Here is a 144,179-nt window from a genome sequence, read left to right on the forward strand (position 1 = left end):
GTTTTGCTGGAGGAAATTTTTTTTTGCTTGTATCAATATGGCTCCGCCGGCCGTGCTTGCGCAGTAGCATCTATCGGCAAACAAGAAATGCTACTGCGTATACAGCGGGGCCATTTTGCTGCATGTAAATTTCTATATTTCAACCACAGCATTACACACAGGACTTAAAAACTGACTTACTAAATCCTTTTAAGCAACGATGAGCGCCACTGAGCGTTACTCGAGTTTGCCTAGGGTGCTCGGGTATGCACAGAGTATCGCGGGTGCTCGAGTTACATGTTTGAGTCCTCGCAGCTGCATGTTTCGCGGCTGTTGGACAATCACCAAACATGCGGCCGTGGGGACACAAACGTGTCAATCGAGCACCCACGATACTCGGAGCATACCCGAGCACCCTGGCCAAACTTGATTAATGAGCTCTTGTGCTCATCACTACTTTGAACGATTCACTAAGTCAGTTTTTAATCACGTGATGTCGAAGAACTAATGGAAAAGAGAATAATTAGCTGGGTAAAATGAGCAATTGTAAGTACACAGTGCTATACAATATGATTCCAATATATTAAGAGGATAAAAGTTGATGGGAGCACTTCTTCAAAGGGGTTGTCCGCTACTAGGACAACCCCTTCTTAAACTAAATGTATGGCCCAGATAAACAAACAAACCTCGCGGTCCCAGGGCTATGATGCGGTGTAATGACACGTGACGCCCAATCAGCGCTGGTATCTCTGTCCCCGCCTTCGTACAAACTGAACATGAAGCGGAAGTCCGGCTGCAGCTGATCCTGGACTTCCTCTTCATGTTCATTTCGACAGGAGGTGGGGACAGTGACACCAGGCATCACGTGTCATTCCACCACATCACAGCACTGGGACAGAGTACAGATACCACTGGAACAGAGCCAGCATGGGAGGCGAGTAAAGGTTTATTTTATCGGGGCTGAACATTAAGAAGGGGTTGTCCTAGTAGTGGACAACCCCATTAAGCTGAACTTGCAGGCATAGCTCAAGTCAAGAACCCCTTCCAGACCATGACGTAAACTTACAGCCATTATATAGTACGTAGCAGCATTTGATGTGTCTGACCAAGTAGGAAGATGGTCAGCACATATTACAATTCCTGGCCAAGGAAGGAAGAATAAGCGATTATACAGATGACATAACTATGGTTTGCAGCTGCTGCTTTCTGCGAGGTAAAACATTGCCCCTATGTTTTATCATAGAAGTGAGTGTTTTTGCCCAAATCACTAGTCTCCAGAGTTATTTATTATTATAGCGCCATTTATTCCATGGCGCTTTACATGTGAAAAAGCAGTATAATACAAGAACAATTACAATAAACTTGAACACAATGTGACAGCGACTGGTACAGGAGAAGCGAGGACCCTGCCCGCAAGGGCTCACAATCTACAAGGGATGGGTGAGTATACAGTAGGTGAGGGTAGAGCTGGTCGTGCAGCGGTATGGTGGAGCGAGGACCCTGCCCGCGAGGGCTCACAATCTACAAGGGATGGGTGAGGATACAGTAGGTGAGGGTAGAGCTGGTCGTGCAGCGGTATGGTGGAGCGAGGACCCTGCCCGCAAGGGCTCACAATCTACAAGGGATGGGCGAGTATACAGTAGGTGACGGTAGAGCTGGTCGTGCAGCGGTGGTTACTGCAGGTTGTAGGCTTGTCGGAAGAGGTGGGTCTTCAGGTTCCTTTTGAAGGTTTCCACGGTAGGCGAGAGTCTGATACGTTGGGGTAGAGAGTTCCAGAGTAGGGGGGGATGCACAGGAGAAATCTTGTATACGGTTGTGGGAGGAGGAGATCAGAGGGGAGTAGAGAAGGACATCTTGTGAGGATCGGAGGTTGCGTGCGGGTATGTATCGGGAGACTAGGTCAGAGATATATGGAGGAGACAGGTTGTGAATGGCTTTGTATGTCATGGTTATGGTTTTGAACTGGAGTCTCTGAGCAATGGGGAGCCAGTGGAGAGATTGACAGAGAGGAAAGGCCGGGGAATAGCGCGGTGGGGGGGAGACGACAGGTGGATTAGTCGGGCAGCAGAGCTTAGGATAGATTGGAGGGGTGCGAGAGTGTTAGAGGGGAGGTCACAGAGTAAGAGGTTGCAGTAGTCAAGGCGGGAGATGAGGAGGGCGTGCACTAGTTTTTTTGCAGATGCATGGTTTATCAATGTGCGGATCCGGGAGATATTTTGGAGTTGGAATCGGCAGGAAGTGGAAAGGGCTTGGATATGTGGTTTGAAGGAGAGTTGAGTCCAGGGTTACCCCAAGGCAGTGAGCTTGAGGGACTGGGGAGAGTGGGCAGCCATTGACGTTGATAGATAGGTCAGTTGGGGGGGTTGAATGAGATGGCGGAAAGATGATGAATTCCATTTTGTCCATGTTAAGTTTTAGAAATCTGGCAGAGAAGAAGGATGAGATAGCAGACAGACATTGTGGGATTTTGGTTAGTAAGGAGGTGATATCGGGTCCAGAGAGGTAGATCTGTGTGTCATCAGCATAGAGGTGATAATGAAAGCCATGAGATTCTATGAGCTGTCCCAGGCCTAAGGTGTAGATGGAGAAGAGCAGCGGTCCTAGAACTGAACCTTGGGGGACACCGACACATAGGGGGCGAGATAAGGAGGTGGTGTGTGAGTGGGAGACACTGAATGTCCTGTCTGTTAGGTATGAGGAGATCCAGGATAGGGCCAAGTCTGTGATGCCGAGAGATGAGAGAGTGTAGTAATATGGAATGGTCCACTGTGTCAAAGGCAGATGACAGGTCTAGGAGGAGGAGGACAGAGTAGTGTCGCTTAGCTTTGGCGGTTAGTAGGTCATTGGTGACTTTAGTCAGTGCAGTTTCAGTAGAATGGTGCGGTCGGAAACCAGATTGTAGGCGGTCGAACAGGGAGCAGGAGGAGAGGTGGGAGGACAGCTCAGAGTGGACATGTTGTTCCAGTAGTTTTGAGGCATAGGGGAGAAGTGATATGGGGCGATAGCTAGACACAGAGGATGGGTCAAGGGAGGGTTTTTTGAGGATGGGTGAGATTGAGGCATGTTTGAAGCATGAGGGGAAGACACCAGTTGTTAGTGACAGGTTGAAGAGGTGGGCTAGGGTTGGGATGAAGATAGTGGTAAGGTTTGGGATGAGGTGGGATGGGATTGGGTCAAGTTCACAGGTGGTGAGGTGTGATTTGGAGAGTAAAGAGGAAAGTTTATCTTCAGAAATGGTGGAGAAGGTGGTTTTGGAGGAAGAGGGTTGAGTAGGTGTGGGGAGGGGCTGTCGGGGCTTTAGGCAAGAGCTTTGTCTGATGGTGTCAATCTTCTACTTAAAGAATGAGGCAAAGTCTTTGGCTGAAATAAGAGGAGAGGGAGGAGGCACTGGGGGAGGAGAGAGTTGAAGGTGTTGAATAGTTGTTTAGGGTTGTGAGACAGGGAAGATATGAGAAGTATGTTTGTTTTGCTGCAGTGAATGTGGACTTGAAGGTAGTGAGGGACTGTTTGAATGCGATGAAGTGCTCATTGGACTGGGACCTTTTCCATCTACGTTCAGCAACCCTGGAGGCCCGTCGCAGTTCTTCAGTTAGGCTGGTGTGCCACGGTTGTCTGTTGATTGTGCGAGCCTTGGTATGTGTGAGGGGGGGCGACCGAATCGAGAGCTGCAGCGGTTGTGGTGTTGTATAAAGTGGCAGCAACATCTGCATCATGTAAGGAACTAATGTCTGTAAGAGGGAGGAGGGATTCAGAGAGTGAGTGTAGGTCAAGGTGTTTGAGATGTCTGCGAGGGTATGCAACTTTGTGGAGTGGGGATTGTTGCCCTGGAGAGGAGAGAGAAGAGAATGTGAGTAGGTTGTGGTCAGAAAGAGGGAGAGGTGAGCTAGAGAGGTTAGATAGGGAACAGAGGCGGGTGAAGATGAGGTCCAGTGTGTGGCCGTCTTTGTGCGTGGGTGTGGAGTTCATCATAAATCAAGTAAGCTGACATTAGGTGTCACTGACTTGATTTCCAATATGAGTAGAGTGCTAGAGACGCAGCAAAAGAACTGATTCCTGTAATAAAACAGGTAAGGAAATGTTTTGCCTCACAAAAAGAATCCGCTGCAATCCCATGCTGTCCTGTCCGTATACTTTTTTGTATCCTTCCCTAGCAAGGTGCTGTGGTATGATCAGACACAGCCATTTAATAGTATGTAGCATGTGCACATTTATAAGATTATCTCAGCACAGGAACATTTTAACAAATCAAATTGTGGAACTTATTATTATACCAATAGACATTGATTAAAATACACTTTGTTTATGGGACAATCTTGTAAGTATTTTTGTAAGTATTTTTGAAGAGTTATTGAAGTGTTTTGAAAACTTTTACTTTGTTGCAGCTATTTGATTCACAGTGTCTAGTAGTTTGGATCGGATGTCATCAGAAGCCACTTCAAAAGTAGTGTCATGCACTTTTATTCCACCAAACATTTTTTAAAACCTGAAGCGGAAAAAAACTGCATATAGAAACAGTAAACAGGTTCTACAATAGAAATGAATAGGAAGAGTCTCAAGCATTTAAGTGATATTGCAGGTTTTTTTTAATGGACCAACTTTCAAAAACCGTGTGAATGTTCCTTTAAAATGTAGCAGACTTTCTGTGCACAAAATAACACATCAGAAAAAATGCAACATTTACATTAAGTGGATTTATGGCCTTTGCCTTAAAAAGGTCAAGGATGCAGTAAATTTCAGAGAGTCATTATGGAAAACAATGATTAAGTTAAGAAAATGAAACTGAGTTTTATAATAAAAGTAAAATATTGTTAATTCTCTCATTTATTTAACATATTAAGAAGCTATAGATACATTTTTTACAAAACGATACAAAATAGAAAAAATGTCTGGGAAGAAAATTCTAATGAAATATTAAACTTCAAGCTTTTAAGACCATTTACAATAATTTATATAAATTATTCTTCCCAGTGAGCCGATTTTAATATTTTACACAGTTTATTTTATTTTACACAGCACATTAAAATCAACAACGTTCATCAATCATCTGATGTTCCTGCGATTGACTGGTTTTGATATAATTTTCCTTCTCCTGGTTTTCCTGGACTGCTTTCGATCAGAAGCTTTAGATTTTAAAGATGAAGGCTTTGTACTTTCTGAATCACCAGTTGCCTTTTCTGGGGGTGACAGCAGCTGAATCTTTATAGGAGGGTGATCTTCTGCCCTATAATATTCCAGAAGTAACAAGTTGAAGTGCACAGGAGTAGTAAGTACATTACATGCCTATAGTGAACAACGATGTGTTAACATTTTCTATGTATACAGGTATGGCTCTGCATCACGGATTGCCATAGCAGACACATAGTAGACACAGGACGAATAACTCTGCATGCAGCACTATCAAAAGTGAGGAACACCACAACAGTGCCCATTAGAAATCAACAAGGCCAGTGGGGGGTGCTATTGAGGTCAAATAAATAATCTGACACTGGGTAGTGGTTGCAGTTACTTATGGAAACTGCACCACAGATGTGAAAAAAGTCACATCTGAATATCCTTTACTGTGCCCCTTCTAAAACTTATTAGCCAAAACTTACTATGTTCAATGTGTCTAAAATGCAAATATATACAGAATCATATCAAACGAGCCCTTTGACGTTTCTGGTAAAGACAGCAGAGTAGGTCCATATAGCTCATACATTTGGAGAAAGTAGTGTGGAGGACAGAGAGCAAACCATTTCATTAAGTTCATTAAAGGGGATATCTGGGACATTAAAAATAGGAATGAAGTTGCTGAATCAGGCTACTACCTGCCTGTTGTACCCGGCGCCGGTCATTGACCGCTCCTGCTGGAGAGTCTGCTTCCCCCTGTCAGCAGAGCAGCAGTTTCTCCTCCTGTTGACAGGACGGGACCACTGGTGTCATGCTGATTGACGGCCGGCTTCCCCCAAATAGGCAGCAGAGAGCCAGCTGTCAATCAGCATGACACCAGTGGTCCCGTCCTGTCAACAGGAGGAGAAACTGCTGCTCTGCTGCGGTGACCTCAGTAGAAGCCTGTGACTGCTTTGGGCACAACAGAAAGGTACATCGCAACTACCTGCCTGTCTGTGGTTAGGCACTTTTTTTTTTTCGAATCCCGTATCCCCTTTGTGATATTGGTGAGCACCATCTCTCAATACTGCGTCAAACTACCAAATTTACATCCAGATGTTAGTTCACTTAGTACATAAGTGTTCTCAAAACTGTAAAATGTTAGTGTATGCATACCGTGAGAGTCTCAGAGCAGAAATCCCACCTTTGTTATTACACTATTCACATTAGCATATACCACTTAGAATAAATATAGAATAAATGAGAAAAAAAGGGGGAGAAAAGGGTCTGGTAGTAAAGAAAGTGAATAAAATGAAAGTTATTTTGTTAATTAAATAAAATATTAAAATACGGTATTTTTCGGACTATAAGGGTATGTGCCCATGATGCAGACTTTAAGCAGAAATTTCCTGAGCGTTTTTTCCTCTCCCTGGCAGAAAAAGGCATACAGATTTTACATGCGTTTTTTCTGCCAGGGAGAAGCGTTTAAGCGTTTTTACATGCGCTTTTCCAAGCGATTTTAAGCATCACTTGATATCTATAATATAACACTACAAGTGTCCCTCTGTCTGAAGCCTCGATAGACTGTGCAAGCGCGACACGCCTGTGCAGTCTGGCTCCAGACAGAAGAACGCATCCAGCCGTTACAGGTAAGAGGAGGGTATGGCACCGGAGATCACGGTATGCGTAGACACTGAGCACATACCACGATCTTCAGCGCCATATTTACCTGACCGGGAGGAGCGCTGCTGCGGCGCCTCTCTTGACCCAGAGATCGGGGCAGGAGTGAGGCATCGGAATCGGCACATGCGCATAGAGCTATCCGGCGGCATTTTACTGAAGACACATTTACAGTGTGTCTACAGCAAAATGGCGCCGGACAGCGCGGTATGGGCACGCGCCGCACTCCTCCACCGGCCTCCGGCAGAACAGGACACAGCAGCGCTGGAGCACAAGGAAGAAAGGCGAGTATAAGTGTTTATTTTTTTGTATGCGTACAGCGTGAAACTGATGAGGGGTAACACGAATACAAAGATTGGGGGGGGGGTGAGGGGTACCATGCATACAAAGATTGGGGGGGTGAGGGGTACCATGCATACAAAGATTGGGGGGGGGGGTGAGGGGTAGAACGCATACAAAGATTGGGGGGCTGAGGGGTACCATGCATACAAAGATTGGGGGGGGGGGCTGAGGGGTACCATGCATACAAAGATTGGGGGGGGGGGGGTGAGGGGACCATGCATACCAGGATTGGGGGGTGGGTGAGGGGACCATGCATACCAGGATTGGGGGGTGGGTGAGGGGACCATGCATACCAGGATTGGGGGGCGAGGGGACCATGCATACCAGGATTGGGGGGCGAGGGGACCATGCATACCAGGATTGGGGGGCGAGGGGACCATGCATACCAGGATTGGGGGGCGAGGGGACCATGCATACCAGGATTGGGGGGCGAGGGGACCATGCATACCAGGATTGGGGGGCGAGGGGACCATGCATACCAGGATTGGGGGGCGAGGGGACCATGCATACCAGGATTGGGGGGCGAGGGGACCATGCATACCAGGATTGGGGGGCGAGGGGACCATGCATACCAGGATTGGGGGGCGAGGGGACCATGCATACCAGGATTGGGGGGGTGAGGGGTGCCATGCATACCAGGATTGGGGGGGTGAGGGGTGCCATGCATAACGGGACTGGGGGGCGAGGGGTGCCATGCATACCAGGACTGGGGGGCGAGGGGACCATGCATACCAGGATTGGGGGGCGAGGGGACCATGCATACCAGGATTGGGGGGCGAGGGGACCATGCATACCAGGATTGGGGGGCGAGGGGACCATGCATACCAGGATTGGGGGCGAGGGGACCATGCATACCAGGATTGGGGGGGTGAGGGGTGCCATGCATACCAGGATTGGGGGATGAGGGGTGCCATGCATACCAGGATTGGGGGATGAGGGGTGCCATGCATACCAGGACTGGGGGATGAGGGGTGCCATGCATACCAGGACTGGGGGATGAGGGGTGCCATGCATACCAGGACTGGGGGATGAGGGGTGCCATGCATACCAGGACTGGGGGATGAGGGGTGCCATGCATACCAGGACTGGGGGATGAGGGGTGCCATGCATACCAGGACTGGGGGATGAGGGGTGCCATGCATACCAGGACTGGGGGATGAGGGGTGTCATGCATACCAGGACTGGGGGATGAGGGGTGCCATGCATACCAGGACTGGGGGATGAGGGGTGCCATGCATACCAGGACTGGGGGATGAGGGGTGCCATGCATACCAGGACTGGGGGATGAGGGGTGCCATGCATACCAGGACTGGGGGATGAGGGGTGCCATGCATACCAGGACTGGGGGATGAGGGGTGCCATGCATACCAGGACTGGGGGATGAGGGGTGCCATGCATACCAGGACTGGGGGATGAGAGGTGCCATGCATACCAGGACTGGGGGATGAGAGGTGCCATGCATACCAGGACTGGGGGATGAGGGGTGCCATGCATACAAAGATTGGGGGGGAGGGGGGGGGTTAGGGGTACCATACATACATACCAGGATAGGAGTGAGGGGTGCCATGCATACCAGGATTGGGGGGGTGAGGGGTGCCATGCATACCAGGATTGGGGGTGAGGAGTGCCATGCATACCAGGATAGGATGGTGGGGACAGGAGGGGGCAGGACATACCAGCATGGGAGACCATATACCAATAAAAATGCTCGCCACCAGGGCGTAGAACGGGTTCAATAGCTAGTGTGTATTGATCCTTTAAAGGATAGCAATATGATTGAGACAGTTATTGAAGTGCCACCCAATAGAGAACAATGTTGCACTTTATTTCCTACAAATTGAAATGTTCAGGAACTTTGATACAGTGTATTATATGGAGAAATCTGTATAAGAAGCATGAGTGAATATATTACAGTATTAATGATATACTATATCCAGACTTTGAACAACAAAATAAGTTTAAGTAGTATAGAGGAAGTCCCCGACTTCCAAACATCCAACTTACGTATGACCCCTAATTACGTATGCCTGTTAAACAAAAACACACATGATTAAAGCTGACCTCTCCGGCTATTGTCTGATCCTCCTCTTTTTGCCATTGCGCGTTGCTTCTAAGGCCTTTTCACTATGGATTAGGACTTCATGACACATCCAGACCGCAGGTCACTGCATGTCATAAGGTCTTGTATGGAATTACTGGTCTATGGTGAAGAGACCGGAGAAACAGCACGCAGCGATGCAGAAAAGTGAATCGGATGGTGGGTGCCGAAGTGGTCAGGTATGACTGAGACTGCAGACTTGTGAATCCTCCCAGGGCACGCACTGTGTGCTGCGAAGATTCGCCATTCTCTGCTCCGGGAACAGCGGTCAGGTATGTAATATGCATGCTTCCAGGCTGAACCAGTCTAGTGGGCGCGACCTCGCTCAATACAACTGTATTGAGCGAGGTCGCGCCCACTAGATGGGTTTTGCCATGGAGAATGCATGTAGAGTACCTTACCGCAGTTTCCGGGGCAGGAAACGACGAATCCTCACAACACACAGTGCGTGCCCTGGGAGGATTCACAAGTCTGCAGTCGCACAGAGTGACTGCACACTTTTCATTTTAAACCAGACAATCCCTTTAATGGAATTAATAAATAGGTGTTCATAAAAAACTGTCAAAATTGAAACATTTATTTTCTGCAAACCTATTCCTTGTATTTTTTCCCTCTTCCCCTTTATTCTATAATCCGTAAATTTTCAGCAATCAGGTCAGACCACCTAGATATTTTGCTCCTATTAAATAGACGTCAATCAGTAATGCCAGATTCTACTGGTAAAGCAGATCCCTAGGTGATATCCTAATAGTCCTTTTTTCTTAGCAGTGGTTTAGTTGCTTTAAGTCCATAATCAGTTTAATAATTTTATTATAGCTTTCTATAGACTTCTCTATATAACTTGGTGAAGGGTGATGTTTGAAATGCCAGACATGAACACTGACGGCGCCCAACAGTATAAGGTAATGGACATTGCTCCTAAAGCCACTGACTATAAAAAAAGATGAGGAGTGGAAAAGTAGACTAACACGCAAGACTGCTGTCAATCACCAATGTGCCTTATTGAAGCCATCCCATGGAGGTGGCACAAATATATTTTAGCATCTGCTGTTAAGCATACTTACCCTGTCAGAATAAAGGGCCAGATTCATTAAAACTGGAATTTTGTACACCAGTCTTAATGATGGGTGTGCAGAATTAAAATGTGCAAACCCCTTATGAATTCGGTACACCTCATCACGGACATGCATCTTGCCAAATATGCTACTCCAGCCAGCAATCATGCCAATACGTTCTCATGGATTACTGCGCATTTTATACTGTTTATATACTCAAAGCAGTAATCAATCATTGAAGAAAAGCGTAGGGCTTTATCTCCAGTGCCAATGTTTGAATGTGCTAGTCTGTTCTTACATAGGAAGTGATCAGGGAGTTCATAACTGGATCACTCTCAATGCTACATATTTACTAGCCAACCAATAATGATCCACTGATGAGAGTGCGATATGGGAATAGATGGTCTCACAACTGAGACTGGTTGATTAGATAACGTATAGAATCAAATAATATAGGACCCACTAACTATTAATGGGAACAAACTTTTAAAAAAGGGAGTTAATGTTAGTCGCTCATGGGAGAAGACTTTCATAATTGAGACTAATATTTAATACAGCATTCACAGACTACATTTGGTCCAACATTTCTAGATATTTGTGATTCAGAATCACCTTATTTCTTAATAGAACTAATAATAGTTAGATTTTAATAATATGACTCCAATTGGATTAGATCGCGAATCCAGACAAACTGAAGTAACATTTCTGCTGTAAGGTATGAGCAATTTGTAATAAATTTGTCAAGCAGGTGTTACAATATTCTGTCTCGCCCCAGTTCCAAGTAATTTGGTGTAGCGGCCAAAACTGCTGTGAAAACTGCAACATCTAAGGTATTTTAAGGCTGAATTCTGGTGGTTACACATTGATGAATCAGGCCCAAAAGTGTGTATATATGTAACAGGTTAGATGATTTTACCGAAATTAAGAAGGAAGGAAAACACTACAACAAATACTTACTGGTCGTCTTCCTTTACTCGGCATTTTGAAGGTCTGCCTCTTGGTCGCTTTAGTTCTGGTGTGTCAGGAACATGAGCTATTTCATGCGACTCCTTAACAGTTACATCCTAAAAATTAGGGAAACGCATAATTAGGGCTTAAGATTTTCTGTAATGTAAAAGGAAAGGAAAGCCCAGCAACATAAAACAATGATGTCCGACCTTTTCTTCCAGCATTACACTGGTAGAGAGTTTTGTCCTTGTTGTCCTCCTTGTACTTCGAGATGGTGGAGAAAACAGGTACTCTGAAGCTATTGGTGCTGGCGTCTTAGTGGGAGAAATAAGGAGAGCTGTTTGCTGAGCTGCAGAGGGAACAAACAAGTTCATTACGTGAGAAATAGCTGTTCAGTTATTGTTACAAGTATGTCCATGTTTTTTAAAGTATTGGAAAGCTAAAAATGTGCCCATGGAGCACAAAGATTGAAATTTATGAAAACAGCAACACAGCGGCTTTTTTTCTAGTTTATTTGTTGGACCTGAAGACACAAGATTGGAACAAACTGGTTTCTTCCCCATCAGGTTTCACAAATTAATGTAGCCAGAAGTGTAGGTTCACCCATTATTGATAACATAAGAAAAGTTTGGTTTGTAAATGCCACTTAATTATCCCGATTATTGATCCAGAGTTACATTCTACATAAATGAGCGGCACTCATATAGCTAGAGTTCTGCTCACATGCAGCAGATATCTAGTAGGTGTCGGAGGCATCAAATCTGCTCCATAAAGCTTCCTGGGGCGGCTTCTCCAGTGTGAACATGGAGTTTTACACACAATTTAGATGAGGCTATGTTCACACATTGCGTTTTTTGCTGCGTGGTTTTTTTTTCTGCAGCAAAACCTGATCTCTTGCCAGGAGGTTTGTTCAGGATTTTCTTGCTTTTTTGCTTGTTTTTTGGTGCGCTTTTTTCACTGTCCTTTTGTCTCTTATGCATGTACATAAAATTCAGTGAAAAAATGACAGCACAGAACTAGCTGAGCCGTTAGTGCGGCTCTGGGTGATGATGCAGAGTAACTGGGAATCAGCACACAAATGTAGCATTTATCATTCTAACTGTAAGATAATGTTTAAACAAAACTATGCGAAACCTAAAACTTGGTGCCTTAGATGAACCAGTAAAGTCTCATTCAGACATCTGTTTAACATGGTCTCCATAATCACAAATAGATCATGCAGCCATAAGTGTATGTGCACACGTTCAGTATTTGGGTGCAGATATTTCTGCATCTCTTGGCAGAAAAAAAGCACGGTTTTTGCATGCGCTTTTTTTTTTACAGCAAGGAATGCCTTTTGGAGCTAAAGATATTTGAAAAAAGATACGTGGGACATCGCTTTAACCCTTCTCTGGTTTTGCGCACCTTATTCCATGAGCCATAACTTTTATTTTTTTTCAACATGTCCATGTGAGGGCTTGTGTTTTGCAAGACGAGTTGCACTTTTGAACGACACCATTGGTTTTACCATATTGTGTACTGAAAAACAGGAAAAAAATTCCAAGTGCGGCGAAATTGCACCATGTTCACTCAAAGCTAAAACTCACTTGCCGTTATGATTCTACAGGTCAATACGAGTTTGTAGATACCAAATATGTATATGTTCTCTTATTTGAGTGGAAAAAAAAATCCAAACTTTGTTATAAAAAAAAAAAAAAAAAAAAAAAGGCGCCATTTTCAGAGACCAGTCGAGACTTTATTTTTCGTGGTCTGGGCCGGGTGAGGGCTTATTTTTTGTGCATCGAGCTGATGTTTTTATTGATACCACTTTGGTGTAGATACGATCTTTTGATAACCTGTTATTGCATTTTATTGCAATGTTGCGGCGACTAAAAAAAATTTCATTGTGGCATTTGGATTTTTGTTCTCGTTACGCCATTTACCGATCTGATGAACACTTTTTTTATATTGATAGATCGGGCGCTTCTGAAAGCGGGATACCAAATATGTGTATATTTGATTTTTTTATGGTTTTATTTTGAATAGGGCAAAAGTGGGGGTGGGAGTGATTTAAACTTTTAAAAACATTTTTTTTCTACTTTTTACTTGCTTCAATAGTCTCCATCTTCCGATCACCTGTGTTACACATAGCAGGGCATTAGTCCCGCTATGTGTAACAAAACTGCTCATCGGCTGTGAACGCCGACCGCCGCTCATAGCAGATTGGCTATGACAACCACAGAGGTCGCCTGTAGACTCCGGGTTGTCATGACAACCCATCGGAGACCCCCGATCATGTGACACGCTTCCGGCATGATCATGTTAAATGCTTTTGTCAGAATTTGACAGCAGCATTTATCATGTTAACAGCTGCGGGTAGATCGCGATTCCACCTGCGGCTGTTAGGGGCATGTCCAGATCAGCGGTCATTTGCCCGGAAAGGTGCAGGCTCAGCACCGGAGCCCGCACCAAAAGGGGAGACACGACATGCGCTGTACATGTACGGAGCATGTCGTGAAGGGGTTAAAGAAAGTGTTTTATTCTTGGCGTGTGTGTTTATTTCACTGTTTACTTACAAGTTTAGTAATAAGGGTGTCTGGCTGACACCTCTTCATTACTAAACCTTGGGCTTTATGTCAGCGACACCTAATCCCATTACCCTGATGCATCAGGAAGAATCTGGGCTAAGTGCCAGAATTGGAACATTAAATATGAAGTGTCATTTCTGGGGCAGCGGAGGGCTGGTATTTTTTAGCTTAGAAAGAGCTATTAGGCCAATATGTCCCCTGGCTATTAACAGCTCACAGCTGTTTGGTTAAGCCTTTAGGGCACGTCCCCACGATCAGGAACCAGCAGCGCGCTTGGACTACGCCCAAAATGCTGCATTCTAATGCTGCACTTGTTTTGTCAGTACATGTGGATCCACTGCATGTAATGACATTTCAATCGGTCAAAATCTGCAAATTGACATGCTGCGGGTGAGTTTACACAGCGTCAAAAACAAGCAGTGGGCATGGGATTTCTTATGAAATAAAATGAATTAAGTAAAATAAATGGTGTGGGCACCCGCGTCATTTTCATATCCAGCAGAGGGAAACCTGGGGGCTGATATTACTAGCCAGGGAAGGGGCAATTAGCCAAAAATGTTCCCTGCCTATTAACAGCCCACAGCTGTTACCTTCGCGTTTACTGGCTAGATACAAGAGGGACCAATGAAAAAAATTGACGTAGGGTCCCCATATAAAATCTGACCAGCAAAGGCTAAACCGACAGCTGTGAGCAGATATTAATAGCCAAGGAAGGGGCCATGGATACTGGCTCCCTCCGAGGCTAATAGTATCAGCCCTCAGCGGCCCTAGAAATTGCGCATCCGTAAGATGCGCCAAATCTGGTGCTTAGTCTCCGCTCTTCCCACTTGCCCTGTGGCGGTGGCAAGTGGGGTAATAATGTTGGGGTTCATGTCAGCCTTGCATTAGCAGCTGGCATGAAGCCCAGGTTAGTAATACCGGGCGTCTATAAGACACCCCCATTACTAACCACATAGTATGGTTTTGAAAAACACACGGACTGAAAAAAATCCTTTATTTGAAATAAAAGTCCACACGGTTTTAATCATTTATTTAAAAATAAACAGTTATATTTACCTAACGCCTAATCCCCTGAAGCCATTGTCATCTGTAAAAGAAACAGAAAATAAAAATACTCACCTAACGTCCAATCCGCTGAAGCCAGTCACCTGAAAAAAATAAAATAAAACCACAACCATATCCCTCATCTGTTCGAGGTGATGACATTATCCACAGTGTCCCACAAAGATTTGGGTCAGTTCTAGAGCAGTCACAGCAGGCTATACATGGACACAGGAGTATAAAATCGCTCCTGTGACAGTGCACAGCACTGAGCTGCAGGGAGAGAAGTCACCGGAGTTCAATCAGCTGATAAGCTCTGGTGACCTCACGGCACCACTGCTGCATGAGAATTTTCTGACACAGCAACGGTGCAGTAAGTGAGGTCACTGGAGCTCATCAGCTGATTGAACTCTGGTGACCTCTCTCCCGGCAGATCAGCGCTATACATTGCCGGGAGCGATCACACTCCTGTCAGTGTATCGCTGGCTGCTGGATGATCTGATTGCCGTGGGACACTCGGGATTATGGCAGATATGTGAGTATATAGTGGTTTATTATTGTTTACAAGTGACATGGGCAAAGGGAATTAGGCAAAACCACACAAAGTTGACATGCAGCAGTTTTAAACGCATTGCAAATCCTGACTAGCGTTTTTTGCCCAATTCTTAGCGGAAAAAATGTTGCTAAAACGAACAGTGTGCACACAGCCTAAGGGTATTTGGTGCAGAAAATTCTGTATCTCTTGGCAGGAAAACGCAGCATCAAAAATGTTGCGATTTTGCCTAGTTTTTTCAGTGCATTCAATGGTTGAAAAACGCAGGCAAAAAAGCACAGAGAATTGACATGCTGCAGATTATTTTCTATACTCAACATGTGCATGACAGTTCAGGTTTCTCATTGACTTTGCTAGCACCAGGTTTTATCACAAATTTGCGCACAAAAAAACCCGCAACAAAAAAAAAGCACTAAATCTGCAACATGTGCACACAGCCTAGGGGTATGTGCACACGGTTGGGACTGGCAACACTTTGAAAGCAGCATACTTTATGCTGCGTCCAAATCGCTGCACGCAGGTGAATCCGCATGTGTAAATTGAACCATGCGGATTCACCGCAATCAATAAATTGTAGTGATCTAATTTCTGTTGCGGAGACTAGCCTGCTCTGCAAGAGAAATTAACATGCTGTGGTCTGGAAAGACGCACCGCATGTCCGAGGGTGATCCGCAGGTGCACAGAGACGCATAGTGGGAATGGGATATCTTGAAATCCCATCCACTATACTGTAACATCTGGCCACTCCGGATTGCACGCAGCGCTAGTGCGCTGCTTCCAATCCGCAGCGATTACTGATTGTGCGCACGTACCCTTACACTGAAATAATTGACATGCTGCAGATTTAAAGCTGCACCAAATCTGCAAGTCACAAATAAGCAATGTCTGCATGAGACTTCAGGATTCTCATTCACTTTGCTGGCTTCAGGAAATCCTTCAGGTTGTGACAAATCTGCACTGAAAAACGCAGCAAAAATGGCAACATATGCACATAGCCTAATAGTCTATGGTGAGGATCACGTTTTTGTGTGTCTGATTTTGTTTAAAATCACGGATAAAATCCAATCAATACAAATATATGGATCTGAAAATGCTATCAATATGCAGTTTTTAACATTTGGAAGGTAGAAAAGGCTGTGATTTTTTTAATGCATACAAGAAAATTACTGCTGAAACACTGACTGTAAAAAGGGACATAATGACCAAAAACTGAGGAATGTCAGATTCAAAATGCTGATGAAATAAAACAGACATTTAAAGGGAACCTGTCACCCCCCTGGGCGATATCAGCCCTCAACTATGGGCATACCGGGTATAGAAAAATATATCTATACATACCTGTATGGCCCATAGCAGAGGTCTGATGGGAACCTGTCACCCCCCCCCCCCCCCCGGTGATATCAGACCTCTACTATGGGCATGCAGGTGATAGAAAAGTAACTCCATACTACCTGTATGGCCCATAGTAGAGGTCTGATGGGAATCTGTCACCCCCCCTGGGCGATATCAGACCTCAACTATGGGCATGCAGGTTATAGAAAAGTAACTCTATACTACCTGTATGGCCATAGTAGAGGTCTGATGGGAGTCTGTCACCCCCCCCCCGGTGATATCAGACCTCTACTATGGGCATGCAGGTGATAGAAAAGTAACTCTATACTACCTGTATGGCCATAGTAGAGGTCTGATGGGAATCTGTCACCCCCTGGGAGATATCAGACCTCTACTATGGGCATGCAGGTGATAGAAAAGTAACTCTATACTACCTGTATGGCCCATAGTAGAGGTCTGATGGGAACCTCTCACCCCCCCCGGTGATATCAGACCTCTACTATGGGCATGCAGGTGATAGAAAAGTAACTCTATACTACCTGTATGGCCCATAGTAGAGGTCTGATGGGAACCTGTCACCCCCTGGGCGATATCAGACCTCAACTATGGGCATACAGGGTATAGAAAAATAAATCTATGCATACCTGTATGGCCCATAGCAGAGGTCTGATTGCAAAGAAAACCACTTTAATCAATTCTATTTTGTACAGGCTTGGTGTCTGGGGAACGCCAAGCAATCCCCACCGATCTGCTTATTATTCCCCAAAATCCCCGCCTCTCTGCTTAATTATCATATCCCCCCACTCCCCTGCACGTCACAGGACTCTGTGTGGTGCACTGTGCTCCCTGACTTCCGGGCACGCGCAGAGGGCCGCTCACATAGAGCACGCTTTGCTTCATCCCGGCCTCGACTCTCCGTGCACTGTGCTGCAGGGTTCTATTGCGCAGGGGCCGGGGGTCACTGTCACTTTCCGGCACCTGCGCAATATAAACCTGCGGCGCAGAGCACAGGTAGATGGGGCCGGGATGAAGCAAAGAGTGCTCTATGTGAGCGGCCCTCTGCGCGTGCCCGGAAGTCAGGGAGCACAGTGCACGTCACAGGGTCTGTCACAGGGCCCTGTGACGTGCAGGGGAGGGGGGATATGATAATTAAGCAGAGAGGTGGGGATTTGGGGGAATAATAAGCAGATAGGCGGGGATTGCTTGGTGTCCCCCGGACACCAAGCCTGTGGAAAAAAGAATTTATTAAAGTGCTTTTCTCTGCAATCAGACCTCTGCTATGGGCCATACAGGTATTTATAGATTCACTTTTCTATAACCTGTATGCCCATAGTAGAGGTCTGATATCGCCCAGGGGGTGACAGGTTCCCTTTAAGGCCTTATACTTCTCTAGCAACTCTAAAACGCAATACATCTTCTGTGGTCAAGTTGCATCTTGTGTCTCGTTTCGTAACTACAGCCATGGATGAAGAGTAGGAGCCCACCAATATCGCAAATGTTCCTCTAGCAAAGCTTTAAATGATTAAATGAATGCAGCATGTCTATGAAACAATATATGTGTGGGATTTCTGCACCCATGTGTTGTACTACAGGTAGTTCCCACATGCACAGAACTGCTGTAACAGTTAGGAATTGCTATTAGCTGCAAATACACAGTTTTAAAACCTCAACTGAAGGATACAATTTAACAGGCCATACTTTAGTATATATACAAGTAGACAAGCTTTCCCCTACAAATTAACAGTAAACTTTACATCCAATGCTTTGTAAACCATACATGTTTCAGACACCCAAAAGAAAGAAGTGAAACACTAATGGTTTCACTGCATTTTCAGGTGACCTTTCAGAACAAACTGATGAGGGTACAGTACATTAGGAACACTATTTCTAGCCATTATGACTTGCACAGGCATTTTCAGCAGTTTTTACCTCTGAACTAGAAGATGCAGCAATTTCCCATGTGCTTTTCGGCTTTTATTTCCCTACAGTTTCCCTTGCCTGCCCTTTTATAACAGCAAGTGTAATTTGTTATCTCACCACAGACAGATCAGTATTGAGAATACATCAGTGCTGGGAAACAAAGTGGCTGATAAGTGGAGAAAGAATCATTTTTCTCTAATAAGATATATTACAAAAAGTTTCTGATCTCCATTTTTACTTTTGATTCATGAAACAAATAAGTGGTTTTAAAAATCAATGTATTTTCCAAATGGTCCTTTTGGAACGCAATTTTTCCTCCAAGCAAGAGAAGACTCTTTATATGATGTTTTATTACTTTGCCAGAATTCTTTTAATCTATACCTCATTCTATGTTGTTTTTGCACTTGCTATGTGAACACTGTGGTGCAATTATGTTAAGACGATCTTCCTCATTTCCTTTTTTTCCCCCTCTCTTTCTTTACTCTTCCTCCCTACCCCATTTTCTCTTTCCCTTTATTTGGTTGCCTTTCCTTTCCCTTCATCCCTTTCCAGACCCCTTGTTCGCTATACTGTAAAAATTTCCTAATAAAAAGAATTTTAAAGAAAAAATGTATTTGTCTAGAAGCCGGATATCATGGAGAATATCAGATGGCTAAAATACTCCTGCACGTTAGGGACTATGTCACAGGTTCAGCACCTATACATAGTATGAGTCTACTAAACCATGATGGTTCTATGGGGATCAGAGTTTTACCCAGTAGTACCATGATCCACATGTTGCGTCAACATTAAAGTTTCTTAGCATGGAACCATTATTTTAACAGGAAACGGAGGTCTAAACAAACCTTTTGGTTTTCTTCCACGTCTTGGTGTAAGTGATGAGAATGCAAATTCAACAGGAGTGGCATCTGGCATTGTAACAATGTTAGCTTTAGTCCTTGTTGAACGGGTTGTTCTCTTCTGCTCTTCATCGACATCAGCAGAATCCTCTATATCTGTTTTACCAATAGACTTTTTTGCAGTTTTTCTAGAATTGACTGTGATCACCTCTTGTGCTGTGACAATATTGTCATCTGTATCTTTTTTATCAATCTGATTTTCTGATTTGACTCTAGACCATCTTAAGAGTAGCCTTTTAGGAGAATGAGGAGGGCTGGAGTCAGGTTTGTTGGAAGCCTGTGAGGCACCAAGCTCAAAGTGTTTGACCAACTCATTCACAACTTGTTTGTTCCTTAGTCCCCTTGTACGTGTAGAAACAAGTGGTTCAGTCTCAACATTCTCAATGTTTGATTCACTTTCCCTCTCTTGTAGTACTTTGGACGATCTAGTAATTCTAGTAGGTGTTGTCGGCATTACAGTTTTTACATCCACAATATCTCCTGTATTTATGTGGTTATCCAATGCTGCAGCTTTTCCTCTGCGGGTTCTAGCAGGAGAGGCTGGCATCTTTGTTACAATTTCTTCTGTAACAGTGGTTTCCCTTTCTGTGGACTGAGTTTGATCAGAAGCAGAATTTTTAGTTCTTCTAGAAATTCTTGTGGTAGTAATGGATGGTTGGTCCTCTTGTTGGATTGATAATGTTGTACTTAAGTTTTCAGGATTATCCTTGGTTTTTCTACTGCCTCTTTTAGGGGTTGTAGGAAGTGGAAGGGTATTGTCAGATACCTTAGTAGTTCTCCTGATATTTCTGCGAGAGGTTGGAGGCTTTATTAGTATAGTAGATTTGCCTTCAGTTGGAGAAGTCTGAAATTCATCCAGATTAAGCTTCTGCTCATCTACTTTTTCAGGGGGTGTTATCCTTAGAACTGTGTTAGAGTTTGTTTGCTTAACCTTGTTTACAGGTGTCCTAGCGATATCGTGTGCATTTCTGAGTTTCCTTTCAGTTTCATTTTCAGAAACTGAATCACTATTAACTTCTTCCGTAAAATCCTTATCCCTATTTTCTTTAAGAGCATCGAGCACGTTTTCTGCAATGGCTGCATTGATAGGTTCAGGCATAAAAGGCAGTGTTTCAGTAACCTTAGTCCCTTCCTCAGTGCCAAGAGCCAAGGCATTATCACAAGTTTCATCACTGCTAACTGTAGCTGTCAAATTGACCTTTTCATCACTGAGATCACATGGATCCATTGATGGTGCTTTTAAGGTTTTTAAGGCAGATTCATAATTGTTGCAATAATAACGGTCAGCATTATTCTCCCCATTAGGGTCCTCAACGGCTGAACTTATTTGTTGATATGTCACCTCTGGTTCAGGGTCTTTAATATTCACGGTGTAATCCAAATCCTGAGAAAAAAACAACTTATAGTGTTTATAACACATAGTGACAGTTGATAAGTAAAAGAAAAGACAAGTTAGCAGTCATTTTGCTTTGCTGTCTGCAGGAGAGGAACTTGGTGTCATCCGGTTGTCTAGATCAGTGGTCCCCAACCTTTTTTGCACCAGGGACCGGCTTGAAGCAAGATCATTTTTCCATGGCCCAGCAAGGAGGGGGTGGGGTGGGCGGGGCTTTGGTCATATGGGGGCGGGGTAATGGAGGGATTTGGAGTTTAGTGCATACTTATCATATAGTGTAGACCAGGTCCCCGCCAGGAGCTATGCCAGGAGCCCCACATAATGTGCTGTGCCAGGAGCCGCATCACTGAGGCCCCATCACGCCCTGCAGCAGGACAGGGCAGCTGTCCTGACAGCTGCTGTTCAGCTGCATTTACTTCATCCCAGGGGCGGACACAGACTGTAGTGGGCCCCTGTGCAAGAAATTTTTGGGGGCCCCCCCCACCCTTCATAAGGCAACAAAGTTATGTAAACATAACCCCCCCATGTGCAGCTCACCCCCGTGCATCTCTCATCCCCCTCCGTGCATCTCTCATCCCCCTCCGTGCATCTCTCATCCCCCTCCGTGCATCTCTCATCCCCCTCCGTGCATCTCTCATCTCTCCCCTCCCTCCCATGTGCATCTCTCATCTCTCCCCTCCCTCCCATGTGCATCTCTCATCTCTCCCCTCCCTCCCATGTGCATCTCTCATCTCTCCCCTCCCCCCATGTGCATCTCTCATCTCTCCCCTCCCTCCCATGTGCATCTCTCATCTCTCCCCTCCCTCCCATGTGCATCTCTCATCTCTCCCCTCCCCCCCATGTGGATCTCTCATCTCTCCCCTCCCCCCCATGTGGATCTCTCATCTCTCCCCTCCCCCATGTGCATCTCTCATCTCTCCCCTCCCCCCCATGTGGATCTCTCATCTCTCCCCTCCCCCATGTGCATCTCTCATCTCTCCCCTCCCCCCATGTGCATCTCCCATTCCCCCCACTCCTAGTTAATTGTATTTAAAAAAAAATAAAACTTGTTATACTTACCCCCATGCGATCCCTGCAGAATCCTGGCGCTCGTCCAAATCGCTGACACCAGGTTCTCCTGACTTCCGGCCATGTGACGGCGCCGTCACATGACCGGAAGTCAGGGGAATCATGAAGGTGCTGCCGCAGCAGCGCAGCGCTAAGATGTCCCGGACCCGGCGCTTAGCATGCTGGAGTCAGGGCAGTCATGCCCTGATGGCGGCCCTGCTGGAGGCTGGAGGGGCCCCCTCTCCCCGCGGACCGGCTGAAAAACCCCAACGGCCCGGTCCTGGTCCGCGGACCGGCGGTTGGGGACCTCTGGTCTAGATGACTACTTGCTCTTCCTTATAAGTGGAAATATAATTCAAAGTCAACAAGTATATGAAATTATTCATGCAATACAGAGGCGTAACAGAATATTGGTCTTGGCCACAAAAAAAGTAAAACCATACCTTTATGTCCCCTGATTGCAAAGCATTTTTTTGTTTGCACCTCTGTTAACATTACTCATTCATTTGTCTGATGAATGTAGTGCAGAGTGTCAAAGAAGCATGAAAAAGACGCTGACAATCATCATAGCAGCGCCAGCAGAGTAATATTTTGACATTTAGACTATTTTGTGTCCTCTTAGGACATCAGAACAAAGCAATTTAGCAGAAGACATAGAAGATTTGGATGCCACCAAGGAGAATCAAAAGCTCCAGGTACAGATAAAATAATCTTACGATAACGATTTCACGGGATGACACTACTGAGGCCAGTTGGACAGTCCCCATACTGACGGGTGAAAACTGTCCTGTTGCCAATTCAATCAAAATTATGTCATTAGATCTGCAAACAAATGGGGCTGCAGCAGAAGAACAGAGGCAAGCAAGAGAAAAATAATGGTCTGCAATCAGAGTAAAGGAATAAAGGTGTGGTGCTAGGTAACAGAAAATAGCAGCTAATATCAGTAACACAATACAACATAAGAACACTATAATAATGGAAACTCTTGTAGATACACTTATGACAACCAGCACTGCACACCAGAAAGCTAGCATTATATGAATACAAGGTCGTTGTAGGTTAAACCACAGCGGTAAGGTTTGATTTTATTTAAATATTATAGTGTTTAAAGGGAAGCGGTCACCAGTGAATCGGGCTCTATGATTGCAGTCAGGTATGTTCTTCCAGTAACTGCTCTGACATTTCAGAGCCGGCTTCTCCTCCTACTGGTTTAGTTGATTGAAAGGCACACAGATGGGAAAGTTCAATCGACGAGAGCAGCGCAAGGAGAAGTCGGCTGGGGCATGGCGTCGTACTAGTCAGGTCTCTCCTTATGGTCCCTGACTGGCTCTTCAAACTAATTGTTCTCTCAAACACCATTGTGTTTAAAAGAATGACATACCTGGCTGTAATACAAACGGAAAGCTCTAGGTAAAATGGTTTTGTTTAATAAAAAATGAACAAAAAAACCCTGTTAGAAACAAATTTTACATAAAAAAAAAACAACAACAAAAAAGATAGACAATGCATCGAAGCCTAACTTTTTCTCACACTTCTACAGTAAGCTTAGAAGCAAACTGTGGTAACCATTATCATTACCTGAATCTCCGCAAAGTGAGAAAATAGGGGTGCGATAGAAGGAATTTCCTTAACAATTAGAACATTCTCCTCCATAATTTGCAGCTCAGATTCATGCGCTTTCTTTTCTTGACCAAGATTTTCAGAATGGGTACTCTCAATTTCTTCACTATCATGAATACTAATCACAGCTGAAGAAAAGAAATATATATAATTTTTATTTTTTTTTTTCAAAAAAAGGGCCGCCATTCAAATACATACAAGCTGTTAATACTGAGAAGTGCAGATACCCCTGTCCATTTTACCATTTTCATTTCCAATCTGGTAGAACAGGGTTCCCCAACTCCAGTCCTTAAGGCCCACCAGCAGATCATGTTTTCAGGATTTCCTTACTATTATTTTGACCGATTGTAGTGTCATTATATGCGGTGGTTTCACATGTACAGACAACAAAAATGCGGTATTAGAACACAGCGTTTTGGACGCAACAAAAATATGCTGCATTCAAAGTGCTGCTGAGTGCTGATCGGAGGGACGTAGCGGCTAATGAACCAGCAGTGAGCTGTTATTTAATGGCCAGGGACCAGGCACCTTCCCAGGCTAAAAATACCAGCTCACAGCAGCCGCATAATTTACATGAATAGAAATGCTAATTAAGACTGGGTGAATGTGACTAGCTTTTGAAGTACAAAAACGTTGTAAAAAACGCATGTAAAACACCAAGGTTACTTATCGGTAGCCGGTTTTTCCTGAACCCATGACAGCACACCTTGAGAGGGTTCCGCCCCACCAAGGACAGGAAACGGTCTGAAATAAAAGGGAGGTACCTCTCTCTCGCTTCAGTTGGTTTCCTGTTCTTGATGGGAACCAGTCTGTGGAAGAAAAGAATGCTGTACCTGGATCTGTTCCGGTGTAAAAGAGTGGGCACCGGCCTGTGCACCGGGTTCCAGGCTTCAGAAGCGCCGTCCAAGGCGCAGTGGTCTGCGGGGAACCGGAGCCCTGCTCACCGCCTGCGCACGCTCGGACACGGCCCCAGGGAACCATGGACGGCGCTTCTGGAGCCTGGAACCCGATGCACAGGCCGGTGCCCGCTCTTTCACACTGGAACAGACCCAGGTACAGCATTCTTTTCTTCCACAGACCGGTTCCCTTCAAGGACAGGAGACCAACTGAAGCGATGGAGAGGTACCGCCCTTTTATTTCAGACAGTTTCCTGTCCTTGGTGGGGCGGATCCCTCTCAAGGTGTGCTGTCATGGGTGAGGGGAAAAAACGCATGTAAAATCTGCATGTAAAATCCGCATGCGATTTATCTGCCAAGGAGAGACAAAAACGCTCAGGAAATTTCAGCTTCAAATCCGCATCGTGCGCAAATACCCTTACACAGGTGATGGAATTACTGCCTGTGCAGGTAATGTAATTATCACCTGAGCAATACTAATGAAATCCTGAAAACGTGACCTGTTGGTGGGCCTTGAGCACTTCAGTTTGGGGAAGACTGTTGTAGAACATAAACCCTGAATCGAGTTTGCACTGCATAGATAGTTGTAGATAAAATAGGCCATACGCTTCAGGTTCTAGATGGCTGGAAAAGCCCATTAAGATTAAACTCCATTTTGATGCCTTTTTATGACAGCTGAAGATTGAATGCAGATATCTTAAGAAAAATGCAAGTAAGTTTTGGATTTTTTGAGGGGATGTTGTTGGGTGCTGGCTGTAGTTGAATAGTGTTTCGATGGCAGATCTGCATCGCATAAATTTATGCTGACACTAGGCCACAGATAACAGCAGAGACCGCATCATATTTTATAAATACAAATTGCTGATCAATCTTCTAAAACGACCATCTTTACAGTGCAACCATGACAGACGAGCCATTCAGGATATCCCTAATGGTTTGCTTTAGTGTTCTTTGAGGGTCAGCTCGCATATGATCACATGCATTCAAGAAATGGCAAGTGTAAGGGGAAATGACATGGTCTTATCATGCACAGCCACACTTTGCACATTGTATTGACAGGCTGATTTTACAGAGGACCCAGCATATCTGCTTAGTATCGGCAACAAAATGGACATGCTGTGCATTTCATTACTCAAAGACTGTCCTCAAATCAACACCATTCCTCTGCAAAGTGTGAATAGGGCTTTAACCCCTTTACAACCCAAGCTGGTTTGCACATTAATCACCAGGCCAATTTTTACAATTCTGACCACTGTCACTTTATGAGGTAATTACTCTGGAACGCTTCAACGGATCCCACTGATTCTGAGATTGTTTTTTCGTGACATATTGTACTTCATGATAGTGGTAAAAATTCTTCGATATCACTTGCGTTTATTTGTGAAAAAAATGGAAATTTGGCAAAAATTTTGAAAATTTAGCAGTTTTCAAAATTTGAATTTTTATGCCCTTAAATCAGAGCGATATGTCACACAAAATAGTTAATAAATAACATTTCCCACATGTCTACTTTACATCAGCACAATTTTGGAACCAAAATTTTTTTTATTGGGGAGCTATAAGGGTTAAAAGTTGACCAGCGATTTCTCATTTTTCCAACAAAATTGACAAAATCATTTTTTTAGGGACCACATCATATTTAAAGTCACTTTGAGGGGTCTTTATGACAGAAAATACCCAAAAGTGACACCATTCTAAAAACTGCACCCCTCAAGGTGCTCAAAACCACATTCAAGAACTTTATTAACCCTTCAGGTGCTTCACAGGAATTTTTGGAATGTGGTTGAAAAAAAAAAATTGGTTAGACCCAATTTTTTTTTATTTTCGCAGGGGTAACAGGAAAAAATGGACCCCAAAATTTGTTGTGCAGTTTCTCCTGAGTAAGCAGATACCCCATATGTGGGGAAAAACCACTGTTTGGGCGCACGGCAGGGTTCGGAAGGGAAGGAGCGCCATTTGACTTTTTGAATGTAAAATTTGCTTGAATAATCAGTGGATGCCATGTTGCATTTGGAGAGCCCCTGATGTGCCTAAACAGTGGAAACCCCCCACAAGTGACACCATTTTGGAAACTAGACCCCTCAGGGAACTTATCTAGATGTGTGGTGAGCACCTTGAACCCCCAGGTGCTTCACAGAAGTTTATAACATTGAGCCGTAAAAATAAAATTTTCACATTTTTCCCACAAAAATGTTTTTCAGCCCCAATTTTTGCATTTTCATAAGGGTAACAGAAGAAATTGCACTATGCAGTTTGTTGTGCAATTTCTCCTGAGTTAGCAGATACCCCATATGTGGGGGAAAACCACCGTTTGGGCGCGCGGCAGGGTTCGGAAGGGAAGGAGCGCCATTTGACTTTTTGATTGTAAAATTAGCTTGAATAATTAGCGGATGTGCCCCTGATGTGCCTAAATAGTGGAAACCCCCCACAAGTGACACCATTTTGGAAACTAGACCCCTCAGGGAACTTATCTAGATGTGTGGTGAGCACCTTGAATCCCCAAGTCCTTTACAGAAGTTTATAACATGGAGCCATGAAAATAAAAAAATCAAACTTTTTCCACAAAAAGGATGTTTTAGCCCCAATTTTTTTATTTTCACAAGGGTAGGAGGAGAAAATGGACCCCAAAAACTTTTGTGCAATTTCTCCTGAGTACACCAATACCCCATATGTGGGGAAAATACAGTGTTTGGGCGCACGGCAGAGTTCAGAAGGGAAGGAGCACTGTGTGACTTTTTGAACGCAAAATCGGCTGGAATCGAGAGCGGACCCCATGTCGCGTTTGGAGAGCCCCTGATGTGCCTAAATAGTGGAAACCCCCACAAGTGACACCATTTGGGAAACTACACTCCTCAAGGATTTTATCAAGGGGTATAGTGAACATTTTGAACCCAGAGGTACGAGACAGAATTTGATGACATTAGGTCATCATATTGAATAAGTTGTCATTAGTCTTGAGCGCAAGGGCTCGCTGCTTGAGTTTGCATCGGGTACTCGGGTATGCACCATGTATCACGGGTGCTCAAGTGAAATGCTCGAGTCCCTGCCCGCATGTTTCACGGTTATTAGACACCCCCAAAAAAACATGCTGGGATCGCTCGTGCATGGCAGGCAATCCCCACAAGGTTTTTTTGGCCACGAAGTATGTGGGGCGGAGACTCGAGCACCCGCGATACTCAATGCATACCCGAGCACCCAATGCAAACTCAAGTAGCGACCACTTGCGTTCAACACTAGTTGCCATATCGTCATTTTTTTTTTCTTTTGAAGAAAAAAAAAAAACCAACCCTAACATTAGCACAACCCTAACCTCAACCCCAACCCCAGCGTTTATTTTTCACGCCGTTCCTAGTGCGGTATAAGTGATTAGACGACTTTATTCTTTGGGTCGGTGCGACTACAGAGATACCAGAATCATATCGGGTTTTTATGATTGACAGCTGTCACACACTAAAAGACACATTTTGTAAAATCTAGTTTTTGCATCGCCATATTTTGAGAGCTATAATTTTTCCATATTTTGGTCGGCAGTCATGTGACTGCTTGCTTTTTGCGGGATGAGTTGACGTTTTTTATTGGTACCATTTTCAGGCACGTGCCATTTTTTGATCGCTTTCTATTCCAGCTTTTGGGAGGCAGAATAAACAAAAACCAACAATTCAGGAATTGTTTTTTTTTAAATTTTTTTTTATTCTACTCCGGGTGTGGTAAAATTGATAAGGCAGCTTTATTCTTCAGCTCCATACTTACTCCATACTCCATATTTATTCAGCTCCATACATCTAGTGACGCAGCCGTCCAGTGAGCGCAGCCTTGCTTCATACACTTGTATGGAGCGAAGCCGCGCCTCGTGTAGTGACGCAGCCGTCCAGTGGGCGCAGCCTTGCTTCATACACTTGTATGGAGCGAGGCCGCGCCTCATCTCGTGACGCAGCAGTCCAGTGGGCGCAGCGTTGCTTCATACACTTGTATGCAGCGAGGCCGCGCCTCATCTAGTGACGCAGCTGTCCAGTGGACGCAGCCTTGCTTCATACACTTGTATGGAGCGAAGCCGCGCCTCGTCTAGTGACGCAGTCTTCCAGTGAGCGCAGCCTTGCTTCATACACTTGTATGGAGCGAAGCTGCGCCTCGTGTAGTGACGCAGCTGTCCAGTGGGCGCAGCCTTGCTTCATACACTTGTATGGAGCGAGGCCGCGCCTCATGTAGTGACGCAGCCGTCCAGTGGGCGCAGCCTTGCTTCATACACTTGTATGCAGCGAGGCCGCGCCTCATCTCGTGACGCAGCAGTCCAGTGGGCGCAGCGTTGCTTCATACACTTGTATGCAGCGAGGCCGCGCCTCATCTAGTGACGCAGCTGTCCAGTGGACGCAGCCTTGCTTCATACACTTGTATGGAGCGAAGCTGCGCCTCGTGTAGTGACGCAGCCGTCCAGTGGGCGCAGCCTTGCTTCATACACTTGTATGGAGCGAGGCCGCGCCTCGTCTAGTGACGCAGCCGTCCAGTGGGCGCAGCCTTGCTTCATACACTTGTATGGAGTGAGGCTGTGCCTCGTCTAGTGACGCAGCCGTTCAGTGGGCGCAGCCTTGCTTCATACACTTATATGGAGTGAGGCTGTGCCTCGTCTAGTGACGCAGCTGTCCAGTGGGCGCAGCCTTGCTTCATACACTTGTATGGAGCGAAGCCGCGCCTCGTCTAGTGACGCAGCCGTCCAGTGGGCGCAGCCTTGCTTCATACACTTGTATGGAGCGAGGCCGCGCCTCGTCTAGTGACGCAGCCGTTCAGTGGGCGCAGCCTTGTTTCATACACTTATATGGAGTGAGGCTGTGCCTCGTCTAGTGACGCAGCTGTCCAGTGGGCACAGCCTTGCTTCATACACTTGTATGGAGCGAAGCCGCGCCTCGTCTAGTGACGCAGTCTTCCAGTGGGTGCAGCCTTGCTTCATACACTTGTATGGAGCGAAGCCGCGCCTCGTCTAGTGACGCAGTCTTCCAGTGGGTGCAGCCTTGCTTCATACACTTGTATGGAGCGAAGCCGCGCCTCGTCTAGTGACGCAGCTGTCCAGTGGGCGCAGCCTTGCTTCATACACTTGTATGGAGCGAAGCCGCTCCTCGTCTAGTGACGCAGCTGTCCAGTGGGTGCAGCCTTGCTTCATACACTTGTATGGAGCGAAGCCGCGTCTCGTCTAGTGACGCAGCTGTCCAGTGGGCGCAGCCTTGCTTCATACACTTGTATGCAGCGAGGCCGCGCCTCATCTAGTGATGCAGCCGCTCTGACCGTGAGTAAGCATAACACCCATTGTAGTCGATGAGCATGCTGACATCAATTTTTTTGTGGACCGATTGCCTGCAAAAAAAAATTGAAGACAAATATACGAATAGAAACATGTCTGCTTCTGATCTAATTTGTACATCAAATTCGTCCCCTAAATGGATCCATACAAAATAAAAGCGAACCCTCGGATCCATGTGCTCTAAATGGATGAGAATTGAAACAAACTGATGTAGTCTGGCTTTTTTTGTGCACAAAAAAAAAAGAGGGGGACTCTAAATTAATTCTTAGTCTTATTTAATGCTCATGCAGAGGTTCTTGAAACTTGGTCTGAGCGCAGACCATAATGCACAAGTTATCTGCGGGTCTCACACCTTGATATGAACAACCTCATAGGCATAAATGTGGCAGAGGAGATATAATTACATTGCTAATTATGGTAAAGATTTCCTCCAAAGCCACATGTCAATCTCTGCCGCCTCTATACAATGGTGTGTGAGTATTTTATGCGCTGCTCTACCTGCAATCAAACATGAGCACACACAGGACATCATGGATGTGACATACCTTTCTCTGGTGTCTCCAGGGCTTCCACAATTGGGTGGTGGACATCTCCAGTTACTAGCACACGGTCCAGCTCAGCATGTGGCTGCTGTTCACTACCTGAAGAATTCACAGTTGTTGAAACCACCTTGTCCTCAGGTGTTGGAGCATCATGATACTCTAGTGTTGTCTGGTTAGACCTTGCAGACACATTGCTTGCGTCTTTGCTAACCTCCATTTTGCTTGGGCTTCCATCTTGAATTCCAGATGAAGATTCATCCATTTCATCATTGTCTGTATTGGCATCATTTTCGGTAAGCATAGCCACTCTTTCTGCCCACATAGTGTCTCGACCAGACTTCAGAACAGGAGAAATTCTGGGCTCTTCTTGCTCAGTTGACAAAATCTGTTAGTAAAATATTGCTTAGTATTAAAAAAAAATGATGCGACAAAAAAAGAACTAGAGGAAAACTATTTAAGGTGTTAACGAACACAATTTTTTTTTTAACATGACATAAAAAGGTGCTCAATTCATAAATGTTAAAAACAGTGTAATATACTTACGTTAAGCATGCCCACATCAAATCAGACCACTATGCATAATGCGAGACTTACCCCTTTACTAAATTTCTTGCTAATTTGCTCCATAAAAGAGATTTTTAGTTGTCTGGACCGTAAAGGAGGTGCAATTGATCTTCCAGGGGAAACTGAAGGAGAGGCCAAAGGAGTTGTGTGTGTACTGGACCTCAGAACAGATTGGCGAGTGCGTGCAATATAGTCAGAAGCCCTTGTGCTTGCCATCAAGGCTTTTGCCTTCTAGAGAGAAACACACAAAAAAAACGTTACTACAATAAAATTTGATGAGCAGCATCAACAAATGAACAGACCGTAGAACAAATGTTAGGACTCAAAGCCCGAGTAATTAATGGAGTAGAGCATAAAGCTATTATGCGATGCATCTCAATCCTTTGCTAAACAAAGTAAAAATGTATGATGCTGAACCCTTACCTTTACCACCAGAGGTGTCTGCAGCAAGCTAAACTCCGATGCTTTGGAAAGGTTTTTTATCGGTGTAGATTTGAGAAGACTTGATTGGACAGGGCTGGAAGTCAGCAGGAAAGATCTGCAAGGTGTTTTGTAACGGACATTTGCAAAATCTGTGCCAAAGGAGGGTTCTGCCAGGACAGGGTGGACGGGAGAGTCCAACAGCCTGTAACATACAAACAACTAGGTTTATAAAAGGCATCACAATTACACATGATAAAAAAATGCTATAACAATTAACAAGGTTGGTCCACACAGGACATAACTGATTACGGACGGGGAGCCCTTCTGTGTGTACAAACCAATCCAAAAGCACAGTAGGCAGCAGCATGGAAAAAAAATGTACCACTAACCTGGAGTCTCTTCTAGTTTTCAATATTGGTTTACCAACAAAAGCATCAGTTATTTCCATTTTGGCATCTTGAGAAACTGGACTTGGGCTTTCATCTGTCAAACTGAAGAGCAGAAAAATCACATTCAGCTATTTCCATCTCTAATAGGGTTATGGAATGGAAAAGTAATTAAAGAGTTTTTTCATGAATGGACAACCCACTATTAAATGGTCCCAGAATGGTGCTGCACAAAAGGAAAAAATCTTTTTTTTCTATTTCTATTTTATTATTATTTCCTTATTTTATTTCCGCTTTACTTTATTTTTCTACTCCCTTTCTTTTACCTTTTGGTATTTTCTCGGCTTTATTTTACCTTGGCATTCTATCTTTTCATTGCTTCCCCTACACAACTCATTCCACATATCCATATCCACATACACATGCCAGGAAAATATTCTCCATTCTCTCCTGTGGGAGGATCTCACTGCAGGGGGCATCTTCTTAAGTGACCACTTGAGACATAGTGATATGTCACCTCTGGTCACATGATCTCCACCTAATGCTCCATTAAGGCGACACGTGTTGTGCTGGAGCGCAACGTCACATGTCAGAGGTCACACGCCTTAAACATGGCGCGGCCCACATTATCAGCTTTCTAGATAAAGCAGCAGATAACACTTTGCGCTCTACGCACTGAAAGTTATGCCATTCCTCAGCGCTGTTGCCACAGACCTTGTGCTATGTCTTTTCGCTCAGTCCTGCAATCTAGTAAATAATAATAATCTTTACTTATATAGCGCCAACCTATTCTGCAGCGCTTTACAATTCAGAGGTTCACACACAACAGTCATAAGTAACATAGCTAAACATAATACAATAATTAAAGCAAAAATAATAATGACCCTGCTCGTAAGAGCTTACAATCTACAATGAGGTGGGGGGTGACACAAAGTGCAGGGGCCTATTCACAATAATCGTCCAGCCATCTTGAGGGGATGAGCGATAGATAAAGGCTGCATGAGCTCGTCACCAGCCAGAATCTGTAGAGCTTTTGGGTTCGGTGGAGACTTATGTTTGGAGAAATAATGAATGGGCTATAAAAATATAAAAACACTTCGATTAGGGAACGCGATAGGCCACCCTAAACAGGTGTGTTTTTAGGAAGCACCTAAAACCGTGTAAGTTGTGGCTCGTCCTAATTTCTTGGGGTAGAGCATTCCAAAGAATAGGTGCAGCTTGGGAGAAGTCTTGGAGCCGGGAGTGGGACGTATGGATTAGTGCGGATGTTAGTCGATGGTCGCTTGCGGAGCGTAGAGAACGAGTAGGCTGATAAACAGAAATGAGGGAGGAGATGTAGGGGGGTGCTGCACTGTGTAGAGCTTTGCGGGTGAGAATAAGCAATTTAAATTGGATCCTATAATGTATAGGCAGCCAGTGCAATGACTGGCATAGAGCGGAAGAATCTGAGTAACGATTAGCCAGATAGATGACCCTGGCTGCAGCATTAAGGATGGACTGGAGAGGGGAAAGTTGAGTGAGGGGGGGGCCAATTAATAGAGAATTACAGTAGTCAAGGCGGGAGTGGATCAGGGCAAAAGTGAGGGTTTTTGTGGTTTCCAAGGAGAGAAAGGGGCGGATTCTAAAGATGTTCTTCAGGTGCAAGCGACAAGACCGGGCAAGAAATTGTATATGGAAGGTGAAGGAAAGATTGGTGTCAAACACAACGCCCAGACAGCGCGTCTGCTGGCTCAGCGTCATTGTGGTGCCACACACGGAGAGGGATATGTCAGATTTAGGGAGGTGAGTAAAAAGTGGGAGCAGAAGTTGTTCAGTTTTAGAAAGGTTGAGTTTCAGATAAAGAGCGAACATGATGTTGGAAACTGTGGACAGACAGGATGAGGTGTATAGTTGTGTGTCATCAGGATAAAGATGTTACTGAAAGCCAAATTTGCTGAAGGTCTTTCCAATTGGGGCAGTGTAGAGAGAGAAGAGAAGTGGGCCAAGGACTGAACCCTGAGGAACCCAAAAAGCAAGAGGAAGGGGGGGAAGAAGTGGAGCCAGCGAATGATACACAAAGAGCGGTCAGATAGATAAGAGGAGAACCAGGAGAAAGCAGTGTTTTTTTAAGCCAATTCAGTGGAGCATAGAGAGGAGGTGGTGGTCAACGGTGTCGAAAGCTGCAGAAAAGTCAAGAAGAATGAGCAGAGAGTAGTCACCGTTACGTTTTGCTGTCAGAAGGTTCATTGGTTACTTTGAGGAGTGCAGTTTCTGTAGAATGTAGAGGGCAGAAGCCGGTCTGTGATGGGTCTAGAAGAGAGTGAATGGAGAGGTAAAGGGTAAGGCGGGAGTAGACCAGGCGCTCCAAGAGTTTAGAGATAAAGGGGAGATTGGAGACTGGTCTGTAGTAGTTTGTGCAGGAAGGGTCAAGAGAGGGCTCTTTTAATAATGGAGTAATGATGACATGTTTGAAGGAGAAGGGGAAGTTACCAGATGAGAGGGAGAGGTTGAAGATTTTAGTTAGGCGAGTAGTGATGACTGAAGAGAGAGACTGGAGTAGGCGAGAGAGAATAGGGTGCATGGACTGGCATGAGAAGAAGAGAGGAGCCTGGAGACTACTTCTTCTGTGACTGGGTCAAATGTGGAGAGTGATCTAGAGCAGGGTTCCCCAACTCCAGTCCTCAAGGCCCACCAACAGGTCATGTTTTCAGGATTTCCTTAGTATTACACAGGTGATAATTCCATCACCTGCACAGGCAATAATTCCATCACCTGTGCAATACTAAGGAAATCCTGAAAACATGACCTGTTGGTGGGCCTTGAGGACTGGAGTTGGGGAACCCTGATCTAGAGGAGATGTGGGGAGGGATGGGAGTCACGGAACATGGTGGCTGGGAGCTGATTTCCTGATAAATGTTCTCTGCGAAGTAGGAGGCCAGGTCGTCAGCACAAATGTCTGTGATAGGGGCCAGCACTTTAGGACTGAGGAGGGAGTGATAGGTGTCGAAGATTTTTTTTGGGTTGTTGGATAGTGAAGAGATCAGGGTGGTGAAGTATGTCTGTTTGGCAACATGAAGAGTTATAGGTTTTTAACAAATTCATAGTGGATAAAGTTTTCTAGTGTGCGAGTTTTCCTCCATAGGCGTTCAGCATTCCTAGAGCATCGCTGGAGAAATCGGGTTTGCGGTGTCAGCCAGGGCTGTTTTACTTTGTGTTTAGAGGTTCTGAGGGTGAGGGGCGCTTGTTGGTCCAGGGTGCTTCTGAGAGTGTCATTGTAGTGATTTACAGCCAGATAAGGACAGGAAAAAGAGGAGATTGGGGACAGTGATGAGTGAAGGGAGTCTATGAGGGTTAATGGCTTGTAAATTTCTGAATGTGTGATAGGTAGGAGTGTGCTGGGGTGGGCAAGGATTTGTGAGCGTGAAGGAGAGACTGTTATGATCAGAGAGGGGAAGAGGGGAGTTATCTAGGTAGGGGATTGAACAAAGCCGTACAAAGACCAGATCAAGGGAGTTTCCGTTGTTTTGTTTCTCAGAGGATGATATTCAGATGCGATTCCAACTTATTCTTTGATTCATGTGTTTCTGGGAATTCTGGTTGTTCTATATATGATCTGTTTCTGGATGATGTGACTGGCATAGCTCATAGCAAGCTACAAAAACATTAATCTACAGTGGGTACGGAAAGTATTTAGACCCCTTTACATTTTTCACTCTGTTTCATTGCAGCCATTTGGTAAATTCTAAAAAGTAAATTTTTTTTTTCTCTCATTAACCCCTTAAGCCCCGCGGGTGGTTTGCACGTTAATGACCGGGCCAATTTTTACAATTCTGACCACTGTCACTTTATGAGGTAATTACTCTGGAACGCTTCAACGGATCCCCCTGATTCTGAGACTGTTTTTTTGTGACATATTGTACTTCATGATTGTGGAAAAATTTCTTCGACATCACTTGCGTTTATTTGTGAAAAAAACAGAAATTTGGCGAAAATTTTGAAAATTTTGCAATTTTCAAAATTTGAATTTTTAAGCCCTGAAATCAGAGCGATATGTCACACAAAAGAGTTAATAAATAACATTTCCCACATGTCTACTTTACATCAGCACAATTTTGGAACCAAAATTTTTTTTTGTTAGGGAGCTATAAGGGTTAAAAGTTGACCAGCGATTTCTCATTTTTCCAACAAAATTTACAAAACCATTTTTTTAGGGACCACATCACATTTGAAGTCACTTGGAGAGGTCTTTATGACAGAAAATACCCAAAAGTGACACCATTCTAAAAACTGCACCCCTCAAGGTGCTCAAAACCACATTCAAGAACTTTATTAACCCTTCAGGTGCTTCACAGGAATTTTTTGAATGTGGAAGAAAAAAATGAACATTTAACTTTTTTCACAAAAATGTTACTTTAGACCCAATTTTTTTTATTTTCACAGGGGTAACAAGAAAAAATGGACCCCAAAATTTGTTGTGCAATTTCCCCTGGGCACGCAGATACCCAATATTTGGGGAAAAAACACTGTTTGGGCGCACGGCAGGGCTCGGAAGGGAAGGAGCGCCATTTGACTTTTTGATTGTAAAATTTGCTTGAATAATTAGCGGACGCCATGTTGCGTTTGGAGAGCCCCTGTGTGCCCAAACTCTGGAGCTCCCCCACAAGTGACCCCATTTTGGAAACTAGACCCCCCAAGGCACCTATCTAGATTCATAGTGAGCACTTGGAACCCCAGGTGCTTCACAAATTGATTCATAAAAATGAAAAAGTGTTTTTTTTTTCACTTTTTCATTTTTACGAATCAATTTGTGAAGCACCTAGGGGTTCCAAGTGCTCACTATGCATCTAGATAGGTGCCTTGGGGGGGTCTAGTTTCCAAAATGGGGTCACTTGTGGGGGAGCTCCAATGTTTGGGCACACAGTGGCTCTCCAAACGCAACATGGCGTCCGCTAACAATTTGAGCCGATTTTCCATTCAATTTGTTACCGGACACCATGTCGCGTTTGGAGAGCCCGTGATGTGCCTAAACAGTGGAGCTCCCCCACAAGTGTCCCCATTTTGGAAACTATACCCCTCAAGGATTTTATTAAGGTGTATAGTGAACATTTTGAACCCAGAGGTACGGCACAGAATTTGTTTACATTAGGTCATCATATCGAATAAGTTGTCATTATTCTTGAGCGCAAGTGCTCGCTACTTGAGTTTGCATCGGGTACTCAGGTATGCACCATGTACAGCGTGTGCTCGAGTGACATGCTCGAGTCCCTGCTCCGCATGTTTCACGGTTATTAGACACCCAAAAAAAACATGCGGGGATCGCTCGTGCATGGCAGGCAATCCCCGTCAAGTTTTTTGGCAGCGAAGCATATGGGGCAGAGACTCGAGCATGTCACTCAAATACCCACGATACTCAATGCATACCAGAGCACCCGATGCAAACTCAAGTAGCGAGCACTTGCTCTCAACACTAGTAGCCATATCGTCATCTTTTTTTCTTACTTTTGAAAAAAATCCCAGCCCCAGCACAACCCTAGCCCCAGCACAACCCTAGCCCCAAACCCAGCCCTAACCCTAGCCCAATCCTAACCCAAGAGTTTATTTTTGACGCCGTTCCTTGTGCGGTATAAGTGATTAGACGACTTTATTCTTCGGGTCGGTGTGATTACAGCAATGCCAGAATCATATGGGGTTTTTATGACTGACAGCTGTCACACACTAAAAGACGCATTTTTTGTAAAATCTAGTTTTTGCATCGCCATATTTTGAGAGCTATAATTTTTCCAGATTTTGGCAGACAGTCATGTGACGGCTCGTTTTTTGCGGGATGACTTGACGTGGTTATTGGTGCCATTTTCAGGCACGTGACATTTTTTGATCGCTTTCTATTCCGATTTTTGGGAGGCAGAATAAACAAAAACCAACAATTCAGGAATTGTTTTTTTTTTTTTTTTTTTTTATTCTGTTCCGCGTGTGGTAAAATTGATGAGGTAGCTTTATTCTTCGGGTCAGTACGTTTACAGCGGTACCACATTTGTATCATTTTTCTATGTTTTGGCGCTTATACACAATAAAAGCTATTTTATAGAAAAAAATATTTTTTAGCATAGCTTTATTCTGAGAGCTATAACTTTTTTATTTTTCGGCTGATGGAGCTGTATGGTGGCTTGTTTTTTGCGGGACGAGATGACGTTTTCAGCGGTATCATTTTTATTTATATGCGTCTTTTTGATCGCGTGTTATTCCACTTTTTGTTTGGCGGTATGGTGATAAAGCATTGTTTTTTGCTTCGTTTTTTTTTTTTACCGTGTTCACTTGAAGGGGTTAACTAGTGGGACAGTTTTATAGGTCAGGTTGTTCCGGACGTGGCGATACCAAATATGTGTACTTTTATTGTTTTTTTTTTTGTTTTTTTTTATAATAATATTTATTGATGGGTACATTATATTTTTATTTTTGGTGTATTATTTTTTTTATAATATTTTTGCACATTTTTTTTTTTTTTTCCACTTTCACACAGTTTATACACTTTATTACTTTGTCCCACTCTGGGACTTTCACTTTTTTTTTTCTGATCGCCTGCATGGCACAGGAATGAAGCACCATCCCTATGCCATGAAGGCTGTCAGAAGTGCACAGTGTGAAGATTGCTTGGAGATGCACTGCGCATGCCCAAGCAATCTTCCTGCTCTCTGGTAACCCGGATGTTGTCATGACGACATTGGGTCGTCATGGCAACACCCGGGAAGCCTTTGCAGACTGCGCTGGAAGCCGGAAGAGGAGGTGAGTATCGCCGATCACCTCCCCTTGCCCCCGCAATGCCGCGATCGACTTCGATCGCAGCATCGCGGGGGTTAATGTGCTGGGAGCGGTGCAGGACCGCTCCCTGCACATAGTACCGGGTGTCAGCTGTGACAATCAGCTGACACCCGGCGGCGATCGCGCCCGCACAACCTGTGTGCGCGCGCGATCGCCATGACGTACTAATACGGGTCTGGCTCTTAAGTCCCAGGGCACAGACGCGTATTAGTACGTCAGATGTTATTAAGGGGTTAAAAGTACTCTCTGCACCCCATCTTGACGGAAAAAAAAATCAGAAATTAATAAATTTGCAAAAATTTCTACAAGAAAAACTGAAATATCTCATGGTCATAAGTATTCAGACCCTTTGCTCAGTATTCAGTAGAAGCACCCTTTTGAGCTAGTACAGCCATAAGTCTTCTTGGGAATGATGCAACAAGTTTTCACACCTGGATTTGGGGATCCTCTGCCATTCTTCCTTGCAGATCCTCTCCAGTTCCGTCAGCTTGGATGGTGAACGTTGGTGGACAACCATTTTCAGGTCTCCCCAGAGATGCTCAATTGGGTTTAGGTCAGGGCTCTGGCTGCGCCAGTCAAGAATGGTCACAGAGTTGTTCTGAAGCCACTCCTTTGTTATTTTAGCTGTGTTCTTACGGTCATTGTCTTGTTGGAAGGTGAACCTTCGGCCAAGTCTGAGGTCCAGAGCACTATGGAAGAGGTTTTCATCCAGGATCTCTCTGTACTTGGCCGCATTCATGTTTCCTTTAATTGCAACCAGTCGTCCTGTCCCTGCAGCTGAAAAACACCCCCAAAGCATGATGCTGCCACCACCATGTTTCACTGTTGGGATTGTATTGGGCAGGTGATGAGCAATGTCTGGTTTTCTCCACACGTACCGCTTAGAATTATCACCAAAAAGTGCTATCTTCATCTCATCAGACCAGAGAATCTTATTTCTCATAGCCTGGGAGTCTTTCATGGGTTTTCGAGCAAACTCTATGCAGGCTTTCCTATGTCTTGCACTGAGGAGAGGCTTCCGTCGGGCCACTCTGCCATAAAGGTCCGACTGGTGGAGGGCTGCAGTGATAGTTGACTTTGTGGAACTTTCTCCCATCTTCCTACTGCATCTCTGGAGCTCAGCCACAGTGATCTTGGGGTTATTCTTTACCTCTTTCACCATGGCTCTTCTCCCATGATTGCTCAGTATGGCTGGACGGCCAGGTCTAGGAAGACTTCTGGTGGTCCCAAACTTCTTCCATTTAAGGATTATGGAAACCACTGTACTCTAAGGAACCTTGAGTAATGCAGAAATTCTTTTGTAACCTTGGCCAGATCTGTGACTTGCCACAATTCTGTTTTTGAGCTCCTTGGGTAGTTCCTTTGAGCTCATGATTCTCATTTGGTCTGACATGCACTGTGAGCTGTGAGGTCTTATATAGACAGGCGTGTGCCTTTCCAAATCAAGTCCTATCAGTTTAATTAAACACAGCTGGACTCCAATTAAGGAGTAGAACCATCTCAAGGAGGATCACAAGGAAATGGACAGCATGCGACTTAAATGAGCAAAGGGTCTGAATACTTATCACCATGTGATATTTCAATTTTTCTTTAATAAATTTGCAAAAAATTCTACATTTCTATTTTTTTCAGTCAAGATGTTGTGCAGAGTACTTTAATGAGAAAAAAAATTTACTTTTTAGAATTTACCAAATGGCTGCAATGAAACAAAGTGAAAAATTTAAAGGGGTCTGAATACTTTCCGTACCCACTGTACATGATACACTATAATTTATGGGATTTATACCCTACCATGCTATTAAAATACTCTGCCTCCCTATTTAATAGTCTACTGAGCTACCACTGGGCGATAGTATGTAATAGTAATGTACTTTTTAATTATTATTCTACCGCATCCCAAAGCCAATTGGGAATTATGTTCTTACATTCCTTTGTATCTCATGCATACCAGGTTTATACTTATACTTGTTATGCCTAAATTGTTAAATTTTTGATTATTTTGTTTTCTTTTGTATCTTTCAGTATTGATAAATGTCTAATTTTAGACTGAAGTGTCAATTTTATTTTTTTTTACAGTGGATAGCTTTTCTAAATAAAAAGTATTGTTCATCAGCATTTACCCTGGAGTGCCAAGTTCTTTGTAACACTGTTCACTAAATGTACTTCGCTTTTCTTTTTCCCCCACACTTACTCTACCACCATGCTTGTATATACCCTTACAGTTTTTGTTCCACTAATCCTCACTCCTTTGCTATCCCCAAACCCCAGCATCCTCTATCCAAATAATAATCTCTCAATCCCTCTTACCTCCCACCTGACCTCATCTGCAGACCTGCTCCTCAACCTCAGATCTCGCCTACTAAAACATAAAACAAGCCGGCCTCTTTCCTTTCACCTGCTTTCTTGCACTCTGCTTGTCCTCACTGCTGGCGACATATCTCCCAATCCTGGACCCCCACACAGCTGCTACCTCCCTCTTATGCCCCCTCATATCGCTGCCTACCTAATATGAACTTCCGCAATCTCTCCTACATTAAACACGTCTCGACGTCCACCCCCCTGCTCCCCCTCTCTGCAGCACTCTGGAATGCCTGCTCTGTCTACAATAAGCTCCATGTGATTCATGACCTCTTTAACTCTCGCAATCTATCCTTCCTGGGCTGACACCCTCCGACACTGCCTCCCCTGCTGCGCTGTGCTACAGCAGCCTCCACTTCACCCATACTCCTCACCCTGGTAACAGGCATGGTGGAGGAGTGGGTCTTCTTTCTACCAACTGGACCTTCAACCCAATATCACCTCTACAGTCCCTAAACCTCCCTTCTTTTAAAGTCCACACTGTCCGCATCTACTCTCTTTCCAACCTCCAAGTGGCCGTCATATACCGACCTCCCGGCCCTGCCACTGCCTTTATTGAACAATTCTCCACCTGGCTTCTTCACTTTTTCTCTGCTGACATTCCCACCATCATCATGGGTAACTTCAACATCCCCACCGACACCCGCCAGTCAGCAGTCTCCAAACTCCTGTCGCTTACTTCATCTTTTGGACTTGGTCCTCCTGAGCCACCCACACAGACGGACACACACTAGACCTCATCTTCACTCGACTCTGCTCCCTATCTAACCTCACAACCTCCCCTCTCCCCTTATCTGGCCACCATCTACTCACGTTCTCAACCCTGTCCTCTTCACCTGTCAGCCATGTCCAGCAACCATAACACCCCCGCAGAAACCTCGCACATCTAGACACTCACACACTCTGACTCTATTCTACCACTAGCATCCATATCTTCACTCCACGACACAGTCAGCGCCACTGCTTTCTACAATGCCACTCTCACATCAGCTATTGTCGCGGTCGCCCTACTCGTGCATGGCAGAGTGCGACAAATCAAAAGAAAACCCTGACACAATAACCTCACTAAAAAGATTCGGCAAGTGTCCAGGGTTGCGGAGCGGTGTTGGAGGAAAACACATTCGAAAGAGGACTTCACTGCATTCAAACACGCAACACTCGCACTCAAATCAGCCCTCACCTCTGCTAAACAGGCCCACTTTACATCCCTTGTATCTTCCTTATTCTACAAACCCAAACAGTTATTCAACACTTAACTCCCCTCCTCCGTCCAGCACTGTCCCCTCCGACCTCCCTAATCGCTGCTGAGGACTTTGCCACACACTGCAAAAATAAGATTGACCAAACAAGGCAAGTCTTTATTGTTCGACCACCACAAACTCCTTTGCATACCAGACTAATGCCCTTATGCCATAACCACCCTCTCGATCATCAATGAAGGTGAACTTCCTCATCTCCTCTCCAAATCACACCTCACTACTTGTGCACTTTACCCCATCGCATTCCACCTCCTCCCCAACCTCACCACCACACTTATTCCATCCCTAACCCATCTCTTCAACCTATCACTAACATCTGCTACCTTCCCCTCTGCTTTCAAACATGCCACAATCACGTCTATCCTCAAATAAACATTGCTCGACCCAACTGCTAAGTCCAGCTATCGCTCCATATTGCTGCTCCCATTCGCCTCCAAACTCCTTGAACAGCAGTTCACGCTGAACTTTCCTCTCATCTAACTCTCTTCGACGACCTACAATCTGGCTTCTGTCCTCACCTTTCTACTGAAACGGCCCTGACCAAAATCACTAACTTACTTATAGCCAAAGCTAACAGACAATTATCAATACTCCTCCTTGATTTGTCATCTGCCTTCGACACAGTTGACCACTGCCATCTACTACAAATCCTCTCTTCCTTTGGCATCAAAGACCTTGCCCTCACCTCATACCTTTCCAACCACACATTTAGAATCTCCCACTCTACCTCCTCATCCGGCCCTCACTCTGTTGAAGTCCCTCAAGGCTCTGTCCTAGGACCCCTACTCTTCTCCATCTATACCCTTGGCTGGAGACCACTCAAATTCCCATGGCTTCCAGTAGCATCTGCATGCTGACGACACTCAGATCCACCTCTGCTGTCCAGAATCCCTGAGTATCTATTTGCCATATCCTCCTCCTCTCGCTTCAAGCTTAATGTGGATAAATCTGAACTCATTATCTTTCCTCCATCTCACATATCTTCCCCACCTGATCTATCTGTAGTAATAAACTACATCAAGCTTCCCCCCGTACCGGAAATCCGCTGCCTCAGAGTAACCCTTGAATCTGCCCTATCCTTCAAACAGCACATCCAAGCTCTCGCCACCTCCTGTCGCCTCCAGCTTAAAAATATTTCCAGAATCCGTCCTTTCCTAAACCCTCAATCTACTACATGCTTGTGCATACCCCATCATCGCCCGCCTCAACTACTGCAACATCCTCCTCTGTGGCCTACCTGCTAACACTCTTGTACCTCTCCAGTCCATCCTTAACTCTGCTGCCTGACTAGTTTATCTCTCTCCTCGCTACTCTTCTGCTTCCCCTCTTTGCAAGTCCCTTTACTGGCTCCCAATTCCCCAGCATATCCAGTTCAAACTTCTACTAACACTGACCTACAAAGGCATCCATAACCTTTCTCCTCCGTACATCTCCAAACTAATATCCCGATATCTTCCCTCACGTAAACTCCAGTCCTCCCAAGACCACCTTCTCTCCTCCACACTCATTAGTTTTTCACCCAATCGCCTAAAAGACTTGTCCCCAATATTCCCCATCCTCTGGAAATCTGGCCCCAACACGTTTGATTAGCCATCACATTCGGATCCTTCAGACAGAACCTGAAAACCCATCTTTTCAAGAAAGCTTACAGGCTGCCATGACCTTGCTGCCACCTCACCAACACCAGAGCTACTGCAACCCCTCAACCTACTGTCTCCTTCCCCATCATCCTGTAGAATGTAAGCCGCAAGGGCAGGGCCCTCTTCCTCCTGTATCAGTCTATCATTGTTAGCTTCTTTACTGTAAGTGATATGTATTTTGCATGTAACCCCTTCTCATGTACAGCACCATGGAATCAATGTTGCTATATAAATATTTAGGGTAGAATCCTACTTGAGCACACACGAAGCAGGACGGACACTCATCTTCATGTCTCCTGAGGTCACATGACTGCCGCAGTCAATCGGTGGCTGCAGACTGACAGCAGCCTTCACATTTCTATCCTGAGGCGAATAAACTTTTTGCAAAGATGTAATTATGAAGATTGTAGTCAATCAGTGGCTTACATGAGTCATGAGACATTATTGTTCATCAAGACACTGGCGGAGTACACAATCTATGAGCAATGCAGATCCAGGAAGTAGAGAATTTTTTAATTTATGGGGCCAGCAATAAAGGAGTCTTTTAATGGGCAACCACTTTAAAAAAAAAACAAAAAAAAACTTTTGTTTTAAACAAGTCAGTTAAAGGGGTTGTCCGGTATTGGAAAAATATATATTTGCAATGCATGTATGCACTTAAAATATGTATTTAAAAAAAAAAGGCATACTCACTTTCCAGCACATTACATGTCCAGTCCAGGCTGACTGCTGCAGTCAGGGGACCAAGAGCACTTCATAAGAGAAACATACTTAAATGATATTTCTATATCAGACAACCCCTTTAATGTCTCACTATTCTATTAATTTATACCATTTGAGTTTTACATGACTAAGCAGAACAAGACAAGTCTCTTGACTACAGCTACAGAACTCTACAGAAATGGTCTCCTACCAAAAGCATTTTAATGTCACTGTGCCACAAAAGATACATTGGTTCAAACATAGAAGAGCTTAAGTACTGTGTAGGAATGGGAGTACCATAAATGGATTCTCAGATGAAAGCCCAGGCACATTTCTTACCTTTTATAAGGAGAGAAGTCTCTACTCTCACTAGCTGCAGACACTTCCTTTATTTTCAGCAGCACGTTACGGATAAAGTCAGCTTCGGTAATCACACTCCCTGAGGGAGCCGGTTTTGCAACAGTAGATAAAGGTTTGGGTCTTGTCACTAGAATAAACAAGAAACTGTTGCTTAGTGTTGAATATTTTGGATATGTATTTGTATTTTAACAATGGTAGAGTAGTCAAACCTACAGACATTACAGGCCGCTATCCGGTGACAACTCTGCTGCCCGCTAGAACTGTCTGCCGTCACCATGTAACTGAAGACTGCCGAATCATGACTGAGTGCAATCAGCACAAATTAACAATTCTCCTATATTCTAAACAAGAGTGGGTGGTCATGTGCCAACTTCATTGAGAGTAGTGGCCGAGAGAGTCAAACCGGCTGCAACTATGCAAATTGTATAAATACCCAATTGAAAGGGAAATTGTGGCAGTGTGCGCATTGTAAACTTATCACAATTCGGCAGTGTGCAGTCACAGACTGCAGAATTCTTTTTAGCCTGGAAAACTCCTTTAATACTATTTCATCTACACTGACAAATCATCTGAAGAATGATGAATAATGAAGCCTCTTTTCTGGCCTTCATAGGACACCATAGTCAGCAGCTATGACGTCACCAGCTCCTTCCGCCCGTGTGGTTACCAGGGATGCTACCGGACGGAGTGCCCTGGCTCTACATACCACTTAGGAGATTACAGCTCCCTGCTTTACTGTATGGCCCAGGACCTGACAGCAGGTAACTGTGGGCTTCGGAGTACGTACAGGGGAGTAGACACCCCGCACTCTTTACTTACCAGGAATTCACGCCTCTAATCAAGGGACCAGCCCCACTAACTGTATGCTTTTACTAAGCACCGTGTATTCATTCTTACAGACTATGAGCTATTTAGCGGCATAGCAGGCACGTTTCCAATAGCAGCAGCATTTCTTACCATGCAAATGGACGTTAAACAGAGAAACATTATATTTATTAACGCTTTGCCTAAATATCATATATAGCTTGTCTCCTTAGGAATATTTTATTGTCCAAGTTAATTTCCATTGTGAAATTTGTTTAATATAAATTCTAGATATTACTTTCTGTTTTGCGTGCTCCTCTTTTCTATTCTCTGCTACCTCCAATCAGTGCGACAGTACCATCTATTTATGACTATTTACGGGCCGTCACACAGGACCCGTGCTTCTGGCTGCAGCCTAGTATTTCTTCCTTACCATCTCCTTTGGCGCTAGTATATGTTGATACTACATTTCTGTTTATTTTATGCATTCATTTTAGTATTAATAGGCAGACGACAATCCATAATGTTCCTGTCTTGGCATTTACATATTGGTCTATGGGCAGAACTTTTGCACATAAGAATTGAACACTATTTATCAAGCTGGAGATCAAGGTCATATGCGCAGTCCCACTATATATCGCTTTCTTTTCACTGAATACGCATTGCTCTTACCTGTACATTATACATTTACATTTGGTACTTCCATTAGTCATCTCTGACACATGCATATTGTTTTTATTTGTACGTCACACGTCGGTGCCCCTAACAGACCCATGTGGTGTATTGATCGGTCATTTCTTACAGAGCTCAGATCAGACCTGGAGCGAGGGGTGGAAGATTTGAGGCTTTATATTACTTATGTGCATCAGTGCAGAGCCAGATGTCAGTCAAAGTGCTGTGAGCGGTGACTGGCCGGGCACACCTGTCTGTAAGGCTTAAAGTCAGCGACTCCCTGGAGTAATATAGTTCATTTTCTCTAAGAAGCTGCACTTTCAGAACAAAGTAGCTTTAAAGGGGTTATCCACTACTTTACATTGATGCCCTATCCGTAGGATAGAGCATCAATGTATGATTGGCTGGGGTCCCGCACGCGGCACCCCTGCCGATCGGCTGTTATCGGTGTCAGGTGTCGCCAGCCGGAAGTCTCTACCTGCAGTGCCCGCCGCTTGTAACTGAACATCGGCCTCCCGATGAATGGGAGGAGGATGTGCAGTTACAAGCGGCGGCCACTACAGACAGACAGCCAAGCACCGCAGGCAAGGACTTCCGGCCGGCGGCCGCTGCACCGATAACAGCTGGTCGGTGGGGATGCCGCGGGCGGGACCCTGGCCGATCATACATTCATGCCCTATCCTATGGATAGGGCATCAATGTTAAAGCAGTGGGCAACTCCTTTAAGTCCTGCCCAGCCTAACTTGCAGATTAACGCTATATTGCCAGGTTTGTACCATTATTAAACGTGACAGTATCCCTTTAAATGTTTTTTAAACAGCTGTAATAGAAAGTAAGCAAAGTAACCTCAAGTTCATCTGACTTGAAAACTATGAATTTCCAGCAAATGCCAAAGCAATTCCAATATCTGTCCCCTCAAAATTAATGAAGGTGAAGTTAATAAGATATTACATACAGCCGAAAGCTACAACTTTCAGTTACCTTTCTTCCAAACAATAGAAGGATAGGATCTGGCCAGAGTTTGCTGCACACTTGGGAGTATTTTGACATAGTGATCCACTATAGAGTTTCTGGCAGCTCCTCTTTCCAGCTGGCATCTGTCAAAATCATTCTGCACAGAAAAGAAAAAGTATAAAAATACATCCATAGCTGAACACATTTTTCAGATACTCTCCTCACGAAATGCAACGTAATCTTTACATAGCAAAATGACTATGGGGGATTGCTTTAGCCAACAATTATTACATAATTAATAACCTGCTGATTGCCAAAATTGTCTGTGAGGTCTGCATATGACTCTGCAATTTAGTTTTGGAACATCCTTGCAGAATCAGCAGCTGCATGGAGATGTGCAGCAGCAGGAATGGAGAACTGCCCGTAAAGAAGGCAGAAATTACACGATCGCTGTAAACATTGCTGAAAAAAGCAATGTATACAGATCAAACAAAAAGTTTATAAATTAAATGAAAAAAAGGGGTGATACGAGCGTTGCAGAGTATGACAGGCAGGTAAAGTCATCAACAGAAATTATTAAAGGAATACAAGGCTACATGTTTCAACATTGGACTGATTTCTTACTCAAGTCAGGGATGTATGCCATTTAGGAAGCCGTAATCTCCCATTACACTTTGATCCCAGCGATTATATGACCAATTAGTGTCAGGAAGGAGCCAGACCAGATCGAGATGAGCTTTACAATGCATTGATGCGATAGATTTGCTCTGTAATGGGGGATAATATGCCAAGCCAACAATTAAAAAAAGAAAATCTTTTTTAATGATGTTAAAAAATGTGTGAAACACAAAATAAAAAGATATTTTACATAATTACATAGGTTGCAAAAAAGACCTAGGTCCATCAACCTTCTTCCACCAATTGTACATTTTGTCAGTAAATTAACTATAACCCACAGTTACGTGTATCAAGGAAATCATCCAGCCTTGTATAAAAGCTGTTATAGTGTCTGCCATTACTACCTCTTGTGGTCGGGCATTCCACAGTCTGACTGCTCTGACTGTAAAGAACCCTTTCCTAGGTTTCCTGAAAACAGACACCTCCAACTGGGGGTGAAGCTGCAAGCATCTATATACTGTATTTAAAAGGGGCATTATAAGGCATGTATTCGGCGCTGGCACCTCACCATCTCAGTGTTCAGACAGAACAGTCAGAGAAACTATTTTTGAAAAGGAGAGATAGCCCTTCCAGTCCTTAAAAGACAGAACTATGGAATCACTTTCACTTATTGTTATTACTTACATATATATTCATGATACTCTTTAAAATGAAACAGAGGACTTACTAGGTGATAATTGTTCAGTGACTGGTTTAGCCGCAAAGCTGGTATGTAATTTGCTCTCTGTAAATGATGTACCAACAAGATCTCTTGATTTTGAATACCTCCGTTTGTGCGCAAATATGTATGCAAGTAATCCTATAATAAAAATAAAGATTTATTAAAGCATAAGGCAAAAGGAAACCTTCACGTTCTGTCTGAATCACTGTTCCTACCGGAACAAAAGTGACAATTCTAAAAGAAACGTCGTATAATCGCACAGGAAAATGTCCTACAATTTGTGGCAGTTAACCTTTTCCTGTCACTGCCAGTTTTAGCATTTCTGAATAGGCCATATAAAGGGTTTTTCGTGACACTGTGCTTTATTTCAGGGGTAAATTTAGGTGGATATGTCTTGAAAACAGCTGAAACTTTAACCCCTTAACGACTGCCGATACGTATTAGAACGGCAGTTGTAAAGGGGCCTTATTCCTGATTTGTTTTAAAACGGCGATTGGGAATAAGATTGTAGCGCTGCCCGTCGGCTGTATGCGACAGCTGACACCCTGCTATAATCGGCCCTGGCCGCTTTTGTAACTGATCGGGCAAATTAACCCCTCAAATACTGCTGTCAATCGCAACAGAGCTATTTAACTGGTTGTAAGGGGGTTGCAAGATCCCCTTTGTAACCATGGGACCCACAAAATGAAAACTGCGGGTACCGATGGTTATCATGGTACCTAGAGGTCATCTGATGACCCCAGGGTACGATGGTCCGTAAGATCTAGCTATAAGCCTGGTCTCACAAGCACACTCCGTGACTCACTGACCGTCTCATGCACTGCAGTACACGAAAAATGTCCCACAGTGGGACGAAGTACAAAGAAAAGTGAAAAAGTAAAATAAAATATGTAAAAAACACACCCAAAAAAGCACACCCAAATCACAAAAAGTCATTTTGCCACTCAAAAAGCAGTGTTTGTGAAAAAAAACAACCCAAAAACCCCCACAATTGTTAACACCGTATCCAGAACGACCCACTTTATAAAACTGGTCCGTTATTTATTCCTTACGGCTAACGGCGTTAAGAAAATTAAAAAAACACCAAAAATGTCACTTTTTCATCAGACTGACTCACAAAAATTTTTTAATAAAAAGCTTTCAAAAAGTTATATGAAGAAAAAAAGAATGGTATAAATTAAAATCGCCAAACCGTCCCGCAAAACAAAAACTGCAATATGGCTCATTCAGCAAAAAAAAAAAAAGTTACAGTTCTCAGAATATGGCAATGTAAAAACTAATTCATTTTTATAAAACATTGTTTTTAGTGTGTAAAAATAGCAAAGCATAAAAAAAACAATATAAATCTGGTATCTCTGTAATCGTACCGACCCAATGGACAAATCAGTCTTATCACTTACCACACAGTGAACGGCGCAAAAAATAAAAAACATAAATAACTAAATTACTGTTTTTTGTTCATTGTGTCTGAATATCTGAATAAAAAGCAATCATAAAACATTATGTGCCCCAAAATGGCAACAAAAAAATCTGCAACTCGTCCCGCAAAAGAGGGATTTTTGGTACTCACCGTAAAAGCTCTTTCTTTGAGCCTTTATTGGTGGACACAGGTAGCCATGAGTGTATGCATCTGTCGCTGGGAGGCCGCTAGGCAAAAAAAGAATTAGCTCCTCCTCAGCAGTATACACCCATCGACTGGCACAAAGCTCGTCAGTTAGTGAACAAGCAGTAAGAGAAGCAACAAACAACCGAACTATATACAGGCCCAACAGAGGCACATAGGCCCAACATAGGCATAAACCAGGGAGGATGCTGTGTCCCCCAGTGAAGGCTCTAAGAAAGATTTTACAGTGAGTACAAAAAATCCTTCTTTCGTTATTGCTTCATTGGGGGACACAGGTAACCATGGGATGTCCTAAATCAGTCCCAAGGAGGGAATAGAATAACTGCCAAATCAGCTTGAACGGCAGGCGACCACCGCTTGCAGAATCTTCATACCTAGGCCAGCATAGACCGAGGCGTAGATATCTACTCTGTAGAACCTTGTGAAAGTGTAACGAGATGACCAGGTATCAGCTTTGCAAATCTGGGTTGCAGAGGCCTGTTGGCAAACAGTCCAAGAAGCCCCCAACGCTTGGGTGGAGAGCGCTCTTACTCCCGGAAGGGGTAGCCTGTGTGTAGCGCGATATGCCTCCAGTATAGCCGAGCGAATTCAGCGATGGTTAGATTTTGTAGCAGGGAGATCCTTGCGATGACCCTCAGATGACAAACAAGGTGTCAGAACATCTGAATGAAGCGGTCCTTGATAGGTAGACACAGAGCTCTGCTCAGGTCCAGCTTGTGAAGGGATCTTTCAAGGGGATGAACCAGAGATGACCAGAAAGAAGGCAGAACAATGTCCTCGTTGATGTGGAATGAGGAGACTACCTTAAGAAAGGAGGAACTGGTCTGAAAACTACCTTGTCCTGATGGAGAATGAGAAAAGGAGAGCGACTAGAGAGCTGCCAGCTCAAACTCTTCTGAAGGACGTGATGGCTACCAAAAAGGCAACCTTCCAGGAAAGGAATGACGACAAGATGTCATGGATAGGTTCGAAGGGGGCTTGCTGAAGGATGCTTAGACCAGATTAAGGTCCCAAGAGCCTACAGGAGGGCAATATGGCAAAGCCAGGCGAGCAACTCCATGGAGGAAGGTCTTGAGCTTGGGACGAGAAGCCAAATTCCGTTGAAAAAGAATTGAGTGCAGAGATCTGAACCTTGAGAGTACTGATAGAAAGCCCAGAGTCGAGTCCCAACTGGAGAAAAGCCAAGATGGATGGAAGAGAAAAAGACATGTGAGCAGAAAAGGTTGTTTTCACACCATCAAAAAAAAAAAAAAAAAGAAAAAAAAAAGGCCTTCCAAGTCCGATGTTAAATGCGTGAGGACGCGGGCTTTCTTGCTCTGACCATGGTCTGTATGACCTGGGATGAAAAACATGCTTCTCTCAAAACCAATGCCATTAAATTCAGAGACAGAGAATTCTGGTGGAAGAGGGGACCCTGAGAGAGAGAGAGTAGGTCCCTTCTGGGCCAGTCTACAGCCACCATGATTACTGGGACTCCCTCTGCCTTGGTCTTCTTGATGACTCTCGGGATCAGTGGCAGAGGCGGAAAGAGGTAAGGAAGATGAAAATGAAATCATGGAATGAGGAGGGTGTCATAACCGACTGCCAGAGGGGTAGCGAGACCTGGCTACGAAGTGAGGCACCATTAGATAGACGTCGGTGGTGCCCCATCTGTGACAGATCTTATCGAACACGATGGGGTTGAGTGTCCACTCGCCCGAGGAGAGTCTGATGACTAAGGAAGTCGGCGGCCCAATTGTCCACCCCCAGAATGTGTACTGACGATATTGCTGGCACGTGTCACTCGGCCCAGACCAGAATCCATGAGACCGCCGTGATAACGGATTTGCGGCTTGTTAAGCCCTGTCGGTGTATGTATGCCACGGCTGTGGCGTTGTCTGATTGAATGCATACTGGATAACCAGCTAGGAGATTCTACCAGTGGAGAAGGGAGATGTAGAAGACTCCATCAGCCAAAAAATAAAAAAAGTTATAGGTCACAGAAAAAAGCGATACAAAATTTTTTTTTCAATAAAACACTCTTTATTGTGTAAAAGCGCCAAAACATAAAAAAAATATATAAATGTGGCACTGATGTAAACGTACTGACCCAAAGAATAACGCTGCCTTATCAATTTTACCACATGCGGAAATGCATTAAAAAAAACAAACAAACAAAAAAAAAAAACAATTCCTGAATTGTTGGTTTTTGTTTATTCTGCCTCCTAAAAATCGGAAGAAAAAAGCGATCACAAAATGTCACGTGCCCAAAAATGGTACCAATAAAAACATTCACTTGTCCCATAAAAAACAAGCCATCACTTGACTGTCGGCCAAAATATGGAAAAATAATAGCTCTCAAAATATGGCGATGCTAAAACTAGTCTATGCAAAAAAAAAAAAAAAAAAAAAAAAAAAAAAAAAAAAAAAAAACACCTTTTCGTGTGTGACAGCTGTCAATCATAAAAATCTGATATGGATCTGGTATCGCTGAAATCGCACCGACCCGAAGAATAAGGTCGTCTAATCACTTATACCGCACGAGGAACGGTGTAAAAAATAAACGCTAGGGTTAGGGTTGGGATTTTTTTAAAAGTGAAAAAAAAAAAAAAAAAGATGATATGGTGACTAGTGTTGAGCGGAAGTGCTCACTACTTGAGTCTGCATCGGGTGCTCAGGTATGCGCTGAGTATCGCGGATGCTCGAGTGACATGCTCAAGTCTCCGCCCCATATGATTCGTTGCCAAAAAAAAAAAGTTGCGTGGATTGCCTGCCATGCACGAGTGGTCCAAGCATGTTTTTTTTTTTTTTGGGTGTCTAACAACCATGAAACATGCGAGTGGAGACTCGAACATGTCACTCGAGCACCCACGATACATGGTGCATACCCGAGTACTCAAGTAGCGAGCACTTGCACTCAAGACTAATGACAACTTGATGACCTAATGTTATCAAATTCTGTGTCGTACCTCTAAGTTCAAAATGTTCACTATACCCCTTGATAAAATCCTTGAGGGGTCTAGTTTTTAAAATGGGGTCACTTGTGGGGGGTTTCCACTATTTAGGCACATCAGGGGCTCTCCAAACGCGACATGGCTTCCACTCTCAATTCCAGCCAATTTTGTGTTCCTTCCTTTCTGAACCATGCCGTGCGCCAAAACAGTCTATTTTCCCCACATATGGGGTATCGGTGCACTCAGGAGAAATTGCACAACACTTTCTGGGGTCAATTTTCACCTCTTACCTTTGTGAAAATGAAAAATTTGGGGCTAAAAGATAATTTTTGTGGAAAAAGTTAGATTTTTTTATTTTTACGGCTCCATGTTCTAAACTACTGTGAAGCACCTTGGGGTTCATGGTGCTCACCACACATCTAGATAAGTTCCCTGAGGGGTCTAGTTTCCAAAATTGTGTCACTTGTGGGAAGTTTCCACTGTTTAGGCACATCAGGGGCTCTCCAAACACGACATGGCGTCTGCTAATTATTCAAGCAAATTTTACATTCAAAAACTCAAATGGCGCTCCTTTCTTTCTGAATCCTGCCGTGCGCCCAAACAGTGGTTTTCCCCCACATAATGGGTATCGGCGTGCTGAGGAGAAAATTGCACAACAAATTTTGGGCTTTATTTTTTCTGTTACACTTGCGAAAATAAAAATTGTGGTCTAAAGTAAAATTTTTGTGAAAAAAAAATAAAAATGTTCATTTTTTTCTTCCACATTCCAAAAATTTGTGTGAAGCACCTGAAGGGTTAATAAACTTCTTGAATGTGGTTTTGAGCACGTTGAGGGGTGCAGTTTTTAGAATGGTGTCCCTTTTGAGTATTTTCTGTCATAAAGGCCCTTCAAAGTCACTTCAAATGTGATGTGGTCCCTAAAAAAATGGTTCTGTAAATTTTGTTGGAAAAAAGAGAAATCACTGGTCAACTTTTAACCCTTATAACTTCCTAACAAAAAAAAAAATTGGTTCTAAAATTGTGCTGATGTAAAAGTCGACACGTGGGAAATGTAAAAGTAGACACGTGGGAAATGTAAAAGTCGACACGTGGGAAATGTAAAAGTCGACACGTGGGAAATGTAAAAGTCGACATGTGGGAAATGTAAAAGTAGAAACGTGGGAAATGTAAAAGTAGAAACGTGGGAAATGTTATTTATTAACTATATTGTGCTACATATCGCTCTGATTTAAGGGAATGAAAATTCAAAGTTTGAAAATGTCTTTTTTTTTTACAAATAAATGCAAGTCATACTGAAGAAATTTTACCACAATCATGAAGTACAATATGTCATGAAAAAACATTCTCAGAATCAGGGGGATCCGTTGAAGCGTTCCAGAGTTATTACCTCATAAAGTGACAGTGGTCAGAATTGTAAAAACTGGCCTGGTCATTAATGAGCCGACCACCCTCGGGGGGTTAAAGAATCTGTCACCAAATTTTTGCTATGTAATCTGAGAGCAGCATGATTTAGAATTTGGAAAATTAGAAATTTTGAAACTCAGAATTTACTGTCATGGAGCCAGATAGCTAGGTCACAAAAAAATAGTTAAGCATTTAAGACGTTAACATAATTTTTCCAACATTTCTTTATTTTGCTTGGCTGTTAGAAGGCTTAAAAGTTAAGCAGCAATTTTTTATAGACATTTACAAAATCTATTTTTGAAGTGACTGAGGGGCATTTATATTGGAAACCCTCAAAAAGTCATGGTGTCCCCTTCCTGACCAGGCAACATTTTTCAATTCTGACCGATGTGTGGCAATAATTCTGGAATGCGACATCATATCTCAGTAATTATGACACATATTAGTGGTAAATTTAGGTCAATATGCTTTGTGTTTATGAAAAGATTGGAAATTTGACAAATTAAAAAAAAAGTCAAACTTTTCATTTTTATGCCTTTAAAAAAAGATGGTCATACCACTAAAAATAAATAAACTAATATTTGCCACATGTCTACTTTACATAAGCAACTTTTTTTTAAAACAATTTTTTTGTTACGTTACAATTGTTAAAAGTTTATCAGCAATTTTTCATTTTTCCAACAAAATAAAAAATGTTGGTTTTGTAAATTAAGTGACTTTGAGGTGCCTATGTGACAGAAAATACCCAAAAGTAACACCTTTTAAAAACTGCACCCCTCAAAGTCTTCAAAGCCACATTCAAGAAGTTTATTAACTCTTTAGGTGCTTCGCCGGAATTAAAGCAATATGGAAGAAAGAATAAATACAATTTTACATTTTTCCCACAAAAATGTTGCTGTGGTCCCAAATGTTTCATTTAAATCGAGAAAAAGGAAAGAATGTACCCCAAAATTTGTTGCAATTTCTCCCAAGTACACAGATACTCCATATGTGGAGGAAAACTACTATTTGGGCGCACGGCAGGGCTTGGAAGGGATAGAGCACCATTTGACTACAAAATTGCCTTCAATAGATAGTTAACTCCATGTCGTGTTTGCAGAGCCCCTATGTGCCTAAACAGTGGAATCCCCCTGACAAGTGACCCAAGTTTGGAAATTACACACCTCAATGAATATTTCTAGAGGTTTGGTGAGCACCTTGAACCCAGAAGTGCTTCACAGAATTTTATAACGCTAACCCGTGAAAATGAAAGATCACATTTTTCCATCAAATATGTTGGTTTTGCCCCAAACTTTTCATTTTCACAAGAGAAGCAGGAGTAATTGGGCAACAAAATTTGTTGTGCAATTTCTCCCGAGTACGTCGATAACCCATATTTAGGGGAAAACTACAGGCAGTGCTCGGAAGTAAAGGAGACATATTTGAATTTTGGTGTGCCATTTTGACTGGAATTTATTGGAGAAACCCCCCACAAGTGACCCCATTTTGGAAACTACACCACTTGAGAAATTCATCTAGGGGTGAAATGAGCATTTTTAACCCTCAGGTGACTCACAGAATTGTATAATATTGGACTGAGTAAATTGAAGAAATTGATTAACAAATTGGATAAATTTTTCGAGTTTGCCAATACCCCATATGTGGTTGAAAGCTAGTTTTAAGGCAGAGTGCAAGGCTCAGAAGGGAAGGAGCACCATAGGAGTGCAGATTTGCTGGAATGGTTTGAGGGTGCCATGTTTCATTGGCAGTGTCCCTTACATTGCCAGTTAAACAGACACCACCAATAAATTTCCACACATTACAAACTACACCCCTCAATAAATTCATGCAAGGGTGCAGTTAACATGTGGACATCACATGTGTCTCACAGCATTTTATACCATTGGGTGGTGAAGAAACAATTATCACATTTTTAACACTATAATGTTGTTTTAGCCTTAAATTTTACATTTTTATAAGAATTAATAGGAAAAATTGCACAACTACCTGTGAGGTCCATTTTTCCCCCAGAGCACCAATACCCAACATGTAGCAGGAACCACATTTCAGGCACAGTGGAAAGCTCAGAAGGGAAAGAGCACCATATTGTAGTACAGATTTTACTGTTATGATTTACGGGTGCCATGACCCACTGGAAGAGCCCCTGAGGTGCCAGAACAGCAGAACCTTACCAATAGTGACCCACATTTTACAAACTACACTTCAGTGAATTCACCCTACACCACGGGTGTGTCACAGAATTTTATACCATTGAGCAGTGAAGAAAAATAATTTAATTTTCCATTTTCACACAGGAAAATGGGTAAAAATGGTACCAAAATTTGCCACACAATTTCTTCTGAATGTGGCAATACAGCACTGCTTAGCCATACAGCGAGACTCAGGATGGAAGGAGCATTATTTGTCTCTCTGTGAACAAGTTATAGTGGAATGTGTCACAGAATAATACCTGACGAAGACACCCGAGCAGTCTCAAAAGATTGCTATTTGTTACCATCTTTTCAGTTAGCAATTAAAAGGCATCAACCACTGAGGACTCTTAAATTTGAATATTTTTCTATCTACTGTCTAACACAGTAAAAAGATATTTTTTATCCTGTATTCATACCACAAAAATGTTGTTTTACGAGGGAAAATGGGTAGAAATGGTACCAAAGTTTATCACACAATTTCTGCTGACCAAGCAATACCTCATATGTGGCTATACAGTACTGCTTACCCACATGGTGAGACTCGAGGGGGAGGAAGCGCTAGGACTCTTTGAGAATAAATTATTGTAGAATAGTTTGTGGACTCCACATACAGAGCCCAACGTACCAGAAGGGCAGAACCTCCCCCTCGAGTAACCCTATTTTGGAAATTACACCCAATTGGGAATTTATTTACAGGTGTAGTGACAATTTTAATGGATGATGCAGAGTTAAAAATGCAAACCTGCCATTGTAGTGCCCATACATTATGCCCAACCTGTGCTTCCGGAAACATGTACCCCGTAATTTAAGCGGGCCCTCAACGCTACAGAAGTGCCAAATTTGTGGACGCTAAACGTGGTTTAGGCACATTGTGCAGCTTAGACGGAGGGGGGCATTTGGATCTGGGAGTGCAGAATTTGCTGGATTTCTTTTGCGGTGAGCAATTTCACTTTTCCAGAGCCTTTGTGCAACCAGTAAGGTGGAAACCCTCTATATTTCCACTGACAGGTGACGGACCTGAGTGGGGACTTGTTTTTTTGTGAATTAAATCAAAGCTTTTATTGGGAACATTTTACATAACATTTGGGATCACATCTATACTGCGCTCTACGTTGAGCACTTACATTGGGGTTTCCATCTAAATCTCCGAATGTGATTCAGATGAAACCCCTGAGGGATCCATTCTCCTCTATGATGATGCAACAGAGTTCCTCTGTACTCGGTCTGGTCTCTCATCATAGAGAGCAGGATAAATGTGAGCTGAGCCTTACTTAAATCTTTAGGAGGCAAAATGAACAAATCAACAGAATTGGTTTTATTTTTAACGCCTTCACTGTGGGTCAGCATGATTACAGAGACACCAGGTTTATTACTTTTTTTGTGTTTGGCCACTTTTGCGCCCTAAACCCCCCCCCCCTTTTATTAAAAAAAACACAACAGTTTTTGCATCCCCATATTTTGAGAACTATAATGTTTGTATATTTCTGCTGACAGTCATGTGAGGACTATAGCTTTTTTTTTTTTTTTTATTTCTCCACTGATGAAGCTGTATGGTGTCTTTTTTTTGAGGGAGAAGATGACGACGTTACCAGCTATTTAAATACGTCTTTTTTATTGCATTTTGTTCCACTTTTTTCAATGGTATGATGAAAAAGCATAGTTTGCCATTTTATGGTGTTCACTGAAGGGGTTAAATAGTGAGTTTTATAGTTCGGGTCGTTTTGGATGTGGTAATACAAAATGAGCACTTTTTCGTTTCTCTTTACAGACATATACATATTTATTGAATTATTTTTAATTTTTTGTTCTTATTTAAAATATTTTTTCAATTTTTTTTTTTTACTTTACTTCATTCCTTTATGGGATTTTACCTTTTATTACTCTGATCACTGGGATAATGCATTACACCTGTCAGTGTTACACAAACAAAAGACTTTTAGGCCATCCTTCTTGCATGGTCTAACAGGCCACTGTAGCTGGCAGACGGAGGTCATTATTTGACCTCAGATTGCCATGACTGCCATCAGGAGCCCGTGTTTGTGTCGCAGGGGTGCTGATTGGGTGGGAGAGGGCTTCTAAAAGCTGCGATAGCGAGAACGAGACAGACAGAGTAAAGAAACTTTCTACAGTCATGGTTATGCTGGCTTTATGGCCTCTTACTTGTTCAGAATCTGTGAAGGCAAGCTTCAGCAAATCTTCCACAAGCCCCATTTCTTGACATGTTTCATACATATGTTTCAGCAGCTCTTCAACATTCAATCGGCTGAAGTGGAGCTTTTGCAGATTCCAGGCCTCAAAAATGTGCCTACAAATTGTGATAGGTCATTAAATATACAGCCAGTGGATACCATAAACCTATCGCTGTGCCCCAATTCATCATGATTCTTTAATTGTCTAAAGACAACTAGAAATTAACATGTGACAAAGGCAACAAAACTTACCTGTTTTCTAAAAATACAGTCATGTGACGTTTGACCTCTGCACTGTTGAATATTGGAGGCTTCATAGCTAGAATATAGCGTAGGGCCAGTCTGTGGTCTCCATGGCACATTAAGGTCTCTATAATCAGATTGTGCTGCCATGGCATTACCTTACTTGTGGCAGGATGGAGCAGACAGTCCACTGAATTCTAGAAGTGGAAAAAAGATCTGTTATTCTTTCTTAAAGGGAACCTATCACCTCCAAAAAACATATTTCTCTGCAAAATGAGTGGTAATAATGGCCCTCTGCAGACTGACTGGCTGCTCTGCAGAGCGTCAACTGCAGGGACAGTGATTCCAGTCACGCTCACTGTATGGACTAGCAGCTCCCTGCACCATCCTATGGAAGAGAGCAAAGAAAAAGGAAAAAAATTTACAATAAAACTTAACCCTTTCAGGGCATGGTGATTTTTTTATTTTTGCAGTCATTTTTTTTTACCTTTCGCCATCAAAAAATGTATGAGGGCTTATTTTTTACAGGACAAATTTTAATTTTGAATAGTGCCATTCATTTTACCACACAATATACTGAATAATGGTAAAACAAGCTTCAAGTGGGTTCAAATGGAGGAAAAAAAATGCATCCCAATCCTCCATTATTGGATTTTATTTTTTTTGAGGGTGTTCATCTGGCGGTTGACGGCAGTCCGATTACAGTGATACCAAACATGCAGCAATTTCTCTATATTTAACTAGAGACTTTGAGAACATGTTTCATGTGTAACTGGACACAATGGTTGCAGTGAGGAATAAATATGGTTTTTTTCTCATTTTGGCTCTGTTGCGATGATATTAGCAATGTATTTTGCACCTAACAAGTTAACAATTGTTAAGTGCAAGGGGGTGTTCTTGTTTCCACAGGGGGTTGTGCACTTTTCCTCCAATCATAAGCAGGCAGCAACAAAGCATATAAAGAACACCCCCCACCATAGCTTAGAGCAGGTTTCTCAGTGTGCGATGTACCTCTTCTAGCCTAACCTCCTGCATGAGTGGCAGTGTGCAGGGAGGGGCAGTACAGCGGAGTTTAAAGGGAATCTGCCACCCCCTGGGAGATAGCAGACCTCTAATATGGCCATACAGGGGATAGAAAACGTGCTTTTATAAAAACACATATCTCTGCAATCAGACCTCTACTATGGGCCATACAGGTAGTATAGAGTTACTTTTCTATAACCTGCATGCCCATAGTAGAGGTCTGATATCACCGGGGGGGGTGACCGGTTCCCTTTAAATGTGTCCCATAAACCCTTCTGTCAGCTCTTTTCTAATCACTGATCGCACTGCAGACATAAACGGGATTACATCCTACTCACTGACAAACCTGCTCTACGCTATGGTGGGGCGTGTTTGCTACGTTGCTGCCGGCTTATGGATTGGTCAGCATCATACAGGTGTAAGAACCATACGTCACCAGTGACATCTCTGTGATAACTCATTAGGGGTAAAATTTAAGAAAAAAAAAAAAAAAGAGGAAAAAAAACACAAAACAAACATTTTATACTGCTCTGCAACCATTATTATATCCAGTTGAACATGGAAAATTTGGTGACCGGTCCTCTAAGTGGTCTTAGAAAGCAAAACATTATTTTGTGTTGCCATTTTCCTAGACTCTTGTGTGCTATCCTGACATTTTTATTGAAACCAATTTTGTGTACATATAATGCACGGTTTGCTTATTAATTACTTTTTTCCAGGTTGGTGAGGTGACCCAAAAAAATGAAATTCTAGCTTTTTTTTTTTTATGGGTTAATGGGTTAATTCGTTACGTATTTTAATGGACTGTACTTTTATGAATGCAGCAACAACAAATGTTTTTGTTCCTTTATTTTTAAACTGAGGAAAAGGGGGCGATTTTAATTTATTCAACTTTTAAAAACTTTTTATTCACATTTTTGTGAAACCGGTGATCGTTTATAGCACATACAGTAATGCAGTATATACAGTGGGGAAAAAGTATTTAGTCACCAATTGTGCAAGTTCTCCCACTTAATAAGATGAGAGGCCTGTAACTGACATCATAGGTCGACCTCAACTATGAGAGACAACATGACAAAACAAATCCTGAAAATCACATTGTCTGATTTGGAAAGATTTTTTTTTTCACATTTTGGTGGAAAATAAGTATTTGTCAATTACAAACAAGCAAGATTTCTGGCTCTCACAGACCTGTAACTTCTTCTTTAAGAGGCTCCTCTGTCCTCCACTCATTACCTGTAGTACTGGCTCCTGTTTGAACTTGTTATCATTATAAAAGACACCTGTCCATAACCTCAAACAGTCACACTCCAAACTTCACTACGGTGAAGACGAAAGAGCTGGCGAAGGACACCAGAAACAAAATTGTAGCCCTGCACTAGGCTGGGAAGACTGAATCTGCAATAGGCAAGCAGCTTGGTGTGAAGAAATCAACTGTGGGAGCAATAATCAGAAAATGGAACACATACAAAGACCACGGATATTCTCCCTCCATCTGGGGCTCCACACAAGATCTCACCCCGTGGGGTTAAAATGATCTCCAGAATGGTGAGCAAAAATCCCAGAACCACACGGGGGGACCTAGTGAATGACCTGCAGATAGCTGGGACCAACTTTACAGGCTACCATCAGTAACACACTACGCCACCAGGGACTCAGATCCTGAAGTGCCAGACGTGTCCCCCTGCATAAGCCATTACATGTCCGTGCCCGTCTGAAGTTTGCTAGAGAGCATTTGGATGATCCAGAAGAGTATTGGGAGAATGTCATATGGTCATCTGAAACCAAAGTAGAACTGTTTGGTAGAAGCACAACTCAGCGTGTTTGGAGGAGAAAGAATGTGGAGTTGCATCCAAAGAACACCATACCTACTGTGAAGCATGGGGGTTGCAACGTCATGCTTTGGGGCTGTTTCTCTGCCAAGGGACCAGGGCGACTGATCCGTGTACAAGAAAGAATGAATGGGGCCAAGTATCATGAGATTTTGAGTGAAAACCTCCTTCCATCAGCAAGGGCATTGAAGATGAAACGTGGCTGGGTCTTTCAGCATGACCATGATACTAAGCACACCGCCAGGGCAAAGAAGAAGTTTCTTCGTAAGAAGCATTTTTAAAGGTCCTGGAGTGGCCTAGCCAGTCTCCAGATCTAAACTCTATAGAAAATCTTTGGAGGGAGTTGAAAGTCCGTGTTGCCCAGCAACAGCCCCAAAACATCACTGCTCTAGAGGAGATCTGCATGGAGGAAAGGGCCAACATACCAGCAACAGTGTGTGCCAACCTTGTGAAGACTTACAGAAAACGTTTGACCTCTGTCATTGCCAACAAAGGATATATAACAAAGTATTGAGATGAACTTTTGTTATTGACCAAATATTTATTTTCCACCAAAATTTAAAAAAAAAATCTTTCCAAATCAGACAATGTGATTTTCAGGATTTGCTTTCTCATTTTGTCTCTCATAGTTGAGGTCTACCTATGATGACAATTACAGGCCTCTCGCATCTTTTTAAGTGGGAGAACTTGCACAATTGGTGGCTGACTAAATACTTTTTTTCCCCACTGTAGTTGAGATCGTGGTATTAAGAGGACAATGACAGAATCTTCAGCATACCACCGGCTGTCATAGTAACTAATCGGTCCCCACCAGATTGGCAGCAGTGTTTAAATTGGTAACCATCGCAACGGAAACTTCTCTCCGGCAGCGGCTGTTAGAGACTGATGTCAGCTATGTCTTACAGCCAGCATTAGCCAAGTGTGGAAGACGCTCAGCTCCTAAGTCCCCTCCACACATGCGGACCCCTTCCTAGGATGTGAATTCATGTCCTAATTCTGGAAAATTAACTTTTTTTCATCCCTTTCTCCAGTAAGCTTTCCAGACATGATTCCATAGCCACTTACCTGCAGATTACCACTATATATGCAGATAAATAGCATATTTTTTTGGAGGTGACAGGTTACCTTAAAGATGTGCAGAAGCCGGCAGCTCAGAGAAATGAGTAATAAAATCCTTAAAAGCAGTTGTCTGGGACTTTGCTAGTGACGGATTATCGTTACGATAGGTCATCAATATCTGAATGCTGGGGGTGTGACATTTAACTCCCCCCCACCAATCAGATGCTTTAAGTGTCAGCTGTGGAGCTGCACAGCGCCATCAACTGTAAAGTGGCCACAACCTGGTACTACACATTTGCCGCCTGTACAGTACACGGAAGAGACTACTGTGCAGTTGTCGGACTGTGTAATTCCGCTTCACAACTGAGTACGTCTGGCTGCCACTGGCAACTGGAAGAGCTGATAAGTGGGGGTGTGGAGAGTCTCACCCCCAATGATTGGAAACTGGTGACCTATCCTAAAGATTGTGAATCAATATTAAAGTCCCAAACCCTTTAACATACATAACATCAATTATAGACTATATATACATAGACACACACTGTATATTCAATTGCCGCAGCGCCTTGAGCAATGACGATGCTGTAGTTCCCAGCGGGTGACAGGTTGATGTGGACACAAGACAAGAATCGCAGACGTCTGCTCTGACAAAATAGTAAAGGCTGCAGTCAATACGCTGCGGATTTGCTGCGGCAGTCATGTGAAACAACAATGTCACCTGCCAGGAATAGCAGCGCCTATCTCGCTTGACTGCCAACCGTTGCGGAAGACTAATATACATTACTTTTCATTTCTAGGGGGAATGGAGTTAAGGGTTTGTCGGTAGTGGACAACCCCTGTAAATGAAGTGTGTATCTGAAGTAAAATGGTATGGATTGTGTGGAAGGACAAAACTCTAAATTCCCCGTTTTCTATTAGAGCCAGATCAGCTACATATCAGCATTTCTGAAGGGGTTTCTTCTTTATAAAGCAAAGTAAAAAGGTATTTTTACTGAACCGGTTGAGTTCAGTAGAATTACCAGGATGATATTACCAGCCCAGATATCTACACAACCTTAAGGGTACTATAATAATTAAAAATACAAGTAAACAGTAAAAACAATACCTGATAATCATTGTGATCCAGAAGCCAAAAGCCTTGAGTAAGTTTTATTAGACCACAAGGGATGGAAAAAGCTGCGGGAAATGATTCTATGGAAGAATCCGGCTTATCTGAGAACGAGTACATGACATCCAACAAAAAATAGACCATCTGGTATACAAGTGGTTAAGGTTATTTGCAATACATAGTCTTGTAAATAATTATAAATGTTTTGCACAAAACTATATGTTTTGGTTTAGACAAGAGAACTCTAGCTTAATTTGTGAAAGAAATTGGTGAACTTTTGGCCCACAGAGTTGCACTTTAAGCCAGGCCTTTTCCACTAAACCATACGCCTTTGTCTGGCATAAATCACAAATATGGTGGAAATCATGAGACCTTTTTGTTTTAGGTCATCTGGTAAACGGAAAAAGGATACAATTGTGTGTTTGTTTATTTCATCTGTATCTTCTAGTAGATACACGTCTAGAAGTGCCTGCAACACACAGTGTTAAAGATCAGTTAGCAAGAACGAAAAAAGTTAAAAAGGGGTATTCCCATCTCAAAGATCAAGCAGTAGTTATAATATTAGCAAATACCTCCAATTAAAAATTAAGTATAGTTCTTCAGATTCACTATGTCGCTTACCTCATGTGCATCCATGGATAATACCACTAGCAACTAACTCACTATATGATTTATCATAACCATAGATACCCAAGTTACTGGAATGACAACTGACAACGTGCAGGGATGGTCAGCTGTAAGAGACAGCAGCCATCGTGATTCAGCGCAGTGACAGGACCTCGCAGCGGCGTACATGAACAGCAGTTTGCGGGAATGCACTACCCAAAGTGCCGTACATATATGGCAGATGTTGTGAAGGGGTAAATAATACCATATCGTATATCATTCTTCTTCCGAGTTAAGTTGTATGACTATCATATTTTCTGTGCATGATTATAGGGGCAGCCATCCGAAAGTTCCACGTTGGTGTGGGTCCCAACACCCAGACACCAACCGATTAGCAAGTCATCACCCATACTGCAAATAAGTGATAAAGGGGCTGTCCGGTTAAAACTAGTTGAGAGAGATGCTTTAGGGAGATAAAAAGTAGCATAGGACTATTATGAAGAAATTGAACATTTGTAAGTTTCAGCTTTACTTTTTTTTTTAATTTTTCATACTACTATATTGAAAGAATAAGAAAAAAAATCAAAAAAAGATGTTCAACATACCATATAAAGTACTGAAAAATGGGAAGACAACAGCAATGTGACCCAGTATATTCAATGAGAAAGGGATTTTACAGTAAGAAAAATGCAATTTTCACAATTCTATAATTGCGAGTTACAGGACCGTGAGCATCCCAGAGAACGCCCAATGGTTGGGGAAAAACAACAAATAACAAACCGCATACCAGACTGCAGCATCATATATCACAAGTTGGCAGAAGCCATAGTGTAAATCTTGTAAAATTTTACAAAAAGTGTGGACAGAGGCCAGATAGCAGCCAACCAGACTGCCCAGGAGGCTCCGACCAACCTTGTGGAATCAGCAGTAATCTTGAACAGTGGAGATTTACCCTTGGTCTTGTTAGCTTGCATAATAGCGAAACTGATCAATATGGGAATGGTTGTCTTGGAGGTTGACCAGCCTAGTGTGACCCATCAGGGATCACAAAAAGAGAATTGGATCTCTGGAAGATTTCCATAAGAAAGATAGGCCCTAATGGCTCTGACCATATCTAGACAGAGGGAAAACAGTCACAGGGACCAGCAGGAGGATAGGCACAAGGAGGGGAGAACAATGTTATCATTAATGGGGAATGACTTGATCAACTTTTGGAAAACAATGTAGCACAGAGAACAAGAACAGCTTGTCCTGATAGGGAACAAAATAAGAGAGCCCCGCAGGAAAGGGAAGTGTGCTCAGGCACGCTATCAATGGAGGTTATTGCCACAAGAAATCACACCTTTTGTAAAGAAATACGAGACACGCCACAGAAGCATGACATCAACTTGCTGCCACTTTTTAGAGTCCTGAACTTTTATCTGAGGGATACTGAATGAGAGAAGAGCAAGGTAGTGGCTCTAGACACTAGCTACCTGGGCTTCAACAGAGGGAGGTATAGAAAATTTGACAACTAATTACTCTGCAAGGAGAAAATTACCTCAAACCTCCTAGAGGAAGGCACGAGTCAGTCCATACTGCCATTCTTTGGTAAGAGCATCACCAAGTCTTCATGGTTGGAAAAGAGAATGGTTGCCGGACTTGACGGAAGGAAACTACTTTTTGGGAAGGAGAGGAGGACACTACTTACTTGACTTCGAGGGTGGCCCTCATTGCCCAGCAAAGGTCATGCAATGCAGAGGCTAGCTTAGTATTCTGCTCAGACTCAGAATCACTCAGAGGTAACCCCTGGAGAATCAGACTGGGCAGGGGCAGACGCAATCTCATCCATGGTGGCACTGTCCGAGGAATGCCAGAGGATGTGTGGGAAGAAATCCTATGTCTTGTGAAAGCATCTGTGCATAGGGAAGTATGCGCCTCAATTTCTATGTGAGACAGGGCAGAATTACTCGACATAGGAAAGAAAACATTGACACGCAAGTTGGGCTAGCAAGCGATCTAGAGAAATCAACTGTGGACTGGGAGAGGGTGGCCAGGTTACTTTGAGCCAAAGTCAAAGATCTGGCACATGCTGCTCAGTTCTTTAGGGGAATCTAAGGGGTTGTGAGTAGGCGAAGCGTTAAGGCAGCCTCACTGACCACATGTTAAACATTTGTCACAGAGCAAACAAACAAAATAGGTGACCAGTGCAACAGGGGGAAAGCTTCCTAAAATAAGTTCTCCCTTGGAAAAGGACATGGCACATAGAAAAAAATTAAATAGGACCAGGACGAGGCCTAAAAGTACCAGGGAGAGGTTCAAGAGCCGTAAAATCACAGAACTGCGTCCCAAAATTATGTTGGCAGCAGAAAGGTGGCTGGAGCTGTAGAAAGGAGGTGTAGACGAACAGGAAGATCAGATGGAGGCAAAGGAGAAGCCCAGGACTGAAAGCCAGTAAAAAAAAAAAGTGACCGTCCCACAAACAGCGTGAAAAGTGCCCATTGACAACAAAAAGTCAAGCCTCAGATTATCCCGAGCAGGGAGAGCGAGATAAAATAGTTTTATGATATAGCACTACAAATTAGATTTTGAAAATTAGGAAATAAAAAGGAGACAATCCCCAAACAAACCCAGGAGGAAGCCCCTAAGGCAGAGGTTTGGAGGAGCAATTCAGTAGGCAACAGTGCGATTTGGGGGAGGGTGGGTTATAATACTCATCCTTCCAATTTTTTTTGGAAGTCCACAGGCTAAACCCTTCAGGAACCTCTACGGATTAGGGGCTCAATAGCACTCCACTGCAGCATCAGCCTTGGTGGATCGATGACCGGCGGAGATGGATGAGGAATAAAAGTTATTTCATTGAGTTGCTGGACAACCTTCTGTTGCCGCTAAGCATTAGGAACTTTACATCAACTTCAGAGGCAGACATTTGAAATAGTAGCGATATATCCAATAACTTTTGTTAAAGCTACCGGATAAAGTATAAAGGTCTAAAACTGCAATGGAAAAAAGGAGGGAAAAATGTTACAGCTTCTAACATCCAAGAATTTATTGAAGTAATCGATAAAAAGATGGTATGAAAATGTTTTCAAACGCTTAAAGAGGACCACACACCAGAACCTTTACTGATCATAATGAAGAGTCCACAGCAGAAACAGATCAGATACTTTCCATGCTGTTTTACACTGAACATGCATTTCAATGAGCTTCAGTTGTAAGTTCCACTTCAGCACCCAATTAGCATTAACACTTTGGAAGAGAAAGAACTTGGCCTGTGATGTATAGTTAAATGGGTTTGAAGTGATTGGAACAGTACTAAACAGTTATGGCATAAACATAAGATTGCCTTATTGGTTTTTCTTACATGCAAGGTAGCAGGTGGATATTTGCCTGAGCCACCGTCTCTCTTCCATAAATGCTCAACTCTTTCTCCAAGCCGAGAAATCAGGTTATCGATCATCAAGGTAGAATTCCATTTACCTCTGTAACATAGGAAACATAAAAAGTGTTACCTTTATACCCCTAAAAGCAATAAAAAAAATGTTGCGCAATATTATTAATCAGTTTGTATAACTCCTTAAAGGCAAGGGTCACGTTTGGCCTTCAGAACAATTTTTTAATTTTGTAATCTCTGCCTTCCGAAAATGTCTGAGAAGTTTTATTCATCTGTTATCATGGCCATATACATTTACAAATTTAAAATGTTTTCTTATATTTAATTAAATGTTACTTTTTTTCTCCCCCTTAACAGTCTCAGATTTGGATGTTGTCAATAAGTATTCAGCCCAGAGTCATTTATATACGGTCAGACCTGGACACTCCAGCGCTTCTAGAACCTTGTAATTGTGGCTTTCCAGCAGCACAAAGTAACATGTAGGTCGGACAGCAATTAACAGCCTCTGATCTATACAGAAGAACCTAATCCAATCCGGTCCCAATGATGGCATTTACACCAAAAGCTCTCTGCTCCAACTAAAACGTGTGCACTTTCATGCGGCAGAAATGGGGTGATGGAGAAGGATGAATGTGTTACCTAGCATGCAATTTTTGGGGAATAAATCCAATAAAAGGAGCAAGACTCTTTCCTTTAGATTTTTCAATTTTGTGTCAAGGGAAAAAAAAAAAAAACCACCATCAGCAAAGGGCTTATTCAGACGTCTAAGCACAGACGCTAATGCACAGACTGGCTGCGGGTCTCCAGACCCAAGCGTGACAGCTTCATGTATTTCTATGAGCCGGTCACTCTCGAGTCTGGAGAGCAGTGGCCAGAATGTGCATTGCAGTTCCATCTCAGACAGTTTTTATGGACGTCTGAATGAGCTCCAATAGGGATTTCTGACAAACTGACTAGAAAAAGTGGTAGGGAACTGAAGTCCGTATTACAGAAAACAGAGCAACATTTTCACTACCTAGACAAATGCTCCAGCTTTTTCCGACGCTCAGCATAGTAGTGCTGAACCAGTTGATAATTGTAGTATGGCCTGGTCAACTGCACGGCTCCATCTGACAGAATGAACAAGGAAAAAAAAGGGAGAATAAACACAAGTATATAGCAAAATGAAAAACAAAAAGTACATTCATTTTGTTTTGGTCAAGAAAATCGTGACAATTGCAGCAAAACATTTATTAGTTAAGGGGGTTGTTCGGTCACAACAAATTTGATGACCTATCCAACAAGGCCATTTGCTAATTTAAAAAAAAAATTCTTGCTCTAGATCAAAAGTGCATAATCTGTGGCCCAGGATACCCTTCAGTGTGCCCTCAACCATGTGCTTGGTCATATGTATTTTATATGTCATGGAGAAGACCAGCGAGGCATAGCACTGAAAGGGAAGGTAATTATGGTGTGCTGTGGGGTCATTTCTGGGGGAGCCGTATTGTGGCAGAATGTGCGAATCCTGATTCCTGTAGCACAGAAAGGAGTAGATCAGATGAAGAAATGTCACATGCGTGAATGGCCCTTATATGCATTGTAGATGATGGGAGAAGGGAAACACTCGACTGTTTCAGTGTCCTACACACAGTACAGACAAAAAGTTTGGACACACCTTCTCATTGAAAGATTTTTCTGTATTTTCATGACTATGAAAACTGTCCATTCACACTGAAGGCATCAACAGGACAATGACCCCAAACACATCTCCAGGCTGTGTAAGGGTTATTTGACCAAGAAGGAGAGTGATGGGGTGCTACGCCAGATGACCTGGCCTCCACAGTCACCAGACCTGAACCCAATCGAGATGGTTTGGGGTGAGCTGGACTGCAGAGTGAAGGCAAAAGGACCAACAAGTGCTAAGCATCTCTGGGAACTCCTTCAAGATTGTTGGAAGACCATTTCCGGTGACTACCTCTTGAAGCTCATCAAGAGAATGTCAAGAGTGTGCAAAGCAGTCATCAAAGCAAAAGGTGGCTACTTTGAAGAACCTAGAATATAAGACATATTTTCAGTTGTTTCACACTTTTTTGTTAAGTATATAATTCCACATGTGTTAATTCATAGTTTTGATGCCTTCAGTGTGAATGTACAATTTTCATAGTCATGAAAATACAGAAAAATCTTTAAATGAGAAGGTGTGTCCAAACTTTTGGTCTGTACTGTATACTACAATGTATAGAGCTGAATGCATGGTCTCTTACTTTCTGGTCAGCAAACCAAATTAGAATGGTACCTCTATTTTCCTCACGAGTGGGAGCTCTATAAATTGATCCAGCAACTAGTTGTTATTTATGGCACATACTTTCAATATAAAGTAAATGTCTCAGAAGGTAAGTCTTTAGTACTATTGCAGGCCATGGAGTTGGTTCGATCAGACCATGTTGTTCTCGGACCCAAAAAGGCTGTGCATTGGAGATGTTTTCTGCCCTGAAGGTTTATGCCGGGGTCCCACTAGCTTATGGCATCAGAAATGCTAATGAGTGTGGGCTCCTGCTCTGCTGGGAGCGTTAGCTGAGTGTCAGTGCCCGGATTCTCTCGCATGAGGGGATCGCAGCACAGCTGGATAGGGGACGGAGAAAGTCATTTCTCCATCTCCTGTTGCCGGCGGGAATCGCACTGCACTCGGGTGATATCCAAGTGCAGTGTGATGTTTCACACGCACCCATAGACTTATATGGGCGCGTACAATCCAATTCTCGGGTACAATCGTTTTCGCATGAGAAAATAATCGCAGATGTGAGCTACACCATAGGGTAACATTGGGGTGAGTGCAATCTGATTTTTTTATTGGATTGAACAGCAAGTGGGAGCAAGCCCTTACCTGGGTTATCTGGCAGAAGACCACAACGACAAAACCAAAGGACTACAGAGGCATAGTGACTTAAGAGCTTGGTCACTGAAAGCTTATTGGTTAAGTTAACTAATCCTAATGAAGGAAAATAGGAAATGTTCAAGTCAAATAATGTAGGAAATACGTTAAAATATTTTGCTGTATTTGATACACATTACTTATTTGATGATACTGCCTAGGGCAAAAATCCGCTGACAAATGAAAACTGCATTAGACTGGGTAGAAGCCAAGAAGAATAATTGTCAACTTGATTTCCTTAACTTCTGGGTACTAGAAAAACTCAATGAAATGCACCCCATGGTGAGGGAAAGGGTCTATGTAGAAAAAGTTACGTTTTTGTAGGGTTCTTAGCATTTTGTCCTAATCACAAACTAATTCAAATGTTGATACTGATTGAGAAACCTGCTGACATGTAAGAAGTTTGGATCTGAAAGGATGGTGGCAGCTCAGCACTTGTAGCACTTCAGCTGTGACTGCCCGGCCTCTGACTCCACTTGCAAATCCAGCAACAGACACTCACTGCTGAGTGGTCACTGCTCTCAAAACCGAACAAATTCCCATTTGTTTCATCCGTCGATAGTTTTTATAAGTTTTAGATTTCGTAATGATAGGCAAACTTAAAATTCTAGTTTGTTTATATTATTATAATTAGAGTTGTTATGAAAAAACAAAGAAAAACAAAACACAGATGCGTTAGGTAGACCTTTCTGTACCTTGTTTTGTAAGCTCTTTGGCCTCTTTCCTAAAACAGTTCAAGACAATTGTAAGGTTACTGAGGCGGAGCTGACAGTGGTGTAGAGACTGGAGTGTCTGAGAATCAATGAAATGGCATGAACCATCAAAAAGCTGAGCACCTGCGGGAGAGAGAACACGTTAGCTGATGATCGGCCTTATGAATGTTTACCATAGAAGGCTTATTCCAGTTCTGCACTACGATCACACACGGGCTTAGTTTGATACAATAGAAATATCACAGCTTTGTCATATGTGCTCAGTGTGAACCTGCTTTCATCTGTGAAGAGCACAGGGCGCCAGTGGCCACTTTGCTAATCCTGGTGTTCTGTGGCAAATGCCAAGCGTCCTGCACGGTGTTGGGCTGTGAGCACAACCCCCATCTGTGCATGTCGGGCCCTCATACCACCCTCATGGAGTTGGTTTCTGACCGTTTGTGCAGACACATGCACATTTGTGGCCTGCTGGAGGTCATTTTGCAGGGCTCTGGCAGTGCTCCTCCTGTTCCTTCTTGCACAAAGGCGGAGGTAGCGGTCTTGCTGCTGGGTTGTTGCCCTCCTACGGCTCCCTCCACGTCTCCTGGTGTACTGGCCTGTCTCCTGGTAGCGCCTCCAGCCTCTGGCCACTACGCTGACAGACACAGCAAACCTTCTTGCCACAGCTCGTATTGATGTGCCATCCTGGATGAGCTGCACTACCTGAGCAACTTCTGTGGGTTATAGAGTACGTCTCATGCTACAATGAGTGTGAAAGCACAACCAACATTCAAAAGTGACCAAAACATCAGCCAGAAAGCATTGGTACTGAGATGTGGTCTGTGGTCCCCACCTGCAGAACCACTCCTTTATTGAGTGTGTCTTGATAATTGGCAATAATTTCCATCTATTGTCTATTCCATTTGCACAACAGCATGTGAAATTGATTGTCAATCAGTGTGGCTTCATAAGTGGACAGTTTGATTTCACAGAAGTTTGATTTACTTGGCGTTATATTCTGTTCTTTAAGTGTTCCCTTTATTTTTTTGAGAAGTGTGTGTGTGTGCGCGTGTGTGTGTGAGAGTGAGAGTGTGTGTGAGAGTGAGAGTGTGTGTGTATGTGTGTACATACACACATACACATGCTGTGCTCCCCATCAACCTGCTCAGAGCACAGCAGGGAGATCATCAAGCTGTTGTGCTCTGATCAAAACACACAGAACAGGAAGCCGTGCTGCATGGGTGCACAGGGAAGGTAAACACAAGTGTTTTTTTTCTATATGCATTGTATAGATGGGGGCCATTTACACCAGGATGGAGGGGCACTATGTGGGGACATCACCCCGTAGGGAGGGGCACTATGTGGGGCCATTATACTGTATGGAGCACTATATGGACCATTATTGTAAATAAGCCCCTGTACTTTGTGTTACCCACACCTCATTGTAGATTGTAAGCTCTTACGAGCAGGGTCGTCATTATTTTTGCTTTAATTATTGTATTATCTTTAACCATGTTACTTATGACTGTTGTATATGTCCCTCTGAATTGTAAAGCGCTGCGGAATATGTTGGCGCTATATAAAGCTTATTATTATTATATGGGGCCATTATACTGTATGGAGCACTATGTGACTGATGAGCGGTGTAGTTACATCACCGCTCATCACAGCCGCCGGGTCTCGTGGAGCACATGGGGACCTGGAGTGGCTGCTGCTACAGCCTATGGAGCGTTGCCATGGACTACGTCGGACCTGCATGGGAACTTTTTTTTTTTAAATAAATTGGTGAACGAGGGCCAATGTCTTATCTATTTCTCTCTTTATTTTCTTCAGGTTTCCATTTGTGGACTACGGAGGATTACCTGGACTACAGCGGACCAGCATGGAGTCCCCCCCCCACCACCCCAAAATAGAACCAGAGAAAGTGCCGGGGAATGTTTTTTTCAAATTAAATGTACTTCTCTGCCTGTGTTTTTGTCTTTCTGGGTTAGTAGTGGGGGTGTCTGATAGACACGTCTCCATTACTAACACCAGGGCTTGATGCCAGATGTGATTTTTGACAAATCACAGCTGTCAAACTCAACTACCATAACCCTGATTGCCACCGCACCAGGGCAGTCGGGAAGAGCTGGGCAAACCACTATAATTGGCGCATCTAATGTGATGCAACACTTTTAGGGCGGCTGTGGGCTGGTATTTTTAGGCTGGGAAGGGCCCAATAACCAGGAACCTTCCCAGGCTGATAATATCAGCACGCAGCTGCCTGCTTTACCTTGGCTGGTTACCAATAATAAGAGGAACCCCACGTCGTTTTCTTCATTTATTAGGGTAAACACCCTTTAGTGCCAAACGAAAGGCACTAAAGGGTGTAAGTTTATTATATGTAGAGAGCTTGTGAAATTATATATTTACAGGACATTTATCCATTCTATTACACCACTGCTCCCATAGATGTGGACAGAGCAGGGGTACACATTTCTAAGGGAGTAGAGGTGTAATGTGTGACCGTGCTCCATCCGCTTCTATAGGAGCAGTGGTTTAATGTGTGACCCTGCTCCATTCACTATATTACTGCTCCCATACAAGTAAATAGAGCAGGGTCACACATTACACCATTGCTCATATAGAAGTGGATGGAGCAGGTTCACACATTTCTAAGGGAGCAGTGGTGTAATACAAGACCCCGCTCCGTCCACTTCTATGGCAGCAGTGGTGGCAAGCGTGACCCCGCTCCGTCCACTTCTATGGCAAAAGGGTCACATATCTATCTCCAGCTTATGATACAGCGAGCAGCACCAACTAACAGAATCGGAGCTGCCGGCCATCCTCGGTGACAGTCTACTTGTCAGTATCACTGACAGTGAGCAACAAAATGTGAGATACGCTCCAGACCGGTGTATCTAATCTAATCATGCACAATACACCCCAGACCGGTGTATCCAATCCCATCATGCGCAATACGCCCCACAGTGATGCATCCAATCCCATCATGAACAATACATCCCACTCCGGTGTATCTAATCCTATCATGCACAGTACACCCCAGACCTGTGTATCCAATTCAATCATGCGCAATACGCCCCAGACTGGTGTATCTAATCCCATCATGCATCCTTGTACTTTTTAATGACACCATTCTACCACATAGTGTACTGGAAAACGAGTCAAAAACTGCAAATACGGAGAAACTGCAAAAAAAAAGTACAATTCCACAATTGTTTTTTTTATTTACCATGTTCCCTATATATTGTAAAACTGACCTAGCAATATGATTCCCCAGATCAATACAAGTACGCAGCTACCAAACATGCAGGTTTTTTTTTTTTCCTAAACTGGAAATTTTTTTTTAAAAAAAACAAAAATAATATCACTTGTCGCCATTTTCAGAGACTTGTAATGTTTTCTTCATTTTTCGGGATCTGGGTGTTGGCTTATTTTTGCGCTCTGGGCTGATGTTTTCATTGATACCATTTTGGGTTAGACGCGATGCTTTGATTGCCTCTTATTGCATATTTTTGCAGTGCTCCAGCATGTATTGCGGAAATGATGATTCTCCTATGAGTGATGGCCACGAGACAATGGTCACAGGATATTCACACTGTCAGGCACGTGGGTCAGCAGACCCCCGGCTGTCATGGCAACCCATTGGCACCTCGCGATCACATGACATGCTTGTGGTGGGCAAGTGTTAAATCCCACTATCAGCGATTGTCGGCGGGATTTAACAGGTTAACAGCCGCGGGTGGAGAACCGCTGCATCTGCGGAGGCACTTGATGGCTGATTAAATCAGCCATCAAGTGCAGGGAAAGATGAGAGCTCAGCATGCGATCTCACATTAAAGGCAGGGACACTACCATTGACATATATATAAGAGCCATTACCTCATGTACAGTATATACTTACAAAAAAACAATACAAAAACTTACCAATTCTGTCAAAATTGGTTTTCGTAAGGACCACTTTATCCCACGTCCATTCAAGCACAAAGCGAAGGTTTGGAGCTGACCTGGGTTTCTCTTCAAAGTGAATTACACAAGTCAGAACCAGGTGAGAAAAGTCAAAATAGTGTATTTTGCACAAATAGAAATGTGAATACATTTTTTGTTGTTTACACTTACCTTCTACAATCCATTGCTTGATACAACGAGTTAAAAGACTGATGGAGCTAGTTTCAATGGCAGCTGATAACACAGCTTGTAGCTGTTCTTCCTAGATATCAGATAAAAGCTGTAAAGGCTGAATTTTATAGGAAGTGAAATACAACATGGCAGTAAGGGGAGCTTACCCGAGTCAGGCTGGAAGGCTGAACATCAGCAAGGCTTGGAGACAGGAGACCAGCTACTAAGCATCTGGTATAACCATCTGCAATCTCTTCATTCAAAGATGATCCAATATTCTTTAAGTAGTGCAGAGTCTTAAAACAAATAATGCAGTATGATATCTTCACCGCTAGGACAACCAACATTGTAACTAAGTATATACCTAGAGTTCACCATCACTTTATATTGGAAATGAATCTACATGAAGCATTAAAAGCACCAATTCATTAAGACGGGCGTTTTGTCACGCTTGTCTTGATGGAACACCATAAGCTCATCATAAATTTTACAAACAGGGGGGGGGGGGGGTGTTGCCAAACTCCGTCTCTCCAACCTTTTGTAGCTGGTAGATTTGGGTGTGAAAATGACAAAAGTTGCTAAATTTTTGAGCAGCCTCGTGTTGTACAAAAATGTTGCGACTTTTCAAAGCTTTTTACACCAGACTTAGAGTGAAGGTTTAGTTACTCATTATAGGGACCCTGTCAACAGGTTTTTACCATATGAGGTAAGACCACCACCTTCCAGCCCTGATATACAGCAGTATAACAATGCTGTATACATGCCCCTAACTCAGCCTGCAAGACAAGTAGGCATTAGTCCTACCGGTAATAGTGTTGTCATGATGGACTCCTGGAAAACCTATCAGGAGGTCGTCCTTCGTATCCTTGATAGGGACAGGAACACACAAGAGGATAAAAGGCTTTCCCTCCACCCAAACCCCAGTAATTTTCCAAGTACCACACCATGACGGACGCACTCTATTTTATTTAGTTTCCTTCTATCTATGTTACCTTCACAGACGCAGACTGGAATGTTAGGGAGGGAATGTAATAGGTGCTGTCATGATGGACTCCTGGAAAACCTATTATCGGTGGACTAATGCCTACTTTCCAGAATGTCCCTCCTGACATCACCATCAGGAGAATACCAGAGTATACATTCAGGGTGGGACAACTACTTTGAGGACTTTCTTCTGAAGGCCATTTTTTGGCCTGATAGAATGTCCAGTTTATAGTGTCTGCAAAAGATGTTCAGGCTTGTCCATGTTGCAGCTCTGCAAATCTGGTCCACCGAGGCCCCTGCTCGTTCTGCCCGTGATGTGGCTACTGCTTTAGCCAAATGGGCCCTGATGTTATCCGGAGAGGATCTTCCTTCAGACGAACAGGTCAGACTTCTCACTGACCTAACCCACCTTGCCAGCACTGTTTTTGATGTCTTTTTCCCCTGGTTTTTGCCTGCAAACTGTACGAACAGGTTAGGGTCTACTCGCCAGTCCTTTGTTGTCTCCAAGTAATGGAGGACTACTCTCCTGACATCCAGGGAGTGAAGTCAGTTCTTGATTATTTTTATGGCCTTGGCAAAAAGAGGGTAAGACTATTTCCTTGCTCATATGAAAAGTTACTACTTTTGGTAAAAAAAAGCTGGATCTAGCCTGACGGTAATGCAGTCGTCTAGAGCCTTAGGTATGGATCGTTGACGATGCTTGTATTTCTCCCATCTGCCTTGGTGTTATTGGTGGTTTAATAAAGTATTGCCACACTGTTTTACTCTCACCCTGTGTTGTCTGAGTAGTATTATGCCCATGAAAGACCCAGTGTCTCCACAGGCTGCAATTTGCACTTTTAGGGTGCTAGCTCTTAGGCCTTTATGAAATCCAGTCTGTAGAATCTCTAGTATATTTAGAATGTTAGGACTAGAAATCTGTCAGTTTCTTGATACTGTGCACAATTTTTTCCACAGATTTTCGTGTATATTGCTGATGTTACTGGCTTTCTACTATTTTGCATAGTTGATTTGACGGAATCTGAACGATCTTTAGATCTCAAGATCTGCCTCTCAGGATGCAGGTTGGAGGAACTTTACGTTGGGATGGTATATCAGCCCCTGGATCAGCAGATCCAGTCTCTCTGGAAGAACGATTGGATCTTTTAGGGACATTTTTTCAGTAAAGGAAACCAGCTTCTCCTGGGCCAAAAAGGGTAATATTACTATTACCTTGGCTTGGTCTTCCAGTATCTTCCTTAGCACTGCTGGAATTAAGAGCAAGTGAGGAAAGGCATATGCCAAGTCCATGTCCCATTTCTGGGACAAAGCATCTACCCCTGTTAGCCTGTCTTTTGGATCGAGGAAGAAGAATTTGGCTGTTTGTGCGTTTTTCCTTGTGATGAACAGATACCACTGAGTATCCCATCGATGTATTATGCGATGGAATTCTTCCCACTTTAGTTCCCATTCTGACTGTTGCACTGTTTCCCGACTGAGGAAATCTGTCACGGAGTTCTGAGACCCCTTCAGGTGTATTGCACTTACTGATAGTACTGTTTCTTCTACCCACTAAAAAATCTTTCCTGCTAAATCTTGCAGATGGTGATGTCTTGATTCCCCTTAATGTCTGAGAAAGGCCACTGTTGTGATATTGTCTGACAGGATTCTGATGTATTGGTTCTTTAGGTCTGCCCGACATCTTTTTAATGTTTCCCAGACTGCCTGGAGTTGAGGTTTGATGATCTGGGAAGGTTTCGCCCCTACCAGGTACCTTGTAGGTACTGATCGTTTATATGGACCCCACCAGCCACTGTTGCTTGCGTCGGTGGTGACTGTTACAAATGGAGACAACTTCCACATAATCCCCTTCTGTAGGTTGGCCCTGGAAGTCCACCATGTTAATGACTTCCTGGTTATCACAGACAAGCTTATTTTCTTGTCTAGACCGTCCATCTTCCTGTTTCAGGTTGTTAGAATCTGATGTAGTTGTCTCGAGTGGAATTGGCTCCACTGAACTCTGGGTATAGAAGCTGTCATTAATCCTAAAATTTTCATGCTTTCCCAGATGGAGATTTGTGATTTCCTTCCGAAAGAGAGGACTCTGTCTCTAAGTTTGTTTTTATGACTGGTAAAAGGGATATTTTTAGTTTTGAGTCTAGGAGGATTCCTAGGAAGATGTTTCTTCTTCTTCCTGGTATAAGATCTGATTTCTTCCAGTTTACAATCCATCCCAGATTTTTTTTTATAATCAAGACGGTTGAAGTTAGGCTGAGTTCACACGATGCGTTTTCGCGGCGTTTTTGCAGTTGCGGAAACGCATGAAAAACGCATGGTAGAAGGGCAGCAATGTTCCCCAATGGAAATCCGCATGTGCTGTGCCCATGATGCGGTCAAAAATCCGCAGCATGTCAATTAATTTTGCGGAAACGCTGCTCTTTTGCCGCCATTGACTTGCAATAGACCGCATGGAATCCGCATCACTGTATTTGTTGATGCGCTTTTCATGCGGTCTAATGTGCGGATGGTACCCGGGTGTGGATGAGAGGACTCTCATCCAGACCCAGGTACCATTAAAAAAAAAAAAGAATAAAATAAAAAATATATATATTCTCACCTTCTGACGGCCCGCGCTGCGTCCTGCTGGCTTCCCGGGCACTTCGCGGTTGAATGAAGGACCTTCGCTGACGTCAGAGTCATGTGACGGGTCACGTGACGCTGACGTCGGAAGGTCCTAAAGTCTTCACTGCCGGCAGCCGGGACCGATGAAGCAGGACACCGGGGGCCATCAGAGGGTAAAGTATAGATTTATTTTTTATTTTTTGACATTCACACACTATATAAATCCATGCCGGTTGCATGGATTTATATAGTGGAAAGTTGACAAGCACTTTCCAAGTGATGCTAAAATCGCTTGGGAAGCGCTTGTCAACCCGCATGCGGAAATGAAAGTGAAGACCGCTTCATTTCCGCATGTCCCTGGCAGGAAACCGCATGTACAATCCGCATGCGTTTTTTTCCTGCCAGAGAGATGCAGAAACGCTCAGGAAAAAATCCTGAGCATTTCTGCATAGTGTGCACATACCCTTATACTGGCTTTTAGTCGCTGGGGTGACTCTGCAATTAATAGGAAATGGTCCAAATACTGGACAATTAATACTCCCTGCTCTCTCAGGAAAGCCATAACTTCTGCCACTAGTTTGGTGAAGATACGTGGGGCTGAGGATAGACCAAATAGGAGGCATCTGAACTGATAATGCAGAATGTTCTCCCCCTTTTTCAGTGCAAATCTTAGATATTTTTGACTGTGAGGGTGAATGGGTACATGATAATAGATCTATCGTACACATCATCATGTTTTATTAGTGGAATAGATGATCTTATCGACTCCATCTTGAATTTATTGTATGCCACTGACATGTTTAGAGAATTTATATTTATAAATCGCCCCCCCCGTTTTGTTTTTTTTATTGAAAATAGGTTTGAATAGTATTCCACAAGCCATTCTGCTTCTGGCACTGGTATTACTACTCTGAATCCACCAATTTTTCCACATCCGTCATTAGCTTTCTGGAGACCTGTGGGGACTGCGTAGATAGGTGGAATCTTCCCTACGAAAGCTCTTCTGCATCCCTCTGCAATTGATTGGAGTATCCATGGATTGTTGGATACTTCTGTCCATGCTTTAAGTATTGGAGTCTCCCAACTACTCTCTTCGCATCATTGTCTACACGTGCCATTTCCTGCACTGGCAAAGATATTCCTTCTATTACCTCCCTTCGGGTAGCTCCATCTTCCCAGTATATTCTGGTCTTTGATAGGAACGAGGCCTCAGAAAGGATGATACTTTAGGTTTTTCTTCTGGAAACCCCTTTTTTTCCTCTGAGGCTTTTTATACCATATCGCCCAGAACTGGACCGAATACTCAAAGGCCAGAAAAGGGGATGGAACACAGTTTGTTCTTTGAATGGCTATCACCTGACCAAGTTTTTAGCCATATTGCTCGCCTAGCCATGGTGGAAAGTGCCCCATTCCTTGCGGCAAATCTAATTGACTCGGCTGAGGAGTCAGCCATAAATCCCATTGCCATTTTTAGTAATGAAATGGATTCTAGGACCTCATCTCTGGAAGTCTTCTTCCTCAGATGACCTTCTGATTGCTTTAACTATATATTCATGTACCTTGCTACCGAGGTAGCTGCTATTTAAGCTTTTATTATTGTAGCAGAGGTCTCCCAGGTCTTTTTGAGAAGACAGTCTGCTTTCCTGTCCATAGGGTCTTTCAAACATGATGAGTTCTCAAATAGGGTGGATGCTTTCTTTTCTACTCTGGATATCGGGATATCAATTTTAGTGATTTGTTACCATAATTTTAATTGCCTCTGGTTCAAACGGTAGACGTGATTTGAAACTTCTGGGAATAAATTAGTGTATTTTTCATGTCTTTCCACTCCTCTAGTATCATGGCTTTAATATGATTATTAACGGGGAATACTCTGTTCATACGGCTTCTCAAACCTCGATCGTTTTATCCTGTACCGGGGAGGGCTGGTGAGTGTCCTCGACTTTCATGGTGTTTCTCACGGCTGATAGAAGTACATCAGTATCTTCCCAGGAAAAAAGATTTATTTTTATCCTTTGGGGAAACGGAGATAGATCCTTCTCTTTCCTCTTGTTCAGGATCAGAGTAACCTGACAATTCTTCCTCCTCAGAACTAGATTCTTCCCACATTATGGTGCTTATATCAGTCATAAAAGAGGAATGTTCCTCCTTAACCACCTTGGCAATACAGTCAGTGCATAATTGTTTCCCATATGTATCCGGTAGCTTTGTGTTACAGATGGAAAATCATTTCCCTCTTTTCTTAGTGGCCAAAGGCATCACAGATCTTTCAGGGATCACCTTGTCCTATAAGAACAAGGAATCATAGAATAAAAATACTAAAGAAGACAGATGGAATCAGTAAGTGAAACAGAAAGGGAGTAATCCCCAGATAACTGACTTGTACTGGTGGTTCAGCAGGTGTATCAGAGCGACCAGTGGTTTGTCCTTCCATAGCGGTCATTCTGGATGCACTGGTAACCTCAGCTCCCCTCTAACAATACTTAAATAGTATTATCACACCCGTTTTCCATCAGAATCATCAAAAAGGCATTTCACCTTAAATTTAGGATTTGGCACCATTTAAAAAAAAAAAAAAAAAAAAGAAGCAGTGCGTTCCACGGTGGAACGCTCACCGGGCACTAGAGGTCTGCATGTCGCTACCTTTATAACCGGAAGTGCTGCAAATTCAATCTTCAGGACGCATAGGAGTTGCACGCAGGGCTTGAGCAGCGTGAACTGAGAGCCCCCCGAGGGGGAAGCAGTTTTCCTCGGGAGCATTGGCTCAACCGGACAGGCTGAGGGACCCCTTGATCAGCAAGATGTCGGCCTCCGGACCACGGCAAAAGGAAAGAGGAATGCGAAGAATCCCGATCCTCTCGAGCCCGACATCAGGAGGTCCTGATCACTGGAAAATTTGTGGAGGGGTGTCGCTCGTCTTGGTTCGGTGCCTCCCTTCTTGCGATGTCATCCTCCTCCTTGCTTTGCGTGGATGACGCGTCCCGTATGTCATCTATACAGTCCCCTGCCATTGCGCTCCTGTGCACGCCTACTTCTCTGCCCTGTCGAGGGCAGAGCAAAGTACTGCAGTGCATGTGCCAGAACAGGTCAAAGAGCCCAGGCGCATGCGCACTGCACTACTGTACTCTGCCCTCATCAGGACAGAGAAGTATGCCTGTGTAGGAGCACGATGCCGGGAGAATCTGTGGATGACGTACAGGACGAGTCATCCACACAAAGCAAGGAGGACAACGACGCTGGACAAGGACGGGCGACACCCCTCGGACCAGACTCGACCGCCACGCAGGGAAGTATAATAAAACATCTTTTTATTGTCTTGCAGGCCGGCTTGGGGGCATATACCCTGCATTATAGAATGCTGTATATCAGGGCTGAACGGTGGTGGCCATATCTTATATGGGACAAACCTTGTGACAGGTTCACTTTAATGATTTCCATTGACAAGCAGAAACATAAATGTTCAGACATTGCATTTTTGCTGCAAATGCTTCTGCCCCAAAACAAAGCGTTGGAAAAAAAAACACTGCGTACAAACGTGCATTTTGTTGTATGTATGTATGTATGTATGTATGTATGTATGTATGTATGTATGCATGTATGTATGTATGGTGTATGTATGTATGGTGTATGTATGTATGTATGGTGTATGTATGTATGTACGTACGTACGTACGTACGTATGTATGTATGTACGTATGTATGTATGTAAAACGTTATTTTTCCCATTCATTTGAGTAGGTGAAAAGTGTTGCAAAAACAAAGTGCATCTACTGTATATAAACTGTTCTAAGAAGATTTAATGATCAAAGGGAATCTCTCAGCAGATTATTGCTACCTCCTCTAAGCAGCATGATGTAGGCAAAGAGACCCTGAATCCAACGATGTACCACTTTGATTACTGGGCGCAGTAGTAGGGACACAATTTTTAGGTTTAGCAATGCAGCAGAGATGAGAAAGCTGCCCCTGCCCACACCAGGCTCTCTACAGACAGTGAGGTGCTTATCACAGAAGGGGGCTGAGTTGGACGATTGCCGGCCTGCCGGATCCTCACAGCAATGTTAATCAAGGTGATTAAAGTGTAACACCACCACACAGCGTGGACATATGACACCATTGAGTTTAGTGCTTTATCCCCGTCATGCTGTCCTTAATTTACATAGCAAAAACATGCTGACAGATTCCTTTTAAAGAAAAAAATTATAATTTTCAATAAATAAAAATCTCAAGCAAATTTGTCAATTTTAGATAGGAAAGATTTCATTGTTCTTTTACCTCTTTATGAAAGCCAGTGCATGTGATGTGGATAACTCCGGAATTCAACAAGCAAGTAGCATCTTCAATATGACAGAAAACAAAAAAAATATCGTCAGAAAACTCATTAAACCTAAATTAGTTTTTAATTTTTTTAAAAAGTTTAAAATATCCAAGAAATTTCGTTCCACTTCATGATTGTGTTCCACTGGTTGTTGGTTCTTCCCCAAAAAAGTAGAATTTTATATCTTCATGTTTGAAGCCAGAAATGTGGCAAAAGGTAGAAAAGTTCAAGGGGGCCAAATACTTTCACAATGCACTGTGTGTCCTGCTAATAAGGCGTGGGATGGAGAGATGGCACATCATTCCTACTGATCACAGGTGAGGACGGGAGAGGGACAGACAAGGGGTGCATCATTCCTGATGACAGGTGGGATGGAGAAGTGGCATTTGTTCTTGGTGATCTATAGGGATGAGATGTGGAATGGACAGATGGCACATTATTGCTGCTGAAAGGGTGAGGAGGAGATGGGTGAGGTGGAACACTGTACCTGTTTATGACAGGGAATCAACTTACAGTGTCCATTTTAGGACATGATCAGACATCAAAGTCAAACATCAGAATTATGCCAGTTTGAGGCTAAATACCTTGTCTGAGAACTGACTGACATGTGATAAAAAAAAAGTCACTATTCGCTGGGACTTGAACCCAAAACTTTGTCCAGAAGCCAGTGCACTTACCATTGAGCTATTCACTCAATTGATGAAAGAAGTTTTTCTTGGCTTATGAGATCAACCATGAAAATACCCGAGGTGTCTAAAAGTCACTGTGATTCTGATGTTTGAAGAAAGTCAGATATCAGAATCACATATCAAAGTCACACATCATTTATATTTGGCTTGGAGGAGGTATGTGTGAAAGTCCCAATGAGTTGCAGACTGGTTTGTACTGAAAATCATATAACCTAATAGAACGCCTAGATTTATTCAGTGTATAGCTCAATGGCTACTGCACTGGCTTCTAGACAGCTTTCAGTTCAAATCCCAGAAGCGAACAATGACTAATAATGGCACAAAATCAGGGTGCCGTAATAATGCCAGAGCAAGTACTATCACAGGGTCAAACTGTAGCAGGAGGGGTACATAAACATTATTATATTAAAATAGGTCTAATTTATATAGGAAAAAATATATATAAATTAATTTACTATTCAAGGCCATCAATAATAATTAAAAATAATCATTACCAAAATTATAGGTGCTTGGAAAGTAGAACTGTTCTGGTGGTGGATATGCAGGCGGAACACCTCTACTCAAACTACGTTCATGTACAAGAACATCAAAGATGGTGTCATCAGTCATGTTTGTCAAGGCTTCAAGAGACCAAAATGCAACATATGAACAGTTTCTAAGAAACTGACCAGGCCTGTGAGAGAAAGAAAATAATTGGAGTATACAATGAAAGGAATGCCATTACTCTCCTCTCCCACAAAAAAAAAAATCTTACCTTAAAGAATCCGGCATCTGTGCTTGAGACCAACGATTTATATCAAACACTCCCATGTAAATTGAAGGCTTATTTTGTCCATACGTATTAACTTGCCAGCTAAATATTGACACGCTGGTATCAGGCGATGTAACTGAAAAGAAATCATATTGCTAGAAATATGTACAAAAACATTATTTGCAGTCTATAATAATACCCTAGAGGGATTTCCATTTCATTGACAAATCTTGAAATAAGTTTTAACCTGCAGGTCACAATTTTTATTAGAAGATTTTAAAACTCCACAAAGTACATGCATATAAAGTACTGCATTTTCAGACAGACGCGGTCTTTAAATGGGTTGTCCACTACTTGGACAACCCCATCTCAATCCTTGTTTGGCCCAGTAAAATAACACCCATAGGGCAGAGTGAAGCAAGCGCTGATTGGCCGCAAGGATCGTATGACAATGTTATGCGAGCCCTGGGAGACCCCGTGTCGACACCTCGGGAACAGCACCGGCAACAGAGGTGAGTATATGTATTATTTTACAAGGGGAAAACATAGGGATTGAGGAGGGGGTTTCCCCGAGTGGTGAACAATCCTTTTAACTGCAGTATAAAAGTAATACATTTTAACTGGATTGGAAACCTTGTGTGTTAGTATCACAAAACCTATTTAGATGTTCTATTGCATGTGTTTTTAATGACGTAGAAGTGAATCTTACATAAAATATTACATATGTTGCATTTGATAAAATACATAATCACTGTTGCAGTTACTTTTCATTAAAATTTGCATCTGTTCTCCTGATATTAAAGGGAACCTGTCACCATGAAAATGCAGTCCTATCTGCAGGCATCATGTTATTGAGAAGGAAAATCAAATTAGATTGATCTATAGTTTACTGAAAAAAAGGTCCGTATAACCCGTATTTTCATCACAAACCTCTGCCTTTTGAGATTTTCTGTCCAGTTGGCGGTCCTATCAGTGATTGACAACTTTCTCTGTACAAGTGTACTTACAGTGATAGATGTCAATCATTGACAGGACTGCCCACTGGACTGAAAGTCTCAGAAAGAACAGATTTAGGTGATGAAAACAGCTTATACTGAATTTTTTTTTTTCCACAAAACTATATATCAATCTAATCTGTTCCTCCTCCTCCTCAATAACATGATGCCTGCAGATAGGACTGCATTTTCATGGCGACAGGTTACTTAAAAATTTTCTTTTTTTATTGTTTACAGCTTATTGCCAAAGGAACCGGCCACAAATGCAGTCTAGCAGCAGTAGCCGAACACACACAGTACGTGCAAGCGCTTTACAGTGAACCTGACATCTGACACTTCATGCCCAATCCACTAACTGATCTCAGCCACTGCCTGAATCATGCCACCCTCAGATTGGGCAGCAAGTATCAGATGTCAGATTCCCTTTAATAGCAGGTCATAAGCACTTAATTGAAGCGGTTGGAAAAAATCTAAACATCTTATTCTGAATCATAAAAGGGCGAATCCCAATAAATAAAAAAAAAAACGCAAACCCACATTGGGTAGAGATGAAACTTCTAGATAAAGATGGGTCTGGCTCTGAAGGGTCGTGCTTAAGGGTCTTAATCTGAAATAAGCCGGAAATAGGCCAGAAGGTAGGAGTAACTATTTACTAATTGTGCTTAGTTTCTCTCTCTCATTCACACTTAAACCTTCATTATGCTTACATACGCCCTTGCTGTCTTTGCACCACTAATCCTTACTCTCCTTCACTATCCCCCAAACCCCAGCACTCTCTAACCAAATAATAATCTCTCCTTCCCGCTTACCCCCTCACCTGACCTCATCTGCACACCTGCTCCTCAACCTCAGATCTATCTATAAACATAAAACAAGCCGGACACTCTCCTTCTCCCAATCCTGGAGCCCCATAATTCACAACTCCCACCAATTCCTCCTCCTATCGCTTCCAACCAACTGCAAACTACCGCAACCTCTCCCAAATAAAACCCGTGCCCCTAACGCCCACCCCCCTGCTCCCTCTCTCTGGAGCACTTTGGAACGCCCACTCTGTCTGCAACAAGCTCTATTTTGTCCACGACCTCTTTACCTCTCAGAGAGGCCCATCTCTCCTTCCTGGGCATCACAGAGACATGGTTGACACACGCCAACACTGTCTCCCCTGCTGCGCTGTGTTATAGTGGGCTCCACTTCACCCACACTCCTCGCCCTGGTAACAGACATGGTGGAGGAGTAGGTCTTTTCCTTTCTACCAACTACACCTTTATCCCTATCCCACCTCTACCCTCCCTTCTTTTGAAGTCCACTCTGTCCGCATCTACTCTCCCTCCAAGTGGCTGTCATACCGACCTGAGAGCCCGGTCACTGCCTTTATTGACCAATTCTCCTCTTGGCTTCTTTACTTTCTCTCTGCTGACATTCCCACAATCAACATGGGTGATTTCAACATCCCCACTGACATTCGCCAGTCAACAGCATCTAAACTCCTGTCGCTTACTTCATCCTTTGGACTTCGTCCTCCTGAGCTACCCACACAGACGGACACACACTAGACCTCACCTTCATCCGACTCTGCTCCCGATCTAACCTCAAAACCTCCCCCTTACCCTTATCTGACCACCATATACTCTCTCATCCCAGTTCTCCTCACCTGCCACCCATGCCCAGCAACTAGCACACCCCCGCAGAAACCATGCACATCTAGACACTCGTACACTCTCTGACTCTATTCTACCACTGATATCCATATCCTCACTCCACGACACCGTCAACGCCACTGCTTTCTACAATGCCATTCTCACATCAGCTATTGACTCGGTCGCCCTCGACACTCATTCCCCACACTCATCCCATCCCTTACCCATCTCTTCAGCCAATCACTAACTTCTGGTACCTTCCCCGCTGCCTTCATGCATTCCACAATCATGCCCATCCTCAAAAAGCCATCCCTCGACCCAACCGCCTTGTCTAGCTACCGCCCTATATCGTTGCTCCCATTTGCCTCCAAAAGCCTTGTGCAACACGTTCACGCTGAACTTTCCTCTCACTTTTCATCTAACCCTCTTCGACAACTAACAATCTGGCTTCCACCCACACCATTCCACCGAAACTGCCCTTACCAAAATTACTAATTACTTACAGCCAAAGCTGACAATTCTGTTCTCCTTCTTGACCTGTCCTCAGCCTTTGACACAGTAGACCACTGCCAGTCCTACTACAGATCCTCTCTTCCTTTGGCATCAAAAACTTGCCCTATCTTGGATCTCCTCATACCTTTTTAACCGCACATTTAGCATCTCCCACGCTACCTCCTCATCCCGCCCCCACTCTGGGAGTCTCTCAAGGCTCTGTCCTAGGACCACTACGCTTCTCAATCTATACACTTGGCCTGGGACAGCTCAAAATCTCACTGCTTCCAATACCATTTGTACGCTGATGACACCCAGATCTACCTCTCTGGCACAGATGTCACCGCTCTGCTGTCCAGAATTCCAGCATGTCTATCAGCCATATCCTCCTTTTCTCCTCTTGCTTCCTAAAGCTCAATGTGGACAAAACTGAACTCATCTTTCCCCCATCTTGCGTATCTTCCCCACCTGATATTTCTATCACAATAAATGACGCCACACTTTCCCCAGTACCGGCAATCCGCTGCCTCGGAGTAACCCTTGAATCTTCCCTGTCCTTCAAACCCCATATCCAAGCTCTCGCCACCTCTTGTTGCCTGCAGCTCAAAAATTTCCAGAATCCCTCCATCTACTAAACTGGTTGTGCATGCCCTCATCATCTCCCGCCTCGACAACAACAGCATGCTCCTCTGTGGCCTACCTGCTACCACTCTCACACCCCTCCAGTCCATCCTCAACTCTGCTGCGTGACTGGTTCATCTCTCGCATCGCTACTCCTCCGCTACCCCCCTTTGCAAATCTCTTCACTGGCCCCCAATTGCGCAGAATATCCAGTTCAAACTACAAACACTGACCTACAAAGCCATCCATAACCTTTCCTCTCTGTACATCTCAACTAATCTCCCGATATATTTCCTCACGTAATCTCCAGTCCTCCAAAGGCCACCTCCTCTCCTACACACTAATTCGTTCCTCACCCAATCGCCTCCAAGATTTCTCCCCATCCTATGGAATTCTGTGCCTCAACACGTCTGATTAGCCTCCACATTTGGATCCTTCAGACGGAACCTGAAAACCCATCTCTTCAAACAAGCTTACAGCCTGCCATGACCTTGCTTGCTGCAACCTCAACACCAAAGCTACTGCAACCACCCCCAACCTACTGTCTCCTTCCCCGTTCCTGTAGAATGTCAAGAAATCCCTGCCTATGTGCTTATTATTCCCCTAAATCCCCGCCTCTGTTTAGTTATCATATCCCCCCCTCCCCTGCACATCACAGGGCCCTGTGACAAATATACATATGGATAGAGATATAGATATATATATACATACACACATACATATATTATATATACAGTACAGACCAAACGTTTGGACACACCTTCTCATTTAATGATTTTTATGTATTTTCATGACTATGAAAATTGTACATTCACACTGAAGGCATCAAAACTATGAATTAACACATGTGGAATTATATACTTAACAAAAAAGTGTGAAACAACTGAAAATATGTCTTATATTCTAGGTTCTTCAAAGTAGCCACCTTTTGCTATGATGACTGCTTTGCACACTCTTGGCATTCTCTTGATGAGCTTCAAGAGGTAGTCACCGGAAATGGTTTTCAATTCACAGGTGTGCCCTGTCAGGTTTAATAAGTGGGATTTCTTGCCTTATTAATGGGGTTGGGACCATCAGTTGTGTTGTGCAGAAGTCTGGTGGATACACAGCTGATAGTCCTACTGAATAGACTATTAGAATTTGTATTATGGCAAGAAAAAAGCAGCGAAGAAAAACGAGTGGCCATCATTACTTTAAGAAATGAAGGTCAGTCAGTGCGAAAAATTGGGAAAACTTTGAAAGTGTCCCCAAGTGCAGTTGCAAAAACCATCAAGCGCTACAAAGAAACTGGCTCACATGAGGACTGCCCCAGTAAAGGAAGACCAAGAGTCACCTCTGCTTCTGAGGATCAGTTTATCTGAGTCACCAGCCTCAGAAATCGCATGTTAACAGCAGCTCAGATTAGAGACCAGGTCAATGCCACACAGAGTTCTAGCAGCAGATACATCTCTTCAACAACTGTTAAGAGGAGACTTTGTGCAGCAGGCCTTCATAGTAAAATAGCTGCTAGGAAACCACTGCTAAGGACAGGCAACAAGCAGAAGAGACTTGTTTGGGCTAAAGAACACAAGGAATGGACATTAGACCAGTGGAAATCTGTGCTTGGTCTGAGGAGTCCAAATTTGAGATCTTTGGTTCCAACCACCGTGTCTTTGTGCGACGCAGAAAAGGTGAACGAATGGACTCTACATGCCTGGTTCCCACCGTGAAGCATGGAGGTGGTGTGACGGTGTGGGGGTGCTTTGCTGGTGACACTGTTGGGGATTTATTCAAAATTGAAGGCATACTGAACCAGCATGGCTACCACAGCATCTTGCAGCGGCATGCTATTCCATCCGGTTTGCATTTAGTTGGACAATCATTTATTTTGTCAACAGGACAATGACCCCAAACACACCTCCAGGCTGTGTAAGGGCTATTTGACCAAGAAGGAGAGTGATGGGGTGCTACGCCAGATGACCTGGCCTCCACAGTCACCAGACCTGAACCCAATCGAGATGGTTTGGGGTGAGCTGGACCGCAGAGTGAAGGCAAAAGGGCCAACAAGTGCTAAGCATCTCTGGGAACTCCTTCAAGATTGTTGGAAGACCATTTCCGGTGACTACCTCTTGAAGCTCATCAAGAGAATGCCAAGAGTGTGCAAAGCAGTCATCAAAGCAAAAGGTGGCTACTTTGAAGAACCTAGAATATAAGACATATTTTCAGTTGTTTCACACTTTTTTGTTAAGTATATAATTCCACATGTGTTAATTTATATACACACACACATACATACACACAAATATATCTATCCATCAAACTATACACTGTAGCTCACAAATCAGTTATATGGATGTCTGGCACAAAAATACCACTGCTAAGTGCCACATTGCGTAACTGCAGGGCAGTTTGATTAGCACATATGCATATATAGTAGCTCTATACAGCTACTCCACTGACGTCTCAACCTCAGTCACCTTACTGATTTAATAAATGTAACCAGGGCTGTGGAGTCGGTCTCCATTTAGGTGGAGTCGGTATAAAATGGACCGACTCTGAAAATATATAATAAATTGGGTACAGTAGTATAATGCAGGATGTGCTGTAAATGTTTTCCTAAGAATTTGGGAAAGTTATGAAATGTCCTATAAATGTCTGTTCTGTTCCTGATGTAAGGGTCTCTGCTTAGGTGAGATGAATCTGTGCTGCACTTTATGTACACGCTCAGTAGTGAGGCCGTGCTGTGGAGTCGGAGGTTTAGCTTACCATGTTGGATTTACCAATCTGTCGGCGTTGCACCTCTGCCCTCAGCCCTGTGTACTCTGCCGATCTCCTGGCATGAACAAATGTCACATGACCACGGCAGCAATTATGGGATATTTGTATGTTAAGAGACAAGCGGGGAACAGAAGGCTAAAAACAGAAGAGCAACATCATATTGCTTTTTTTCACCATTATTAATTTAGATAGCAACTTGGTCCATTATTAAAGGGAATCTGTCACCCCCTGGCCCTTATCTGACCTCTAATATTGGCATACAGGTGATAGAAATGTAAATATATACCTACCGCTATGGCCCAGAGTAGAGGTCTAGTTGATTTAAAATGTCTTTTTATTCAATCCGTATACTGATGCTTGGGGTGAAGAAATCCCCGCCTACTTTGTGAATTACAATGTTACCCAACCCCACTCCCCTGCATGTGACGTGCAGTCTCATCTTCCAGGTCCCGCGCAAGCTCACCTCACCTTTAAAGGGAATGTGTCACCCCCCTGGGCGATATCAGACCTCTGGGCATAAAGGACTTTAATCAATTCTTTTTTCCATAGGCTTGGTGTCCGGGAGACGCCTAGCAATCCCCGCCTGTGTGCTTATTATTCCTTCAAATCCCCGCCTCTCTGCTTAATTATCATATCCCCCCTCCCCTGCACGTCACAGGGCCCTGTGACAGACCCTGTGACGTGCACTGTGCTCCCTGACTTCCGGGCATGCGCAGAGGGCCGCTCACATAGAGCGCGCTTTGCTTCATCCAGGCCCGTCTACCTGTGCTCTGCGCTGCAGGTTTCTATTGCGCAGGTGCCGGAAAGTGACGGTGACTCCCGGCGCCTGCGCAATAGAACCCTGCAGCACAGTGCACGGAGAGTCGAGGCCGGGATGAAGCAAAGCGCGCTCTATGTGAGCGGCCCTCTGCGCATGCCCGGAAGTCAGGGAGCACAGTGCACCACACAGGGTCCTGTGACATGCAGGGGAGTGGGGGGATATGATAATTAAGCAGAGAGGCGGGGATTTAGGGGAATAATAAGCACATAAGCGGGGTTTGCTTCAAGCCTGTGGAAAAAATAATTAATTAAAGTGCTTTTCTCTGCAATCAGACCTCAGCTATGGGCCATGCAGGTATGTATAGATTAAGGCTGCGTGCCCACTATGCGTTTTTCAAGAGCTTTTGCCGTGGAATTTCCGCAGCGAAAACGCTTAAAAAACGCTTGGTAATATGTGCCCCATGATCCCCAATGATAATCCGCATGTGCTGTGCGGAAATTTCCGCTGCGGATTATCAATGCGGAAAAATACGCAGCATGTCCATTAATTTTGCGGACACGCAGCGTAATTGTAAAATGGTACCTGTAAAAAAAAAAAGAATTTAAAATAAAAAAATAAAGATTATACTTACCTTCTGATGTCCTCCCGGTCTCCTCAGCGATGCGTGCGGTGTGTTGGGCGGCTCGCGGTGGTGTGAGGACCTGACATGACGTAATTGAGTCATGAGACAGGTCACGCGACCACTGACGTCGGCGGTCGCGTGACCTGTCACATGACTCAATGACGTCATCGCAGGTCCTTCACACCACCACGAGACACAGGGGAAACTGGACACATCAGAGAAGAAGACCACGGGCCATCGGAAGGCAAGTACAATCTTTATTTTTTACTTTTCACCATTCTTATTTTATTCATTTATTTTTATTTTCCTTTTTAACTATTACTTGGTCACACTATATATGCCGGTTGCATGGATTTATATAGTGTGACCAAGTTGTCAAGCACTTTCCAAGTGATGCTAAAATTGCTTTGAAAAGCGCTTAATAACCCGCATGTAGAAATGCATGCAAAAACGCTTGACAATGCTTCTACCTGGCGGGAAAAACGCATGTAAAATCCGCATGCATTTCTGCATCGTGGGCACATAGCCTTACTTTTCTATAACCTGTATGGCCATAGTAGTGGTATGATATCACCCGGGGGGGCCACAGATTCCCTTTAACACGAGTCACACTTTTTTCTCCCGGTTATGTTTCCAGCAGTGATCTTGTGAGCAGACGCCAGGGAGTCACATAGCTAGGAGAAAAAAAAAGTGCGCCTTGTGTTAAAGGTGATGTGAGCATGAGCGGGACTTGGAAGACTAGACTGCATGTCACAGGGCAAGGGAGTGGGTGTGGGGGACATTGTAATTCATAAAGTAGGCGGGGATTTCTTCCCGTCCCCCAAGGATCAGTAAACAGATTGAATAAAAAGACATTTCAAACCAACCAGACCTCTAATATGAGGCATACAGGTATGTATAGATTTACATTTCTATCACCTGTATGCCCATATTAGAGGTCTGAAAAGTCCCAGGGGGTGACAGTTTCCCTTTAAGAGGTTGTCCAGCAGTGGTCACCCCCTTTAATTTCATCTAATGCACAGCATCTAGTGCTCTGAAAGAGTAAATCTACTAAACAGCAGAAAAGGTTTAAACATTTAGATTTTTTTTTCATGCTTTTGCGGAATATAGTTACATACAGTTAGGTCCATATATATATTTGGACAGAGACAACATTTTTCTAATTTTAGTTCTAGACATTACCACAATGAATTTTAAACAAAACAATTCAGATGCAGTTGAAGTTCAGACTTTCAGCTTTCATTTGAGGGTATCCACATTAAAATTGGATGAAGGGTTTAGGAGTTTCAGCTCCTTAACATGTGCCACCCTGTTTTTAAAGGGACCAAAAGTAATTGGACAGATTAAATAATTGTAAATAAAATGTTCATTTCTAGTACTTGGTTGAAAACCCTTTGTTGGCAATGACTGCCTGAAGTCTTGAACTCATGGACCTCACCAGACGCTGTGTTTCCTCCTTTTTGATGCTCTGCCAGGCCTTCACTCCGGTGGTTTTCAGTTGCTGTTTGTTTGTGGGCCTTTCTGTCTGAAGTTTAGTCTTTAACCAGTGAAATGCATGCTCAATTGGGTTGAGTTCAGGTGACTAACTTGGCCATTCAAGAATATTCCACTTCTTTGCTTTAATAAACTCCTTGGTTGCTTTGGCTTTATGTTTTGGGTCATTGTCCATCTGTAGTATGAAACGACGACCAATCAGTTTGGCTGCATTTGGCTGGATCTGAGCACACAGTATGGCTCTGAATACATCAGAATTCATTCGGCTACTTCTGTCCTGTGTCACATCATCAATAAACACTAGTGACCCAGTGCCACTGGCAGCCATGCATGCCCAAGCCATCACACTGCCTCCGCCGTGTTTTACAGATGATGCGGTATGCTTTGGATCATGAGCTGTACCACGCCTTCACCATACTTTTCTCTTTCCATCATGCTGGTAGAGGTTGATCTTGGTTTCATCTGTCCAACATTCCAGAACTGTGCTGGCTTTTTTAGATGTTTTTAGCAAAGTCCAGTCTAGCCTTTTTATTCTTGATGCTTATGAGTGGCTTGCACCGTGCAGTGAACCCTCTGTATTTACTTTCATGCAGTCTTCTCTTTATGGTAGATTTGGATATTGATACGCCTACCTCCTGGAGAGTGTTGTTCACTTGGTTGGCTGTTGTGAAGGGGTTTCTCTTCACCATGGAGATTATTCTAAGATCATCCACCACTGTTGTCTTCCGTGGGCGCCCAGGTCTTTTTTGCATTGATGAGTTCACCAGTGCTTTCTTTCTTTCTCAGGATGTACCAAACTGTCGATTTTGCCACTCCTAATATTGTAGCAATTTCTTGGATGTTTTTTTTTCCTGTTTTTGCAGCTTAAGGATGGCTTGTTTCACCTGCATGGAGAGCACCTTTGACCGCATGTTTACTTCACAGCAAAACCTTCCAAATGCAAGCACTACACCTCAAATCAACTCCAGGCCTTTTATCTGCTTAATTGAGAATGACATAACGAAGGGATTGCCCACACCTGTCCATGAAATAGCCTTGGAGTCAATTGTCCAATTACTTTTGGTCCCTTTAAAAACAGGGTGGCACATGTTAAGGAGCTGAAACTCCTAAACCCTTCATCCAATTTTAATGTGGACACCCTCAAATGAAAGCTGAAAGTCTAAACTTCAACTGCATCAGAATTGTTTTGTTTAAAATTCATTGTGGTAATGTCTAGAACCAAAATTAGAAAAATGTCGTCTCTGTCCAAATATATATGGACCTAACTGTAGATTCAATTATGTAGAAAAAAGTACTTCTGGGGATTGAAAACATTCTCTCCTTAACTCAAACTGATGTATAAAACCGTCATGATCAGGTCACTTTGTGCACTGCTTGAGGGATCTGTACGGTACAGCCTCTGCATCGGAGCAGCAGGAGCTCAATTGATATACACAGCCAGGATTCTGATGTGTTCTCACCAGGTTTAGCAGTTCAATCTGATATGCCGATAGTGACAACAGCACACAAAGAATCTGACCAAAAAAAAAAAGAGCGCTCCCTTTGTCAGACCATCATCAGCACCTCTAATGTGCGCAGCGGTGCCAATGGACTATGGCAACCAAGAGCCCGAAAATGGCCTTTTGGTCTGCCATACAGTACAGTTTAACAGATACTGCCAGAGTCGGGGTTTGATAGGTTGACGGGGATAAATTAGGTAATCCACTGTAGCGATGTGCGTTAACAATATGATCATGAGATTTTATGTTCAAGTTCCCTTAGGGTACTAATATTGTAGTGTAAAAAATATATATATATCCTTTGAAAAACATTCCATATCTCTGATTACTATAATGATATCAACATTTATGCGAAGCTGCATGGTGAACAATGCAAAGTGTATGTATATATGTGTGTTTTATATACACACATAAATACATACATTTGTAATTTTTTCTATTTCCACCTATAAATACAATTCATTCCACAAAAGACAAGCCCTCATTCAGCTATATCTTCAAAAAATGTGATGAAAAAAAATATATATTTGTCCTAAAGACCCCAAAATTAAGGGGTTAAAGGGATTTTCCAATTTTTGAAAGTGATCGTATACAATAGCGTGTACAGACAGACCAGGATGGTCCAAATATTTTACATTTGAAGAAACTTAATCTAGTCGGCTTCTGATTAACAATGATGTATGAGATAAGACTTTGTTGTACTCTACATAGTCAAATTTCAGATCAGTTTCTGTATATGCCTTGCAAACATAATAAAAGACATGAAAGAGAAAAATACAGAAAAACAAACCATCATGGAGACCGTCTTCTCTTTCGCTATGAGCATGGAATTTTTCTATAGTCTGACAGCCCAGTAACTTCATGCTGTTTGTTTGACCTCTTAAAAATAGGGTATTCGCTGAAAGATCCAGGTTATACCTTTCCTCACAGTATTCCAAGTTCTGTAAAAAAAAATAAAGAAAGAATAATTGACATATAGATAGATAGATTTATATTATAGGAATAGATATACCTAGTCTAGCCTCTCCCTGCCCCACTCCAGGTGGTTGACAGGTCTGTACCATGTGTGTGTACATAGGAGGAGACCTGTCAAAATCAATCAACTGGAGCGGGCAGGAACAAGTGAGCCAAGGACCATGCCGGATTTGTCAGGTCTATTTCTATAGTCCATGGCTGGCTTTTCAAACAAATTTTTCTCTGAAATGCTGCGGGGTTCCAGTGAAAAGTGTACACGGCTGTAATCGTACAACCACGATGTTTCATGCCGTCTGTAATTCAGGCAGTGTGAATCTAGTGGCAGCTCATCAAGCCTCACATTTGAATCAATTTGAAGCCCTATAGGCTCTGTTTTGGCAGATGGTGCAAAGGGTTAAAACTTAGCCCTACAGATTCTGATTAAGTGCACCTGGATTTCTCTGCATATAGCCAGGCTAGGTGTTCACCTTAGTCAGTCAGCTGGGGAAGACTAAGCAGAGTGGGTTGTGTTGGAGATGTTAGAGAGAGACAAGCCAGAATTCCACTCTGAGAAGAGACTGCACAGGCCATGTGCGCCAAACTGCAAATATGAGTGGTTGCTTTGGACAATAGCAGTTTTGTTTGACCAAACTTGGACTAGCTGAGTCGTGTATGAGTAGCCAAGGTCTATTTTGTTCAGTTAGTGCCTGGACAAGGCTAGGGATTTTGTGTTTATGGTTTTGTTTTCTTTAAAAAATAAAATCCAGTGCCTGTGTAAAAGTCGTCTACTGCCGAGCATGAATCCCTACACAATATATGCAAGGACTTAAACATAACCAAAGACAGCAAGGGACACAGGAGAGATGCAGTGGAAAGTGAACAGTGACCACCAGCTGGAGGTGGGTGAAGATCCTAAAGCAGTCAAATGTGTATACATCCATAATGTAAATAAAGTGGTAACAGAACAAACAATGACAGTGTGAATGTTGTAATAAAACAAAGCTCCTGACCAGAAGTGTCACTCAAGGAGGAGCACTCACCAAGGAAGTAAGGAGGGTTCAGAGCTGTGAGGTGCTCTACAGACAACTTGAGAATGCCCCCTTTACATTACAAACCATACAGAATAAAAATATACAGACATCTTACCTCATACATAATTTGTCCTGATGGTAAACGTTTTCTGTCCCCAAAAGCCAACTGCAGCAAATGAAAGCTTAAATCTCTACCACTATAGTAGAAAAGATTAAAAGGTTATGATGAGAACATAACTGGAGAGCTAAAGAAATGACAAAATACAGAACTCTTAATTTTGAAATGTAAAATAATTTGGGGAAAGGATGCAATGTTAGTAATTGGATTTTAACAATTACCTTTGACTTGTTTGAACAGCCCAAAGGTAACAGCAGTTTCGGGGGTCATTCTCAGGTTCTTGAAAAGTGACGGAGAAAACAGGAACTCTGCCCCCTTCAATTTGAACATGGTATCTGAAAATATATATATATATATACACATTAAGTCATTAAAATGTCCTACACAAAGCGACATACAATTATGATTTATCCCAGATGATAACTGCATGCAGAGCTGCTATAATAACACATCACGGCTTCTGGATATCCGGCCTGTACAAACATGATGCAGCCCACCACACTAAGCGCCGGCAAGCACGTTTCACACCGGTTAAAGAGAACCTGCCAGCAGATTTTAGTCCTATAAACTAAAGGCATGGCCATAATAGCACGGCGATGCTGATTAATATGATACCTGGTGTGAAGGGATGCGCTCAGTGGCTGCTGATTACTCATCTTATAAAGTTTTCATAAAATGGTGTCTTGTGCTTCAGGACAGGGCGTGGGGGCTGGGTTGTCTTCTGGTTCTCCACCCCTCCACACCAGACTCCTCTATTTCTGAAGCAGGTAACAGATTATTCAGGGACTCGCATACTTTATAAAATTCCACAACGCAGCCATCACTGCATATGCACCGCCTCTGACGCACACAAGACGTCATTTTCTGAAAACGTCATAAAGGTGAGTATTCAACAGCCACTGAGCGGATCCCTTCACATCAGGTATCAGTAATCAGCACCACAGTGCTATTATCGCCATGCCTTTAATTTAAAGGGCTAAATCCTGCTGACAGGTTCGCTTTAATCATTGTGGTCCGATGTTTGATTGAGTCTGTAGCAAAATATCAAAGTGCTCTACATAGCGCCTGCAGTGAAAATCATTTTTGGTGCTCATTCTGGTTTTTCCAAATTCTCAAAATCATTACATTAAAATGTTCAGATTTTTTAACCCCTTTCTAACATTGTGCGTAATAATACGTCCCTGTGCCCTGGACCTTATGGACCAGGTAAGTGTTATTACTTCTCGGCGATCGCGCCCACACAAGTTGTGCAGCCGCGGTTGCCGGCGGGTGCCAGCTGATACCTGGAACCCAGAGCCAGGAGCAGTGTCCGCACCGCTCCCAGCACTTTAACCCCTTAAATGCTGCGATCGCAGCATTTAGCGAGCGAGCAGAAAAACAAATGCCGCTCTGCTCTTGAATCGGAGACCCAGTGACATCATTGCCATGGTGTGGAAAGAAGGAGAAAGAGCCACAGGTACAAAGAGCCAGGCACCCAAATATTTGTATTACAAAAATATATAACATTTTATTGAACAGAAGTTTGACAAAAAGACATTAGACCACACAAAAAACATTAAAAGCATTTAAAAAAGGAAAGCAAAACCATGTGAGGGCGTAATATCCCACACATGCACCAACAGGTTAACTAGAATAGAAAAATCAGTCATCATTCAAGACATGTGTCATAGTGACCATAAAGAAAGTCATAAATAGCCCAAGATAGAAAAGTATATGATCATAAGGTTCAATAGTGAATGACTATAAAGTGCAGTAATATATAGAATATTGATACAATACAAGATGCATAAATAGGATCAATCAAAAGAGGAGGACATCTAATAATATCGCCTAAACATCCTGATCATAATGTTAATCATAAACCATCTACTATGCAGGCACTCATAGAGTTCAAAAGTATACAGAGTGTAATATAATAACTGTATGCGCTATTAAGAGGTCAAAGTTAGTATACCTGTTGTGGTCACCCACGCGTATCGCTGCCCACTAGCAGCTTCGTCAGGGGTCACATGACTGTCGGCTAAAATATGGAAAACTTATAGCTCTCAAAATATAGTGATGCAAAAAAACAAAAATGTTTTTTAGTGTGTGACAGCTACCAAACATAAAAACCCGATCTAATCACTCACACCGCATGAGGAACGGCGTAAAAAATTAAAACAATTCTTCATCTGCTGCTTTGTTCATTCGGCCTCCCAAAGATCGCAGTATGGCTCGGCTCACATTTATCCTGCGCTCTGTGCTGAGCGCTTACGCTAGGGCTTCCTTGTAAGTATGCGATTCAGAAGGAACCCCCAGCGGAAGATTCCCTGTAATGAGGCAGATGGAGGCACCGTGGACGCCGTCTGGCCTGTGATCCAACATTGTCAGTCTTTTTATTAGGCGTGCATAAAAGTGCCGTCGGGCACAGTTTTGTTAACGACTGAAAAACAGGACACAGCTAAACAGAGGCCAGACTGAGTCCAGAGTAAGGCCGGTTTCACGCATCTTGATATTTCCGGTAAAGGAAATACTGGTACCGGAGATAACCGTGTCCGTGTGTACCTGTGTGACATACGTGTGGCAACTGTGTGCCGCATCAGGAGCACACGAACTGGCACCTGGGAATCAGTGGTAAAGTTAACGCTGTTCCCAAGCGCTGGGTGATCAATGCTGCCCTCATCATTATCCCATGCCGATGCATCAGCACGAGCAAGGAACAATGTTGACAGTAGTATTCTGCTTCCGGTGTGTCCTGGTGTAAAAATAAAATTTTACATTCAAATAGCCAAGTCAGGGCCCCTTTCCTTCCGAGCCCCACCATGCCCCTAAACAGTGGTTTTCCCTCACATTTGGGGTATCTGCGTGCTCAGGAGAAAGTGCACAACAAACTTTGGGATCCATTTTATCCTGTTACGCTTGCAAAAATGAAAAAAAAAAAATTGGGTCTAAAGTAGAATGTTCAGTGTTTTCTTCCACATTCCAACAATTCCTGTGAAGCACCTGAAGGGTTCATAAATCTATTGAATGTGGTTTTGAGCACCTTGAGGGGTACAATGTTTAGAATGGTGTCCCTTTTGGGTATTTTCTGTCATAAAGGCCCCTCAAGGTCACTTCAAATGTGATGTGGTCCCTAAACAAATAGTTTTGTAAATTTTGTTGTAAAAATGAGAAAACACTGGTCAACTTTTAACCCTTCTAACAAAGAAAAATGTTGGTTTTAAAATTGTGCTGATGTAAAGTAGACATGTGGGAAATGTTATGTATTAACTATTTTGTGTGACACATCTCTCTGATTTAAGGGCATAAAAATTCAAAGTTTGAAAATTGCAAAATTTTCTAAGTTATCGCCAAATTTCGAATTTTTTCACAAATAAACGTAAATCATATCAAATAAATGTTACCACTATCACAAATTGCAATATGTCATGAAAAAAAACAAATCTCAGAATCAGTGGGATCCGTTGAAGCGTTCCAGAGTTATTGCATGAAAGGGAGACTGGTCAGAGTTGTAAAAATTGCGCTGGTGATTAACGTTCAAACAAACTTCGGGGGTAAAGGGGTTAAGCATTTCCCACCTCCCATTGGCTTTCAATGCAACTTGGACAGAATAAAAAAAAATATATATATATATATAAGCCTTGAAGTTTACCACAAAAAACTGGGAAAATGTATTGACTTGGGTATAAGCCTAGGGTGGGAAATGCAGCAGCTACTGGTAAATTTCCCCATCCTGGTGTGCATATCATCCTCATCCCCAATCCTGGTATGCATGGCCCCCCATCAATGCACACATGAAAAAAAATAACACACTTCTACTCACCTTCCCTCTGCTCCAGTGCTGCGTCCTGTTCTTCCAGCAGCTGATGAGCGCATGACGCCACTGCCATGCGCCCTCAGACGCTGAGGTGAGCTGCCGGGATATTCACTTCTCTCCACGCCGGGACTATGGGCGTGGAGTGGAGTGAATATTCATTTTCTTTAATAGCGCAGTGTCAGTCGCAGCAGTCTGTTTCCTGCAGCAGCTCAGCGATACGGTGTGCTCCAATAGCATGCACAGAGGATAACGGAGCCAGTGGCTGCGACTGACAGTGTGCGCTATTAAAGAAAATGAATATTCACTCCTCTCCACCCCCATGGGCGTGGAGAAGAGTGAATATTAATTTTCTTTAGCAGCAGGCACACATGGTAGCTGCAGCAGCCGGCTACCGACTGTGCACCGCTCTTCCGCCGCAACCTCTCCCACCCCACAGCCAGAATGTAAGTATATACTCGAGTATAAGCCGAGGGTTTTTTTTTTTTCAGCATAAAAAAAAATGTGCTGAAAAAGTCAGCTTATACACGAGTATATGCAGTAGCTTTGAAAAAAATCATTATATACACATTTTAATCAAAGTTATATATTAAATTACTATGTACAATAATGTGTGGCCAGAAAAAATAACAATTTTCCCTAATAAAACAAGCTTAATACAGCCACGTGAGGGAAAATCTTGAAATGTATCTAAGAATGAAGTAATGCATTTGAATATGGAAAAATAAACAAAACTTTACTTACTCTCGTCTTAAAGTTTTCATGTTCCATAAAGAGAGGTATCCATCAGAGAATCCTACAGCCAGGTGATTAGTTCTAGCTATATAGCTGACTGTGGTGACCATGGCTCCAGAAGGTGCAAGCAGCTGAAGACCTATGTGTCGTCTCTCTCGATTAGCCGCTTTTCGGAGTTTAGGGATTTCTGCAGGTATCCCACTAATGACTTCAAGGTCTATAAATAAATTGACAGAAACAAGCATTTCAACATTAAAAGGGGTTGTCACTAACACCTTCTTAAAACTAAACGTTCAGCCCTGATAAAAAAAACAAACAAAAAAAACAACTTGTACTCGCCTCCCATGCCGGCTCCATTCCAGCGGTGTCAGCACTCGCGGTCCCGGATCTGTGATGCGGTGGAATGACCTGTGATGCCCGGCGCCCAATCAGTGCTGGCGTCAGAGTCCCGGCCTTCAGACAAACTAAACATGAAGAAGAAATCTGGGATCCTCCATGTTCAGTTTGTACGAAGGCGCAGACTGACGCCAGCACTGATTGGGCGCCGGGCATCACAGGTCATTCCACCGCATCACAGACCCGGGACCGCGAGTGCTGACACCGCTGGAACTAAGCCGGCACGGGATGTGAATATAGGGTTTTTTTATTGGGGGGCCGAACATTTCGTTTAAGGGGTTGTCCCAGTAGTGGACAACCCCTTTAAGTCTATTTGCCTGTAATTACATAAGCTGTCGTGTTTGTACATGAGGAACAAACATTTGTTACATTTCCTCTCTGATTTTCAGTGGAATAAGTTAAGTAAAGACTAGCTATGATGTGTCCTATACAGACCTGAGGGGCTCCTGCTCTCCTGCCCCTATGCAGAACACAGAGAAAAGTAGCATGGCTATAATACAGCAGTACAACCAGCAGTAAGGTGATATAAAACACATTTTAGCTGTGGTTTTTTTTTTCAGAGGGAATGGCGAGTTTTGGAAAAAAAAATCTCATCACTCTCAGATCTCACTTCCAGCATTTACAGTCATTACAAGGGCCAGGAACCCCCTGGAAAACCCCTAGGAGAAGAGCTACGCTGTCATGTCATTACATCCAACACAACCTATCCCAGGTACAGGGGAATAATACCAACAGCCGCAGAACGTTTGTTAAAAGGGAAAATAAAAAAAACTACATTTTAGTCAGCTCTTCAGCCACTTTATCAGGAGGCAGCAAGTTAAACATGCAAAAAGCGATGAGCGGTTTGTAGTATTGATTTCAGCGTTGGTTATAGAATCAGTGACCACTTAAAAGGAGTTTTGAATAACAATTGGGAATCTGAAAAAGGTCTGTCCGTATTAAGAACATTGGAGTAAAGCTCGCTCCTAGATACCCATTTTGTTCTGGACATTTTAAAATGCCCAAACTGAACCAAAACCGAAGTCCACCCTCGCCACCTCCCTGCACCATCTTGATTTGTGCTTCTCCTTACACCAAGTCTCATTATGTCCTACCAAAAGACAGATCCTGCAACAAATATAAGGACAGGAGGAAGGAGCGGAGGGTAGAAAAACAATAGGAATATTTGACACATTTTACATCGTGCAGTCTGTCCTATCCATTTTGGGTCTTCTCTATGCTGATGTCTGACTAATTCCCAAACTAAGTGAGCAAGTGCTATAATGTGTAAATGAAAGATACCACTGCAGCAAATCCCTCGCCTCTCTTTACTGTTTTACACTAGATTAAATTTACTTCTTCCCTTAAATATATTACGGTTTCTTTAAATACAAGTTATACAATATTTTAATAGACTTTCTACATTAATTCTCTACAGTTTTCAATACCTCCATTTGATGTAATTGAATAGAAACCTTTAATTTGCCTAGTGAAAGTCAGTCTTGGTAATACAAGACACATACGGGCATAGCTCATAACTACAGGTGCTTCTCACAAAATTACAATATCATCAAAAAGTTAATTTATTTCAGTTGTTCAAAACAGAAAGTGAAACTTATATATTATATAGAGTCATTACACACAGAGGGATTATATAGAGTCATTACACACAGAGGGATCTATTATATAGAGTCATTACACACAGAGTGATCTATTATATAGAGTCATTACACACAGAGGGATCTATTATATAGAGTCATTACACACAGAGGGATCTATTATATAGTCATTACACACAGAGTGATCTATTAGAGTCATTACACACAGAGTGATCTATTATATAGAGTCATTACACACAGAGTGATTATATAGAGTCATTACACACAGTGATCTATTATATAGAGTCATTGCAAACAGAGTGATTATATAGAGTCATTACACACAGAGTGATCTATTATATAGAGTCATTACACACAGAGTGATCTATTATATAGAGTCATTACAAACAGTGATTATATAGAGTCATTACAAACAGTGATCTATTATATAGAGTCATTACAGACAGAGGGATCTATTATATAGAGTCATTACAGACAGAGTGATCTATTATATAGAGTCATTACACACAGAGTGATCTATTTCAAGTGTTTATTTCTGTTAATGTTGATGATTATGACTTACAGCCAATGAAAACACAAAAGTCAGTATCTCAGTATATTAGAATACTTTATAACAGCTTGAAAAATGAAATAAAATCCGAAATGTTGGCCTATTGAAATGTATGTTCAGTAAATGCACTCAGTACTTGGTCGGGGCTCCTTTTGCATCAATTACTGCATCAATGTGGCGTGGCATGGAGGCGATCAGCCTGTGGCACTGCTGAGGTGTTATGGAAGTCCAGGTTGCTTTGATAGCAGCCTTCAGCTCGTCTGCATTGTTGGGTCTGGTGTCTCTCATCTTCCTCTTGACAATACCCCATAAATTCTCTATGGGGTTAAGGTCGGGCGAGTTTGCTGGCCAATCAAGCACAGTCATACTATGGCTTTTAAACCAGGTATTGGTACTTTTGGCAGTGTGGACATGTGCCAAGTCCTGCTGAAGAATGAAATTTCCATCTCCAAAAAACTTGTCCGCAGAGGGAAGCATGAAGTGCTGTAAAATGTCCTGGTAGACGGCTGCGCTGACTTTGGTCTTGATAAAACACAGTGGACCTACACCAGCAGATGACATGGCTCCCCAAACCATCACTGATTGTGGAAACCTCACACTAGACCTCCAGCAGCTTGGATTGTGGCCTCTCCACTCTTCCTACAGACTCTCAGACCTTGATTTCCAAATGAAATGCAAAATTTACTTTCATCTGAAAACACCACCTTGGACCACTGAGCATCAGTCCAGGTCTTTTTCTCCTTGCCCAGGTAAGACTCTTCTGGCATTGTCTATTGGTCATAAGTGGCTTGACACAAGGAATGTGGCACTTGTAGCCCATGTCCTGGATACGTCCGTGCGGTGGCAGCTCTTGAAGCAATGACTCCAGCAGCAGTCCACTCCATGTGAATCTCCCCCTATTTTTTTGAACGGCCTTTTCTTAGCAATCCTTTCAAGGCTGTGGTTATCTCGGTTGCTTGTGCACCTTTTCCTACCACACTTTTTCCTTCTGCTCAACTTTCCATTAATATGCTTTGATACAGCACTCTGAACAGCCAGCTTCCTTAGCAATGACCTTATGTGGCTTACCCTCCTTGTGGAGTGTGTCAATGACTGCCTTCTGGACATCTGTCAAGTCAGCAGTCTTCCCCATGATTGTGGAGCCTACTGAAACAGACTAAAGGGACCTTTTTAAATGCTTAGGAAGCCTTTGCAGGTGTTTTTTAATTCTAATTTACTGAGATAATGACTTTTGTGCTTTCATTGGCTGGAGGCCATAATCATCAACATTAACAGAAATAAACACTTGAAATAGATCACTGTTTGTAATGACTCTATATAATATATGAGTTTCACTTTTTGTATTGAAGAACTGAAATACAATTTTTGATGATATTGTAATTTAGTGAGAAGCACGTGTGTACACAGCGCTGTAGCTATGTGCCCATCACATGACCAGTGCAAAATGTTTATCCACCAGAAGCAAACAATGAATATTACTAATAAAGGACAGCAAGCAGACATCTTAAAAACCACGAGGAATGAATACAGACAGTATATCGCAAAGGCACTAAAGAGGTTAATGGCATTATGTTGTTTTGTGAAATCATAAAGGGAATTCCAAATCAAGTAAATAGCATAATGCTGATATGTGATATGCCATCACTTGATCTCTGGGGCCCCAAACCAATTTGGGTGGGGGGGGGGGGGGGCGCATTTCAGGCTCTTAATTTTTTTTCTGCACAAAGGTGGTCGTGATATCTGAACTGTGCTGGGAAAGGCAAAGAGCCCCATCCACATGAATGAAGAAGTGCCGCAGCAGGTGGCCTCACACCAATGTTCAGAAGGGAAATGTTATTCCTAGGATTGTTGGGTGCTCTAGAGGTCAGACCCCTTGTGTTTATTGTGTGCTGACAAATCCTAGTAATATGCCATCAATTACTAAAATGTGGTCACCCCTTTAACACAACTTGATTTAGTTTTGTTAAAATACATTTTAAAAATCCTGATTTATTAAGAAAAATACCTGACGCTTCCAACTCATCTTGATTGCAAGAGATATCATCTAAACATAGATCAATAAGAAGAACATGCCCAACATCTGTAACCACAGCTGCCACGCCAAAGAACCATCTTAGACTCTGGTGTAAATGCTGAGTACTGGCATTGGCTCCGCCATCATTCACTAAGGGTTCAACAGCCGTTACCTGAAAGCACAAGAAAGTATATAAATTATAACAGTTTCCCAAAAAGGATCGAGCAAATCAATCAAGTTTAGAAGTGCTTACCGAGCCAGGGAGCGCCACTGCTTTAACAACTTTTGAAATGCCGACATCATACAAGCAAAGAACACTGCCTTCTGCTTCAAGCAGACCCACAAGAAGTCCTGTCTTCTTCTGCCATGAAAACTCTTTGACAGCGACAACAGTGGGAGGTCTCTCAGTCACTGAGCTAAAACAGTATGCAGAAAGTCTTTCACCCGTTACTGAATTGGTAACTTCAAGCTGGGGTCCACATGCGAGCCAAGCAAGCCCAGCTCTCCCTTTACAGAAAAGAGAAATAAATTACACACATGCACTGCCAACCTTTTCTGAGCCTATAACTTCATATTTGTAAAAACAGATTAAAGATATAAGTTTTTACAAGAAACACTGGGCATATGCCCCCACAACAGAGAGTTAGCTGCATAGTATAGGGGATAACTGTTAGATCGGTGTAAGGCAGGGCTCGCACAACTGTATTTCACAGTCCGTATATGAAGCACAAGGTCCAAAACGTACCGCTTCAGACCCGAGGCTGTAAGCTAAGGTTGGGAAGCCGGCCACGAGGTCAGGCGATGCAGCCCGTATACGACCACAAGATACGCTTGTATGAACTCCACTTTAGTCCTACTTTTACCCCACCAATCTAACAATCATCACTTATCAGAAAAGATTAAAGAAGACTGGAAAAAAAAACCTTTACCATTCATTTGGTAAAACAATGAGCAAACAGACCATCGTTCTATTAGATGTTACATATCTCTTACCTGGGGTAAACTTTGCACGCAAGACAGATTCCAGGTTAATTTCATCCTCCTGGAGAGCTTCTATTGTGGTCTCCGGAAATTGCAGCAAGCTGCTAGTTACTTGGGCCTCAAGATTCGGCATCTTATTTTTCTTTCAGAGGAAAAACAAGAATTTGAAATTAAACAAAGTAAATGAAAACACAGTAATATTACACCAGTATAAGTATATATATATATATATATATATATATATATATATATATATATATATATATATATATATATATATATATATATATATATATATATATATATATATATATATAAGCACAGAAAGGACACTCCAGTCAGAAAGGACACTCCAGTCATATGCACCCATACACAATACAGGTGCTTACGTGGCCAATAAAAACATGCTAGATTATTTCCCATAATGGGCCACTTTGCACTGAAAGGTATAGTCACCATATACCCACTGAACGTATGCCAAGCAGGGCTGTGGAGTCAGTAAGCCAAACCTTCGCCCCCTTGATGTCCGTCTTCACAGCACGGCCTCACTGCTGAGCGTGTACATAAAGTGCAGCACAGATTCATCTCACCTAAGCTGAGACCCTTACATCAGGAACAGAACAGACATTTATAGGACATTTCACAACTTTCCCAAATTCTTATGAAAACATTTACAGCACATCCTGCATTGTACTACTGTACCCAATTTATTATATATTTTAGGAATCGGTACATTTTATACCAACTGCAACTCCACAGCCCTGAGGCCAAGACAACAAACTTGGTAACAACCTATGGATTTATTTTGTCCATACGCTTGGTGTATTTGCAGTACATGCAAAATATACAGTGTTACAAACTTAAGGAAAAGTCTTTACATATGCCACCTATTCAAGGCTTCGTTGACCTTTAGCCATGATTATAACTGGATACAATTTTGATTTTACAAAAATCTTTGCCGAATAGGCATAAAGGGCGAATTCTGAAAACCTGCGCACTTGATCTTAGCAATCAGACTCAATTTCTCAGAAATGACAAATGGTAAGGTTTTTAATATTAGAGTTAGGACTGTCCCATAAGGGTTGCCGTGAAGTGGCGGGATGGCTTTCACATTATTTTGAGCAAAATTATGTTAACTAAATACCCTTTATTATTTATTATTATTTTTGCACTGTGCGATTTATACATCTACTTTCAGTTATTTGGGTATTTTTCTTGTTCTTGGTTTCTCTAAATTTCTCAGAAGCCCATAAGATAATTAAGGAAGCAAACTAGTTGCTATAGCAATTATTCCATTGCACCAGTTTTCCTAAATCTCTGTCATCTCTGAATCCGGCGGTCTTACTTTCCATTACTAGGTACAACATTTCTTTTAAAAGGGAGAAAGAAAATGCAAATCTGAAACTCCCTGCTGCGCTGCGGGGGGCACAAGCCACATTCTTCTGCCAGGTGAAGCAGCTGAACTCATATTACTGTACCGTGTCTCCCATCAGTAATGTGCTATTTCATCTATTTATGGAGATCCTGTACATTACAACATAGATCAGAGACGTCAAACACACAGAGGGCCAAAATGAAAAACGTGGACAATGTCGCAGGCCAACCAGTATACAATATGGGGCCCACACAGTCCTCCGTACAGTACAATGGGGGCCCACACAGTCCTCCGTACAGTACAATGGGGGCCCACACAGTCCTCCGTACAGTACAATGGGGGCCCACACAGTCCTCCGTACAGTACAATGGGGGCCCACACAGTCCTCCGTACAGTACAATGGGGGCCCACACAGTCCTCCGTACAGTACAATGGGGGCCCACACAGTCCTCCGTACAGTACAATGGGGGCCCACACAGTCCTCCGTACAGTACAATGGGGGCCCACACAGTCCTCCGTACAGTACAATGGGGGCCCACACAGTCCTCCGTACAGTACAATGGGGGCCCACACAGTCCTCCGTACAGTACAATGGGGGCCCACACAGTCCTCCGTACAGTACAATGGGGGCCCACACAGTCCTCCGTACAGTACAATGGGGGCCCACACAGTCCTCCGTACAGTACAATGGGGGCCCACACAGTCCTCCGTACAGTACAATGGGGGCCCACACAGTCCTCCGTACAGTACAATGGGGGCCCACACAGTCCTCCGTACAGTACAATGGGGGCCCACACAGTCCTCCGTACAGTACAATGGGGGCCCACACAGTCCTCCGTACAGTACAATGGGGGCCCACACAGTCCTCCGTACAGTACAATGGGGGCCCACACAGTCCTCCACACAGTACAATGGGGCCCACACAGTCCTCCACACAGAATAATGGGGCCCACACAGTCCTCCACACAGAATAATGGGGCCCACACAGTCCTCCACACAGTATAATGGGGCCCACACAGTCCTCCATACAGTATAATGGGGCCCACACAGTCCTCCATACAGTATAATGGGGCCCACACAGTCCTCCACACAGTATAATGGGGCCCACACAGTCCTCCACACAGTATAATGGGGCCCACATAGTCCTCCACACAGTATAATGGGGCCCACATAGTCCTCCACACAGTATAATGGGGCCCACATAGTCCTCCACACAGTATAATGGGGCCCACATAGTCCTCCACACAGTATAATGGGGCCCACATAGTCCTCCACACAGTATAATGGGGCCCACATAGTCCTCCACACAGTATAATGGGGCCCACATAGTCCTCCACACAGTATAATGGGGCCCACATAGTCCTCCACACAGTATAATGGGGCCCACATAGTCCTCCACACAGTATAATGGGGCCCACATAGTCCTCCACACAGTATAATGGGGCCCACATAGTCCTCCACACAGTATAATGGGGCCCACATAGTCCTCCATACAGTATAATGGGGCCCACATAGTCCTCCATACAGTATAATGGGGCCCACATAGTCCTCCATACAGTATAATGGGGCCCACATAGTCCTCCATACAGTATAATGGGGCCCACATAGTCCTCCATACAGTATAATGGGGCCCACATAGTCCTCCATACAGTATAATGGGGCCCACATAGTCCTCCATACAGTATAATGGGGCCCACATAGTCCTCCATACAGTATAATGGGGCCCACATAGTCCTCCATACAGTATAATGGGGCCCACATAGTCCTCCATACAGTATAATGGGGCCCACATAGTCCTCCATACAGTATAATGGGGCCCACATAGTCCTCCATACAGTATAATGGGGCCCACATAGTCCTCCATACAGTATAATGGGGCCCACATAGTCCTCCATACAGTATAATGGGGCCCACATAGTCCTCCATACAGTATAATGGGGCCCACATAGTCCTCCATACAGTATAATGGGGCCCACATAGTCCTCCATACAGTATAATGGGGCCCACATAGTCCTCCATACAGTATAATGGGGCCCACATAGTCCTCCATACAGTATAATGGGGCCCACATAGTCCTCCATACAGTATAATGGGGCCTACATAGGGGTGGTGGTTCTGGTGTCACGGGCCAAATAAAATCACCCTGAGGGCCAGATTTCGCCCACAGGACAGAGTTTGACACGTATGACAGATATTCAGCCACCTGTAAGGATTACAGCTTTTGGAGTCACTCACAGCACAGCTACTACTAACAATCTAGAGATGATGGGGAATCCACCATTCCTTCTCACTACACAATGTCAGGGAGGAGGAGTTAGAAGGAAGAGCATGCCCATTGCTTCTCCATTCACGGACTAGAGTACAGCACTCTGGCCATTTCTTTCAGCTCCACAGACATGACCATTCCAATGGCAAGGGTCCCAGACTACTTAAAAAATCTATAAAATGAAGGCTATTTTCTCCTCAGTTAAGTTATGTGATCTTATGACCATTGCTGAGAAGTACCATGTTATCTAATGGAGGTCACCATTTCAGTCACCAGACCATGCTGCATAATGAGTCTAATGTAACCTTTTCCGAAAGGTAGAAACAAACTCCTATCATAGTAATGATGATGGCTACACAGCTCCAGTTAGCCAGCTACAATAAAGATGATGACCATTCAGACTCCTGACTGTAAACTGATAATCTATTTGGTCACTGATGAGAATAGTGTATGAGATGATAAGTTATTACAGAAGGCAGAAGTGGTACTAGTTCTAGCTGATTACATGATGCACAGAATGAATGGCTAGGTTTACAAAGTTTATTTCTGGAGGATTTTGAAACAGATCTGCTCCAAATTCTTCCTTAAAGAATGGAATTCTTTACATGTAGCGCAGACAATGAAATAATCAGGTGTTGGTGAATTTATAAAGAAAAACAACTACAGTAATTCTTCAGAGAAGATGCCGAGTTTTAGAATTCGGTACATGCAAGTCTGTTCCTAAGGGTAAAGTCCCACGATGTGCTGCCACATGTGACAAAAACCCATACCCACCTCGGGGGCCACTGTGAACGGGTTTATCAGTAATACCTCATATGTTACTGCAAACTTATGAACTCAATCGCCCCACAGGTAGGTCTGGCTAGTGTCCGCAGTATGTGCAAAACCTCATGGATCCGCACCGACTAAGGTCAGTCAGGCAGTGAAATAATCGCTGTCAATCACAGTCAAATAAATGATGGCAGTAATGTCCAGGCAGGAGCCTACTACAGCCATCACTACCTGCCACAATGATGAGCACGCGGTGCTGTCAGTCAGTAGAGCACACGGTGCTGTCAGTCAAGGCAAGGCAATGGCCCCACTTACAGGTCAGTCAGTAGAGCACACGGTGCTGTCAGTCAAGGCAAGGCAATGGCCCCACTTACAGGTCAGTCGGCAGGGGACGCGGTGCCGTCAGTCGGCAGGGGACGCGGTGCCGTCAGTCGGCAGGGGACGCGGTGCCGTCAGTCGGCAGGGGACGCGGTGCCGTCAGTCGGCAGGGGACGCGGTGCCGTCAGTCGGCAGGGGACGCGGTGCCGTCAGTCGGCAGGGGACGCGGTGCCGTCAGTCGGCAGGGGACGCGGTGCCGTCAGTCGGCAGGGGACGCGGTGCCGTCAGTCGGCAGGGGACGCGGTGCCGTCAGTCGGCAGGGGACGCGGTGCCGTCAGTCGGCAGGGGACGCGGTGCCGTCAGTCGGCAGGGGACGCGGTGCCGTCAGTCGGCAGGGGACGCGGTGCCGTCAGTCGGCAGGGGACGCGGTGCCGTCAGTCGGCAGGGGACGCGGTGCCGTCAGTCGGCAGGGGACGCGGTGCCGTCAGTCGGCAGGGGACGCGGTGCCGTCAGTCGGCAGGGGACGCGGTGCCGTCAGTCAGCAGGGGACGCGGTGCCGTCAGTCAGTAGAGTACGCGGTGCTGTCAGTCAGTAGAGTACGCGGTGCTGTCAGTCAGTAGAGGACGCAGTGCTGTCAGTCAGTAGAGGACGCGGTGCTGTCAGTCAGTAGGGGACGCGGTGCTGTCAGTCAGTAGGGGACGCGGTGCTGTCAGTCAGTAGGGGACGCGGTGCTGTCAGTCAGTAGGGGACGCGGTGCTGTCAGTCAGTAGGGGACGCGGTGCTGTCAGTCAGTAGGGGACGCGGTGCTGTCAGTCAGTAGGGGACGCGTGCTGTCAGTCAGTAGAGTACTCGGTGCTGTCAGTCAGTAGAGTACGCGGTGCTGTCAGTCAGTAGAGTACGCGGTGCTGTCAGTCAGTAGAGTACGCGGTGCTGTCAGTCAGTAGAGTACGCGGTGCTGTCAGTCAGTAGAGTACGCGGTGCTGTCAGTCAGTAGAGTACGCGGTGCTGTCAGTCAGTAGAGTACGCGGTGCTGTCAGTCAGTAGAGTACGCGGTGCTGTCAGTCAGTAGAGTACGCGGTGCTGTCAGTCAGTAGGGGACGCGTGCTGTCAGTCAGTAGAGTACTCGGTGCTGTCAGTCAGTAGAGTACGCGGTGCTGTCAGTCAGTAGAGTACGCGGTGCTGTCAGTCAGTAGAGTACGCGGTGCTGTCAGTCAGTAGAGTACGCGGTGCTGTCAGTCAGTAGAGTACGCGGTGCTGTCAGTCAGTAGAGTACGCGGTGCTGTCAGTCAGTAGAGTACGCGGTGCTGTCAGTCAGGGCAATGGCCCCATGTACAGGACAGTCAGCAGCGGGTGATGCCAGCCCTGCACTCATAGCGGTGGTGTCTGGCACTCCCCCTACAGGGCGGATATAGAATGCAGAGTCCGGGACCCCCGTGGCCGGGGAGATGTGACAGCTTTCACTGTGGTCTTTCCCGTCTGGAGAGCAGACCTCGCAGTGAGCAGCCTGCCATGACTGAGCCAGTGCACGGCCCCGGCCAGCAGCGCGCACGCTGCCTACACGGCCAGTCAGGCTCCGCTCTTTTTCCAGGCAGTGACACGCACGATAAAGCGGGCACGATGTTCCGTCTGCTCACCGTGAAGACCATCGCAGTCGCCGGGCTCAGCTTCTCTCCCCAGCGTCACACTGCGAGCAGGCCTGCGGGATCATCACGGCCACCATCTCTGATCACCAAGCGCCACCGGTTCCTCTTCCTTCCCACTGAGTACGTCACAGAGCCGTGCGTGCGCCGTAACAAAGGGGCGTGAGTTCTGTTCTGTCATTGGTTGGTTTGTGTTTAGGGGCGGTTCCCTTTTGCGGACGTCACAGATTGCGTGTTCCCGTCACGTTACGTCACACTTCTCAGTTATAGGCTATGTGCCCACGATGCAGAAATGAAGCAGAAAATTTCTGCAGCATTTCTGCATCTCCCTGGCAGAAAAAACGCATGCAGATTGTGCATGCGGTTTTCCTGCAGAATACATGCGGATCCACATGCGTTTCCGCATGCAGATTGACAAGCACTTTCTAGGCGATAGCATCACTTGGAAAGTGCTTGACAACTAGGTCACACTATATAAATCCATGCAAACGGCATGGATTAAGGCTGCGTGCCCACATAGCGTTTTTCAAGCGTTTATGCTGCGGAATTTCCGCAGTGGAAACGCTTGTTAAACGCTAGGTAATCCGCACCCCATGGTCCCCAAGGGGATTCCGCATGTTCTATGCACATGCTGTGGATTTTTCCGCAGCGTTTCTGCAGCGCTCATAAATCCGCAGCATGTCAATTAATTTTGCGGAAGCGCAGCGGAACTCCCGCCATTGACTTGCATTGAGACGCACAGAAACCGCGACTGTACATTTTTACAAGCGACTTCTATGCGTTTCTATGTGCGGATGGTACCCAGTTCTGGAGGAGAGGAGACTCTCATCCAGACCTGGGTACCATTGTACCTGTAAAAAAAGAATAAAATAACAAATAAAGTTATACTCACCTGTCCGAAGGTTTCTCTCTGAAAGCCGGCATCACTTGAGGACCTGCGGTGACGTCACAGTCATGTGACCGCAGGCCCTTCACCGCTCTGTCTCGCGATATGCCGGCAGCCGGGAACCAGACAGGAAGCAGCGCTGCAGCCACGCCAGGGCCTCGGGGGTGAGCATAGCTTTATTTGTTTTAATTTTTACGGTCACACTGTATAAATCCATGCTGTTTGCATGGATTTATACAGTGTGACCTAGTTGTCAAGCACTTTCCAAGTTACCTGCCAGATCTCTGCTTGATTCCTACCTGATTTCTGTCTATCTGCTTGCATTCCTGCGGTCCGACAGTCTGCCTTCCAACACCTGTCAGTCTGTCTATGGATCTGCCCGCCCGCTCACCTGGGAGCGCTCACCTGCTACCTGCCTGCTAGCCTACCTGGAGTCTCTGCCGTCACTTGCCGTGACCACCTGCCCGTCCAGAGACTATTGCCTGCTCACCTGGGAGCGCTCACCTGCTACCTGCCTGCTAGCCTACCTGGAGTCTCTGCCGTCACTTGCCGTGACCACCTGCCCGTCCAGAGACTATTGCCTGCTCACCTGAGAGCGCTCACCTGCTACCTGCCTGCTAGCCTACCTGGAGGCTCTGCCGTCACTTGCCGTGACCACCTGCCAGTCCAGAGACTTTTGCCCGCTCACCTGGGAGCGCTCACCTGCTACCTGCCTGCTAGCCTACCTGGAGGCTCTGCCGTCACTTGCCGTGACCACCTGCCCGTCCAGAGACTATTGCCTGCTCACCTGGGAGCGCTCACCTGCTACCTGCCTGCTAGCCTACCTGGAGGCTCTGCCGTCACTTGCAGTGACCACGTGCCTGTCCAGAGACTTTTGCCCGCTCACCTGGGAGCGCTCACCTGCTACCTGCCTGCTAGCCTACCTGGAGGCTCTGCCATCACTTGCCGTGACCACCTGCCAGTCCAGAGACTCTTGCCCGCTCACCTGGGAGCGCTCACCTGCTACCTGCCTGCTAGCCTACCTGGAGGCTCTGCCGTCACTTGCCGTGAGCACCTGCCTGTCTAGAGACTCTTATCCTGCTGTCACTTGCCGTGACCACCTGCCTGTCTAGAGACTCTTATCCTGCTGTCACTTGCCGTGACCACCTGCCTGTCTAGAGACTCTTACCCTGCTGTCACTTGCCGTGACCATCCGCCTGTCAAGAGACTGTCCCCGTCACTTGCCATGACCTCCTGCCCTTCTACCCAGAGACTGTCCCTGTCACTTGCCGTGACTACCTGCCCCTCTACCCAGAGACTGTCCCTGTCACTGGCCGTGACTACCTGCCCGCCTTCCCTGGGAGCCACCCGCTTCCTTACAAGGACTGCCCTTTGTATAGTTGCTCTGAGGTTCCACCTCCCAGACCCGTTACACCTACTATGAGGGGCCCCTCAGATTTGGGCATTTTCCTTGTCCTCACAAGCTCCAGAACAGCCTTCTGTTGATGCCTTCTTTGACACCTGAAGGTTGACATATGATAAACCTGAGAGGATCCAGGTCGCAGAGGCAAAGATTATGAACTGACACGGGGTCCGCTCTGCAGAGGACTATAGTTGAGTTCTAGCAATGGTCCAATTCCACAGAAGCGTGTCTGATACACTGGCTTTGCATACTTTTCCCTTTGGAGAGGTTATGATCCAGGCCATTCGGATGGATCGCAGGATTCGGGAGAAACGTGAAGAGCGACAGTAGGTTTCGGCCATTATTGCCGAATTGGTCGACTTATGTAAAGCAGAACCAATGTAGGTTGGAGCTACCAGTTCTCGGACCAGTGAGAGAAGATGGCGGTGCGATCTCGCAGTCTGCTTCTACTGTGGTCACGCTGGACATATTCTTAAGAACTTCTCAATAAGCTCTCAGGCGCACAGGCTGTCGAGAAAAGCCTAAGTCTGGGTGATTGTTGAGGTCACTCAGACTTCCATGTACCCTTTTACTCCTCAGATAAGCTACTTCTAAATGTATTTTCTAAGAATCAGTTGATACCAATGTTAGCTCGCATTTACTGAGGGTCTGCCACCAACTTCATGAAATCAGGACTGGTTCAGAAATTAGTAATAGGGACAGTTAGGTTGGACAGACCCATTAAAATTTTTACCATTGATAGGACACCGTTACTCCAGAACCTTGTCTAGCTGGTAACAGTGGAGTTTACACTTAGAGTGGGAACACTTCATTCTGAGTCCATCTCATGCTTTGTGTTGGAATTTGTCTGCTGGGTTGGTATTGGGGTTTCCATGGCTACATATACATAATCTGGAAGGATGTTGTTAAGTGGAGCCCCAATTGTCATAAAAATTGTGTTAGTTTTATACAAATTTGTTCCGCTAGTCTGGAGGGTCTGCCGGGGTACCTGAAAGAATCCGGAGATGTGTTTTCAGAGAAAGAGGCAGAGATATTATCTCCCCATCGACCTTATGATTGTGCTATAAATCTTGTCCCTAATGCCAAATTACTGAAAGCTCGCCTGCTCAATTTGTCGGGACCTGAACGTACTGCCATGAAAGACTATGTAAATGAAAGTTTACGGAAGGGTCATATCTGTCCTTCTTACTTGCCTGTGGCTGTTAGGTTTTTCTTTGTTAAAAAGAAAGATGGTGGTCTCCGTCCTTCCGATTTTCGTGAAGTAAACAAAATTACGGTTAAGAATACTTACCCACTTCCACTCATCCCTGACCTATATAATCCGCTTATGTGGGCTAAATGGTTTTCTAAACTTGACCTTAGAGGGGCTTATAATTTGATAGGTTTCCAGCAGGGTGAGGAGTGGAAAATGGGGTTTTTAATGTCGGAGGGTCTATTTGAAAATCTTGTCATGCTTTTTGGGTTAACAAATGCACCAGCAGTTTGTCTTTTGTAGGTTTTGCATCTTTTTGCTAGTGTGAACATGCTCTTATTTCTCGCATGTGTACCATCTTAGACCTCAGTTCACATTGCTTGTTTTTTTGTCTTGTTTGCATTCTGTGCAAATTAGGGGTGTGGCATCCCCCTTATTGAGCTGGTTAGTATATATGTAGCTTCCCACGGGCTTAGGTGGTCTGATATTGGGACCCGGTTCTATTTGTCTACCCTTTTATATGCATTACTTCAACTTTGATATACAGTAAGGTTTTTAATATAGACAGTGTAGGACCGTCCCAATTTAGGGTCACCTTGTCGCTGGTGGGACAGCTTGTATACTTTTTTTGATCAAAAATAGTTCACTAAGTACCCTATATTTCATATGCAACTTTGCTTTACATTTATATATAATGATGATAGGGTATGAGATATTTTTTGTCTTTTGTAGGTTTTGCATCTTTTTGCTAGTGTGAACATGCTCTTATTTCTTGCATGTGTACCATCTTAGACCTCAGTTCACATTGCTTGTTTTTTTGTCTTGTTTGCATTCTGTGCAAATTAGGGGTGTGGCTTCCCCCTTGTTGAGCTGGTTAGTATATATGTAGCTTCCCACGGGCTTAGGTGGTCTGATATTGGGACCCGGTTCTATTTGTCTACCCTTTTATATGCATTACTTCAACTTTGATATACAGTAAGGTTTTTAATATAGACAGTGTAGGACCGTCCCAATTTAGGGTCACCTTGTCACTGGTGGGACGGCTTGTATACTTTTTTTGATCAAAAATAGTTCACTAAATACCCTATATTTCATATGCAACTTTGCTTTACATATATATAATGATGATAGGGTATGAGATATTTTTTGTAGGTTTTGCATCTTTTTGCTAGTGTGAACATGCTCTTATTTCTTGCATGTGTACCATCTTAGACCTCAGTTCACATTGCTTGTTTTTTTGTCTTGTTTGCATTCTGTGCAAATTAGGGGTGTGGCATCCCCCTTGTTGAGCTGGTTAGTATATATGTAGCTTCCCACGGGCTTAGTTGGTCTGATATTGGGACCCGGTTCTATTTGTCTACCCTTTTATATGCATTACTTCAACTTTGATATACAGTGAGGTTTTTAATATAGACAGTGTAGGACCGTCCCAATTTAGGGTCACCTTGTCGCTGGTGGGACGGCTTGTATACTTTTTTTGATCAAAAATAGTTCACTAAGTACCCTATATTTCATATGCAACTTTGCTTTACTTTTATATATAATGATGATAGAGTATGAGATATTTTTTGTCTTTTGTAGGTTTTGCATCTTTTTGCTAGTGTGAACATGCTCTTATTTCTTGCATGTGTACCATCTTAGATCTCAGTTCACATTGCTTGTTTTTTTGTCTTGTTTGCATTCTGTGCAAATTAGGGGTGTGGCATCCCCCTTGTTGAGCTGGTTAGTATATATGTAGCTTCCCACGGGCTTAGGTGGTCTGATATTGGGACCCGGTTCTATTTGTCTACCCTTTTATATGCATTACTTCAACTTTGATATACAGTAAGGTTTTTAATATAGACAGTGTAGGACCGTCCCAATTTAGGGTCACCTTGTCGCTGGTGGGACGGCTTGTATACTTTTTTTGATCAAAAATAGTTCACTAAGTACCCTATATTTCATATGCAACTTTGCTTTACATTTATATATAATGATGATAGGGTATGAGATATTTTTTGTCGTTTGTAGGTTTTGCATTATGAGTGATATATTTTTGATTGTATTGGATAGTTTATTGTGGTATATCTTGATGTTATTCTTATTTTCTCGCCTGAACTAGATTCACGCTATAAACCTGTCCTTTTTGTTTTACAAAAACTTGGAGAAATGTACTTTTTTGTTCAAGAAATATCGTTCTTGGGGTTCATTGTATTGGCTGAAGGGTTTAAAATGGATCCTGGGAAGGTACAGGCCATAATTGATTGGGTTCAACCCCGTGACCATAAAGCGTTACAACGTTTTTTAGGATTTGCCAGTTACTATAGGACATCTATTAGGGTTTTTTCCCAGATCGTTAAACCTCTTTCTGATCTCACACATTAGGGGCTGGATCTTAAAGTTTGGTCAACAGATGCAATTGGGGCTATCGGGGCTTTTGATAAATTGAAAGAGTGTTTCATGTCTACTCCTGTTTTAATTGAACCTGATCTCCAGAGTCGGTTCATTGTGGAGGTGGATGTTTCAAAGGTCAAGGTAGGGGCTGTATTATCTAAAAGTTCCAAAACTCTGACCAACTTATGGCCATGTGCATTTTTCTCTAGGAAATTTTCATCTGCTGAGAGAAATTATGATGTTGGGAATTGCGAGCTTCTTGCTGTCAAATTAGCTTTTGAACAATGGCGACATTTTTTGGAGGGAGCAGTACATCAAGTCACGGTGGTGACAGTTCATAAAAAATTAGCTTACATTAAATAAGCTAAACAGTTGACACCAATACAAGCTAGATGGTCCCTCTTTTTCTCAGGATTACATTTTTTTATTATGTTCAGACCGGGGTCCAAGAATGTGAGGGTAGATGCATTACCACGCAGCCTTGACTCCGTTTCTCCTCCTGAACCTCCATCCTCCATTCTTCCCCAATGCATTGTGGTTTCCATGCTATCCTCGGAGTTGGAAGCAGAGATACATAGAGTCCAGTCATGGGCTCCTCCCACTACTCCTAGGACCAAATTATTTGTAATGGTGTACCTAAGATTGCGTCTGTTACAAGAGTTTCATGATTCTGTCTTGAGTGGTCACCCTGGAGTCACAGCTACGCAAAAGCCATTGCAAGGCTTTTTTTGGTGGCCATCAATATATATTGATATTGGAGATTTTGTTTCTGTTTGTGATGTTTGCGCATGCGCTAAAGTCTGTCATAACCGGCTGGCCGGGGAATTGGCTCCATTATCAATTCCAGAAAGACCATGGACTGTTATTTAGGTGGTGGTTGACCAATTCAGTAAACAAGCCCATTTTGTTTCTTTATTGGGGCTACCAATTGCTGAAATACTTTCCATGTTGTTTATCAATCATGTGGGGAGGCTGCATGGAATCCCTCTGAACATTGTATCTGATAGGGCGGTTCAATTTGTCCCCAAATTCTGGAGAGCATTTTATAGAAAATTGGGGATTGATTTGTAATTTTCCTCTGCCTACCACTCTGAAACCAATGGTCAGACAGAAAGGACTAATCAGTTGTTGGAACAAATTTTAAGGTGTTTTGTTGCATCTCAGCAGGAGGACTGGTCCTCAAATTTACCTCTTGCTGAGTTAACAGTCAGATCAATCAGTCTACTGGAACCTCACTTTTTTTGTAATTAAGGTTTTCATTCCCATTTTGGTGAATTTTCTAGGCTGAGCTCTGGGTGTCCTTGAGTACAGGTGGCCATATAGAAACTTTGTGATGTCTGGAGGGAGGTCCAAAAGAATATTGGGGTGGCTCAGCTTCTCCAAAAATGGAAGGCTGATAGGAAATGTTAGGCGGGTCCCATATTCAGGCTAGGTGATAAGGTTTAGTTATCATAAAAAAAAAATATTAAGCTGAAGGTACCTTCGTTGAAGTTGGGTCCTAAATTTATTGGCCCGTATGAGATTCTGGAGGTAAGCATCTCAGTTGTCTTTAGATTGAAACTTCCTCCCTCACTTCATATTCCGAATGTTTTTCACCAGTCCTCTGTTGTTATCTCTTCTGTTTGGATCCCTCATCTCCACTTCCTACAGTTTCCGTTGATAGAAGGTTAGAGTACGAGGTGCAAAGGATTGTGGATTCTCGAAGGGTCCGAAATTCCCTCCAATATCTTTTTCATTAGAGGTGATACGGACCCAAAAAGAGATCCTGGGTTACGGCTCATTCCGTGAAGGCCAATCATCTGGTCAGGGCCTTCCAACTTCGGTTTCCTGGAAAACCAGTTGGTCTGTTGGCCCCCTAGAAGACAGGGTAATGTCACGATCCCGCCATTCGCTGTGTCCTAGGGATGCTGTGAGTGACCGATCAGCCACCCTTTAAATAGCAAGGGCGTGTCAGGCTGTGAGTGACAGCTCAGCCGCCCGCCCTATGGATAGCAGAAACATGTAGGGCTGTTTTCCTTTCTGGATAATTGCCAGGCTGTTTAACTGGCTGGCAATGTTAGATCATTGTCAATTGTAGCCTCAGCTCAGTGATGTATTTACTCTGTGCTCTGATATTCTGATCTTTTGTTGCCGGACCTTGGATTTGCTTTTTGACTACCCATTTGTACAACCCCTTATCCCTTTGTCTTTGACGTACCTTCCTGGCTTTTGACCTTAGACCTCTTGACCACTCTGCCTCACGGCTAGTCCATGAGTAGTGGCTAGCGTCTCAAATGGCTGTAGCAAGAAGGGATTAATATAAAAAAAAATATTGACGGAAGTGTCCATTTAAACTTTTTGCTGCTTTTCATTTTAGTTGTAAAAGTGTACTTGTCATTTCAGGTAACTTTATAGAATATGTGTGAATTGTGTGCTAATGAGGAATAACACTATTTTTGGCTGTTATATAACTTGTTTACTCTCTGCAAGCGCTATCTCCAATTTTGTGTTCTCTCTGACTTAGTGTGTGGAGACTAGCTACTATAATGTTTTTCATACATAGAAAACACAGAAATATGGGTTCCTGATCTTCTTTCTCTGTAACACATTTATAAGCAGCATGTGGGCTGGTATACAGCAGTATTGATTGCTTTGGATTTCTGTCCAGTTCTGGGTAAGGTAAGTTACTTGCTAGAAGCTGCAGCATGGATCCATTTTTCTGCCTGTGTTAGTGATTCTGTCTGCTCTTCCTTCCTCCACTATCCTTTCGCCTTAGAGTTTAAAGGGAACCTGTCATGTCCTATCTACTATGTAAACTGCCCCCATTGCTTTATAACACTCTTTTTTCATTAAAATTGGGTTATGAGTCATCATGAGTATGTAGCATTTTATATACTTATATCATACCTGCTCGTTTAGTCATAGGGGTGGAATCCTCGCACTCTGGAAACCACAGGCAAGTAGGAAACGTTCCTGTTGACCACACGCAAGCAGACGGGATGCTGGAAACCACTGTCAGGCGGGGAACGTCAAGGAGATCACAGACAGGTAGCAGACAAAATTCCGGAGTAACAAGAAAGTCTAATACCATGGAATCTGCACATACCCAGGAGGATGCGCTGAAAACCACAGGCAGACAAATAGAAGAGGTCCTACAAGACCAGGAACAGGTAGCACACAGAAGTCCAGAGAAACTAGACAGTCTGAACAACTTGGTAGCCCCAGACAGCAAGGAAGATGTCCTGGGAACTGCAGTCCGGTTGCGATACTGGAAACTGCAGGCAAATAAGTAGCAATACTGGAAACTGCATGCAAGCAGGTGAGGTCCTCCACTGACGGGTAGCAAGGTTACTGGAAACCGCAGACAAGTAGGTGACGTCCTCCTCTGACAGGTAGAAAGTTTACTGGAAACCGCAGACAAGTAGCTCATGGATGGGAAACTACAGAAAGCCAGGAGACATCCTGATGACTGTGTACTTCAATTGTACACAGACAACTAAGAGAGTTACTAGCAAATCTTAGAGCAAAACCAAGACACAGGTGTGTGTCTTGGAAGGCCTTATATAGGCCTAGGATATATAACACATGGGAGCATGCCAGGCTACTTGCAAAGCTTAACGTGGAACGCAAGAAAATCAAACGGACCAGGGCATGTGCATATCCACTGCAAGACACGATAGAACAAGATGTAGCAGCTGCAGTAGATGTGGAGGCTGGAATAGTTGAGCATAAAGTTTTTTTTTGTGTGAGTTCTGGTGAGCTGTGGTGTCCATAATACTGTGGGGGTCATCATACAGTATTTTGGCTGTGTGGGGTAATATTATACTATATGGGGGCTGTAAAGGGGTTCATAATAATATATGAGGGCTGTAGAGGACCATCATGATCTATTGGGGCTTTAAGGGGGACCCTAATATTATATGGGAACTGTGGGGTACCATCGTACAGTATTGGGCATGTGAGAGGGACCCTCATATTATATGGTGGCTATGAGGGACAGTCATACTGTATTGGGGCTGTCTGTGGGACCCTCATAATGTATGGGTGCTGTGGGGACCATCATACTCTATTGGGGCTGCAAGGGGGACCCTCTTAATATATGGGGCTGTGTGGGACCATCATACTGTATTGGGGCTGTGAGGGGGACTTTTATACTATATGGGGACTGTGGGGGACCATCATACTGTATTGGGGCTTTGAGGGGGACTCTCATATTACATGGGAACTGTGGGGTACCATCGTACAGTATTGGGCATGTGAGAGGGACCCTCATAGTATATGGTGGCTATGAGGGACAGTCATACTGTATTGGGGCTGTCTGTGGGACCCTCATACTGTATGGGTGCTGTGGGGACCATCATACTCTATTGGGGCTGCAAGGGGGACCCTCTTAATATATGGGGCTGTGTGGGACCATCATACTGTATTGGGGCTGTGAGGGGGACCATCATACTATATAGGGACTGTGGGGGACCATGATACTATATGCAGGGCTGTGGGGGGACAATCATACTGTATTGGGGCTGTGGGTGACCATTATAGTATATGGGCGACAGTGGGTTGTCCATCCCGCTGTATTGGAGCTGTAGTGGGACCATCATACTATATTTGGGGACCATCAATCTGTGTGGAGCAATGTGGGGGAACCGTAATACTGTGTGGGGGGGCTGTGGAAACCATCATACTGTATAGTGGACTGTGGTGGAACCATCATACTTTGTGTCGGGCTGTGGAAAACATCATGCTGTGGGGGACCTTCATACTGTAGTGGAATCATAATACTGTGTGGTTGAATCATCATACTGTGTGAGGGAGCTGTGGAGACCATCATACTGTGTGAGGGACTGTGGTGGGACCATCACCTTCTGTGGAGGAATTATCAAATTGTGGATGGTTATGGAGACCACCATGCTGTGGGGGGACCATCATACCGTGTGTGGGGCACTAGTGACTATCAATGTATTGGGGCTGTTGGGATCATCTTACTATGTGGAGGGCTGTGGGGGACCATCATACTGTGGGGGGGCTGTGGTTGGGGTAAACATTATATTGTGTGGGGTACCATCATACTGTGTTGGGGGCTGAAGATAGCATCATGCTGTGGAGTGACCATTAAACTGTGTGGAAGCTGTGGTTAACATTATACTGTGTGGGGGTCAGTGGTGGCAATCATAATGTGTGAGGGGCTGTTGTGACCATCATAATGTGTGGGGAGCTGGAGTAACCATCTTATTGTATGAGGTTTGTGGGGGCATCATGCTGGGTAGGTGGAAGAATGTGGGAACATCATTCTGTATGGATGATTTTTTTGGGGGGCATCATACTCTATGGGGGCATTGAAGGGGTACCATAGTGTGAGAGAACACTAAGGGGCTTCAGTAGTGGCAAAATAACTCCGGCAGCACATATTCCTTTCCATGTATTAAAAGTTTGGAGGTATGACCTGTGACTGCGCCTATATGCCATAATAGGGAAAACCATGGCACCACTGGAAAGGGGGCTCAAGTAGGGTCAAATTCCATTAATAATGTTAGCAAAAAACTTGGCACTCAGTCTGTGAATTAATTTAAATAATTTTTATTCACAGTTCAAAAATTGTACATACAGACGTATGATGAAGGTCTGATATAGACCGAAACGTCTGTACGTACAATTTACGGACTGTGGTTAAAAATTATAAAAATTATTTAAATTAATTCACAAACTGAGTGCCAAGTTATTTGCTAACATGCTCTTATGTGTCGTCACAGGACTGCTCAGGGGCATTATTATAAGGAATGCCAGCAAGAATGGGACCTAAAACTTAGCCTTTAATATATAACAACTAAAATGGTCTCCTCACAGACCAACATCAAGAAGATACATACAGTATATAAACGCTTTAAAAATAAAACCAGTACTACACCGTTTGTGGGTGTAAGATCAATCAAAGATATAAATATCTCAAATATCCATCACAGTCTGTCATCGGTAAGCCAGACAGGGAAGTATGAAAGAACTGTGACAGAGTAATAAATAGTGTTGAGCCACCCCCGTAGTGTTCGAGTTCGGTTCGGTTCGTCGAACACCCGTGTGTTCGCCGAACTGTTCGTCGAACTGTTCGTCGAACACCTTCGAACACCGTTAAAACCAATGGCAGGCAAACAAAAATACATAGAAACACATAGAAAACACCTTCAAAGGTGTCCAAAAGCTGACAAACTGCTCAGAAGACACAACTAACACATGGAAAAGTGACAAGTACATATAGTCATGCGAAAAGAAAAGAGGTGAAGGTGTAAAAGGAGGGGGAGACACAGATATAGGCATGTCATGCCCTTCTAAAATCCAAAAAGTGAGAAGCCGACACGTTCAGTCCGCTCCTGCCCGTGCCACCTCCGTGTCGCCGGGTTTGTGCCAGAGCCGCGGTGAACCCTGACGGCCAGCCCCCCTCTCCCAATACTGGTGCCTGTCTGCTGGTGGGTCGAGCGAGCCCCCCTGTGGTGGAGGCAGCTCTAAGCTTTTTAATTTAAATTGTCTCTCTAATTTGAATGAATACACTTTAAATCCATTTACAAGAATCTATTGGAGGGCAAGTTTCATGCCAGCAGCCGCGTAATTCCAGCTCCAGTAGCGTCCACTAAAGCTGCTGCAGTTAAAAAGCTTTTATAAGGATCGAGCTCGGCTGTCCACCGCAAGGCATCCTACTGCCAGTCCCAACCCCTATGCCTTGGGGTGCCTCCTGATGCTCTTCACTGAGTATCCCGTGGTCCCGAAGCATTTCCTTTGAAAAAATTAAGTGTCCAAACTACAGGTGGTGTAGCTTGCTTAACAGCCGGGATAATCCGCTGACTAGCAGACACTGCTACTAGGCACAAAGTATTTCCTGGGCTAGATGCAGTTAAAAATTTGTAATTAGATACTCTCGTTGGATGCTGAGAAAGCATTCCATAGAGTCTCCTGGCACGCCATATATGATTCTCTTAAAAAGCTTGGGGTAGGGGTCTAGGGGACCCTTTTATAGCCAAAATCACGGCCCTGTATCACAATACGTCACCTAGGCTGAAGGTAAATGGAACTGTAGCACCCTGAGGGCTCGGTTGCTACAGAGGTATTGCACCTCACCCAGAGGTGTGATATCTCACTCTCAGGTAAGGATGGAGTGTGGATCAGGACCCGACACCTGCATGCATTACACCACATTGCCATGGGGCAGGGCGACCAATATGCTTCTGAGATGGGCACGACAGTCCCTGTCCCTGGCTGGAGTGGGGGGAGGGAACACTGAGGAAGGGGAACCCTGTAGTGCAGGAGCAGGGAGGAAGCAGTTCCTGGGTGCATTGAGAAGGGAGTATAAAAGGTGGGCACCATCTTAGTTCAGTGCAGAGAAGTCTGAGCAGAAGTGGCAGGGAGCAGGGGCTCTGCATGAGCTCTGCTCCGGAGGCGGGCCTAGTAACAGAGGCCCAGGCCTGGAAGAGGGAGAAGGAAGGAAGAGGAGCGGAGAAGGCTCCAGGAACGAGGAATGAAGGGATCCCAGGGGTGCGGACGGGCGAGTCGCCACCGCACGCCCGAATCCACCTGCGTGGAGGGGTCAGGCCAAAGGGGGAGACCGGTCCCCGAAACTAGTGGAGGCAGGAAACGACCCTCAGCTAGAAACCGGAGGCTGTGACATTTTATGTGGCGCAGCCCCTCGCTACACCCGCTAGGAAGGCACCACATAGGGTCAGGGAAACTGGCGCCAAGTTTACCAAGAGGAGGCCCGAGGCAGCCGGACAGAAGGGTTGGTAAGAAAGGCTAGACAAAGGACACACAAAGGGGGTCCTGTGAAGCGCTCCAAAGTTATCTGGGAGTTGTCTGAGCCCCTCACCTGGTGAGCACAGTACGACGTGAGCAGCCGTTACCTGCAGACGTGGTCTGGATAATAAGAACTGTGAGTAAAGGCCCTGGACTGCATCACTGACTCCGTGTCGTTACTGCTGCTGCCCTGCACCATCACCCCCATCCTCCGCATACACTGCCCTGAGGCTATACTCCTCCCGTGAGGAGTTATGCTACGCTCTGCTGCACCCACAACACCAGCCTCAGCGGTCTGCCCTGGAGCGGCGGTTCACTCTGACCGCAATCCACAGGTGGCGTAGTCGGACATTTAAACATCAAAACCACATAAATAGTTCCGCCACTGGTTTGACCACCCTGAGCCACGGAACCGGGTCGCCGCCACAAAGACTACAACCACCAGCATCCCCTAAAAAGGGTCCGGATCCGGGTGTCCCAAGGCCCAGGGGGTGCATCAGAACATTTTCATCACCTTTCACAATCACTAATGGGACAAGGCAGGGATGTCCTCTGTCCCCTCTCTTATACATCCTAGTGACGGAGCACCTGCTCTCATCAATTCGCCATAACCCCAATATTAGGTGGATTGAGGTGGGAGGCACCGAGTACAAGTGCTCTCTATTTGCTGATGATGTCCTAGTATATTTCACTCAATCACATATATCCATCCATGCTGTTATGGCTGAAATAGATCACTTTGTTACATGGTCAAATTTTAAAATCAATGCAGCGAAGTCTGAGGCCCTCGATGTCTCCCTCCCCAAATCCATATAGGATTCCATCCAGTCCAACTTTCCCTTTGCCTGGCCCTCACAGGGTATCAAATACTTAGGAATTCCTATTCATAGAGACCTCTCCCATCTATGTTATCTTAATTTTGGGCCCTTTATTGAACAACTCCATACAGACCACGGTTGGCAAGTTAGAACTGTAAGATTCACTACGTGAACCACTGGTGTTTTGTGGAAAAGCACATGTACACTGTGTTCCAAATTATTATGCAAAAAGTGTTTAGGAGTGATAAGGGAAGAATTTGTTTGTTTGTCAGTTAAACTCATTGATGGTGATGTGTGTCAGGGCTCTTTATATCACTGTAAGCAATTGCAGACACCTGTGCTAATTAGTTTGGCAGGTGTGTCCAATGAAAGGCAAGACTACTTAAGAAGGCTGTCTCACATTATTAAGCAGCCTACATTTTCTGCCAAAATGGGAAAGAAAAAGGATGTGTTGGCTGCTGAGAAGCAACAAATTGTGCAGTGTTTAGGTCAAGGCATGACTACAATCAACATTGTGCGATGATCAGGATGAAGTGTCTTGGCAATCAAGAAGTATGTAGCTGATTCACAGTACACACGTATGCGTGCTGATAAGGGCAAATTGAGGACTCTTTCCTACAGGCAATTACGTCAGGTTAAAAGAGCAGCGGCAAAAAAGCCTTGTCATAGCAGCAGACAAGTTTTTGAAGCTGCTGGTGCCTCCAACGTCCCCCGAACAACAAGATGCAGGGTCCTTCAGAGGTTTGCAGCTGTGCATACGCCATCCTGTCGATCTCCTCTATCCACTTCACACAAGCAGAAACGGCTCCAGTGGGCCAAACATTACATGAAGACTGATTTAAAAACTGTTTTGTTCATGGATGAGTGCCGTGCAGCGCTCGATGGTCCAGATGGATGGAGTGGAGGATGGCTGGTTGATGGACACCCCACGCAAACACGGCTACAGCGCCAACAAGGAGGAGGTGGAGTAATGTTTTGGGCTGGAATCATGGGGAGAGAGATTGTCGGCCCCTTTAGGATCCCTGAAGGCGCTAAAGATGAACTCCATAATGTATGTGGATTTTCTCAAACAGCACTTCCTGCCATGGTTCAAGAAGAAGAACCATGTATTTCACAGCAAGATCATTTTTTTGCATGATAATGCACCATCTCATGCTGCACATAAAACATCTGCATCTCTGGCTGATATGGGCATAAAAGGGGACAAACTTATGGTGTGACCCCCATGCTCCCCTGACCTCTACCCCATTCAGAACCTCTGGAGCATCATCAAAAGGAGTGTCTATGATGGCGGGAGGCAGTTCACATCTAAGCAACAGCTCTGGGAGGGTATTCTGTCCTCATGCAAAACAATTGAAGCAGAAACCATCCAAAACCTGACAAATTCAATGGACGAGAGAGTTCAGAAGCTCCTTTCGAACAAGGGGTCCTATGTGAAAATGTAACATCACCTAGAATAAAGTTTTGAGTTGAAAACTGTTTTATTTCAGTTTCTAATAACCTGCTAATGCTTATAATTTCAAAAATGACCATTTTTTTGGTCTTTATTAAAATGAAAAGGTTGATCGAAAAGTTTGGGGGATCTAAGAGTGTGGCAACCCAGTAGTCATGATTACTTCGAATTCTGACAATATGAGGGTCATGTTGCAGGTAGTGCAGCAAGAAGGCACTTATGTGTCTTGCGCATCTCGGAGCCTCAAAATTATTTTCCGGGCTAGATGCAGCTAAAAATTATTATTAATTTTAAATCTGGTGGAGCTTAGTATAGATGGCCTAATAGGATCAGTGCTGCACACTGCTACAAAGCCCAAATTATTTTCCAGTCAAGATACAGATAAACATGATTAGTAATTTTAAATCTGGTGGAGCTTATTATTGATGGCCTAATAGAATCAGTGCTGCACACTGCTACAAAGCCCAAATTATTTTCCAGCCAAGATACAGATAAACATGATTAGTAATTTGAAAGCTTAAAACGGTTGGTAGGGTGATTTTAACCAATCATCAAGCTTTTACTCTCCCCAGGATGACACAGGGGTAGAAAAGTCGTTTCGGATCCATGATTTGTTCATCTTTATGAACGTGAGTCTGTCTACATTATCAGTGGAGAGCCGCGTGCGCTTATCTGTCAGCACACCACCAGCAGCGCTGAACACACGTTCAGACAGAACACTGGCTGCGGGGCATGACAAGATCTCCAAGGCGTAAGTGGCTAGCTCCGGCCATTTATCCAGATTGGAAGCCCAAAAAGAGCAAGGGTCCAGTGACACAGTCATGGCTTCAATGTTTACTTGGAGATACTCCTGTACCATCGTCTCTAAGCGTTGACTATGTGTCAGACTTCTTGTCTCCTGTGGCCTTGCAAAGGATGGGCTAAAAAAGTGGTGAAATGATTCCGCAAAATTGATGTTACCAGCAGATACTGTGGTTCTGTTACGGTTTGAGTGCTGAACACTTGACGGTCCCACGGTTGGCAAGTTGGAACTGTGAGATTCACTACGTGCACCACTGGTGTTTTGTGGAAAAGCACATGTAAGATTCTGCAACAGTCTCTGCTGATACTCCTGCATGCGTGCATCCCTTTCTATGGCAGGAATAATTTCTGCAAATTTACTTTTGTACCGGGGATCTAACAGTGTGGCAACCCAGTAGTCAGGATTATTTCTAATTCTCACAATTCGAGGGTCATGTTGCAGGTAGTGCAGCAAGAAGGCACTCATGTGTGTTGCGCATCCAGGAGCACCAAGTCCCTGTTGTGTTGGTGGCGAGGTAACAATCATGCTTCCTTCCTCTGTCCTCTCCCCCCAACCTCGCACAACAGAAATGTGATCAAGTTCTCCCTCATCTGATGAGTCTTCCATCAGTTCGTCCTCCACTTCTTCCTGGGCTCCTGCAACTTCCTCACTAGTTTGGCTGCTACCATGCGCCCTGGTAAAACCATCTCCCCCACCCTCACATGCCTGCCGCCTTGGTGCTGCCGACCGTCTGGACCTTGCAGATGTTAGCCCTTCCGCATACAACTCCTCCTCCTCTACTTCCTCCACCTCCTCTTGTGCCACCACCTGACTCCGAATTCTGTTTAACATCTGCTCCAGCATGTAAATCACCGGAATAGTCATGCTGATAATGGCATCGTCAGCACTAAACATCTTCGTCGCCATTTCAAAACTGTGCAGAAGGGTGCATAGGTCCCTGATCTGAGACCACTCCTCCAGCGTGATTTGCCCCACCTCTGGATCTCGTTGGCCCAGGCTATACGTCAGAACGTATTGCACCAGGGCTTGTCGGTGCTGCCACAGTCGCTGCAACGTGTGCAGAGTTGAATTCCACCGGGTAGGCAAATCGCATTTTAGCCGGTGAAGTGGCAGGCCCAACGACTTCTGTAGAGATGTAAGTCGCTGAGCTGCGGGATGCGAACGGCGGAAGTGAGCACACAGCGACCGTGCCCTCTGCAGAAGGCCATCTAGTCTGGGATAGTGGGCTAAAAATTGCTGGACAACCAGGTTCAACACGTGAGCCATACAAGGCACGTGTGTGACATTGCCCCGGCGAAGGGCCGCACCCAGGTTTGCAGCATTGTCGCACACGGCCTTCCCTGGTTTCAGGTCCAGTGGAGACAACCATTCATGAAATTGGTTCTCCAGAGCTGACCACAACTCCTCAGCTGTGTGACTCACATTTCCCAGACATTTCAAAGTAAAAACCGCCTGATGACGTTGAGCCCTACTGCCAGCATAGTAAGGAGGTGTGCAGGATCCCTTCTGCGCAGTTAGAAAGCTTGTGGCATGACCAGACAGGCTTTGGGTGCAGGTGGAAGACCGAGAGGAGGTTGAGGAGGCAGAAGCAGTGGAGGAACTTTGACATAAAGAGGATTGACGCACAACTCGTGGGGACGGCAAGACTTGGACAGCATTCCCTTGTCCTGCTGTCACCATAGTTACCCAGTGCCCAGTCAGCGACATGTAATGCCCCTGTCCATGCCTACTCGTCCAAGTGTCTGTGGTGAAATGCACCCTGTCACACACAGAGTTTCTCAAAGAAGCGGTGATGTTGTGTGCGATATGCTGGTGGAGCGCAGGCACACCTTTCTTTGAGAAGTAGTGCCGACTGGGCATCTGGTACTGGGGCACTGCGACGGACATAAGGTCTCGAAAATCCTCTGTGTCCACCAGGCGGAAAGGCAGCATTTCTGTAGCCAAGAGCTTGCAGATGGTGAAATTCAACCTCTTAGCTTTCTCATGGCTAGGAGGAAATGGTCTTTTACTTGTCCACATCTGAGGGACCGAGGGCTGGCTATTGTGCTTAGACAGGGTTGATAAGGGTGTCCCCGGCAAACTGCCAGTCTGTGAGGAAGATGCAGGCGGACATGTTAGGTTGCCTTGATCCAAAGGTGGTGCTATCGATGTCGGACAGCGCTCAACACCAGCTGGTGTTACCACCTCCAAAGAAAATGATGACCTGCCAATCACGCTGGCTGTTGCGGGTAAAGAGGTGGCAGGTCTGCGCCCCAAAACAGGTGTGACTGCTGTCCTCCCAGTCACAGAGGATGAAGAGGCCGCGGATGCACAAGATATGGCAGACGGTGGTTGGCCCGGCCGGCTAGGCCGCATTGTAGCACACTGAGCTTCCCACTGCAACTTATGCTTCATGTCCATGTGCCGGTTCATGCATGAAGTACTCAAACTATGTATTTTTTGGCCTCTACTTAGCTTTTGCTGACAAATGTTACAGATAACACGAGTTGGGTCATCTTTATCGATCTGAAAAAATGCCCAGGCTATGCAAGGCTTAGCACCCATGCGACCTGAAGAGCCACCACGACTTGTGGTGAGAGGCAGAGTTGTGTTTGAGGATGCAGTTGTTGACGTGCTTCCAGTACTACGTCTCTGTCCAGGAAGGCGCAACCTGACCTCGTCGTCACTAGCATCTTCCTCCACCTCCTGTGCTGACCTCATCTCTTGGCTGACTGTGGGTTGACAGTAAGTGGGATCTCCAACCTCATCATCATCACCCTGTGCGTTATCACAAACGTCGTCCTCAGAGCCAACCTGTTCCTGCCCTGACAAAAAACTAAAGTTGTCGCTCCAATCAGTTATTTGAGTCTCATCATCGTCTTCCTCATTGTCTCCACCAACAGGAGTTACAGTTTGGGAATGAGGGTCTACATTATGGTCAGAACCTTCTGCGTCTGGTCCTGGATCCGACTCATAAAGATTCTGGGCATCAGTGCAGATCATTTCCTCGTCTGGATTCACAGAAGCGCTGGAGTCGACCTCTGATTCCCAGGCTATAGTATGAGTAAACAGCTCTGCAGACTCAACCATCTGTTCTACCTCATACTCAGACGGGCAGCTGGAGATTTGGGAGCTGTGAGGAAGCAAGTGCGATTGGGGTGACACCTTTGAGGACTGGAGTATTTGTGATGTTGAAGTTGATGTGGAGGAGAGCCCACTTAAAGGAGCACTTGATATCCGTTGAAGCACCTGCTGTTTTTGTGCCTCATCTGGAATTGGTAGCGATTGGCGTGGCCGTAAGAAAGGGATCTTATCACATTGTCCTCTAAAAGAAGTAGACATTTTAGTTTGGCTGGAAGATGGTCTTTCTTCTGCAGATGTTGCTGTTGCTTTAACACCTACCCCACGGACACAACCTTTTTTCCCCTTCCCAACACGCCTATTCCCCTTTCCACCAGCAGCAGGCCTTTTTCCACTCATTTTGGTGGTTAACTAATTCACAACTCTGGAGTTGTTTGCACAAAAAAACAATGGATGGGAACCGAGCAGAGCTGAGTGGCCAAACTGTGGTATTAGGCCAAAACTATTGGCTGGGTTAGATGCAGAAAAAAATTATATTCAATTTGCAACCTGATGGAGGTCAGTATAGATGGACTAATAGAACAAGTCCCACACACAGCTAGAAGCCCAAATATTTTTTCAGAGGTAGATGCAGAAAAAAATTGTATTCAGTTTGCAACCTGATGGAGGTCAGTATAGATGGACTAATAGAACAAGTCCTACACACAGCTAGAAGCCCAAATATTTTTTCAGAGGTAGATGCAGAAAAAAAATATATTCAGCTTGCAACCTGATGGAGGTCAGTATAGATGGACTAATAGAGAAAGTCCCACACACTGCTAGAAGGCCAAATATTTTTTCAGAGCTAGATGCAGACAAAAAATTATTTTTAATTTGCAACCTGATGGAGGTCAGTATAGATGGACTAATAGAGAAAGTCCCACACACTGCTAGAAGGCCAAATATTTTTTCAGAGCTAGATGCAGATATAAATTATTTTTAATTTGCAACCTGATGGAGGTCAGTATAGATGGACTAATAGAGAAAGTCCCACACACTGCTAGTAGGCCAAATATTTTTTCAGAGCTAGATGCAGAAAAAAATTATATTCAGTTTGCAACCTGATGGAGGTCAGTATAGATGGACTAATAGAACAAGTCCCACACACAGCTAGAAGGCCAAATATTTTTTCAGAGGTAGATGCAGATAAAAATTATTTTTAATTTACAGCCTGATGGAGGTCAGTATAGATGGACTAATAGAGAAAGTCCCACACACTGCTAGAAGGCCAAATATTTTTTCAGAGCTAGATGTAGACAAAAAATTATTTTGAATTTGCAACCTGATGGAGGTCAGTATAGATGGACTAATAGAGAAAGTCCCACACACTGCAAGAAGGCCAAATATTTTTTCAGAGCTAGATGCAGACAAAAAATTATTTTTAATTTGCAACCTGATGGAGGTCAGTATAGATGGACTAATAGAGAAAGTCCCACACACTGCTAGAAGGCCAAATATTTTTCCAGAGCTAGATGCAGATAAAAATTATTTTTAATTTGCAACCTGATGGAGGTCAGTATAGATGGACTAATAGAGAAAGTCCCACATACTGCTAGAAGGCCAAATATTTTTTCAGAGCTAGATGCAGAAAAAAATTATATTCAGTTTGCAACCTGATGGAGGTCAGTATAGATGGACTAATAGAACAAGTCCCACACACAGCTAGAAGCCCAAATATTTTTTCAGAGGTAGATGCAGAAAAAAATTATATTCAGTTTGCAACCTGATGGAGGTCTGTATAGATGGATTAATAGAACAAGTCCCACACACAGCTAGAAGCCCAATATTTTTTCAGAGGTAGATGCAGAAAAAAAATATATTCAGTTTGCAACCTGATGGAGGTCAGTATAGATGGACTAATAGAGAAAGTCCCACACACTGCTAGAAGGCCAAATATTTTTTCAGAGCTAGATGCAGACAAAAAATTATTTTTAATTTGCAACCTGATGGAGGTCAGTATAGATGGAGTAATAGAGAAAGTCCCACACACAGCTAGAAGGCCAAATATTTTTTCAGAGCTAGATGCAGATATAAATTATTTTTAATTTGCAACCTGATGGAGGTCAGTATAGATGGACTAATAGAGAAAGTCCCACACACTGCTAGAAGGCCAAATATTTTTTCAGAGCTAGATGCAGACAAAAAATTATTTTGAATTTGCAGCGTGATGGAGGTCAGTATAGATGGACTAATAGAACAAGTCCCACACACAGCTAGAAGGCCAAATATTTTTTCAGAGGTAGATGCAGATAAAAATTATTTTTAATTTGCAGCCTGATGGAGGTCAGTATAGATGGACTAATAGAGAAAGTCCCACACACTGCTAGAAGGCCAAATATTTTTTCAGAGCTAGATGCAGACAAAAAATTATTTTGAATTTGCAACCTGATGGAGGTCAGTATAGATGGACTAATAGAGAAAGTCCCACACACTGCTAGAAGGCCAAATATTTTTTCAGAGCTAGATGCAGACAAAAAATTATTTTGAATTTGCAGCGTGATGGAGGTCAGTATAGATGGTCTAATAGAACAAGTCCCACACACTGCTAGAAGGCCAAATATTTTTTCAGAGCTAGATGCAGAAAAAAATTATATTCAGTTTGCAACCTGATGGAGGTCAGTATAGATGGACTAATAGAACAAGTCCCACACACTGCTAGAAGCCCAAATATTTTTTCAGAGCTAGATGCAGAAAAAAATTATATTCAATTTGCAACCTGATGGAGGTCAGTATAGATGGACTAATAGAATGATGCTATGCCCAAAAGATTTTACTTCACTAGGTGCAGTAAAAAAATTTATATTCTATACACAGGTGGTATATCTTGCAACACAGATAGGCTACTCCACTGACTAACACACTCTGCAATAGGCCAAAAAGGATTAGCTTTGCTAGATTCAGCCAAATGCTGTGAAAAAAACTTGCACAGCACTGGCACAGACCTGCCTGGCAAAAACTGATAGGAACTGATGTAACCTAGTCCTGAAAAGGACTGCAATTACAATTAGTCTTTACTCCCACAATCTATCTATTTAAGAGCACAGACCTGCCTGATAAAAGTCGTAGGAAATGCTGTAACCTAGTCCTTAAAAGGACTGCAATCACAACTATTCCCTACTCCCAAGCTATCTGTAGATTTGTGCGAAAATTGGCTTGAAATTAACAAGGTATAGCGCACACAGCAACAGCGGTGCCGTCTAACACGCAGCTGCAGCAGTGAGAAAATGGTGGCAACGGGGAAAATGGCTTGGTCTTATAGGGCAAGGACATGTGACATACACTGCCAATGACACATGCCCTTGCTTGTGTGAAAAAAAGCACTTCGCTCCGTGTGTGCGCTGCTGATAGGCTGACAGATTGCACCTCCCCACTGTAAATGCGGGAAAGAGAAAAAAAAATGGAGATCTTCATTATTCCTGCAGAGATCCATCCCCTGCCCCTCCCCCCACCCCGCTGTACACTAAAACTGCGTATTAACATTAATTTTCATCATTACTGAGAAAAAATCCAGTTATGATTTTGGTGCACGAACAGTTATCGAACATAACCTCAAACAGCCGAATTTTTCTCAAATCGTTCGTGTTCGCCGAACGGCTCGAACACCGCCCAAAACAGCTCGAATTTGAGATTGGTGAACAGTTCGAGTCGAACAACGCTCATCTCTAGTAATAAAACAGAATAAGTATGATCTTATCTGTGTCATTAGCAAAGTGAATGTAGTTAATCACAGTCTATCACTGAGTAATCAGATAGAGAAATATTGCTGTGGTTGTCGATTAAGAAATAATGCTGTAGCTTTGGTCAAGTCATCCACAGAGTAAATACAGTTATTTCGATGCCAGTCACGATCTTTCAAACATCAATCATGGGATGCTATAACAATGACAATATTCATAGTTGGTTTCAACATACCATATAATAGCGTATAGTATTTAACCCCTTTACGACATAGGGCGTATTAATACGTATCTGTGCCCTGGGTCTTATGGACCAGTTACGTATTTATACGCCCTATCTTTAATGCGGCACCGCGACCAAAGTCGCGGTGATAGCATTAAAATTCCAGTGCCATCTTACCTTAGGGTAGATGGCGCCGGCATCTCGGGGGGTGTCGCCGCCCCTTCACACCCACGATCGCTGTGATTGGATGTTCAATTCTGAACAGCCAATCACAGCATTTCTCACTGTTTCAGGCAGAGCAGCGATCCTAGGCTGTTGCCTAGTAACCCCAGCCCTCTCCCCAAACTGCTAGGATCGGTGCGATCGCCGATCAAATCGATCGCACCGATCACAGCGGGACCACGCAGTAGCAGGACGGTCACGGGGCGGTGACCGGCTTGTGACCTGCCTGTCACCTCCCCATGACCCCCTGTGATGTCATAGATCCCCCAGCCAGCCCCCAGCCAGCTCTGCTTGGAGTGATCGATGATGACATCGATCGCTCCAATCAGAGTACCTGAACACAGGTGACAGGGCGGTCACAGGGCGGTGACCGGCTTGTGACCTGCCTGTCACCTCCCTGTGACCCCCTGTGGTGCGTGCCCAGGCCCCAGCCATCTCTGATTGGTGCGATCAATGTCATCATCCCAAACTCGCTATTCAGCGGAGGAGGCATACGCTATTGTTGCCTCCAACACTGAGACTGACAGCGAGGGCGAGGATCCCACATTTCTTTACTTTTCCGACGCCTCATTGTCCTCCTCTTCTTCCTCCTCAGGTGCTGCTGGACCGCCCCGCAGTCATCGCAGGAGAGAAGATGTTCCAGCGCCCCCCACTACTGATCCCGTATGGACCTTGCCCCCCAAAAATTTTGAGCCACTGATTCCTGATTTCGTGGCGGAATCAGGAATCAAGTTTGACACCACCGGCCTCACAGAAATAGACTTTTTCAAAGTCTTTTTCTATGAGGATTTTATAAACCTCATGGTGGGCCAAACTAATTTGTATGCTCATCAATTTTTGGAACAAAACCACTCTTCATCATTTTCTAACTGGTCTCCTGTAGACGCAGAAGAAATGATGAAGTTTTGGGGCCTGGTCCTTCATATGGGGATCCTGAAAAAAACAGAGATTCGGCAATACTGGAGTGTTGACGTTTCATATAACACTCCAGTGTTCCGAATGGTCATGACCCGGACACGTTTTGAGGCCATCCACAAGTTCTTGCATTACCAAGATAATGCAAGGTGTCCTGCATGCGATGACCCAAACTTTGATCGTCTTTTCAAAGTTCGGCCGGTCATCGAGCACTTCAACAACAAGTTTGGTGAAGTGTACGTGCCCCAAAGGGACATCTGCGTGGATGAGTCCTTAATTTCTTTTAAGGGGCGTAAAAATGAAAAAGTGGGAAAAAAAACACTTTTTTATTTTTACGGATTAATTTGTGATGCACCTGGGGGTTCCAAGTGCTCACTATGCATCTAGATAGGTGCCTTTGGGGGTCTAGTTTCCAAAATGGGGTCACTTGTGGGGGAGCTCCAATGTTTAGGCACACAGGGGCTCTCCAAACGCAACATGGCGTCCGCTAATTATTCAAGCAAATTTTATAATCAAAAAGTCAAATGGCGCTCCTTCCCTTCCGAGCCCTGCCGTGCGCCCAAACAGTAGTTTTTCCTCACATATGGGGTATCTGCGTGCCCAGGGGAAATTACACAACAAATTTTGGGGTCCATTTTTTCTTGTTAACCCTGAGAAAATAAAAAAAATTGGGTCTAAAGTAACATTTTCGTGAAAAAAGTTAAATGTTCATTTTTTTCTTCCACATTCCAAAAATTCCTGTGAAGCACCTGAAGGGTTTATAATGTTCTTGAATGTGGTTTTGAGCACCGTGAGGGGTGCAGTTTTTAGAATGGTGTTACTTTTGGGTATTTTCTGTCATAAAGACCTCTCAAAGTGACTTCAAATGTGATGTGGTCCCTAAAAAAATGGTTTTGTAAATTTTGTTGGAAAAATTAGAAATCGCTGGTCAACTTTTAACCCTTATATCTCCCTAACAAAAAAAATTTTGGTTCCAAAATTATGCTGATGTAAAGTAAACATGTGGGAAATGTTATTGATTAACTATTTTGTGTGACATATCTCTCTGATTTAAGGGCATAAAAATTCAAATTTTGAAAATTGCAAAATTTTCAACATTTTCGCCAAATTTCCATTTTTTTCACAACTAAACGCCAGTGATATCGAAGAAATTTTACCACAATCATGAAGTACAATATGTCTTGAAAAAACAGTCTCAGAATCAGGGGGATCCATTGAAGCGTTCCAGAGTAATTACCTCATAAAGTGACAGTGGTCAGAATTGTAAAAATTGGCCTTGTCATTAACGTGCAAACCACCCTCAGGGGTAAAGGGTTCAAACCTTAAGACAACGGATTGACCTCACCCAGCTTGGTAGTTGATTACTCCAATCATTCAGTCAGGGTAGTAGAGCATAGAGAGATTAAAATGTTTAAAATGTTGGCTATGAGTATTCACCCGACGCGTTTCTACCTATCCTTGGGTTCAACAGGAGGACTGACAATACTCCATCCAATAAGTAGCCAGAGAAAGGGGGGTTTGTCCAGCCGCTTAACCGCGGTCAACAGGACATAGTAAATCTCTCAGGGTTCTCACTCCGATATGCTTTTTAAGTATGTGCGCGCTGGGCTCACTGGTACCTCATTTCCGGGCGCCGAGGTGCATCACATCCGGTCTATGGCCTGCATGGTGGAACGCAGATGAGAGGCCTGCGCATGTCATCATGCGACTCATGTGACTCATTTCCAGTTGTCGAGGCGCATCATATCCGGCCTATGGTCCGCATGGTGGAATGCAGACGGGATGGCAGCGTATCTCATCCTTTGTCTCCCCCTCCAGATCGCACCGCATGTAATTTACGGTCTGCAGCAGACAGGGTGGAACGCAGGAAAGGCAGTAACGTGTCATGGCCTGTATTCAGGTTACATAATAGGATGCAAACAAGCATCATTATTTATCCAAAGGAGTAATCAAATAAGCATCTATTTTAAAACCCAATATTTTAGAATTATATAGAATGGGTAACAGGGTGCCTTAAATGAAAGTCAATTACTAGGATGTACAATCACATAATGACACCCAAAAATGAGAAAGAAGCAACAACTGTGCTCATTTAGTCAATGATAATCAGGTTTAAAAACAGGGATCTGCATGTTAGACAACAGGAAAGACACCAATGCATCACAGGAATGGAAGCAAACAAATGCAAGAGTGAGAGAAACGGAAATAGAGCGAGTGCACTCACTGAATTTCAGGAATATGGAGGGTGGGGGGAATTAGCCAGGGGCACAGAAATCAAGGACACTGAGGCAAAGGAGTGAGGGGGAGACTGTTCTATGAATTATAAGTTCACAAAAATATATATGTAGCTAAATAAAGAGTAAGCCTGCAGCACCTTCTGAATGCATAATGACCACACCTGAATCTTAACGGCAAATACACATCGCATAAACTTGCGGTGCAGAAGTATTAGGCAATTGCGTATTTTGATCACTTTGATATAAAGTGTGCTTAATTATTAGGCAACTTCCTTTCCTTTGGCAAAATGGGTCAGAAGAGAGATTTGACGGGCTCTGAAAAGTCCAAAATTGTGAGATGTCTTGCAGAGGGATGCAGCAGTCTTGAAATTTCCAAACTTTTGAAGCGTGATCACCGAACAATCAAGCGTTTCATGGCAAATAGCCAACAGGGTCGCAAGAAGCGTGTTGGCCAAAAAAGGCGCAAAATAGCTGCCCATGAATTGAGGAAAATCAAGCATGAAGCTGCCAAGATGCCATTCCCCACCAGTTTTGCCATATTTCAGAGCTGTAACGTTACTGTAGTCTCAAAAAGCACAAGGTGTGCGATACATGGCCAAGGAAAGGAAGGCTGAAAAAGGACCACCTTTGAACAAGAAACATAAGATAAAACGTCAAGAATGGGCCAAGAAATATCTTAAGACTGATTTTTCAAAGGTTTTATGGACTGATGAAATGAGAGTGACTCTTGATGGGCCAGATGGATGGGCCAGAGGCTGGATCAGTAAAGGGCAGAGAGCTCCACTTCGACTCAGACACCAGCAAGGTGGAGGTGGGGTGCTGGTATCATTAAAGATGAACTTGTGGGACCTTTTTGGGTTGAAGATGGAGTGAAGCTCCACTCCCAGACCTACTGCCAGTTTCTGGAAGACAACTTCTTCAAGCAGTGGTACAGGAAGTAGTCAATATCGTTCAAGAAAAAAATGATTTTCATGCAGGACAATGCTCCATCGCATGCAGCCAACTACTCCACAGCGTGGCTGGCCAGTGAAGGTCTTAAAAAAGAAAAAATAATGACATGGCCCCCTTGTTCACCTGATCTGAACCTCATAGAGAACCTGTGGTCCATCATAAAATGTGAGATCTACAGGGAGGGAAAACAATACACCTCTCGGAACAGTGTCTGGGAGGCTGTGGTGGCAGCTGCATGCAATGTTGATCGAAAGCAGATCAAGCGACTGACAGAATCTATGGATGGAAGGCTGTTGAGTGTCATCATAAAGAAAGGTGGCTATATTGATCACTATTTTTTTGTTTTTGTTTTTGCATGTCAGAAATGTTTATTTCTAAATTTTCTACACTGATATTGGTTTACCTGGTGAAAATAAACAAGTGAGATGGGATTATATTTGTTTTTTATTAAGTTGCCTAATAATTCTGCACAGTAATAGTTACCTGCACAAACAGATATCCTCCTAAGATAGCCAAATCTAAAAAAAACCCACTCCAACTTCCAAAAATATTAAGCTTGGATATTTATGAGTCTTTTGGGCTGATTGAGAACAGAGTTGTTGATCAATAACAAAAATAATCCTCTAAAATACAACTTGCCTAATAATTCTGCACACAGTGTAAAATGCAGAAACAATAATTCAGTAGAAAGGAGATGATGAAAAGTTGCACTCACCGTTTATGAAAAATAAGAGTCCTTTATTTCATATTCGGATAAAATAAATGGAAAGCAGGGAGTGTGGGGAGGAGGTGGACGACAGCTGTTTCACGCTCTAACTAGCTCTTCTGCGGGTCCATGTGATCAAGAAACAACATCCCGCAGAAGCGCTAGTTAGAGCGTGATATCTATCCATATGGGGTGGATAGATGGTGTAGGGGCTGGCTGGATGAAGGGGTAAACAGACCCTATCAAAAAATCTATTCTTTCTATTCTCTCCCTCTTGCATTTGTTTGCTTCCATTCCTGTGATGCATTGGTGTCTTTCCTGTCACATGAATCCCTGTTTTTAAATCTGATTATCATTGAATAAATGAGCACAGTTGTTTCTCCTCTTCCTTATTTTTGAGATATGTGGGCGTCCCATCTGCTTTCCACCATGCGGATCATAGGCCGGATATGACGTGCCTTGACGACCGGAAATGAGTCAGATGAGTCACATGGTGACATGCACAGGCCTCTCATCTGCATTCCAGGATGCAGGCCATAGACTGGATATGATGCAAGGAGACAAGACACTGGAACCAGAACAGTGAGGACTAGTGCCAGAGGGGAGACGTTTGATCAGGACCTGGTACAGTGTTGTCAGGGAAACCAACTCAGGAGAAAAACAGCGCATGTGCAAGTTCTAAGGTGATTTTGGCACCGAGGAGAATGACGGGAAGAGCGACAGCAGCGTCCAGAGTTCCTGTCAAGAAGAAAAGTGCCACACATGCGCCCAGACGTCGACGGTCAAGCCCCGAAGACCTGAACGATGCCAGTCAAGGTTCCTAGCCCAGACGACGACGATCAAGCCACGAAGACCTGAGTAATG

At 43.9% G+C, this 144,179-nt stretch overlaps 1 protein-coding gene across 1 annotated transcript; it reads right to left on the reverse strand.

The window, feature by feature from the left end:
* Nucleotides 1-1,247: 1,247 nt before the first annotated feature.
* LOC141273762 (protein ELYS-like) lies at nt 1,248-114,764 on the reverse strand. Its single transcript, XM_073686100.1, has 34 exons — nt 114,602-114,764; nt 108,250-108,379; nt 107,510-107,763; nt 107,248-107,428; nt 102,708-102,915; nt 98,392-98,505; nt 98,168-98,249; nt 96,858-97,008; nt 85,194-85,326; nt 84,934-85,112; nt 83,708-83,769; nt 76,019-76,147; nt 75,852-75,942; nt 75,660-75,749; nt 71,739-71,879; nt 70,996-71,100; nt 69,148-69,241; nt 68,103-68,220; nt 64,566-64,622; nt 64,151-64,297; nt 59,141-59,328; nt 58,860-59,004; nt 48,553-48,684; nt 47,235-47,364; nt 44,757-44,904; nt 31,667-31,768; nt 31,278-31,479; nt 30,885-31,085; nt 30,294-30,675; nt 23,521-23,690; nt 19,449-20,886; nt 11,400-11,539; nt 11,200-11,306; nt 1,248-5,200 (listed from the first exon to the last, which is right to left on the reverse strand). The coding sequence occupies exons 1-34, from the start codon at nt 114,611-114,613 to the stop codon at nt 5,020-5,022; spliced, it is 6,144 nt and encodes a 2,047-aa protein (XP_073542201.1). The 5' UTR covers nt 114,614-114,764; the 3' UTR covers nt 1,248-5,019.
* Between the last annotated feature and the right edge of the window lie 29,415 nt (nt 114,765-144,179).

The sequence above is a fragment of the Phyllobates terribilis genome, unplaced genomic scaffold (genome assembly GCF_046119375.1).
Source record: "Phyllobates terribilis strain yellow unplaced genomic scaffold, ASM4611937v1 Scaffold_5__5_contigs__length_657084704, whole genome shotgun sequence".
Taxonomy (NCBI): domain Eukaryota; kingdom Metazoa; phylum Chordata; class Amphibia; order Anura; family Dendrobatidae; genus Phyllobates; species Phyllobates terribilis.

Excerpts from the sequence above, each read along its gene's own strand:
- LOC141273762 (XM_073686100.1), bottom strand. Across the intron at positions 44,905-47,234 it reads TTCTATTGTTTGGAAGAAAG|TGACAAGACCCAAACCTTTA; the intron begins GTAACTGAAAGT and ends TGTTTATTCTAG. Across the intron at positions 5,201-11,199 it reads CGAGTAAAGGAAGACGACCA|GGCAGAAGATCACCCTCCTA; the intron begins GTAAGTATTTGT and ends GGAATATTATAG.